General features: G+C 36.9%; 1 protein-coding gene and 1 long non-coding RNA gene across 3 annotated transcripts; one reads left to right on the forward strand and one right to left on the reverse strand.

Moving 5' to 3' along the window:
* Window positions 1-18,967: 18,967 nt before the first annotated feature.
* On the forward strand, window positions 18,968-84,399 carry SMC2 (structural maintenance of chromosomes 2). 2 transcript variants are annotated; one of them, XM_081803295.1, is made up of 25 exons: window positions 18,968-19,138; window positions 19,965-20,193; window positions 20,815-20,964; window positions 23,280-23,402; window positions 24,396-24,434; window positions 27,414-27,524; window positions 27,699-27,743; window positions 28,976-29,209; window positions 29,424-29,573; window positions 31,591-31,824; window positions 33,430-33,589; window positions 40,835-40,952; window positions 42,199-42,337; window positions 42,697-42,816; window positions 44,678-44,882; window positions 55,647-55,782; window positions 58,190-58,314; window positions 62,611-62,804; window positions 63,762-63,905; window positions 67,161-67,355; window positions 69,526-69,726; window positions 72,286-72,402; window positions 75,418-75,578; window positions 79,148-79,295; window positions 80,313-84,399. In XM_081803295.1, exons 2-25 carry the CDS (start codon window positions 20,026-20,028, stop codon window positions 80,469-80,471), a joined length of 3,576 nt encoding a protein of 1,191 aa, XP_081659421.1. In that variant the 5' UTR covers window positions 18,968-19,138; window positions 19,965-20,025; the 3' UTR covers window positions 80,472-84,399. The 2 variants fall into 2 exon arrangements, with proteins under 2 accessions (XP_081659421.1, XP_081659422.1); XM_081803296.1 differs by lacking the exons at window positions 79,148-79,295; window positions 80,313-84,399 and adding an exon at window positions 77,106-77,437.
* On the reverse strand, window positions 30,394-64,000 carry LOC145717085 (uncharacterized). Its single transcript, XR_014140096.1, has 2 exons — window positions 63,955-64,000; window positions 30,394-31,781 (listed from the first exon to the last, which is right to left on the reverse strand). It is a non-coding gene; the product is annotated as an uncharacterized LOC145717085 (long non-coding RNA).
* Window positions 84,400-109,075: the final 24,676 nt, after the last annotated feature.

A 109,075-nucleotide genomic window follows, 5' to 3' on the forward strand; every position in this document is an offset into this window, starting at 1 on the left:
TGGGTATTTACCCGAAAGACACAGAGGTAGTGAAAAGAAGGGCCATATGCACCCCAATGTTCATAGCAGCAATGTCCACAATAGCCAAACTGTGGAAAGAGCCGAGATGCCCTTCAACAGACAAATGGATAAAGATGTGGTCCATATGTACAATGGAATATTACTCAGCCATCAGAAAGGATGAATACCCAACTTTTACATCAACATGGATGGGACTGGAGGAGATTATGCTAAGTGAAATAAGTCAAGCAGAGAAAGTCAATTATCATATGGTTTCACTTATTTGTGGAACATAAGAAATAGCATGGAGAACATTAGGAGAAAGAAGGGAAAAATGAAGCAGGGGAAATCAGAAGGAGAGATGAACCATGAGAGACTATGGACTCTGAGAAACAAACTGAGGGTTCTAGAGGGGAGGGGATGGGGGGATTGGTTAGCCCTGTGATGGGTGTTAAGGAGGGCATGTACTGCATGGAGCACTGGGTGTTGTACGAAAACAATGAATCATGGAACACTACATCAAAAACAAATGATGTAATGTATGGTGATTAACATAACATAATAAAACTCAATTAAAAAAATAAGTTAGCAATGAGTACTTTTGCATGTGATTTTTACTTTTTCCTTAAAATAATAGTCAGCAATAGCAATAGCAGGTCAAAAAACTTGACAGCTTTCCAAGTTTTTGCTACTTTGTTTTCAAAAGGTGACTATGATTTATATTCTCAGTAGTATGAATTAGTGCACTAGTTTCAGTACAAACTCACTTTCACATATTTGTTAATAATTGGAAAAAGATACAGCATTGGATTTTACTCCTTTAATAGTCACACTAGTTTTGTTTCATATGTGACTCTTGGTGTGTGGATTCATTGTCCCCTTCTAGATTGCTGCTCCCTGATAGGTCTCTTAAGACAATGGCAAGTTTATAAGGACAGTTGATAAACCTCTGAGGGGAAAATGATCCCCCCCCTAATTTACCCCTTTCCAATTTGCTGGTTCATTCTTCAACTGTGTTTGATAGAAATTCATTTTATACTTTATTCTTACCACAAAATCACTAATTCAATGTTTTCTGGTGTTGGAAAGCGATATATTTCATCTTGTGGAGGAAGCAGGGATTAAGATGAGTTTCTGCAGGTTCCATAATTGCAGAATAGCATAAATACTTCTATTTGACATATAACCTAAGAAATCATGTAAGTAAAATATGAAGAATCACTGCACTTAAGAACACCACTGAATTTATTCATGGTTGTGTCCATCTTTAAGATCACTAGTGAAACTTTGATTCTAAGAGGATTTTTAAAAATGTATTAAATGCTGGTTTTGTAAAAATAGCTACTATGTATCAAGTGCCTACTATGTGCTGGACATTTCTATATACCTTATGCCTAATTTTCCCAGCAATCCTATGAAATAGTTATTCATTGCCTCCATTCTGCCGGTTAGGAAACTAGGTCTCGAGATGTTAAGGATCTTGTCCGTGTCCAGGCAGTAAATGGCTAAGGTGAATTTCACATCCAGTGTTGCCTCTCCAACATCTCTGACCTTTCAGTTATATCGAGTCATTTCAAAAGGTAAGTATATTTTCTTCTTGAAACACCAATTTTTTATTATAAATTATGCTTTGACATTTGTATATTTTAATTCAAAACATGATGAAATTATAATCAAGTAATCAAAACACTCAGCCAATTACTATTTCTGCTTATGAACTAATAGCAATTTCTTTCCATATAAATTTTATCTGAATGAAAAAAAAAAACTAGTATGAATAAAAACCACTCTTGGGGCCTTATCTCCCAATGCTCTTTTCTGCCAACTGTACTTTCTGGGTAACAGCCTCATTGACCATTCTTTGAACATAATTTTCACCTTCTTGCTTTTGTATCTTAGCTCATTTTTCAACTGCAAGCCTCCTCCTCCAACTCCAGCTATTAAGGGCACAATCCAAAGAAAATCTTCCTTATAACAGCTTTTTTAATCATGTCAATCAAAGTTACTCCTACCTGTTTGGAATAGCTTTACTACTTTGGTCTATACACTTCTACATTATTTATATCCCATGTAATGTATGGAAAGAACATGAGCTTTGATGTTATACAGGTGTGATTCACTAGTCACCTCTAATTTAAATTATGTCCCTTTTTTGAAATCAGTGTGTCACTTAACTATTGCTGTGTAACAAATTATTTCAAAATTCAGTGGCTTAAAACGGTAAGCATTTCTGGGGTGCCTGGGTGGTTCAGTTGGTTAAGCATCTGCCTTCAGCTCAGGTCATGATTTCAGGGTCCTGGGATCAAGCCTGGCATTGGGCTCCCTGCTCAGTGGGGAGTCTGCTTCTCCCTCTCTCTCTGCTCCCCATGCTCTCTTTCTTTCTCTCTCCCTCAAATAAATGGATAAAATCTTTAGAAAAAAAAATAAGCATTTCTGAATGCTTTTTTTAAGAAAATGAGAACTTTTAAGATTTACTCTTAGCAACTTTCAAATATACAATACAGTATTATTAATTATAGTTTTATTATTGACTTAGAATCTTATTTCTCTTAAATCTATGAGTAAGCTAGGTGGTTCTTCTGGGCTTGGCTGGGCTTACACATCTTCAATGAGACTTGTATAAAGGGTACAACTTTACTGATCGTGGCTGGGTTCCTTCCCATGTTTGGTAGTTGGCTGGCAATAAGATGATGTAGGATAACCTCAGTTAGGACAAGTGGCTCTTAGGACAACTGGCTCTTTCCACATAATTTCTCATCCTCCAGTAAGCTAGCCTGAGCTAGAAAATCTCACATGGCAGTGAGAATGCCAAGAGAAAGCAAGTAGAAGATTTCTTAGAACCTGAGCTCAGAAATGACAGTCAATTCTACTGCATTCTGTTGACCAAAATTAACCAAAAGAGAAGTTCAGAGTCAACTCATGGGAAATAGACTCTACTTGATGAGAGGAGCTGCCAAAATCAACATAATGGGAATATCTGCATTTCAGAGCTACTGTAAAATAAGATATTAAGAAGTTCTTGGCAAATGCTTTGAATATATAAATTCAGTACATGCTAAATTGTGTGTTCCTTATACATCTTGGTCCCCCATATCCTGCACATGGTAAGTCTACAAGAAGTACTAAATGAATGGATTATAGAAATATGTAATTTAGAAGACTTCCTGAAAAGTTTTAAAAAATATTTTAATAAAAATATGCAATTAAATAGACACATTATTGCCTCAAAATTATATTTAATTCAAGCTATGTAAAATATATAGCAAAATAAAAACTGATGCTAAAAGCCATGATAATTTTAACCATTTTTCTTCAAACTCTGGTTTCCTAATTTGTATTTTTATGTCACATAAAAAGTGAGAATTTTAAAAGGAGGTATTTGATCATTTTCAATATATAATTTGTGCAGGACCATTATTTTTGGCAATAGATTTTCTTTTATGGGAGCAAAATAGAGTATATAAATTCTGCATCGCCTGCTGGGAGAAAATCAGTATGGCTACACACTTCTCATGCTTCAAGGATTTTTACTATAATAGAAATCTACAGGAACATAACACCTTTGAACTTCACTGTCTCAATGTGTCTTGGACAGACACGGTGAGAATGCATTCCTATGAGTTTTACTTGCTGAAATAAAGCACACATCAGTTTTAGTAGCCAAACAAATGTGCTGACTTTACTTAAAATTTTAGAAGCTACTTTTTCTTGTCAAAGAGCTTGGAAACAATAATCTGAAAAAACCAATATGTCAATTTTAGAAATGGATAAATTACACCAAAATTGAAATACCTGTGCTTATATATGTGGTAAAACTCAGAGCCAGAATATTAGTCAGACAAATGGATAAAATTTCATTCAATAAGAGGATAAAATCCTCTACAATAATGAAACCCATAATTTCCCTAATTTATCTCCTCTTACAGGTTCATATGTTTCTACAGAATCCAGAGGTGATAATTCAATGTTTCTAACATTTGATTGGCATCTTATCTTTTATACATGTCAAAGGCAATTTTTATACCCATTAAAAAATACACAAACTTGAACATGCTATATATAATGTTTAAACTTTTTAAATTTGTGTTTCAAGATTAAGTAGTTCAAAAAACTCAGACAACAATATTGAATGCCATAATAAAAATCATGTGCTCAGCATCTAGTTTTATCATACTTTCACATTATTCCATATTTGCTTTTGTTATTGTTGGGGTTCTCTCTAAAATCCTTGGTATTTCCATGACCTTTGTTCCTTCTCAGAGGTAGTCTCATTAATTCAATGTTTATCACTTATAGTTAGGTTTTCTACTATTTCTACACTTGTATTTATCTCTAAACAATATATATTATAATTTTGCAGAATTTTAAACTTTATATAAATAGTATCATATTACAGGTATTATTTTGCAAAGTGCTTTGTTTTATTTAACATTACGTTTGTGAGTGTCATCCATATTAATGTATGTGTTGTTCTGGTTTGCTTATTTTGACTGCTTTATATTTGTAGCGTTCTATTTCATGACTAAATCACACAATTTATTTTTTCTCCTGTTGATGGACACTTTGTTTCTAATTCTTTCCCTTTTCAATCAGTGCCGCCATAAAATCTTGAACATATCTCTTTTTATACACATGGCAGAATTTCTCCTAGAAAAGAAGCTGCTGAGTTGTAGGGAATATACACCTTCAACATCACTAGATATTACCAATTTACAATTCATTCACTGTATATGAGAGTTCCCTTTATCCACATTTTTCCCTAAAGTAAGTTACATGCTTTCTTGTTATCATGTAATGTGCTGTGATCCCTTTTTCCTCTTTGCCCTCAGTGTGTACTCAACTATGTAACTGTCAGACTCTTTCTTCATCAAGATCATGGATCATCATTACACAGTAGAGAGGAACCATATCAGTTCCTCCACCATGGTTTGCAGCAAGAAAGAGGTTTCATTCTGTGGGAGGAAGAAATCAGGAATGTTGAGTAGGGGCACCTCTCTCTGCTCCCATATGGAAGGACTGTTTGATTAAAGGCTGACTATCTACAAGTGAGTCCTCTGCAAATAAGCATACAGATCTCATAGGACAAGACTTTTGCTATTATGTAGCCTGGGAATCACTAAACATCCTTACCCTTCCACCCCCAGATTCTCCTAGAAAGCCTTATATTGAAAAGCTCATTTTGTCTTTGGAATGAGGCACCTTTGGTATGTGTTGTGTTACTGTCCAAGAGTCAGCAATGTTTGCCTTCCTCCCTCCATCCCCCAGAAGGTGATAAACCTACTTTGCTTACTGCTCTGATTCTGATGTTCCATGTAGTACCAAGTTTGCCTGATATTACAGCAAGACATTAACTTCTTCAATTCCTAATTGCCTCATTTATGGTGGGAGAGGCAATTGGGAATCAGAGGGAAAGCATTTTCTCAACACAGCTGGAAAGTAGCAATTCCTGAAATGTAACTCAGTCCTGCTTCTTAGAAAAATGCTTTTCTACTATACCTTTCTTCCAAAATGATTCCCTTTGCTTTCTCTGGTTTTTCCTCTGAGGGTTTTTTTGGGTATTTTCTAGAGAAAACTGAGTTTTATAATGTATTTCTAGAAATAATATTATATAAACATGAACTTTAGTCTCAACATTATATAGGTCCTCTGCATGCAATATTCTATCCCTTGTCAAGCCTTACAAGCCACAGAATTTCAGAGCAAGAAGGGATCCTCAAAAAGTTGTCTCAACACTCTCAATTTCCAGATATGACAAAGATGAAAAATTAAATATAAAGAGGGTATTTGCCCAGTGTCGTCCTGCTAGGAACAGGCAGAGCCACAGTCTGAAATAGTGGAAAAAATAGTAATTTTTCCTCATCATAACAGTAAAGAATAAAACTAAACTACAAAATCCTACCAAATATAGATAACAACTATTAAAATATCATTGTTTCTCCAGTCGAAGTATCCATTAACAGGAGAATATTCTGATAACTAAATTGGGTGTTTATTTAATACCACAATAATTACTGTAATCCACTTGGGTTTAATTTCAGTCTAGGCATTTATTAGATGTGTGACTTGAGCAAATTATTTAATCTCCCTGAGCCTCAGTTTCCCACATCTGTAAATACTGGGAAATAGTTTTGAGGGTTAGGTGTAATACATGAGAAAACTGAGAACAATATCTGCCAATTATCAGTGCTCAATAAAGCATAACTATTATTCTGTCTAAGTAAAAACATAGACTGTGTGCTTCATTATAATAGGAAAGATACTTTTATATTTCATATGTATTCTATTTGGCTATATACACATAGTTTCTACATAGGCTACTCTATATTCTTTAAATGTGTGTGTTTCTCTCTCCCTTTTTTTTTTTTTTTCTAAGTAGGCTCCACGCCCAGTGTGGAACCCAACATGGGGCTTGAACTCATGACCCTAAGATCAGGAGTCGGATGCTTGACTGAGCCACCCAGATGCGCCCTCTCTCCTTTTTTATAAAGGGATCTATCAGATCAATCAGAAATTTGAGCTATGTTGACCATGATTTTATATTAGGAGTTGGCATCCTACTGGGCCACATCCAAGAAGTAATTATGTCCTGGAACAGACAATCAGTTCAGTGGGAGAATTTGCATCACACACCCAACCACACCTTCGTCTGGAACAGTTAGAGTTATATGTGCATTACAGATCAGAAAAAAAGTGACAACGTCTATGAAATATGACCTTAGCTAGCTATGAAAAATTTGTATATTAAGAATATGTACATAATATACAAACACATATTTAAATTAGGAAAAAATATGCCAAGATGTTATCATGTACTTTTCTGAATTCCTAGGATGAATTATGGTACTTTTATAATAAGAAAATTCATAAAAGAAAAATGAAGGGATGTCTTCTCCCTTCTGTGAATTGCTTCTATCTGAAACACAATACATATTTTTAATTGAAGATAAAGACAAATCTGCAGGTGTCCAACTTAGACTGATTTGATACTTTATGTCATGAGTTAGGCTACCTCTTCATGGCTTTACCTGTGTTGTTCCAACTGCCTGTATCCCCTTTGTTTCTTTTGCCTCCAACACTCCATTATCACCCTGAAGAAGAAAACTTAACCACATCTCCAGATACATCTTGTTTCTCCTCCTGAATTAAGATCTTATTAATTACTAACAATTGGCCTCTCCTATCTTTGTGACCCACTGTGGCTTGAACATATATATATTTGTCATGAACCTGAAATAATTATTTTGCACCTTTCCAAAGATATGTCTGTACCTTGGGATTATAGACTCTATCTAATTCATCTTTGTTTCCCCCGTATTTAACAGAATAGGTGCTCTGTGAATATTTGTTAAAGATAAGTAGGAAGGAGAAAGAGGGAGAAGGAAGGAAAGTAGGAAAGATGCATTGTGTTACATTGGAAACAGACTGTTGTAATGGACAATAGAGCTTCTGCCAAGAGAATTCTCTTTAAGAATGGCAGGCATTAGTCTGAAAAGAAACTGGCCCTTTTCGGTGTTAAGTTTTTATTTGTATCCATCTAACCCAGCTATGATTGTGTATAGGTCCAGGGAGAATAAAAGGGGCTATGTATCAATGGAAAGGTCTGTTTCACTAGACTCAGTAATGATTTGGGACCCAAATATCTCTGCTGTGGAATACTTCTTTTTACAACTGAACATAACATACTTCACAATACTGTGGTGTTAGCACAGTGGTAGCAGTAATGTTGGCTGATGCCATCACAGGCCACTGGACATGGTGCCATTAAAATAAAGACAAAACAGTTTCAGAGGCCAGCACCTGGGAAATCTCCATCATATGTGTGATCCTGGCTATGACATCAGCAGATCTTGAGAGTGGCTGGTATTCAATAAGTGGTGGTGGTAGAGATGGCCTGATTCTAAGGCCACTAAGAGCTATCTCTGCTTAGGGTAGATATATCTTCTTGGGGCAGCATCTCTATAGAATTGTTGAAGCTGGTGCCTGTGGATTCCTGAATTAGTTAAAAGAATTTAATTAGTTCATTTCCTCACCAATTTATTTGTCATATATTTACCTAGTGCTTACTCTATGTAAATCGTAGACCTAAGTTTTTGCAGGTGCTGGACACACACTAGGGAATGGAACAAATGAATTTTCTGCTCTTATGGAGCTAAAATTTGAGGAGGAGGAAGCAGAAAATAAATAGATGAGCAAATAAGTAATATAATTTCAGGTATTTTCATGCAGGATGCAAAAGAAAGGAGTCAAGGATGACTTCTAGGTTTTGGAGAATGGTTATGCCATTTACTGAAATATGGAAGCATAGGGTTTTCAGTGGGCAAAATCGGGTATTTGGTTTTGGACCAGTATATTTTGAGATGCTGACTCAATATTAATGGAAATGTTGATTAAGCAGTTGGATAAAGGAGTCTCTGGAGCTTGATGGATAGGTTGGATCACAGCAATGACTCTCCACTGCAGCAACCCTGGAATTAGGGATAGGAGCATTGGTAGTGCAGCCTGGAGCAGTAAATAAAGGCTGACAGCCACTGGTACCCTGGACTGACTTGTAGTCCATATATCCCATCTAGGGGCATTCCCATATATGTTCAAGGATGGTTACTCTGAAAGGAAAGGAGCTGGAATTGTTGGAGAAGTATGTGGGAGCTTGAAGCGAGCAAGAAGATTTGAGGGCTAATGCTGATGTGATCTCATTGGTACCTTCAAATTAGGAAGGTATGGCATGTTCTGGTAATAGATGTACATGCAAAGTGCTATATAATTGCTAAAGTGTCCCAATGTGATTATATATTTTCACTGTATAATTAATTCACAATTAACATTTATTAATGTCTACAGAGTAGTGATGTTATATTAGTGGAGACAGTATGGTATAATACGAGGGTACTGGATTTGGAGCCAAAGTAAGTAATTCTCCCTTAATGAAGAATTTGTTGCCTCAGCTGCTGGGAGTCCTGCTGGCAGACGGTCGTCAGCTGCCACCACCTTCAGGGACTGCTTCAGCCACAGAGAACCATGTTTGCTAACTTCATACCCCTTCCTGGGGTGGCCCACATCTAAAGTGGAAAGACTGGGGTACCTGGGTGGCTCAGTCATTAAGCGTCTGCCTTCGGCTCAGGTCATGATCTCAGAGTCCTGGGATCGAGCCCCACATCGGGCTCTCTGCTCGGCGGGAGGCCTGCTTCTTCCTCTCCCACTCCCCCTGCTTGTGTTCCCTCTCTTGCTGTCTCTCTCTGTCAAATAAATAAATAAATAAATAAATAAATAAATAAATAAATACCTTAAAAAATAAAGTGGAAAGACTGTGGGCAGGCCACAGAGAAAGTTGGGCCTTGAGAAGCCCCAACAGTTCTCATATAGGATGTTTGAATCTTCCCAGCCCAGGCATCAAACAGTGAGTGAAATCTTTGAGGTGACCTCAGCCCCAGTGATCACGTGATTGCATGATCCCAAGTGAGGATTGACTAGCTGAGCCCAGTCAGCCCTCAGATGAGCAAAATAAATGAGTGCCATTATCTTAAGCCACCATTTGAAGGTGGTTTGTTCACAGCTATAAATAACTGCAACTATAATTAAATTAAATTATTTCTTTCAGCCTCAATTTCTCTATCTATGATATGGGAATAATTTTATTAAAACTTCCTCAACCTATTTCATGAGCATGTTGTGGAAGTAACTTTAATAGTATATGTAAACTTGCTTTATAAGCTGTAAGAGGCATTAGAGGTGCAATTTATTGTAATTATCACCATAAATCATCATTAACTTGGAAGAGAGTGTACAGAATACCAAAAAAGCATGGCTCCTGGTTTCAAGGAGCAATGATATTAGCTTTCAGCTCATTATAATTTATCCTAAGCACATGAAGATTTGTGGTGCTGTATATGGAAAAAAATTTTAGATGTAAATAGAAAGGTCTTAAATGGGAAGGGGGAAATGAAAATCAAGAAGTGGGTTTAAAAACAATAGTATAACATTCACTTTTCCTTATCTAACTCTTCTATATAGCTCAAATCAGAAGAGTATTTTCTTTTCTTTTTTTTTTTTAAGATTTTATTTATTTATTTGTCAGAGAGAGAAAGCGAGAGCACAAGCAGGGGGAGTGACAGGCAGAGGGAGAGAGAGAAGCAGACTCACTGCTGAACAGGGAGCCCAATGCAGGGCTTGATCCCAGGACCCTGGATCATGACCTGAGCCGAAGGCAGACGCTTAACTGACTGAGCCACCTAGGTACCCCAGAAGAGTCTTTCCAAGTGTATTTGTAGAGGGTACAGTTTTGTCCTGTCCAGCTTCAAACATAAAACTTGGCACTTAACAATTTCCTCCTTTGCATTCACTTAACATTGCCTCTATCTTGTCTTTGTTCTCTTCTCCTATATACTTCAGAAGCCTATATCTCCAACTAGATACAAATGTATTTAAAGAAACATTCCAGAGTTATTTCATAGTTATGTTCCAAGAGTAACAATCATAGCACTTTTTAAATAGAAGGTACCTAACACATGTTTATAAAATAAATGTAAAATCTAAACAGTGCAAATATGATTTAAAAGATAATATAGGATAATAAAGGTACTTACTACCAAGCTTTTTAAAAATTCCATTGAAAATTGAGAATTCAACTACCACCTTAACCAGATTTTTCTTTAAATTTTTTTTTTTTTATTTTCTAGAGAGAGAGAGAGAGAGTGAGCAAGGGGGAGGGGTAGAGAGAGAATCTCAAGCATACTCTGCACCAATGGAGCCTAACACAGGGCTCTATCTCACAACCCTGAGATCATGACCTGAGCTGAAACCAAGAATCAGATGCTTAACTAACTGAATCACCCAGGCGCCCTGAGATCTATAAGGTTCTAAGGGAGAGACTACTCCATTAGACTATCTCCGATGGTGACTATAAGCAGCAATATCTCTTCCCCCTGCTGGCCTACAGTGGATATATAGCATGAACAAGAAATAAACTACTGTTGCTTTTTAAGCCTTTGATAATTTTTGTTTGGTTTTGGTTTTGTTTAGTTTTCCCACAGCATAACTTTGTGGTACAATCTTACTGATAGAGCTCTTAACACTTAGTGACCAGAACTGATTGATGGGCTTGGCAAAGCTTGAGGACAGCGAACTCACAGCTCAAGTACAATTTCTCTCCTTTCCAGTTCTTTGTCAGTGGAATATAAATTGGTTTAGTAATTCAGCACTTAATCTGCGATGCCAACTTGTTACTACAGAGACCACAAGCCAGCACTTCTAATCATATATACTATTTAGGCTTTCCCAATTCTTTGTTAAATGTTGTTAAAATAGCCTATAGTGTCTCAAATTATATCTGGAGTTTTCTTAGGGGGTTCCCCAGAGAATACAGTGAGACCCAGAGATTGCTATGCAGAAAGCCAGTTCAAGAGTGCTGTCCAGAACAACACCTGTGACCAAATGCAGAAAACAGAACTGGCCCCAGGGAGATGCTGAACTGCGAGGCTATCACAAGGCCCCTGCTGACTGTATGGGCAACTGTTTAGATGACCCTTTATATTTGTCCTGGTTGAAGCAAAGGGGCTTTTGTGTCCGAGCATCAGCCAGTCATTGGATGTAGCTGGTCACAGAAGAGGAGGTGTAATTTCAGCGAGGCAGCTTGCTTCAGGGGAGAGCAGTGCCTGGGAAGGGGCTCAGCTGTGTGCTATCAGCAGCCATCACTCCTGGCAGCTGAAAGAACTTCTGCCTCTGTCCTGAAGGGTATTCTGTGTGGGACAACACATCCTCTACGACAAGAGTAATATAAATTCCTAATAAAATTATTGGCCCCTGTACCAGGTTATCTCTTACGGAAACCATTACCTCTTAGTTTTTGTCCACAACGATCTGTCCACTTGGACTGTTGTTTCCCAATCTCCAACTTTCAAAAGCATATTTACCTTTAAGGATTCAGCTCAAAAGCCATCTAGGGAAACCCTACCAGGAAATGATGCTGTTTTCAACCATAATTTTTTTCCTCTTTTGGACTCTCTTGGCACGCTACACCAGTCCTGTGTTATGTTTGCTTTGAATGGGGAAGTCCCGCTAAGTGAATGACTATGAAGCTGCTCCTCAAGCCTGAGACATAGAGAAACTAAGATGGAAGATGGTGGGGGGTGGGGGGTATAACATGAGAAATTAAGACAGGACATTCTAGTGCCATTTGATTCTCTGGGGTCTCGCACAGATGACCCTAAACCTGGGAGTCCCAGAGTATCTGCTGTCCCGTATCATGACTTGTAAGCTAGGTTCTTCTTTCACCATATTCTATGGACTATTTCCCTGTTATTCTGAAGATTCAGTAGAAGATTGGTTAAATGTTCCATTCTTGACTTGGCCTTGTTTCAGAGACTTAAAGGGAGAGCAGGTCATTTCAAGGCCTTCTGTCCCCATTCCCCACCTGTGACCCCATCCCATTCATGGCTGAATCCCGCATGGTGGTTGTGGTAAGTATGGAGGAATTTTGCTGAGGGTGAGGGAAATGTCAGAGAGTAAGAATCTGAGCTGTCAGGTCTAACTGTTCTTTTCCCAGCAGAATGTCTCCCTACAGAGTCAACCTCTGATTATCTGTTTTAATTTTTATTTTGCAGGGAAGTAATTTCTTTATGCTTTAAATTAAAATTATTCATACGCGTGTTTTATTTCTTCATTAGACCTTAATTTACTTGAGATAAAGAGTAAATTTAGGAAAATCACTAGAAGACTTAATTTTCCCATTGGCAAAATGAGTGGCTATAATTCTTCAAGGGTTCTTCCCTCTGTAGAACTTACTAATTTTATGTGAGTCAGCCTAAAATGATAGGATGTCACAATTCTAGAAAGGTTGAGAATACCTTATCTCGGGTTTCTGTATTAGTTTGCTGGCAGATATGCTGCCCACATCTTTTTGTTACTGTCAAGTGAAATAACTGCTCTGGAACAGAGGGCGAGAATAACCCAAAGAAAGTAAAACAAAGAACTTTCACAACAGCCACCATCAGGAACTCAGGGGCAATTTGACTTAAAGCAGCTTGAAATTTTAAAAGAAAAGCAGAAAATGCAATCTTTTCTTATTTGCTTGCTGTTTCTTCTTTAAACAAGCACACTCTACTTCCCCGAAGATTTTCCCCTAAAAAGAAAACACATTGCACAGCTTGACCTGTAATTTAAATCACAATGAAGCTTCCAGTTAGCATGTATCTTCATCATAAATCTGCTATAAATCCCCCAGTGTTTGGTTAAATACCCTTACCCTCTTAAACAGCATGACCCCAGTTTTATTTTCCCTAGATGTAAAATGTTGAATTATAGCTTATTTATGAGCTTCATGAATAAGACTAATCCGATTGCCGTTTATAGAGAAATTCTCACCAGGTTATTACACTCCTAGATCCCATTAACTAATAAAAAATATTCAAAATAAAAAAATTACTCCAAAGTAGACTAAGCAGAATTGCTGGCAACATTTCTTTGTATAAAAAGAAGATGCCACTGGCCAGCACCATGAAGAACATTTCCTCCCATCGTCCCTGCTCAGCACTTCCACCTATGCTAAATCCAATCTGCTTTTTACAAACATTTACAAATCTACCTGTCTAGCCTGTCATTTATTCTTAGTGGGATATTACTTCTTCACTAAGAGTCCACTCCCTGTGAGCAGTGGTTAAAATTGTTCAGGTTTTATGTTTTTGACCTAAACCTGGGTACCCACTATAAATCCAAACTTGACTGAGAATGTCCAGCATCTGGTGAAATAGGTCAGCTGGGGTTTCAATGACCTGAGGGCTTCGGTAGTCACATGAAGAGGAAAATTACTGGAGGCATTAAGACTGCTAGTTATTTCTAGGGCAGTATAAGATTATTGCAAAAAGTTATGCTTTGTAATCAATAAAATAAAAACTGATATCCACTACAATCTAAGCTCCATAAGGCAGAAATTTTTGTTGTACTGCCCACTGACATTGTAAGCATTCGAGCATTTGTTGAATAAATGGATGGACTTTAGTCCTGGCTTTTCTCTGTGATCAAAGTCTAGTTCTATGATCCCGCTTCTTCATCTATAGAGTGGAGATAATAAAAGAATTGTTGGGGTGCCTGGCTGACTCAGTTGGTTAAGAGTCTGACTCTTCACCTCAGCTCAGTTCTTGATCTCAGGGTTGTGAGTTCAAGCCCCACATTGGGCTCCATGCTGGGCGTGGACATACTTAAAAATAAATAAATAAATAAATACTTGCTGAGTTACATAAAGTAACTTAGCAAAAGTGTTTGGAACTTGGCATAGCACAAGTATACATCAATATTTGAAGCAATAGAATTACTTATAACAATAAGATGACTCAAGCCAAGTCTGAAATAAGATTATTTTAAATCCTTGAAGAGCAGTGATGGGCATAACTGTTGTCTGAAAGTGGCAAGGCCTGTTTTTTCCCCTAAAATGTGAAGGCTTAAACTTTTAGGGATTAAAAGGCTTTGTTTTTGGAGAATCATCTGAATGGATACTCAAATTTACACAAATGTAGAGCAATGGTTCTCTGCTAGAATAGAAAGATTTTAGATATATAGCATCAAGAAAATAAACAGCTTTGCTTAATATTATAACATATTTATATTACTGTAGGCAAAATCTGTTTCTCTTAAACACATGGTCCTTGGGGCGCCTGGGTGGCTCAGATGGTTCAGTGTCTGCCTTGGGCTCAGGTCATGATCCCAGGGTCCTGGGATCGAGCCCCACATGGGGCTCCTGGCTCAGTGAGGAGCCTGCTTCTCCCTCTCCCTCTGCCTCTCTCCCTGCTCATGCTTTCTCTCTCTCTCTCTCTGTATCTCTGTGTCTCAAGTGAATAAATAAAATCTTTAAAAAAAAAAAATGGTTCTTTACTATGTATGAATCTAAATTATTCTATGCCGTACATTATTGCTTGTCCTTATAAAAGTCAATAAGCAATTTCTTTTTTTCCAAACAGTGACCCATAGAAATTGGAAGAGGGGAACTGGAAATGACAGAGAAGACTGGGAGACATGATTTTCATTGCCCACTGACAAAGGATATAAAGAATTAGATCTGGATTGCTGAAGCCCCACATGAGCTCTGCCGTGAATGTCCATAAAATGCTGTATTTTGAAGGAAAAATACCCTCAAACTCTTAGAAATGTATTGATGTTACATTATCCTGGTCTGAAGTCCCTTGGGAAACAAAGGGCAAGACCCCACCCTTATGTGTAGGAGTGGGATTTGGGGAGAGGAAGAGTGGAGACTGAAAGGGAATAGCCAGAGATATCATATTTCTGATACAGAAACATAAGTATTTTGTACAACTTTAGAGAGGGCAGAGACTGGTACTAATACATATTTGTTGAAGTGGGAATTTAAGTCAGAATTCAAAGAATAAGAAATACTTGTGACTCTAGAGGACTGAAGAATGATGTAGAGGAGGACAGGGAAAATGTTAATTACAGAAGATGCAGAGTTTGTGAAATAAACATCCAAAGGTGAAGAGTCTGAATCTAATAAGAACTAACTTAGTAATAAAAGGAAACCAGTTGGAGGAAGATCAAGCAGATGTGTATGGATTTGAAATAAAAAGATACCATGATGACAAAGAGAACAATGAAATGAGAATTACATTTGAGAAAGGGGAGCCAGTAATCATCTTCATAAAGGAAGGGGTGTGGCAAAACAGAAAAAAGGAGATGAGTAGCTTTGGCCATAAGCCAGCATGGAAGTGATAAAAGCCAAAGAGAGCTGAAAAACTGAAATTACAAATATGAAATAAGAAAATTTTGCATTTTATGAGTACTGTGTGAAAATATTTTCTTAAGAGCTAGTTGGTACCAGACTTCTGTTTTTTAGGAAAAGCTACTTTCTATATAGAATGTAAGAATCTGAAAGCAATGCTTGGCAGGTGCAAAACAGAGATCATTGATGTTCTTCATGAAAAGTAAATGAGAATGATGAGGGAACAGAAAGCAAGCTGAGGACAAAGCACAAGCTGACACCCTGCAAACCTCCACCCCCACTCCCACGTGGAATATATGTGACATTCCTCAGGCACTCCTGGCTGCCCTCAAACTAAGGAAAGGGGGAAAAAAACCCCAACAAAAACAAATGGTTAACTAATAGAGATCACAGTCCCACAAGACATGAGCCTCTATCAGTTTACAAATGTCTTAGTGATTTACAAGGAAAAAGCATTCTTAGCAATAGACCAACTTCCATAGACCCATAGACTCAATTTCCTGGAGCCCTAACATCACCTACCCATCCATAGTGATGTGGGAAACAAAGGTAGAAGGGAATGTAAATAAAATAAAATTTCCTTGTAACCTGCAGCCAATGGACAAGGACTTGTGATAGGCAGAGAATAACAACCTCCCAAGTGTCTTAATGTTAATGATTTGCTAGAGGGAAAAACCACCTTAACTTGACAATGGCAAGGTCTCAATATCCTGTGGGTCCTCATTAGCATAAAAATGTTCTTTTGAAAACTTCCCTTCTCCCTTACCTCCCCCCCAACTCCCAAGTATGTAATCAGCCATTCCTCAAAACTTCAGTGCAGCAACTCTTTCTGCCCATGGGTCCTGTCCCCGTGCTTTAATAAAATCACCTTTTTGCACCAAAGAGGTCTCAAGAATTCTTTCTTGATTGCTGGCTCCAGACCTCACCCCACCAACACCAACTCATCTACATTAAAAAACTACATCAAGAAGACCTCCTCTAATACTGTTGACTGAACTTCCCTTTATATAGTAATACTGGATAAAATATAATAATAATTATATAAACCATATGCCCAGCTCAATAACAAAAACAAAAAAGCACAACAGGAAATTCTCAGTGCCAGAAACAAACTGAAAAATTGCAACGTTCCCACATTTCATAACCTGGCTATATGGCTCAGGAGCCAGTGGCTGGGTTTCAGGGCACAAGCATAAGGCCTGGAGCCTCAGTGAGGCAGAGGAGCAGGAACTAAGCCCTTAGGTAAAACCTCAAGCCTTAAGCAACTGCCAGTCACTGGGACTGAAAAATCCCACCTGCTAGTCTGGGGAAGTAGAGAAGTTTGTTCTTTGCCTGGGGCTTTGAATAGGGGTTACAAACAAAAGGTACCTGCGAGAAATAAAAACCCCAGGCCTGCATGACATAAATTTACAATATCTGCATAATTCAGGAACCACAAACTGAGAAATAATCATTCACAAATGCCCCAGGATATTTAAGAGGCAAAAAACCCTGGCAGAAACAAATACATAACTGTTCTGAAGGGACTCTTTCACAGCTTGGCATAAGAGACTCCCATAAACAAAACCACCCCATCCCAGAACAGTACCAGGGGAGGATATAAATCACTATGAGTAAAACTCAGCAAATGTTGTAAATAGTAGAGTTAGGAACTCAAAAGCTGGAAGTACCTGAAAGAGAAGATAAAGATATTTGATTAAAGAGGCAAAATAGCAGAAATTATGATGAAAGAATATAGACAGATTTCACAAAGAACCAAACATAACATGTAGTACTGAAAACAGTTTTGTCATTGAAATGAAAGTGAATGGGCCTAACTGGATCCCATAGGTGAATGAATGGTCACGTCCTTTTCTATTACTTAAATTATGTTCAGCTATATTTCTTGTCAAACAGGTTATACTTGGTGTATTCAAAATGTGCTGCTATGCAATACAGTTTTACAATATGGACTTCCCGTCATTATCAATTCATTCCTTTGAACCCCAAGTTAATCTCTCAACAAAATGAATCAACCTTTCCTTATGTCTGCAGGGAAGGTAAAGTCCTTTCATTTTTTCTTCGGTCCTAAGTTGCAGGGTGAGAGAATTCATCTAAGTCCCAAGAAGAGCTACTTTAGAACTCTAAAATTAGAAATGTGCACCCAGGGAAAGGCTGTCCTTCCGTGTCCTGGAAGAGTAGACCAAATCTTTTTCCTAGGTCCCCCTTATGGCTTTATCAGTGCCTTTGTTGGTGCTGCCCGCCTTGTACATAAGGACTAAAACTCCCCCGGCCTGTCAATCTTGAACCTTTCAAAAGATTTTGATCCATGGTGATGAAACAAGAACAGTGTTTTATTTTTACATTTACCCTATGGTCTATCTTTACTTCCAGCCCTTCCCTCTCCAAGTTAGGGCAGTATCACAGAGTTGTTGCAGGATTTTAAAGCCCTTGGAAACCAGCCTGTCACACAAAGCTCAATAAATATTAGCTGTCGGGTTTCCAAAGAAATTCTCTGAAATGTTAGTTCTGCCACTGCTTTATCGAAGTGCAGGAAGGGGAGCACCTATTTGTCCACCTCCCGCTGCCGGCCCCACACAATTTCTCCTCTGGGATCAGCACGGCATCCGGGAGCGTCCGCGAAAACTAACGTCCCTCCCCATTGCGAAATTTGAGATGAAAAAGCCCGCCAGGGTCCGGAGCCAGGAGGGGCGGAGCCAGAACGCGCCCCACAGTCCGCCCAAATTCCGCGCCTCCCCAGCCCGGACAAAGCGTAGCCTCCCATTCTTGATAAATGTGAGCCAAATCGGGTAAATCCTGAGGCTTCTAAAGTACAACGAGGACACCGGCAACAAGGATTCCCGCCTCCCTGCCTCCACGACTCTAAGGCTACAGCGTCCGTACAACCAAGCCCCGCCAAGCCCGCGGGACTCCGGACGGGGCGAGGCCGCTGGGAGGACCCGAGGCCTACGGGGCCTGGGGTGGGGCGGGGCCGGCGCGGCGCGAGGCCCCGAGGCTGAGGTGCGTGGCTGCCCAAGGAGTGCCGGATGCTGAGTTCAACACATGCCACTTGCTCTTTTAGTCCTCAGGCCCCAGCCGTCGCATCCCCACAGCTGCCCATGTCGTGACGCTCTTTCCTATCTCCCTGTCACTTTGGTTGTTCGATGGGAGGGAAAAATGGAACCTCTAAGTCAGGCATCTCCTAGGCACCGGCCAATGAAATAGGCAGTGGAGGTGGGGTCCTTTGCTCGCGCCGAAATTCAAAGGTATAAATATTTCCGGTCCTGATGCGGAGCGCGGGGCGAGTGTTGCAGCCGCTATGGAGGGCTTCTCTTGGTAGCGCCCGAAGCCTGGCAGAGTGGGCCGGCTTTCTGCTCTTGTAACCAGGAGTAGCTTCTAGGGCGCCTCAAGCCGGGGCGGCCTGGCGCAGCGGTGAGGCGGGTGCGTGCGCGCGGCTGGTTGGGCCTACTCTGGCATTCCTTGGCTGGAGAGGAGGAAGGGTTTTTTTGTGTGTGCCAGGGGAGAGAGGGGTTAGCAAGAAGGGCCCTCAAACTAAAGTGAGTCCTGATGGGTTCCCTGACAGAGTGGCTACTTCCTTTCCAGCCTTGGAGTAGGGCAAACGTGTTGATAGAAAGGCCTGGTGGGGCTAGGGAACAGGCAGAGTGAAAACAAGCTGGAGAGTATGTGGGATTCATCTATTTAGTGAATATTGATGGCACTTCCCTTTCCCGGCGCCCTGGAGTCAGGCACTATTCCGGAATACAGCGGTGGACGCAGGCAAAGATTCTACAGGAACTTGCATTACGATAGTCTGGATAGACGAGTAAATACTGTTTAGTGTCATCCTAAGTACGATGAAGGAAAAAGCAGAGTGAGGGGATGGGGACAGGTGCGTTTTTAAATAGGGAAGTCAGAAAAGACCCTAGTAAGATTACGTTTGAGCAAGGACTTGAGTGTAGTAAAGAGCGAGTCATGTCATTTTTGGGGAGCAGGACATTATGGACAAAGGGAGTGGGATATGAAATAATCAGTTTCTGTTAGAGTATGATAAAGATGGAAGGTAAGCCTAGAAAAGTAAGTCGTTGACTTCAGGTTGAATTAATGGTTTAATTCCAATTAATTAAGTTGGAAAAAGGTGTCTTTACATTAGAGGAAGTAGCTCGGCAAGTGGCTGTTTTCTATTAAGCTGTCATTCTTACGTTTTAGTCTTTTACATACATTATGATTACAGATTTCTGTCCCACTTATCTATTTCTGTTTTATACAGAGCTGCTTTGTGGCCTGTTGGATTCCTAGCAGACGTTTACCTGTCCAAGTCAGTAGTGAAAATGCATGTTAAGTCAATCATCCTTGAAGGATTTAAGTCCTATGCTCAGAGGACTGAAGTCAATGGTTTTGACCCCCTCTTCAATGCTATCACTGGTTTAAATGGTAGTGGGAAATCCAACATATTGGACTCCATCTGCTTTTTACTGGGCATCTCCAACCTCTCTCAGGTAAACTTTCTGATTTATGTGGATTATAAGTTTGGGGACCCTCAGGGGAATCCACATTGGACTTAGAGACTATTGCCAGTATTCTCTTCATTTGCATTTTTGTTTATGCAAATTATCTTATACCTCACCACAATCCTTTAGAGGTAGATATTATTACTCCGTTTTTCGGGTGAGAAAACAGAAACTTGGTGTTGCGTAAGGTTCATCCCTTTTAAGATGTTCGGAGCAACACTCAAAGTCAGGTATTCTTTAAGGCAGTCTTCTTCCAGAGTCTGTATTCCTATCCACTCACCCTGCATTATAATGCCTTTTCAGGTCTAAAGGAATTGGATGAACAGTGAAATTCTTAGATGCTGTCTTCCTAAATCTTTGAAATGAACTTCAGTTAAGAAATGAGTGGAAAACCATTCAATGCAGGGGTGGAAAAGTCCTGTGGAGAAAGGCACTCATTTTAGGTGGTTTCCCATTTTCCTTGCTTTTCTTGGTTCTGAATGCAACTGTCTGTCCTTGGCTACTTAATGGATACTACATGGGTGGTTTTCCAACAGCAAGAAACCCAATTTTAATGCCATTTTGTGCAGTATGGGGTTTTGTAATTGATAAACTTTTCTTTTGTTTTAGGTTCGGGCTTCTAATTTACAAGATTTAGTTTACAAAAATGGGCAGGCTGGTATAACCAAAGCCTCAGTGTCAATCACATTTGATAATTCTGACAAAAAGCAAAGCCCTTTAGGATTTGAGGTTCATGATGAAATTACAGTAACAAGGCAGGTGAGTGGTTTCAGAATATCTGGATATCTAAGAACTTATGTCTGAGGTGTTTTTGGCTATATGACTTTTCGTGGAGAGAAAGTTTATGAGCAAAATTGATCAAATACTGACTAGATTTCTTTTTTTTTTAAGATTTTATTTATTTATTTGACAGAGACAGCGAGAGAGGGAACACAAGCAGAGGGAGTGGGAGAGGGAGAAGCAGGCTTCCTGCTGAGCAGGGAGCCCGATGCGATGCAGGGTTCCATCCCAGGACCCTGAGATCATGACCTGAGCTGAAGGTACATGTTTAACCGACTGAGCCACTCAGGCACCCCCTGACTAGATTTCTTAAGAGTATCTTCCTTATGTTAAAAATTTGATCATGCAAATTCTACCATTTACCAAGAGGATTGAAAGGGATCTGAAAAGCCATCAATCAGTGTAGACACTCAACCATGCTTAAATCTTGAACCATACTTGAATCTTCTCTGTGCTGGAATACCTATAGTTGGGATCTTGTTATCTTCTGAGGTAATATATTCTGTTACTGGTCAGGTCTAATTAGTTATTCCTATAAAATGAGCCGAAGTATTGTCATCAACTTTTACACATTAAATCTGGTTCCTTGAAAGCATCGAAAAGCAAATCTAATGTATTCCATATTTTAATATTTAGGTTTAATATTTAGGTGTTAAATATTTAATATTTAAGCTAAATCTCTCTAGGTCTTTCAACTGATAATTGTTTCTATTTCCTTCACTTGTCTGATCACACTGAATACAAACTTGCTCTAGTTTTTTTATGCCCTTATTTTTTTTAATGCATGGCACCTTAAATTGCATTTACCAGAAATAGTCTCCTTAGGACAGGATTAAGCAGAATTGTCATTTCTTTAAATTTAAGTGCCCTTCTGTTTTCCCCTATATGACATTGGAGAGTTCATAATACATTATGAATTCATATCTGATTTACTTAAAATCACTCTAATTTTTTAAATGTGTGTTATTAGCTATGTTACTGCCATTTCTGTATGCAGGTTTTTAAAACCAGTGCAGGACCATACATCTGTCCCTTTTTCTTATAGTCATACAATGTTACTTTGTCAGTTTTATTTTTAAAAATTCTGTTAAGTCCTGTTTACTCTCCATCTTAGCATTATGTAACTTATGAATCCCCTTTCTATTTTAATAAAAACCTCTGGCTAAAAAAAAATAAGGCATTGACTAGGATAAAATCCTGTTGTGTGTCATTAAGTATCCATGAAATACTTTTAGGAATTTTCAGTAAATCTGCTACTAATCTACCTAAAAATCCTTTCCTCATGCATTCCATATGCCTGTATTTTGTCATAAGGATTTTGTTAAAATATTTATGTATATTGGGTCTGTTCAAATATATTAATATATGATCAGCTTCATACTCCTGTCAAGAAATGAATTAACACTCATTCAGTATTTTATTAAATGTTTGCTGTGTGCTGGGCATTCTTGAAGGCACTGGGAAATACAGATAGAAGAATGAGTAACATCTTATTAAGGACCTCAAAATACTATGGGTGAGATGATTATTTAGGTGATAATAGAAGTGCAATAGTAGAGTCTGAACAAGTTGGTGTCTGGTATAAGTTCTTTGAAGCTCTATGATTACTCTTTTTCTTTCAAGAATTCACAAGTCATGTCTTTATTAACCCCTTTTAGAATCTTGTCAAGGATTGTTATCAAACTGCTTATCTTTGGGGCAGCTGGGTGGCTCATTCGGTTAAGCGTCTGATTCTTGATTTCAGCTCAGGTCATGATCTCGGGGTTGTGAGATCAAGCCCCCTCATGGTTCTTAACGCAGGGCGTGAAACCTGCTTAAGATTCTCTTTCCCTTTCCCTCTTAAAAACAAAAACAAAATGAGAAAAACCAAAACAAAACTGCTTGTCTTTAGTTTTTAGTATCTGACTTCTGTTCTTTGGAAATTAAAACGAGGAAAGAGGGGTTAACTTCTGAGCGTGGAAAAATTGCAGAAAGAGTGATCAGGGTTAGAATATGTTTTACACATGCTTGGAAACAAAGTCAAAAGTGACCTTAGAGATCTAGTCCAATGCAGGGGAGGTTAGGAGGATTGTGCATGGTTATATAACTAGTTAGCAAAAGTCTTTGGATTGAGTCAGGACAATTGACGTCTGTATTCTTGTTGACCATCTCACACTTCCTCCATTATTTACTCAGGATTGGTTTTATTTACCATTAGTTGGACAGAACAAACAAGTGAAACATATTTGGGAATTTATCATCTTAGTTCAAGATGTGTATGTTCATTTATATATTTTAAAATACTTCCCTTTTAGGTGGTTATTGGTGGTAGAAATAAATATTTAATCAATGGAGTAAATGCAAACAATACCAGAGTACAAGATCTCTTCTGTTCTGTTGGCCTTAATGTTAACAACCCTCACTTTCTCATCATGCAGGTATTTTATTTATGGTCTTTATATAATGGTTTTGACATCGTTTATTTTTTAAGTTATTATAATAGGAGAAGTGCTTCTTTTTGGGTTTTCTATTGTACTGGTATTTGGGTACCTGTTAAGAGTATAGGTTTATATGTACTGATATGTTCTAAGATACACATTTGAAGAATGTCTAGAAGTAATTTTCCTTGACTTATTTTGTTATTGCAAGAATAATACACGGTCACTGTAAAAATTTTTAAAAATATATTGTCATAATGTATCCTTTTAAAGTACTGGATTCAAGCATTTCATTATTTCAAATATATACTAAATTTTAAGTAATTTTCTTCCTTAGAAACTTATTCAAATGAAAAATAAGTGCTAATATTGTCTTGCCCTTATATTACCTCACTTGACCCATCCATCTGTCCTCCTAGAAAATCACAGCAAGGCCAATGGCAGGATCCTAATGCAACCAAAATAACGTTATTTTTACCACATCACAGCCTCAAAGCTGAAAATTGATTTCAAATGAATCTAAATCCTAAGTAATATGATGCCCCGAGAGTTGGGTTAGTAGGGTTTTGTTTTATTTTTGATAGTGATATGCTGGCATTGAACTAAAAGATTTTACTCTTTTATTTGAGGCCCAGAAGTGTGCAGTGTATTTCTAGAAATTATCTTGGAGCACAGCCATTAAAAAAAAAAAAACAAGAAGTGTTCAACAGTTATGCCAACATTTATATATTTATATACTTGCTGGAGACTTCTATGTCATTATTGTTTCAGAAATATGGTCTGAGTTAACTTTGTATTTAATAACTATGTCACTGGTAAGTGAAAAGGTAAATAGCAAATTTCTGGAATTATAAGGTACCTTTGGTCTCAAATGTAATGTAGGTAAAAGAACTCCCAAAAGATTTGTATATTAGGATGGAACAACTTCAGGGCAGATAAACATGTATGCCTATATGACTCTATCATTATAGTAACTGCCATTTTATTTTTCAGGGCCGAATTACAAAAGTATTGAATATGAAACCTCCAGAGGTAAGGATACTATTTGTGGACAGTAAAAATTATAATTGTAGATATTGTTTTTAATCTTTTAAATCAATTTTTTAAGCATAATTTCTTCCATTAAAATTCTTGGAAACATTACTAAGTGATTAGTAAAGAAAGTCATTTTTTGGTTTTTTGTTTGTTTTTTACTATTTGGCACTGTGTCACCCCACCTTTTTAAAGCTGTATAACATAACCCTTCTGAGCCTGTGTTTCCTCATCTGTAGATTAGAGTCAAAAGTCCTTACCTCAGGTATTTTGAGGATTAAATGAGAATGTTTAAGAAAAGCCACGGGTCATTGTTGAGCAGATATTTTTTAATGTAGGTATAAGTGATATACTAGTTTCAGGTGTGCAGCATAGTGATTAAATATATGTCGTCATTGCAAAATGATCCTTATAAGCCATTTAACAGCCATCACCACAATTAAAATTTTCTTTTTTAAAGATTTTATTTATTTATTTATTTGACAGAGAGAGAGTGAGAGCAGGAACACAAGCAGGGGGAGTGGGAGAGGGAGAAGCAGGCTCCCCACTGAGCAGGGAGCCCAATGCGGGGCTCGATCCCAGGACCCTGGGATCACGACCTGAGCCGAAGGCAGATGCTTAACGACTGAGCCACCCAGGCGCCCCAGAATTTTCTTTTTCTTATGAGAACTTTAAGATTTACTCTCTTAGCAACTTTCAGATATACAATACAGTATTAACTATAGTCACCATGCTATATATTATATCCCCAGGACTTTTGTAACTGAAGGTTGTAGCTTTGATCACCTGTACCCATATTGCCCACCCACTAACCCCCATCTCTGGCAACCACTAATATGTTCTCTCTGAGCTCAGGTTTTTCTTTTTTTCTTTTTAGATTCCACATACAAGTAAGATTATACAGTATTTGTCTTTCTCTGTCTGACTTATTTCACTTAGCATAATGCCCTCAAGTTCCATCCATGTTGTCACAAATGGCAAGATTGTATTTTTTTAAATAACTGAATGATATTCCATTGTGTATATACATATCACATTTTTTTTATCCATTCATCTGTCAGTGGACACTTTGTTTCCATGTCTTGGTATTATAAATGAGGTTGCAGATACCTTTTCAAGTTAGTGTCTTTGTATTCTTTGGATAAATATCCAGAAGTGGAATTGTTGGATTATATAGTAGTTCTATTTTTAATTTTTTGAAGAACCTTCATAGTTTTCGATAATGGCTGCACCCAATTTACATTCCTACCAACAGTACATAAGGTTTCCCTTTTCTCCACAGCCTCACCAACGCTTGTTTTTTCTTGTCTTTGTGATAATAGCCATTCTGACAGAAGTAGTAGCTCATGGTTTTAATTTGAATTTCCCAGATGATTAGTGATGTTGAGTACCATCTATATACATATTGGCCATCTGTATGTTTTTTGTGAAAAATGTTTGTTCCCATACACATGTTCCTTATGTATTTGGATATTAACCCCTTAGCAGATTCATGACTTACAACTATTTTCTCCCGTTCCGTAGGTTGCCTTTTCATTTTGTTTTTGGTTTCCTTTGTTGTGTCGGTTTTCAGCTTGATATAATCCCACTTGTTTATTTTTGCCTTTGTTGCCTTTGCTTTGGTGTTAAATCCAAAAAAATCCCCACCATGACCGATGTCAAGGAGCTTAACCTCCTGTGTTTTCTTCTAAGAGTTTTATGTGCCCAATATTAAAAGAAATTTGACTGTATCAAGCAGCCTTTCTCAACCAGTGTTCTGTGTCAGAGTTAAACCCTACAGAAGGGGCGCCTGGGTGGCTCAGTTGGTTGAGCGACTGCCTTCGGCTCAGGTCATGATCCTGGAGTCCCGGGATTGAGTCCCGCATCAGGCTCCCTGCTCAGCGGGGGGTCTGCTTCTCCCTCTGACCCTCTTCCCTCTCGTGCTCTCTGTCTCTCATTCTCTCTCAAATAAATAAATAAAATCTTTAAAAAAAAAAAAAAAACCCTACAGAAGAAGATTTGAGTGAAATTAATTCATTGAATACAGTGGATTGCTTAGGGCATAGGGTATTAAGACTTAATTTTAATTTTTTTCTTGGAGCCCCCTTGAAAAGAGTTGGTATGAAGGAATGAATGTTTTGTATAAGAACAAAGTCTCTATAGTTACTCTTTTCTATTGAGAAGAACTAAGAAGAAAAAACTGATAATTGATAACACCAGTCTGGTTTGAACATAGGTCATGCATATCTTCTTTAGATAACATCTTAAGGGAAACTTCTAATTTGAAACCTGTCAAATACATAGAAATCAAAATGGTTTTGAGAGAAATAATCCTCTTGAGATAAGGATTGATGGTGAGTAGAAGCTTCTGAAAAAGGAGTGCTGGTAAAATTGTTCTACTTTTAAAACATAATTGATTAGTGTTTGCCTTTTTCAGAGTGCTTTTCACATGAATTACTTTGTGTAATTCTTAATAGTGTTGTGAGATGTTAAGTACCCTGTGGATGAAAAAACTGGCACAAAAAATTAGGAATTTCTAAAGTGACAACTGAGTGTTGTTAGTCTTTACTTTTTTAGACTTATATATGAAGGAAAAGAGGAGGGAGGAATTACTGGCTTCAATTTTATTTTTATTTTTAAATGTTTATTTTTAGGTAATTTGTATATCCAACATGGGGCTCAAACCCACAACCCCAAAATCAAGAGTCACATGCTCAGCTGACTGAGCCAGTCAGACACCCCTGGCTTCAATTTTAAAAGAGATTTACTCTGCAACCTCAGTGTAGCATGCAGTTTGATTTTAGGATTGGAGTAAAGGTCAGAAATATTTCTTGAATGTTAGGGCTATGGGTAATACATGCACTTAACATCTCTGATCCATTTGGGATACTTTGGTAAAATGCTTAGTGAAGTTAAGACCTTAAATTATATACTTTTTGTAACCTCCAATGAAGTTCTTTATCTTGGATTCTAAAAACATTAATATAATTGTCTTTCCAGATTTTGTCCATGATAGAAGAAGCAGCTGGAACCAGGATGTATGAGTACAAAAAAATAGCTGCCCAGAAAACTATAGAAAAAAAAGAGGCTAAGCTGAAAGAAATTAAGACGGTAATTAAATTTACATAAAACGTTTTTAAAGACGAGAGTAATTTCAGAGTTTCTCTGCTGTAAAGAGGAAGTTCCCCCTCCCTAGTTTTCCTTGGACTTCATGCTTCCTTTCCTTTTCAGTTTTTTTTAATGGTACTTTCATACTGAAAAATTTGATTTTCCTTTATTTTCCAGATACTTGAAGAAGAGATTACTCCAACCATTCAAAAATTAAAAGAGGTATATACTATATAGAGGATAGCCAGCTAGAACATCTCTCAAAAATGGTGACATATTCAAGATTATACAAATAGAGATGAAATGTATACCACGTCTCAGGAATTTTTCTGTGGGAGAGATAGGAGTTAAGAGTTGGTACTTGATAATCAGCCTTCTGCTTGTAGAGGGCATGTTCTTCATATCTATTAATCATTGCTCTTCATAATCTCAGAAAATGATATGCCAGATTGTAATACTTTGTTGAAGAGAAGTCTGAATTTTCCTGGATAATTGGAATTAGTGAACTATTTCTTGAGGATATCACAGTCCTAGTAACCCTGTTGGTAGAGTGAATAACTTCTAGGATAATAGGGCTATCACTGCAATTACTGCTGTCAAGACAGTTGGTATGTGAGGGGTACTGAAACAGATGTCCAGATTTTTTCTATAATCTTTGTAGCTTCTGACATCAATGTTTCAGTGAAAAAATGCACTTAGAGCGCATTGATTTTAAAGTTACTCATTTAGGAATTCATTAAATGCTCATTAAAATTCGATACTTCTCAAAAGTTGTCTTCTGAATCCATATAATAGTGTGGATGTTATTAGAAAAACTGAAAAGTGATCTTGAAGGTATCCTGTTTATATGAACAGTTAGTAGAAAACACTAGATCATGAGTTTAAACCTAGGTTTTATACCTGATTTTGCCAAATTCTTTCTAAATCTGACAACATGGAGAGGTCATTTAACCACACTGAATTCATTTCTTCTGCAAGTTCAAGATTTTAATTATTATTCTGTTTGCCCTAGCAGGTCCTTATTGGAATCAAGTTTAGTAATGTGTGAGCATATGTTTGTAAGTAGTTACATGATTGAATGTTGGGTAGGCATCTTGGTAATACTACTACAAAATACGTGTAATAGTATATCATTGGTGGTTGTATAGGTCATATTTATAGACTACTTACTAACCCCAGTTTATGAACCTTATGTCTACATTTCTTTGTTAATCCCAACTGCCCTGATTATATATTGGAAGAAATAGCCACATGGGATTCACTGGAGATGGTATAATTCTGTCTGAAAAGCCAGAGGTCTAATGTTAAAGTTTCTATAATCCATGATCACTAATCTAAGACAAAATCTATTATGTGATGGGAAATTTTATACATGTTGCTATAGTTTGAGTCTTTCTAAATTTGTTGAAAAATACGAAGTTTGAGTTATACTTTATTGGTGATTTCTTTTCTAGGAAAGATCTTCCTACTTGGAGTACCAAAAAGTAATGAGGGAAATAGAACATTTGAGTCGTTTATATATTGCCTATCAGTTTTTGCTGGCTGAAGATACAAAAGAACGCTCAGCCGAGGAGTTAAAAGAAATGCAAGATAAAGTTGTAAAGCTTCAAGAAAAATTGTCTGAGAATGATAAAAAAATAAAAGCACTTAGTCATGAAATAGAAGAGTTGGAAAAAGGAAAAGATAAGGTCAGATATATACGTAAGAATAGATAATATACTGTGAAAAAGTTATATACAATAACTAATATTCACTGGGCATGGTCTTCCATATTGATTTGTTAATCTTAATGTATGATAATAAATAGCTTATAAAAAGTAAATCTTCTAGAAGTCATACAAGAAGATGATGACATGAGTAAATTATAAGTACGTTGATTGAATTGGGTGCATTTGATTATAGGAAATTGGAGGTATACTCCGATCTTTAGAAGATGCTCTTGCAGAAGCTCAGCGAGTTAATACTAAATCTCAAAGTGCCTTTGATCTCAAGAAGAAAAATCTGGCAAGTGAAGAGAACAAACGCAAAGAGCTAGAGAAAAATATGATTGAGGTAAGTAAATATGAAGTTCAGTTTAATTCCACTAGTATACATTTGTCTGTTACATTAATATTTATTGAGTGTGTGCTATGGACCAAGTATAGTTTGGGCTAGGAATATAGCAGTGGATTTTTGTCTTTGACAATTGGAAATATTGTTACCATTAGCTTAGTAGAGAATAGAAAGAAGTACAGTGTGAACATAATAGGCTTGAGGTGCCTGTTAAACATCTAAGTAGAGATGTTGATTAGGTAGTTGAATATGGGAATATTGAATCCAGTCTAGATAGACAAACCACAAAAAGGCTTCTTTTATATGCACTCATTTCTTAGGTAATCCCATCCAGCCTGGTAGCCCTAAAATACCATCTGCAGGGTGATGTTCAGATCTATAATTAACCTTGACTCCTTCCCTGAATATTTGTCCAGCTATTGGATTGATGTTTTTACATACATGATTAACAAAAAGTCTAAAACTTAATGTATCAAAAAGAGAACTCTTAAATATTCCCTGCCTACTCAAACCTCTTTTATTTTATTTTTTTTAAAGATTTTATTTATTTATTTGACAGATAGCGAGAGCAGGAACACAAGCAGGAGGAGTGGGAGAGGGAGAAGCAGGCTTCCCGCCAAGCAGGGATCCCAATGTGGGGCTCGATCCCAGGATCGAAGGCAGACACTTAACTACTGAGCCACCCATGCGCCCCCCAAACCTCTTTTAGTAGCTGAATTTTCCCTATGTTAGAAAAGGGTACCAGGCACCACTATTAACCTAATTGTTCAGTCCAGAAATCCTGGAGTCTTCCTGCATTCCACCTTTTTTCTCAAACTCCATATCTAATCCATCAGCAAACTCTCTTGACTTTAAAAGTACATCCTGAATACAGCCACTTTTCATCACCTCCATCACTGCTAACCTGCAAGCCATCATCACCCATGAGGGATGCTATAATAGTGTCCATATCAGTTATCCTGCTTTTACTCTTGCTGCTCTACAGTCAGCTCTTTACAGAAGCTGAAATATAAATTGGATCACATCACTCTTGTACTTAAAATTCCTTAATGGTTTCAAAGTCACATGTATAATTGAGCCTTTACCATCCCTACCTGATAGGACTCCTGGCTCCTTTCCACTTGCTCACTGTGCTCCAACCACAGTTCCTCAAACACCTAAGCATGTTCTGCGGAGTTTGCCTATTATTTGTCCCCCTAGTATCAGCATGATCATTCCTTTTATTTCATGTAGGTTCTTCTCAAAATGTCACCACAAAAAGGCCTTCCCTCATTGTTCTTAAAATAGTAGTTTCCATCACTTTCCGTCCCTTTACCTTGCTTTATTTTTTCCTCTGTCTTCCATTCTAGAATATTGGGTCCCTGAGGACCATGTCTTTAATGTCTAGAACAATGCCTGGTACATGGTAAACATCTAATAAATATTTAATGAATCATGAGTTAAACATGTGGGCCAAAATTTCTGGTCACTTTCATGTAAATAATATAGCTGGATTCTATTTTTTTCCAGTGCTGGTATCTTAGTATATATGGTGTTATAGTGCATATAACTTAAAAGATGTTAAGTATTAGTAATGCTGTTCCCATAAGTATTTAATATTTAAATTTTATGGCCTTTGATAGTTTATAAATTTTCGTGTACACGCTCCTAATCCTACAGTCTCTACTTTGAAGCTTAGAGTAGAATGGTTATTCAATTTTAAAGCTCTAGAAAGTGATTTTTAGTTTCTTCAAATGGTTGGTTTGCACTATAATATTTTAGCTAATTTCTAGATTAGACTGTAACATATGGAATGAAAGTATTTCTGGTAGTATAAGGGCACGTTTATCTGAAAAACAGGGTGAATTTCAAAATGGAAATAAAGTATTTAAAGTTATGATGGTTAAATTATTTTCCTTTTAACCATGTCCACTTCAAAATGCTATGAAATTTGATGACCTAAAGGTATAGGTGTATAGGAAAAAATGGATGTCTTTCCTAAAACCTAATACTTTCCAATCTTAAACTCTTTCTGAAGGATTCTAGAACTTTAGCCGCAAAGGAAAAAGAGGTTAAAAAGATAACAGATGGGCTGAACGCCCTTCAGGAAGCAGGTAACAAAGATGCTGAAGCTTTGGCTGCTGCACAGCAGCACTTCAACGCTGTTTCCGCCGGCCTGTCTAGCAGTGACGACGGGGCCGAAGCAACTCTTGCTGGTCAAATGATGGCCTGTAAGAATGACATAAGTAAAGCTCAGACAGAAGCCAAACAGGTAAATATAGACGTTAACGACCGTGTGATTGCTTTTTTTTTTTTTTTAAGAAGCTGCTTCACATTATGCTTTAGCAGTTGTTGTAAAACATTGACAATATTCAGATCAGTGTCATGGAATTTGTTATTCTGCCACTCTATATCTTAACTGCTAAATATTGATGACAATAGTTTAAGATGCTATACAACATTAACTACCTTCATAGGTTAGTTGAAATTGTAAATTCAGTAAGTGCTTTATTTGTAGTATTGTATGGAATATTTGAGGTTAATTTCTTGTTTTTTCTTATTTCTTTTCCCTGTTTTTGTTGGCAACATAAAGTTGCAGTCTTAAGCTTTAACAGGAAAACAAACATCCTGTCCATTTCTGTGCCCACCGCACTTAGTCCTTACCTTTCGTCCTTGGAAGTACCTCTACCTCCCTCTCCCCCATTCTAGTCTTCCCTTTCCCTACACTAATTTCATAATCTTTAAGGCTTGTCAGTGAAGGCTTTCAAATTTGTATATATATATTTTTTAAAGATTTTATTTATTTGACAGAGAGAGACACAGCGAGAGAGGGAATACAAGCAGGGGGAGTGGGAGAAGAAGCAGGCTCCCTGCTGAGCAGGGAGCCCGATGCGGGGCTTGATCCCAGGACCCTGGGATCATGACCTGAGCCGAAGGCAGACGCTTAACGACTGAGCCACCCAGGCGCCCCTCAAATTTGTTTAGATAGTTGTGCAGCTTTTAAAGTCCTATGGATGCAAGAGTTTTGAGGGCAGAAAGAAAAAATACATGTATTTTTTCACGCATTTTTAAATTTTTTTACAAGACAACTCCTCTTTAAAAATATATACAGATGTTCATATCTGTGTTGGTATTAATCCTGTTCAACATTTTCTGTTACACGTTTGCAACTTTTCCATTCAAAGATGATGGTCACAAAAATCTGTAAGAAATCAATAGAAAAACTTTCAGGTCCTCTCAGTTTTTCTGTTAACTTACTATATATTGGGAAAAGTCCACCATTATTCAGTTTTAGATGAGGTGACATCCACCTAGATCTCAGAATACTGGTTCATTCTTTTAAGGAACAGTGTACTCAGTTACATAAACTAGCATTTGAATATCCAACTCCTAGCACTGAAATTTCTCTTGTCAGTTTAGTTTCCCATTCCAGTGTAATTTTCTTACTGCTCAATACAGTTTCTCCACTGTTAATTGAACAACACTCACAAATACACAAATACAAATACACATATGAAAGGAAGAGAACTAGAGTTCTGATTACTAGCTTTCTATTGTGTTTTTAATTTAACCAGCTAATGACAGTTATTCTTGGATATAATTTTTGAACTCAGTAATGTAATCTTTAATAAGTATTAAAAATATGGACTTAAATTATAAATTATTTGATGAATTAGGTTAAGCATATATTCATTTAGACTCTGAATAGTTTTCTGAGGAGAAAATACTGGGAAATGATTCATCCCTTGAGATACTAATGCAAGTGACCTAACAGTTACATTTTCAAGGCTGATGTTTCTTAAACCAATCTGCATTTGTGGCCATTTAATCATTAGCACTGTTTGCCTCACATAGTCTATTAAATTTTCAATAACAGGCGCAGATGAAGTTGAAACATGCCCAACAAGAATTAAAGACTAAACAGGCTGAAGTTAAGAAGATGGATAGTGGCTACAGGAAGGATCAAGAAGCTTTAGAGGCTGTGAAGAAACTTAAAGAAAAACTTGAAGCCGAAATGAAAAAGCTAAATTATGAAGGTTTGCATTTAAACACTTGATATTAAATCATTAGGAGGTAGTGATTGTCGATAGAAACGAAATTAAATAAAGGAAATAGCAAGTACGAATTTTTTTTTTACTCTATTAATGGATGTTAGTGTAAGAAATATTTCTAAATACAGTTGATCCCTGAACATTAGCTTGAACTGCATGGGTCTGCTTACTTGAGGCTTTTTTTTGTTTTGATAAATACAATTTAGTACTGTAAATGTATTTTCTTTAACCTACTTAATTGTAAGAACACAATATATAATACATAAAACATACAAACTATGTGTTAACCATTTATCTTCTCCATAAAGCTTCTTGTGAACATTTGACCATTAGTTAAGTTTGAGGGTCAAAAGTTAAACACAAATTTAGGGGTGTCTGCTTCAGTGGGTAGAGCATACAACTCTTGATCTCAGGGTGGTGAATTCAAACCCTATGTTGGGCATGGAGGTTACTTAAAAAAAAAAAAAATCATGGATTTAGAACTGTGTGGGGCAGGGGTGTCAGTGCCCCAACCTCCTCCCAAGTCACCCCATTGTTTAAGGGTCAACTAAGTATAAAACAGCTGTTCTTTTTAATCCCAGTATAGTTAATATACAGTGTTATTTTAGTTTCAGGTGTAGAGTATAGTGATTCAACAGTTCTATACATTACTCAGTGCTCATCATGATTAAGTGTACTTTTAATCCACTTTACCTGTTTCATTTCACCCATCCGCCTACCATGTTCCCCATCAATTTGTTAACTATAGTTAGTGGTTTTTTGGTTTGTCTCTTTTTTTTTCCTTATTTGCTGCTTTGTTTCTTAAATTCCACATGAGTGAAATCATGGTAATTGTCTTTTTCTGACTGACTTATTTCACTTAGCATTATACTCACTAGATCTATCTGCGTTGCAAATGGCAAGATTTCATTCTTTTTTGTGGCTGAGTAATATTCCATTGTATATCTATATCATATCTTTATCCATTCATCTATTGATAGACACATGGGTTGCTTCCATAATTTGGCTATTGCAAATAATGCAGCAATAAACATAGGGGTGTATATTTTTTCAAATTATTGTTTTCATTTTCTTTGGGTAAATACCCAGTATTGAAATTATTGGATTAGATGGTAATCATATTTTTAATTTTTTGAGGAGCCTCCATGCTGTTTTCCATAGTGGCTACACCAGTTTGCGTTCCCACCAACAGTGCACAAGTGTTCCTTTTTCTCCACAACTTTGCCAACACTTATTGTCTCTTGTTTTGAGTATAGCTATTCTGACAGGTGTGAAGTAATATCTCATTGTGGTTTGGATTTGCATTTCCCTGGTGATTAGTGATGTTGAGCATCTTTTCATGTGTCTGTTGGCCATTTCTGTGTCTTCTTTGCAGAAAGGTCTGTTTATGTCTTCTGCCCATTTTTAATTGGATTATTTGTTTTTTTAGTGTTGAGTTGTTTAAGTTCTTTGTATATTTTGGATACTAACCGTTAATGGATGTGTCATTTGTAAATATCTTCTCCCATTCCATAGGTTGTCTTAATTTTGTTGGTTGTTTCCTTTGCTGTGTAGAAGCTTTTTATTTTGACATAGTCCAATAGTTTATTTTTGCTTTTGTTTCCTGTGCCTCAGGAGACCTATCTAGAAAAATGTTGGTATAGCTGATGTCAGAGACATTATTGCCTATGCTTTCTTCTAGGATTTTTATGGTTTCAAGTCTCACGTTTAGGTCCTTAATTCATTTTGAGTTTATTTTTGTGTATGGTGTAAGAAAGTGTCCAGTTCCCCAACACCGTTTGTTGAAGAGACTTTTTCCCATTGTATATTCTTTTCTGCTTAGTCGAAGGTTGATTGACCATATAATCATGGATCTATTTTGGGGCGCTCTATTCTATTCCATTGATCTATGTGTCTACTTTTGTGCCTGTACCATACTGTTTTGATTACTGCAACTTTATAGTATATCTTGAAATGTAGGATTGTGATACCTCCAGCTTTGTTCTTCTTTTTCAAGATTTGCTTTGGCTCTTCAGGGTCTTTTGTGGTTCCATACAAATTTGGGGATTGTTTGTTGTAGTTCTGTGAAAAATGATACTGGTATTTTGATAGAGATTGCATTACATCTGTAGATTGCTTTGGGTGGTATGGTGAATTTAACATTATTTGTTCTTCCAGTCCATGAACCTGGAATACCTTCCCATTTGTTTATGTTATCTATAATTTTATTCATCAGTACTTTATAGTTTTCAGTATACAAGTCTCTTACCCTCTTGGTTAAGTTTATTTCTAGGTGTTTTATTATTTTTGGTGCAATTGTAAATGGGAATATTAATTTTTCTTTCTCCTGTTTCATTATTGGTGTATAATTTTTCTTTCTGCTGTTTGATTATTGGTACATAGAAGGCAACAGATTTCTGTACATTGATTTTGTATCCTGCAACTTTACTGAATTCATTTATCAGTTCTAGCAGTTTTTTGGTAGATCTTTTGATTTTTCTATATATAGTATCATGTCATCTGGAAATTGTGAGAGTTTTACTTCTTCCTTACCAGTTTGGATGCCTTTTATTTCTTTTTGTTGGCTGATTGGTGTGGCTAGGACTTCAGTATCATGTTGCATACAAGTGGTGAGAGTAGGCATTCTTGTCTTGTTCTTGATCTTAGGGGAAAAGCTCTGTTTTTCCCCATCGAGTATGTTGTTAGCTGTGGGTTATTTATACAGGGCCTTTATTATGTTGAGGTATATATCCTCTAAACCTAGTTTGTTGAGGGCTTTTATCGTGAATGGATGTTGTACTTTGTCAAATGCTTTTTCTCCATCTATTGAAATGATTGTATGGTTTTTATCGCTTATTTTGTTGATGTGATATATCACATTGACTGATTTGTGACTATTTAACCACCTTTGCAACCCAGGAATAAATAAATAAATAAATTTGATTGTGGTGAATGATTTCTTTTAATGTATTGTTGGTTTTGGTTTATTAATATTTTGTTGAGGATTTTTGCATTTATATTCATCAGAGATACTGCCTGTAGTTCTCTTTTTTTAGTGTCTTTATCTTTTTTTTTTTTTTTTTTAATCAGGGTAATGCTGGCTTCATAGAATGAATTTGGAAGTTTTCCTTCCTTTTCTATTTTTTGGAATAGTTTGAGAAGAATAGGTATTAACTGTTCCTTAAATGTTTGGTAGAGGGGCACCTGGGTGGCTCAGTTGTTAATCGTCTGCCTTCAGCTCAGGTCATGATCCCAGGGTCCTGGGATCAAGCCCCACGTCAGGCTCCCTGCTCTGCGGGAAACCTCCTTCTCCCTCTCGCTCTCCCACTCTCCCTGCTTGTGTTTCCTCTCTTGCTGTGTCTCTCTCTGTCAAATAAATAAAAATCTTAAAAAAAAGTTTGGTAGAATTTGCCTATGAAACCGTCTGGTCCTGGACTTCGGCTTTTTGGGAGTTTTTATATTACTGACTGACTCAGTTTCATTTTTGGTAGTCAGTCTGTTAAACTGAAACAGGAAGAAATAAATTTTTGTTGGGTTATATGTTTCTAGGAATTTATCCATTCTAGGTTGTCCAATTTGTTGGTATATATTTCTTTTTTTTTTATTTAAAATTTTTTTTTTTTTTAAAGATTTTATTTATTTATTTGAGAGAGAGAGAAGGAGAGACAGAGAGCATGAGAGGGAGGAGGGTCAGAGGGAGAAGCAGACTCCCTGCCGAGCAGGGAGCCCGATGCGGGACTCGATCCCGGGACTCCGGGATCATGACCTGAGCCGAAGGCAGTCGCTCAACCGACTGAGCCACCCAGGCGCCCTGTTGGTATATATTTTTTCATAATATTGTCTTACAGTTATTTGTATTTCTGTGGTGTTGGTTGTTATTTCTTCTCATTTCTGATTTCATTTGAGTCTTCTTTATTTTCTTGCTGAGTCTGGCTAAAGGTTTATCAATTTTGTTGATCTTTTTTAAAAAAACCAACTCCTGGTTTCTTTTATTCTTTTCTTTTAGTTTCTCTTTCATTTGTTTCTACTCTAATCTATATTATTTCTTTCTGCTGGTTTTGGGTTTTGTTTGTTCTTTTTCTAGCTCCTTTAGGTATAAGGTTAGGATGTTTGAGGTATTTCTTGCTTCTTGAGGTAGGCCTGTATTGCTATAAAATTCCCTCTTAGAACAGCTTGCTGCATCCCAAAGATTTTGGACCACTGTGTTTTCATTTTCATTTGTCTCCATGTACTTATTTCCTTTTTTTTTTTTTTTTTTTTTTCTTGGTTGTCCCATTCATTCTTTAGTAGCATGTTTTTATCCTTCATGTGTTTGTACTTTTTGAAGACTTTCTTGTTGTTGATTTCTAGTTTCTTAGCATTGTGGTATGAATTTGTTGAGACTTCTTTTGTGGCCTAATATGTGATCTATTCTGTAAAATGTTCCATGTGCACTTGAAAAGAATGATGGCCTTGCTGGATAGAATACTCTTGGCTACAGGCTTTTTTTCTTTCAGCACTTGAATATAGCATGCCACTCCCTTCTGGCTTACAAGGTTTGCAACAAAAAATCAACTGATAACCTACGGAGTTTCCCTTGCTTGTAACTGTTTTCTCTTGATGCTTTTAAAATTCTCTATAACAACTTTTTGCCATTTTAATTACTCTGTGTCTTGGTTTGGACCCCACTGAGTTGATTTTGTTGGGGTCTCTCTTTGCCTCCTGGATCTAGACTTGTTTTCTTCCCTAGATTCAAGAAGTTTTCAGTTATTCTTTCTTCAAATTTTCTGCCCCCTTTTCTCTCTCTCCTTCTGGAATCTCTATAGTGGGAAAGTTATTACACTTGATGGTATTGCTGAGTTCCCTAAGTCTGTAATCATTTTTTGTTATTTTGTCTATCACCTGTTCAGCTTGATTGCCTTCTGTTACTTTGTCCTCTAGGTTGCTGATCTGTTCTTCTGCCTCCTCTAGTCTATTTGTTCCATCTTGAGTATTTTTAATTTCGTTTATTGAGTTCTTCATCTGATTGGTTCTCCTTTGTTTTCTGTCTCTTTGTTAAGGGTCTCACTGAAGTTCACTTTTCCAGGTCCAGTGAGTATTTTTATGATCATTACTTTAAATTCTTTATCAGGCATATTACTCCTCTCTGTTTCATTGAGCTCTCTTGCTGTGATTTTTGTCCTCTTCTTTCCTTTGGGGATATATCCCTGCATCTCCTCACTTTGTCTCTCTGTGTCTGTTTCTACATGTTAGGAACATTAGCTACGTCTCCTGCTCTTGAGAGTAATGACCTTCTGAAGAAGAGTTCCTGTAATGCCCTCAGCGCAGTGTCCCCTGTTCACCAGAACCTGATGCTTCAGTGGTATCTCCTATGTGATATGTGTACCCTACTCTTGTGGCTAAGCTGCTTTTGCCTTCAGTCTAGTTGTCTGGAATGTCTCTCTTTGCCTGTCATGGACAGGGTTTGAACCCTGAGTTGTTAGTGGGCCAGTCTGGGGCTGCCTTGGGCTTGAGTTGAGTCAGACCAGGTGTTTGCCAGAGAGGAAGAAGCTGCTGAGACCACACGGATACCCCAACACTGCTCCTAAATCATGGGGCAGTCAGCAGCTAGTGTCAGGGGAAGTGAGGGGGGGGAGGGGAGAAGAGGTAGGTAGTGATGGCCCATTAGCACAGAACTGCTGGGGTAGCACAGAACTGCTTGTTGTTTTCCCCGGAGAAAGCCCTTGGTGGGTGAGGCCTACAGTCAGACCAGATATATGACCCCAGCCTACTGCTGAGGCCTCAGTAGGACTGGTATATGTAGTTATCTTCCCCCTCTCTGCAGCGTAGGGAGTTATTTTAGAGTTGGGCTGGTCCCTGTTGGGGCTGTTTGTACCCTGCCTGGCTTGGACTGCTTTGGATGGGCTCTGACCCAGGGCATATTGGAGGGGGCAGGTCCACATGAGAAAGCAGAGTGCGGCAGCAGTTTTATCAAGGTTTGCACAGGTCTGTTGTGGGAAGGGACAAGTCTGCAAAACTTGAGTGAGATGCACTGTTAGCAAGCTAGGTGGAGACCTATGCTGGTTCCTGCAAGTGTCTGTGTGTCTAGGATCCAGGGGGTGGTAGAGGAGGAAAATAGTGCCTGCCAGCTCTTTTGTTCCCGGAGAAGTCTCCCAAGGACCCCTGCCCCTCCAGCACATGCTCTGAGACTGGTAAACAAATCTCCCACCAGAATAGTCTAGGCAGCTTTTCAGACTGCTGCTTTTATGCTGTGTCTCTGTGGGGCTATTTGTCGTGCTATCTCTTTAAGGTTGGGGAGTCTGTTTCCTCTCACCCTCTCAGCTCTCTTAGAGCTGAGCCTGCTGAGTTTTAAAGTTCCAAGTGTTAGTCCCTACAGATCATAAGAACTTGTGAAATTATGCCCCTCTGGTTTTCAAAGGGAAATGGTTTTTCTGTTTTGTTTGTTTTTTAAGATTTTATTTATTTGAGAGGGGAGAGAGAGAGAATGAGCACGAGAGAGCACAAGCAGGCAGAGGGAGAAGCCGACTGCTGAGCAGGGAGCCCGATGCGGGGCTTGATCCCAGGACCCTAGGCTCATGACCTGAGCTGAAGGCAGATGCTTAACTGACTGAGCCACCCAGGCGCCGTTCAGTGGGGATTTGTCTTCCCCTTGCGGTTCCCTGTGCTTGGGGTGCCTGGTGTGACTACAGTCCATTTCTCTCCCGTTTCTGTGCCCTCGGTGTCCCTCCCTTCCATTGACAATCCTGCAGGTCTGCTTGGCTCCTGACTGTATCTCTGCCCTTTCTACCCTGTTTCATGTGGCCTCTTCTCTACATTTAGCTGTGGAGAGTCTGTTCTGTCAGTGTTTGGGCAATTTTCTGGGTTACACTGATGTAGGTGTTATCTAGTTGAATCCATGGGATGTGGTGAGGTTAAGATTCTCCACTTTACCATCTTCCCAGCTCTTTGAATTTTTGAAAACTCACTACTGACAGTTTCCTGCTTTGGTCACCAAAGTGCCATTTGAAAACTCCCAAAATATCATTTGTATATTTCCACATTCGTAGTTATTCAATTCATATATTGTTTTTGGAATGAAAATTTCTGTTACTTGTTGGTAATAATTGTCTACTTGATCTTTCATATTAAGCATTCTTTTTATTTAATACCAGAAATTTGTATTTTGCTTCTAGGAATGCTCTGGAAATAGAGGTTACTGATAGTTTCTTTAAAACTGTAGAATATTTGCATTTTTAAAACTCTATTTCAATTTACTTGTGATTTACTGTTCAGAAAACAAAGAGGAAGGACTTCTGGAAAAGCGCAGGCAGCTATCTCGTGATATCAGTAGATTGAAAGAAACATATGAAGCTCTCTTAGCCAGATTTCCTAATATTCAATTTGCCTACAGGTAAGAGATTTAAACCTTAAATTTTAACGTGGTAATAGCCAAGATACATTTTTATTTAAGCTCAAAGACAATCTGAAAATTTCATTACATCAAGATTTCTGTATGAAAAATATTGTAAGCTACTTTTCCTTAATTGGTATTTTTTCCCTAAACACTTACTGAAATGTTAACCAAGATATATTTTCATTTAAGATGGAAGACAATCTGAAAATTTTGTTAACATTAAGATTTTTGTATGAAAAATATTGTAAGCTGCTTTTCCTTAATTGGCATTTTTTTCCTTAAATGTTTATTGAAATGTTTCAAGTGTTGGCAGTGGGAATTCTTAAGACCAAAATGAGGGAAATTAGATCTCAGTCCAAAGTTTCTTTAAATATCTAACATTAACATTTTACAATTTACAAATTTACATGGGTTTTTTTCATGGAATACTTAGAGTAATATATGTATTACAAAGATTATAGCCTCAGGGGAGCCTCGGTGGCTCAGGCAGTTGAGTGTCTGACTCTTGGTTTCAGCTCAGGTCATGATCTCAGGCTTCTGAGATTGAGCCCTGTGTGGGGCTCTGCACTCACTCTCTCTGAAATAAATAAAGTTTTTTTTTTTTTTTTTTTTAAAGATACAGAGAGAGAGAGATAGAGCAGGAACACAAGCAGGGGGAGTGGGAGAAGGAGAAGCAGGCTTACCACGGAGCAGGGAGCCTGATGTGGGGCTTGATCCCAGGACCCTGGGATCATGACCTGAGCCGAAGGCAGATGCTTAACGACTGAGCGCCCCTGAAATAAATCTTAAAAAAAAAAAAGATTATAACATCAAAGTTATTTTTGTTTCATTGAAAACAATACGTACTGAAAGATCTTTTGAGTGACTTAAAACAAGAGTTGACTAGTCATCTGAACATTAAATTTTTTTTTCTTTTTTTCTTTTTTTAAAGATTTTATTTATTTATTTGAGACAGAGAGAATGAGAGAGCCAGAGAGCACATGAGAGGGGGGAGGGTCAGAGGGAGAAGCAGACTCCCTGCCGAGCAGGGAGCCCGATGCGGGACTCGATCCCAGGACTCCAGGATCGACCTGAGCCGAAGGCAGTCGCTTAACCAACTGAGCCACCCCGGCGCCCAAATTTTTGTTTTTCTTAAAAGTGTACATGCTTTTGATGTGTTGCTAGGACGAGCTCTTCACTAGTAAAATACAACTTTTTCTGTTTTATTGTTTCAGATTAATTTTTGTCAACTGTTCTATTTTAGGGATCCAGAGAAGAACTGGAATAGAAATTGTGTGAAGGGACTTGTAGCTTCCCTGATTAGTGTGAAAGATACTTCTGCAACCACAGCTTTAGAATTGGTGGCTGGGGAACGGCTCTACAATGTTATAGTAGACACAGAGGTAAATTAATTAAAGAAAATTTACAATTCCTCCTTAGCTGGAAAAATCATGAGCTGCTAGAATTAAGTACTTTCTTGATGTTTTAAGCTATTCCTAAGGTTGGTTATCTTTACAGGTGTAGCTGTTCAGTTAATGACTTTTTATTATATTATTGATTATAGTATATTTGATAAACTGTATTCCCAAAGAAGTCTTATATTTACTTAGGAATCCAGAATGCATATTATCAGTTTTAGACTTTCCATTGTTCAGGATACTAGGCACTAAACATTTAATTGTGGATTCCTAAACTTGCACTCTTTCCCTCTGAACGTTTTCTGTCATTAATATTTCCTTATTTCAAATGCACAATTTTTTAGATTACTGGAAAAAAGTTACTAGAAAAGGGGGAATTGAAACGTCGATACACTATAATTCCACTCAATAAAATTTCAGCCCGATGTATTGCTCCAGAAACTCTGAGGGTTGCTCAGAATCTTGTAAGTCTTCTTTATGTTTTATGTACATCTTGTTTTTTAGTTTGGTTTTGTTTTGTTTTAGTTGGAGGACATTAACTTGGGGGACATAATCATATGTAGAACCACAAAATTTTGTTGTTACCATGCCTTAAACATTTAAGCTACAAAAAAAGGGTGGCTTTTGTGAAAATAGATGGAAGGACCAGTAGAAACAGTGGAAAACTAAAACTACCTTTGATATTACAAAGTTGTAATGTTAAAATGTCTTTAAACCTTCAGTCCGGTCACATGACAATCACATGGTATTAAATTTCCAATCTCTGAGTTACGAGAATTACAGAGTTTATAAATACCAGAATTCTTCAGTTTTTTTTCATGCCAGACACAGTTAAACTGCCCACAGTGACATCTGTTATCTATCAATCTTATAGAGATGCTTCTCTATTAGAGTTTCTCTCGGTTGCCTTCCAGCCTCTGGACATACAAAGCAGGGGACCAGGATACCCATTCAGCTGCTGAGGTGGATCTAAAGTGGTATTGCTATTAGTAAAAAAAATAAAAACAAACCCCAGAGGAGTACAAGGCAATACATTTAAAAGGCAATTATAGTTGTGTAATATTGGGTAATAACATGAAGCCAATCCTAATGTTTAGCAGTGTTACCAGTTTGTTATTGAGCAGGCATTCCAAGTGCATCAATTGAAAAGACAGTTCTGTGAAACCTAGAAATGCATTTATAATTAAGATACTAAATGGATACTCAGTGTTCTTGCTGCTATTGAGAAGCCTTCAGTGAAAATTATTTTAAAATACAGTTGTATTGACATGTATACTCTCAGAAGGAAAATGAGTGCAGAGTAATTGAATGGTAGTGTTTCTGAAAAACAAACTGAGGGTTCTAGAGGGGAGGGGGGTGGGAGGATGGGTTAGCCTGGTGGTGGATATTGAGGAGGGCACATTCTGCATGGAGCACTGGGTGTTATGCACAAACAATGAATCATGGAACACTTCATCTAAAACTAATGATGTAATGTATGGGGATTAACATAAGAATAAAAAAAAAAAGGTAGTGTTTCTGGTTAGTACTTTGTTTACTTTGAAAAATCACCATTAGGTCTGGAAGATTTTGGAAGTTACTTCAGCTTTTGGACAAGTCCCAGTGTAAGAAGTGGGGTTTCAGGTAGTAGCAAAAATAGTTTTAGCCAGGTCCCTTAGCCAAACCTTTTTAATGATAGCTGCTATGTCAGAGGGCAATGCTGAACATTTGTTATACAGAGCTGCCTTCATTTTGATTTGTCTTGCTGCTGCTAAGCTCCTTAAAGGATGCTTAGTTGTTTTAAAAAGATGGGCAGAAGTACACATCAACAAAGGTTGAGAAGAGGCAGTTGGATCAAAATACAACACCGAGAGATTTAAAATTTTTTTTACCCTCTCAATGGCTAGTTGTGTTTTTCTGTAACTGATAGGTGGCTGCTTAGCATGTTTAATTTGAATGAAAATGTATTCACTATAGAAAAAGCAAATTAATAATTGAAATAAAACATTTTATATAATTGTGTTGATCCAGCAATTGCCGTATTTTAACTAAGAGAGTGTCCAAATAGTCCATTTTGGATTTAGAAACTTGGTACTGGCTCCTGCTTAATAGACACTCTCATAGTACCTGGTACTTTAAATATTTTACTTAGCCATAGAAGTTTCAATGTTTAAACTTGAAATTTTTTCTAAAACTCTTGTTTTCCATAGTATTTTAGAAAGGTCAAAAGGAATTGTAGTGCTAGGTAAGTGGTACTTAAATTTCTAGTATAGCAGTTCTGTTTTGTAAAATATTTGAAAAGAAAGGGGTAGTATGTACTGTGATATATTTGTTGTTTTCCCACAGGTTGGTCCTAACAATGTTCACGTGGCTCTTTCCCTGGTTGAATACAAACCAGAACTTCAGAAAGCAATGGAATTTGTCTTTGGAACAACGTTTGTTTGTAATAATATGGATAATGCAAAAAAAGTGGCCTTTGATAAAAGGATAATGACTAGAACTGTAACTCTAGGGGGTGATGTATTTGATCCTCATGGGACATTGAGTGGAGGTAGGTTGCTTTTTTGTTTGCAAGGAATAAAAATAGCTAATATTTAATTCATTCTATGCCAGGTGCTATATATATTTGCTTTTTTTTTTCCCCCTCATTTATTCCTTACAACTATTCTATAAAGTTTTATTTTCCAACTTTTTTAGGGAATGAAATTGAAATTAGAAAAGTTTAGTAATGCATTCAATAGCAAATAGTGTTAGAGCTAGTATTTTAACTCAAAGAGTTGGATTTCAGAGCTAATGTTGAACCTCTACTACATATTCTTTCCTCTCTATGTTTATTGAGAACTTAGGATATGCCAGGAACCATACCATTAGTTCATTTAATGTTTCAGTAGCTCTAAGAGATAGGTAAGATTGTAAAAAGGAGAAGCAGAAACAGAGTTATTAAGCATATCAGTTTACTAGTGACTTAAAAATCTAATATTGAAGTGCAAAGATTTATGATTTGACTTTTTATTTATTTACTTTTAGGGTTGGTTGTGGTTTTTTTGGGCTTTACTTTTGGGCTTAAACCTAAATGATAAAAAAAAAAAAAAAGTAAAAATAAATAACTAAAAAGATACACAAGATATGAGACAAACAGCAACAAAAAGAAAGCCTAGAAGACAAGATTAATACTCAGTACTAAATGTATTGAGTCAAAAGGAACTGGAACTTTAAACTCAAAATGGATGAAAGACCTAAATGTGAGACAGGAATCCATCAAAATCCTAGAGGAAAACACAGGCAGCAACCTCTTTGACCTCGGCCACAGCAACTTCTTTCAAGATACATCTCCAAAGGCAAGGGAAACAAAAGCAAAAATGAACTATTGGGACTTCATCAAGATAAAAAGCTTTTGCACAGTAAAGGAAAACGGTCGACAAAATTAAAAGGCAACCTACGGAATGGGAGAAGATATTTACAAATGTCTTATCAGATAAAGGGCTAGAATCCAAAATCTATAAAGAACTTACTAAATTCAACACCGAAAAAACAATCCAGTCAAGAAGTGGACAGAAGAAATGAACAGATATTTCTCCAAAGAAGACATACAAATGGCCAACAGACACATGAAAGAAAAAATGCTCAATGTCACGTGGCATCAGGGAAATACAAATCAAAAACTACAATGAGATACCACCTCACACCAGTCAGAATGGCTAAATTTAACAACTCAGGAGATAACAGGTGTTGCCAAGGATGTGGAAAAAGGGGAACCGTCTTAAACTGTTGGTAGGAATGAGAACTGGTGCAGCCACTCTGGAAAACAGTATGGATGTTCCTCAAAAAGTTAAAAATAGAGCTACCATATGATCCAGCAATTGCACTACTGGGTATTTACCCCAAATATACAAACATAGTGATCCGAAGGGGCACATGCACCCCAATGTTTATAGCCACAATGGCCATAATAGCCAAACTATGGAAAGAGCCCAGATGTCCATCTACAGATGAATGGATAAAGAAGATAAGGTATAAAATACACATATATATTTACATAATGGACTATTACTCAGCCATCAAAAAGAATGAAATCTTGCCATTTGCAATGACATGGATAGAACTAGAGGGTATTATGCTAAGTGAAATAAGTTCCGAGAAAGACAAAAATCATACGATTGCACTCATATGTGGAATTTAAGAAACAAAGCAATGAACATAAGGGAAGGGAAGGAAAAATGAGGAAAACAGGAAGGCAAACCATAAGACTCTTAACTCTAGGAAACAAACTGAGGGTTGCTGGAGGGAAGGTGGGGGCGATGGGGTAACTGGGTGATGGGGGCATTAAGGAGGGCACTTGATGGAATGAGCATTAGGTGTTATATGCAACTTGTGAATCACTAAATTCTACCTCTGAAACTAATAATACAGTATGTGTTAGTTAAATTGAATTTAAATAAGACTCAAAAAAGTAAAAAGAATCATTATGCAATATTGATTGTATCAGTTTTTTTCTTTGTAACATACAGTGATGTATTAATTTCAGGTGTACAATTTAGTGATTTGACAATTACATGCAATACCTAGTGCTCATCCCAACAAGTACACTCCTTAATCCCTGTAACCCATTTCACCCATCACCTTACCAGCCCTCCATCTGGTAACCATCAGTTTGTTCTCTATAGTTTAGAGTCTGTTTCTTGGCTTATCTCTCTTTTTCTTCTTTGTTTCTTAAATTCCACATATGAATGAAGTCATATGGTATTTCTCTGACTGACTTATTTCACTTAGCCTTATACTTCCTAGTTCTATCTATGTCTTTGCAAATGGCAAGATTTCCTTATTTCTTATAGCTGAATAATATTCCATGGGGGGGTGTGTGTGTGTGTGTGTGTGTGTGTGTGTGTGTGTGTGTGTACATACATACATACACACACATACACCACCTCTTCTTTAGCCATTCATCATTCGATGGACAGGTGGGCTGGTTCCATAATTTGGATATTGTAAATAATGCTGCAGTAGACATAAGGTGCATGTATCCCTTTGAATTAGTGTTTTTGTATTTTTTGTGTAAATACCCAGTGGTGTGATTGATAGACCATAGGGTAGTTCCATTTTTAACCTTTTGAGGAACCTCCATACTGTTTTTCACAGTAATTGCACTAGTTTGCGTTCCCACTGGCAGTGCAAAAGAGTTCCTGTTTTTTAACATCCTCTGCCACACTTGTCTCTTGTGTTTTTCATTTTAGCCATTCTGACAGATGTGAGGTGATACCTCATAGTTCTGATTTGCATTTCCTTGCGGAGTGATGAGCATCTTTTCAGGTGTCTAAGGGCCATCTATATTTCTTATTTGGAGAAATGCCTCTTCATGTCTTCTCATATTTTTTTTTTTTAAAGATTTTATTTATTTATTTGAGACAGAATGAGAGAGAGAGAGAGAGCACATGAGAGTGGGGAGGGTCAGAGGGAGAAGCAGGCTCCCTGCCGAGCAGGGAGCCCGATGCGGGACTTGATCCAGGGACTCCAGGATCATGACCTGAGCCAAAGGCAGTCGCTTAACCAACTGAACCACCCAGGCGCCCTGTCTTCTCATTTTTTAATTGGATTTTTTGGGTTTTGGGTGTTGAGTTTTATCAGTTTTTTATATATTTTGGATACTTATTAGATATGTCAGGTGCAAATATCGTCTCCCATTCTGTAGGCTGTCTTTTAGTATTGTTGATTGTTTCCTTTGCTGTGCGGAAGCTTTTTATTTTCATGTAGTCCCAAATGTTTATTTTTGCTTCTATTTCCCTTTCCTTGAGAGATGCGTCTAGAAAAATGTTGCTGTGACCTATATCAGTGACATTACTGTCGGTATTGTCTTCCAGGAATTTTATGGTTTTAGGTCTTACAGTTCCGTCTATTCCATCTTGAGTTTATTTGTGTGTGTGGTATAGGAAAGTGGTCTACTTTTATTGCATGTAGCTGACCAGTTTCCCAACACCATTTGTTGAAGAGATATCTTTTTCCCATTGGATATCTTTCCTCCTTTGTCAAAGATTAATTGACCATATAATTGTGAATTTATTTCTAGGTTTTCTGTTCTGTTCCATTGATTTGTGTGTATGTTTTTGTGCCAGTACCATATTCAAAATAATATGGATGTGGATTATATTAAAAATAACTTGAAGTCTGGAACTGTGATACCTCCAGATTTGCTTTTCTTTTTCAAGATTGCTTTGACTATTTGGGGTCTTTTGGGGTTCCATACAAATTTGAGGATTCTTCTAGTCTGAAAAACCCTGGTTGGTATTTTGAGAGGGATTGCATTAAATGTGTAGATTGCTTTGCGTAGTTTGGACATTTCAACAATATTTGTTCCATTCCATGAGCATGGAGTATCTTTTCTGTCACCTCTATTTCTTTCATCAGTTTTTTGTAGAGTTTGGAAATATAGGTGTTTCACTCCCTTGATTAAGTTTCTCTTTCGGGTGCTTCATTATTAGTATATAGAAGTACAACATTTATGCACATTGATTTTTGTATCCTGAATCTTTACTGAATTCACTGATCAGTTCTAGGAGTTTTTTGGTGGAGTCTTTAGGGTTTTCTATATATTGTATAATGTCATTTGGAAATTGTGTAAGTTTTACTTCTTCCTTACCAATTTGGATGCCTTTTATTTCTTTTTTGTTGGCTGATTGCTCTGGCTAGGACTTCAGTACCATGTTGAATAGAAATGGTGAGAGTGGGCATCCTTGTCATGTTCCATACCTTCGAGTAAAAGCTCTGTTTTTCCCCATTGAGTAGGATGTGAGCTGTAGGTTTTTTGTAGATAGATGGCCATTATTATGTTGAGGTATGTTCCCTCTAAACCTACTTTTTTGAGGGCTTTTATTATGAATGGATGTTCTCTCTGGGATGCTTTTTCTGCATCTGTTGAAATGATCATATGGTTTTTGTCCTTTCTCTTGATGATGTGATGTATCACAATGATTAATTTGCGAATGTTGACCCACCCTTGCATCCTGGGAGTAAATCCCACTTGATTATGGTGAATGATTTTTTTAAAATGTAGTTTTGGATTTGGTTTGCTAACATTTTGTTGAGGATTTTTGCATATATATTCATCAGAGATACTAGCCTATGGTTCTCTTTTTTTGTGGTGTCTTTATTTGGTTTTGGTATAAGGGTAATGCTGGCTTCAGAAAAGGAATTTGGAAGGAATTTTCCTTTTTCTATTTTTTTTTGGACTAGTTTGAGAAGAATAGGTATGTTAACTGTTCTTTAAATGTTTGGTAGAATTTGCGTGTGAAGCCATCTCGTCCTGGACTTCGGCTTTTTGGCAGTTTTTATATTACCGATTCAGTCTCCTTGCTGGTAATCACTCTATTCAAATTCTCTATTTCTTTCTGTTTCAGTTTTAGTAGTTTATGTTTCTAGTTTATCCATTTCTTCTAGGTTCTCCAATTCGTTGGCATATAGTTCTTCATAATATTTTCTTAGAGTTGTTTGTATTATCTGTGTGGTTGGTTGTTATTCTCTTTCATTTGTAATTTTATTTATTTGAGTCTTTCCTCTTGTTCTTTCATGAGCCTAACTGAAGATTTATCAGTTTTATCCATCTTTTTAAAGAATCAGCTCCTGGTTTCATTTATTCTGTTCTTTTAATTTCTATATCATTTATTCATGCTCTAATCCTTATGATTCCCTTTCTTCTGCTGGTTTTGATTTTTGTTTTTTTTTAGCTCCTTTGGGTATAAGGTTAGGTTATTTACTTGAAATTTTTCTTGCTTCTTGAGGTAGGACTGTATTGCTGTAACCTTCCCTGTTGGAACTGCTTTTGCTGCATCTCAAAGTTTTTGGACTATTGTGTTTTCATTTTTATTTGTTTCTGTGTATCTTTGGATTTCTTCTTTGATTTTTTTTTTTGGTTGACCCATTCATTATTTAGTAGCATGTTTTTGTCCTCCATGTATTTGTGCTCTTTGTGGATTTTTTTCTTGTGGTTGATTTCTAGTTTCATAGTGTTGTGGTCTGAAAAGATGCATGGTACAACTTCAGTTCTTTTTGAATTTGTTGAGACTTCTTTTGTGGCCCAATATGTGATTTATTCTGGAGAATTTTCCATGTGTACCTGAATAGAATGTGTATTCTGCTATTTAGGATGGAATGTTCTAAATATATTTGTTAAACCCATTTGGTCCAGTGTGTCCTTCAAAGCCACTGTTTCCTTGTGGATTTTCTGATTGATCTATCCATTGATGTAAGTGGGGTGTTAAAGTCCCCCTACTATTATTGTGTGGCTATTGATTAGTTCGTTTATGTTATTAACTGTTTTATGTATTTGGGTACTCCCATGTTGAGTGTGTAAATATCTACAATTGTTATGTCTTTTTGTTGGATAGTCCCCTTTATTATTTTATGGTGTCTTTGTCTCTTGTTACAGTCTTTGTTTTAAAATCTATTTTGTCTGATATGTCTGTTCCAGCTTTCTTTTGACATCCGTTTGTATGATAAATGTTTCTCCATTCCTTCACTTTCAACTTCAGGTGTCTTTAGGTCTGAAATGTGTCTCTTATAGGCAGCATATAGATGGGTCTTTTTTTTTTTATGCATTCTGTCACCCTATTTTGATTGGAGCATTTAGTCCATTTACATTCAAAATAATTATTGATAGGTGTGTACTTACTGTCATTTTGTTACTTGTTTCTGAAGTTTTTCTCATCCTTTCTCTTTCTTTTATGGTGTGCTGGTTTTCTTTAGTGCTATATTTGCATTCCTTTTTCTCCTTTGCATTTCTTTTAGTCGTTTTTAATTTCTGGCTATCTTTTGATTTGTATATAATATCTTTTGCATATAGCAGTCTATATTAGGAAGCAATTTGCTTAAGTTTGAACTCATTTTTACCATTCTCCTCCCCACATTTAGGTATTTGGATATTTTACATCATTGTGTTTTGTGAGTTCATTGACTGATTTCTTACAGAAATACTCATTTTTATTACTTTTGTGTTTCCTGCTTTCTTACTGTCACTTTGGTCTTTCCTTCCTAGTCAGTTCTCTTGCAGGTCTGGTTTAGTGGTCATGAACTGCTTTAATTTTTGTTTCTTTGGGAAACTTTCTTTCTCCTTTTATTCTGAGTGATAGCCTTGCTGGATAGAGTATTCTTGGCTGCATCTTTTTCTCATTCACTTTCAGTATATCATGCCACTCCCTTCTGGCCTTCAAAGATTTTGCTGAAAAATCTGCTGATAGCCTTATGTAGTTTCCCTGGTAGGTTACTGTCTTCTTTTGTTTTGCTCCTTTTTAAAATTTATCACTACATTTAGACATCTTAATTATAATATGTCTTCATGTGGATCTGCTTTTGTGGATTTTTGGGGGGGGTTCTTCATGTCTCCTGGGTCTGGTTATCTGTTTCCTTCCCCAGATTAGGGAAGTTTTCAGGTATGATTTCTTCAAACTTTCTACCCCCTTTTCTCTCTTATTCTTCTAGGATCCCTACAATATGAATATTATTACATTTAATGGAAGTCACTGAGTTCCCTAAGTCTATTCTATTTGCATAATTCTTTTTTCTCTCTCCTGTTAAGTTTATTTTCCATCCCTCTGTCTTCTACGTCATTAATTTGTTTTTCTGCTTCTCCCAGCCTACTGTTTGTTGCATCATGGGTGTTTGTAATCTCATTTATTGCACTCTTCATCTCTTGATTGGTTCTTTTTTTATTTCTGCCTTAAGGGTCTCACTGATGTCTTCCACTTTTCTTTAAAGTGCAATACCTTTATGATCATTACTTTAAATTCTCTTTCAGGGCACCTGGGTGGCTCAGTTGATTAAGCGTCTGCCTTCAGCTCAGGTCATGATCCCAGGGTCCTGGGATCAAGTCCCACATCGGGCTCCCTGCTCAGTGGGGAGTCTGCTTCTCCCTCTGCCCCTCCCCTCTGCTTGTGTACTCACGTGCTTGCTCTTTCTCTTGCAAAAATAAAATCTTTAAAATTAAATAAATAAATTCTCTTTCACTCATGTTACTGTATTTGTTTTGCTTGGATCTGTGGCTGTGGCCTTTTCCTGTTCTTTGGGACAGATTCCTCTGTCTTCTCATTTTGTCTAAGTTTCTGCCTGTTTCTCTGTGTTAGGAAAGTCAACTCCTTTTCTTGATGGTAATGGCTTGATGGAGAAGAGGTCTCTGTAGTGCCTAGCAGTATAGTGTCCCCTATTCTCCAGGACCTGGTGTTTCCACGAGCGTCTGCAGTGTGTCCTGGCCTCTTTATCCTTCAGGCCAATTGTCTGCAAAGGCTCTCTTTGCCTATTGTGGGCAACACTGTTTAGTCCCTGGCCTGAATGTGGAGCATTTTTAACTAGGTGTGCTCTGGTCTGTTCGTGAAATGAGACCTGTTGCCAGTGGAACCGAAGCCCTGTAAAATTCCCAGGTCGGGAGACATGGTGTTGCCAGGGGTTTGCACTGGTCTTCTGGGGGTGGGAGCCTGCTATTCTGGGACTGAGGCAAGAGTGATTGGGAAGGGGGAAACCACCTGAGCATGGGAGATGGAGTTTGGTGTAAGGATGTTAGGTAGCAAGTGTCTGCTGGGTTGGTTCTCACATGTGGCCCTATGTTTATACTGAGAGGTGGGAGAGGGGAATGATGCCTACTCGTTCCTTTGTTCTAGGAGGGGTCTCTCTGTGAACGCTGTCTCTCTGGGACATGCTTCCAGATGAGCTCACAACCTCCCCACTGCGTGCCCCAGGTGCTCTGCAGAAAGCTGTTACCATGCTGTTTGCTGGTGGGCTGTTTGCCCTACTCTGTCCAAAGAACAATACCTTTGGGGCTCTCCCAGACCCAAGCACACTGACCTTTAAAACTATAGGTTCTAAGCTCTGCCGGTTGCCAAAACTCAGGAAATTTGGCCCCTCTCACTTTCGAAGCTAGTCGTTAGGGGATCTGTCTTCCCTGTGTGGCCTCCCCTGTGTGCTAGTTCAGCATAACTCCCACCCCATCACGGCAGCCGTTTCTCTCCCAAACCACGTCTCCACACTTCCTACCTTCTTTGATGTGGTCTCTTTTCTGCCTTTACTTGTGGAGTTTGTTCTGCTAGTCTTCAGGTCGATTTCTGGGGCATTTTGGATGATTTCATAGTTATCTAGTTCTGTTCATGGTGTGAGGTGACCCTAGGGTCCTTCTATTCTGCTTCCATCTTCCCCGCAAATCTCGGAGGTAAGTTTTATATTATTTTGTCCTCAAAATTCTGTGTGGTAAATAGGATGGGACTTTTTTGTTTTGTTTTTTAAAATAGGAAATTGTGGGTTTGGAATGACTTAATCCAGAGTTTTATTTCTAACTTAAGGATTGGGTTTTCTTTTGATTACCTACCGTGTCACAGCTATTTAATTAAATACTGAGAAATTTTGAAGTATTTTAGCCCTCAAGGAGCTCATAGTGTAGTAATCAGTCCTGTTGCTTTTTTTTTATTTTTCTCAAGTAAGTCTGTTCCTGTTTTTTTGGGTTGTGTTGTTTTGTTTTTTTCTCTTGCATTTTGCCCTATTAGGATATTCTAGTCACTGGAAAATTTTTTTTAATTCAGTACATTTTTACCCTTGTTCAGGAAACGCTAAGTTCTAACTTGAGTATATGCCACTGCATCTGTGAAAAGTAAAACAAAAGAATTAAATCTGCCCTTGAGAATGAAATAATGACCATATTCTTCTTATTCTAATATTTGCCACATTGAGTTTCCAGATCTATGTTGAGTGATCAAGTAGCTAACAAACACTGAATAGTACTTCCTGTGTGCCAGGCAACATTCTAAGACTGTGCCATTCAGTACAGCAGCCAAATGTGGCTCTTTACATTTAATTAAGATAATTAAAGTTAAATAAAATAATTTACTCGATTGTCCTAGTCACATTTCAAGGACTCTGTGACCACAAATAGTTAATGGGTAACTGTGCAATGCAGATACACAACATTTTTATCATTTTATGAAGACCTATTCTCAGGGCTTTGAATAATGAACTCTTTTCATCCTTATAGCAACAATGTGGCAGGTGTATTACTATCATCTGCAGTATACAGTTGTAGAAACTAACTTACAGGGTGGTTAAATAACTTGCGGGTAAGTGGCAAAGCCCAGGATTTGAATTCAGGTTATCTGTTTTCCCAGTTTGTGCTTTTAACAAAGCCAAGTATAATGCCTGTTGAGGTATCAAGTGACTTAATTTCTTTCTAGGCCAAGAAAACAATAGCCAGCGAAATGAATTCCAGTATATACAATAAGAGGATTAATATCTGTAATTGGAAGATAAAGAGAGATCAAATATTTTTAAATGTGTAAAATAGAAGAAACTTTTTAGATTTCATTGATTTGGATGTTCTTGAAGTTCCTACTTCAGGGATGGCAAATATCTGTCCCTGTATCATATTACCAAAGTGCTCATAATAGCATGCTAATTGACCTTTGCATTTTCCCATCAAACCTAGAGTTTTCTTGCCAACATAACTCAACCTGTTGTTGTCAGACAATTATAGTTGCTTGTAAAGTGAAACCAATTTCCTCTGCTTCCTCTGCTATATCAAAGTTTAGGCCAGATTATGATGCGGTAAAAAATAGCCCCCAAATCTCAGTGGCTTAAAATAGTACCATAATTATGCTACTTTACCTGTAGGTCATTTTTCTCTCTGTTCTGTGTTATTCTCATTCTGGAACCCAGGCTAAAGGAAAAATAGCCCCTACTTTGAACATGCTTTTCTCAGGGGAGAGGGAAAACAAATGGTGAATTATGTGCTCCCTTTTAAAGCTTACTTTCAAAAGAGGCACATTTTCCATTTCATTGGCCAGAGAAAACTACATGGCTAAGCTGATATTAGAGAGGAAAATGGCCCTGAGAGGGATGGGCCCAGTAGGAAGGGGCAGTGATTATTTTGAATAAACAATCCACCACATCTGCTTAGAAGTATTTTCTTATCAAGTATATATGCCCTAAGATTCTAATGATAAAATGAATTCTATATCTTTATAAGCTTACTATAAAAGATTTGCCATTGAATCTTTTCAAGTATAATTCTTAGAAAGTTTTTGTCTACTGGGGCGCCTGGGTGGCACAGATGGTTGAGCGTCTGCCTTCGGCTCAAGTCATGATCCCAGGGTCCTGGGATCGAGTCCCACATCGGGCTCCCGGCTCAGCGGGGAGCCTGCTTCTCCCTCTGACCCTCTCCCCTCTCATGCTGTTTCTCTCTCGCTCGCTCTCTAAAGAATAAATAAAATCTTTAAAAAAAAAAAAAAAAAAGTTTTTGTCTACTAAGTATGTTGTAACTTAATGTCTAAGGCCTGTTAAAATTTGTTTCTATCAGGTGCTCGATCCCAGGCAGCTTCTATTTTAACCAAGTTTCAAGAACTCAAAGATGTTCAAGATGAGCTGAGAATCAAGGAGAATAAGCTACAGACTCTAGACGAGGAATTAGCAGGTCTTAAAAACACAGCTGAAAAGTAAGACTTCTGTCAGATTAAATTATATATTAAAGTTTCTTTCTGGTCAAAGACTTGCATGGTAGAAAATGAAAGAATTTTATCTAAAGAAATATAACTTTTGCCTTTTTTCATAATATCCTTGGTTTTATTTGAATAAATTGTGAGTTGATAACTTACATATCAGTTATTTTTTCTGATAAAAATAATGTCTTTGTTATAAGAAAATAGGGAAAGCTAATTAAACAAAAGAAAGAAAACATCAGCCAGATATTTTTCTTTCCCTGTTGAGATATACTGTTAACATTCTACTGGGATTGATGGGGAAATCCATAGATACTCTGGAGGTTGATACCAGAGGATACTGGAGTCCTTGATTTGAAATGATAAACAGTATAGCATCAATCACATGTCAACATTAAGTTTAGCAGCTTGTTGCTGTCTGATAGATAATAAAGATCACTGGGTTTCCCACTGAGGAAGTAAACAAGTTCATGTAGAAAGTCACTGTAAAGTGTTTCCTTAACAGTGTTTCTTCTGTGTAGGTGTGGATATGGGTATGCATGTGTGCTTTTCAACATTACTTCTGTTTGTGTATGATATAGGTAGATACATATTTTTATTTTTTTGAAATTGGGATCTTGCTATTTAATGTAACCTCTTTTTGTCAATTAATGTTATTTACTACTAAGTGTCTCCTATGTCCCAAATACTCTTTTAGGAGCGGGAATATAGCAGTGAACCAAACAGATAAATCTCTTCCTTCTTGTTTTCATATATATAGCTGGGAAAACACAATAAAAAAAAGTTAAATTGGTAAAACATATTAGATAATGCTAAGTTCTAAGAGGAAAAATGCCACAAACTTAAAAAGTACATTATTTGAAACTTTCTGATTTTTTTCCAGTCTCTCTGAAGATGACAAATGGGAACAGAGTTAAAATTAAAATCACTTTATTTGGAATTTGCAATACTGAATAAAGGTTAAAATGTGTATGTAGATAAACTTTAATATATATATATTTGTAAATTTTTAGCTTTCATTTTCTGAATTATGAAAGCTTAGAATGGTGCCAAAACTTTTTTGGAATACTATACATATGGAAGAGATGGTCATAATCGTTCTAAGATAGAAATTGTATCAAAATGCCCACTTTCAAACATATACATATGTAAAGCCTGATTTTACCTTCATTAACATAAATTACCAAAAAGTGAATGAACTTTTCTCGGAAAAAGATGGGAAGAAGATTTCTGAGATCTGTGGAAGCTTTGGCAAGGCAATGAGTTTGTAGTTGCATTTGGCTTCCTGTTAAATGATCCAATACTACTGAATAAAGTTATTTTACAGAATTGTCTTGTGGACTGATAGTGGCATTGAGGTCAAGGAAAGGAAATAGATTGTTAAAAATATGAGAGTAGAGGGCCCCTGGGTGGCTCAGTCAGTTAAGCATCCGACTCTTCATTTCAGCTCAGGTCTTGATCTCAGTGTCGTGAGTTCAAGCCCTGTGTTAGGCTCCATGCATCTTGCTACTTAAAAAATATGAGCGTGGAAAGGTCCTAAAGCCATTCTTTCACGGACTATATTATGAAAAAAGTTTCTAACTTTTTTCAAATTTCTGCATTCCACATTTTTAAACGAATTGAGAAATGGCTTGAAAATTATGGTTTTAATTGCTGTCAAGCATTCTCAGGCAAGAATACTCAAGGGAATATTTATGTTTTATAAGTTGCTTCCTTCCTTTTTCCTCAGACCTCATGAATTTCTAGTGCCAAGCTTCCTTGTGGATTTATTACAGCTTGAAATTTCACTGCAGCTGAATTAGCTAAATAACTTCCAAAGAAAGAATATTCAGCAGCTAGAAATGGGCTAGAATTACAGGATTTGCAAGAAGAGCACACTGTAATGTTTAAGTTCAGTACTGTGCCTTTTATTTTTTTATTTTTTTTGTTTTTGCGAGAGAGAGCATCAGCAAGGGAGAGCAGCAGAGGGAGAGGGAGAAGCAGGCTCCCCACCGAGCAGGGAGCCTGATGCGGGACTCGATCCCAGGACCCTGAGATCATGACCTGAGCTGAAGGCAGACGCTTAACCGACTGAGCCACCCAGGCGCCCCAGTACTGTGCCTTTTTAAACTATCGGTCTCATTACAAAATGTAGGGAACTTTAACATTTGAAAATGGGAATTGATAACCAGATTTTTGAAATTTTGTGTGGTGGTTACATTTTAATGTGTTTTTGTGGTGGGGAGCTATTGTGGAGTTTTTCTTCTTGGTAAGGATCAGTAGGAGAGACCATTTTTAAGGGAACCTATTTATTCCAAGGTTATTTTATATTGTGAGATTACTTTAGCTAAGAGCCTACAGTTTAAATGCATATCTCAAATATCAGAAAAGTTGTGATCATTTATTGTAAACTTCTTTTTCTAAGGTATCGCCAACTAAAACAGCAATGGGAGATGAAAACTGAGGAGGCAGATTTATTGCAAACCAAGCTTCAGCAAAGCTCATATCATAAGCAACAAGAAGAATTAGATGCTCTTAAAAAAATCATTGGTAGGTTAAACACAGAATGTTTTTATCTTATTTCTACTGATAACCTTACTTTAGACATTTTAGATCTCCTCTTTATTATATATTTATTTGAAGTAATCACTCTAAATATTTTTATTAGATATTATTATATTGCCAAGTTCTGCCCATTTGCAGCAGTATACATTTCCACCAGTGGCATATGAAAGTTCTCATTTTTCCAAATCCTTTCTTTTCTGGAAAGACTAAAATATCTCCAAATCTGATTGTCCTGAAGAGATAGCATATTAGTATTTTAACTTGCAGATCCTTGATTTGCTGGTGAAGCTTAGGATCTATATATGTTCCTTGGACCTTTTGGTTTCTACTTCTATTTTCTGAATTTTCTATTTCTTTTCCCCATTTTTCTTTTGAGTTGTTTATGGTTTGTTTGCTGATTTCTTGTAGATTATCTGCATTACGAATATCTTTTGGTTTATGTGCTTGTCTTTTAACTTTGTTTATAGTATTTTTATTAAACAGAAATTTTTAATGTTTGACATGATTCAATTTATAGCCGCCTCTACCCCTAATTTTAAGAACTTGTCTTACACTTAATTAGAATTTAATTGTATATGGTAGTTTTAGTTTTTCTCATTCTTTAGGACAATATTCCCACTAATATATTTTCTTCCCTTTTTATAAAAGTAATTTACCCATTTTGTTCACCCCCCCACCTCTGCCAACCATTAATCTGTTCTCTGTATGCGTTAGCTAAGATTTTTTTAAATTGGTTAAAATAAGATTCCACATGTAAGTGATATTGTATCATATTTCTCTTTCTCTTTTTTAACTTAGCATAATGCCTTCAAGGTTCATCCATGTTGTTGCAAATGGCAAGGTTTTCTTTTTTGGCTGAATAATATTCCATTGTATATACACATACATTTTCTTTATCTGTTCATCCATGGGTGGATGCTTAGGTTGTTTCCATATCTTGGTTGTTATAAATAATGCTGCAGTGAACATAGGGGTGCATATATATTTTTTTGAGTGTTTTTGTTTTCTTCAAATACCCAGAAGTGGAACTTTTATTTAGATCATATCTATTTTTTAATTATTTGAGGAACCTCCGTACTGTTTTTCATAGTTGCTGCACCAATTTGCATTCCTACCAACAGTGTGTGAGGGTTCCTTTTTCTCCACGTCATCTCCAGCACTTGTTTTTTTTTTTTTTTGATAATAGCCCTTGTAACAGGTGTGAGATGGTACCTCATTGTAGTTTTAAGATTTGCATTTCCCTGATGCTTAGTGATGTTGAGCATCTTTTCATGTAACTATTGACTGTGTGTCTTCTGTAGAAAAGTGTGTATTCAGATACTTTACCCATTTTTTAATTAGACTGGCTTTTTCTTTTGAGTTGTATGGGTTCTTTATGTATTTGGGGTATTAACCCCTTATTGATAAATGATGTGCAGATATTTTCTCTCATTCGTTAGGTTGCCTTTTGTTGATGGGTTTTTTTGCTCTAGCTTTTTAGTTTGATATTGTCCACTTATCTTTGCTTTTGCTGCGTTTGCTTTTAGTGTGAAATCCAAAAAAATCACTGCTGAGACCAGTGCCAAGGAGGTTTTCACTCATGTTTTCTTCTAGGAGTTTTATAGTTTCAGGTCTTACATTTAAGTCTTTAATCTATTTTGAGTGAAGTTTTATGTGTAGTATAAGGTAGTGGTCCAGTTTCATTCGTTTGCATGTGGCTGTCCAATTTTCCTAGCACCATTTATTGAAGAAACTGTCCCTTCATTGCATGTTCTTGGCTTTGTCATAAATTAATTGACCATACATGCATGGGTTTATTCCTGGGCTCGTTTTGTTCCATTGATCAATGTGTTTGTTTTTAATGCCAATTCCATACTGTTTGATTACTAAAGCTTTGTATTATAGTTTAAATCAGGGAGTATGATGCCTCCACCCTTGTTGTTCTTAAGATAGCTTTGGCTACTCAGGATCTTTTATGGTTCCCTACAGATTTTAGGATTGTTTTATTTCTGAAAAAATGCCATTACAATTTTGATAGGGATTTCAACAAATCTGCAGATTGCTTTGGGTAGTCTGAACATTTTAACAGTATTCTCCCAATCCATGAGTACAGTAGATCTTTCCATTTATGCCTTCTTCAGTTTCTTTTATCAGTGCTTTAGTTTTCTGTGTACACAACTTTCTACCTCCTTGGTAAATTTATTCCTTCGTATTTTGTTCTTTTTGATGCAATTATAAATAGGATTTTTTTTTTAATTTCTCTGACAGTTCATTATTAGTATATAGAAATGCAACAGATTTTTGTACATTGGTGTTGTATCTTGCAACTTTACTGAATTTGTTTATTCTGACAGTTTTTTAGTGGAGTCTTTAGATTTTCTGTATATAATATGTCATCTGCAAATAGAGATAATTTAACTCCTTTCTAATTTGGATGCCTTTGTTTCTTTCTTTCTTTCGCCTCATTGCTCTGATTAGGACTTCCAGTACTATGTTGAGTAAAAGTGGCAAGAGTCCTCCTTGTCTTGTTTCTGATCTTAGAGGAAAAACTCAGCCTCTCAGTATTGAGTACGATGTTAGCTGTGGGCTTGTCTTGCATGGCCTTTTTTATGTTGAGATACATTTCATTTATATCCACTTCGTTGAGTTTTACCATAAATGGATGTTGAAATTGGTCTAATGTTTTTCTGCATCTATTGAAAACATGCTATTTATCCTTCATTTGGTTAATTTGGTGTAGCATATTGATTGCAGATGTTAAACCAGCCTTGCATCCTTGGAATAAATCCCACTTGATCACGGTGTATCATCCTTTTAATGTATCGTTTAATTCAGTTTGCTAATATTTGCTGAAGATTTTTGTGTCTGGGTTCATCAGGGTTATTAGGCTATAATTTTTTTTTCCTCTGGTGTCCTTGTCTGGTTTTGATATCAGGGTAATGCCGGCCTTATGAGTTTTGAAGTGTGCCCTCCTCTTCTGTTTTTTGAAAGACTTCAAGATAGGTATTAAATCTTTGAATGTTTGGTAGAATTCACCAGTAAAGCCATCTGGTACTGGGCTTTTGTTTGTTAAGAGGTTTTTGATTACTGATTCAATCTCCTTACCAATTACTAATTGGTCTGTTCAGATTTTGTTTCTCATGATTCAGTCTTTGTAGGTTGTAGGTTTCTAGGAATTTATCTCTTTCTTCTAGGTTGTCCTATTTCTTGGTATATAATTGTTCATAGTAGTCTCTTGGGATCCTTTGTATTTCTGTGGTATCAGTTGTAATGTCTTCCTTGTTTTTCTGATTTTATCTGAGCCCTTTCTTAGGCTAGCTTAAAGTGTGTCGATTCCTTCTTTCTTAGAACTAGCTTTTACTTTCATGGATCTTTTCTATTATTTTTTGGTCTCTTTCATTTTACCTTTGCTCTGATCTTTATTTCATTCCTTCTACTAACCTGGGCTTTGTTTTTTGTTTGTTTTTTAGTTCCTTTACATGTAAGTTAGATTGTTAGAGATTTTTCTTGTTTCTTAATGTAGGCAGTTGTTATAAACTTTACTCTTAGAACTGCTTTTGCTGCATCCCATTAAGTTTTGGTATGTTGTATTTCCATTTTCATTTGTCTTAAGGTATTTTTTAAAAATTTTCTTTGATTTCTTATAGTGATATTATGCACTGAAAAGTAGTATAGGACATTGTGTAGTCATGGTCTCCAGGGTTATATTTGTATCTACATTCTAAAACAGTGTATGGCAGTTGTAACAGTAATGTGCTCATTTTATCTTGGTTTTATTTTTTTCTTTGTAAATTAGAGATATTTCTCCTATGCTTCATCCTAGAAAAGTTTTCTCAGTATTTCTCTACTTTAAGAAAAGGCATAAATGAGCAAAGAATACAACATAAGCTTATTTATGAAATTAACTGTAAGCCTTTGGCAATTAAGTAAGGGGAAAATACCATAGTTATACTGTCGATTCTGGTTTAAGAAGCGTACTAAAGGTATTAAAAAGATGATCTGTGATCTTTTAAGTAAGTTGCAGGTAAAGTTTATTATGTTCCTCAAGTTCATATGCTTGGAAATACTTTCTTCATAGATCTTTAGATGATTCAAGTATGGCTCTTAGGTAGGATCTGTGTTTCAACATAACATTTCTAGAATAAGGTTGGAACAGTTAATTTTTTAAAATTTTAGCCTCCAATTTTTCAGACCATTTCTTTTATTAAAAGATGCATTTATAAGGCATTAATAAACCATTACCTGTAACTACTAATAGTTGGAGGACCTCATTAAGCCACATTTGCCTACTTTATGATGCAGAGGAAAGTGAGGAGACCTTAAAAAATACCAAAGAAATTCAGAAAAAAGCAGAAGAAAAATATGAAGTATTGGAGAATAAAATGAAAAATGCAGAGGCTGAAAGGGAGCAAGAACTGAAGGATGCTCAGGAAAAACTGGATTTTGCCAAAACGAAAGCAGATGCTTCTAGTAAGAAAATGAAAGAAAAACAACAGGTAATAACCTTTCTTGAAGTGGAACCAGTCTTCTATTGTCAATATAGAGCTGAAGGTGGCCTTACTCATCAGTATTCACAACATCTAAAAGCACACTATGGTTCTTTAGGAAATAAAGTATTCATCTTCTAAGTCATTTTGCTGAAAACCTTGTAATGGATGTCATAAGGATGGGTTGCAATGTCTTGCTAATTTTAGAGAAAGAGCAAAATTGCCTTTTTGTAAATGCTTCACTTAAGAGTAGACCAAAGCTTGTATCCTGTAGTAGAGCTGTGTCCTATCGGCTTGAGTGGTGACATTTCTATTAGGTGATCATCTATGTGAATGGATACTGTGAAAGATAGATACAAGACAAAGCATGTTACTTTACAAAGTGCCATTCAGTTGTAGACTGGTGGTGATAACTGCTTTTATCTTCTGGGTAGTGCCAAAGCTGGAATTTGAACCTAGCCTTTTCTGTCTCCAAAGGCTGTGCTCTGAATCGCTTTTCTAGATGATTTTATTTAAATCTATTTTTCTTCATATTCTCACTAAATACCTGCACAGAGTATTTTCTAACGAACTAAAGAGTATAATGGGAAAGAAGAAAATTGAGAAACTATTTTTTTTTTACATTGAATAATTGTTTTAAAAAAGGCTTTTCCTCTGCTAATTTATCTCTTATGTAGAATTCTATATTTTTCTCTGTAGGAATAAAAGGATAAAGGAAATAGTTTATGCTAAATTCTTTGAACCTGTAAAAACTACATACGTTTGTCATCATTTTTTTTTAAGTGTAGGAAAATAAATTTCCTTTCTCCTTTCTTCAGGGGAAACAGCTTACATGTGTTTTGGTAGTTGAATAACTACGCTGTGGGTCTTACCTGAATGAGAATCTTACAAAGTTTGTTGATATGTATGTATTCATTTTTCAGTAATTAATAGCCTGTTGAATGTGTAGATAATGATTTCTTATAGGAAGTTGAAGCTATCACTCTGGAGCTGGAAGAGCTCAAGAGAGAGCACGCATCCTATAAGCAACAGCTTGAAGCTGTAAATGAAGCTATCAAATCCTATGAAGTACAGATTGAAGTAATGGCAGCTGAGGTGGCTAAAAATAAGGTAATGTTTACTTACCATATTGGAGAAATAGCAAATGTTAATCACTTACAAAATGTTGGCTTGAAGATGTTTGACTTTAGAGGTCTCAATCTCTTCATTCTTGTGTTGATGAGAGGCAAAAACAGTGATTACTGATCCAGAAAGAGTCCTGAAATAATACTAATTGTTTTAGTCTGGCTCTACTCTGAAGACAAAAAGTACACAGTAATTCGAACAGGCTAAGTTTAAAAAACTACAATAGGAGTTTGGAATGATGTGTGCTGGGTCACTAAAGAGTAAAGAGAATGTTCAATGATATAGGAGCAGCAGATATGGGGAGTAGGGCTGAGGAAGTTCACCCATGGAAGGAACAAATCTGGCAAAGAGCCTCATTGCACTTTGTAGGGCTGCAAACCGGATCTAGTTGGAGAAGACATAACTGTGGCCCCCTGGTGGTGAAGTTTGAAATGCCACATGGGATGCCAGGGGCATTGGCCATGTGAACATGCTGCAAAGCCCTGCTCTCCTCTCCCTCCCCCCCGCCCCGCCCCCCCGCTTGATGTTGGGACAGCCATGCAAGCTGCTAGCCCTGGCACATGACAAACTTGCTTTTGAGAAAAGCATGCCAGAACTGGGATGTAAAACCTCTTTCTACAGTTTTCCTACAGCATCCTTTACTGGTGAGGCTGACTATAGTTGCTGCTGGTGGGGGAGAAATGTTCTGATATCAGAAGCGGGGAAGTAAAGGATTTAGGGCTGAGGGGATTTCCCATGTTAGACATTCTGTCACCTGCAAATTCATATTGTGGTATGTCTTTATTAGAGATTGTCCCTCCTGAATATTGGCTACTCTCTTGTCCCTTTCTTTGATTTTGACTTTGAATTGTTTCATATTGAGGTATAATTGATATGTATTAGTTTCAAGAGTACAGCATAATGATTTATTTGTATATATTGCAAAATGACCACCCCAGTGAGTCTAGTTAAGATCTGTCACCACACAGTTATAATTTTTTTTTCTTGTGATCAGAACTGTTACAATCTTTCTCAGCAACTTTTAAATATACAGTACGGTATCATGATAGTCACCATGCTGTTAAAGTTTTCTGTCATGTTGCTATTGATACTATTGGTAAATATCCTTCATTTTCATTGTAACTGAATGTAGATAGCTTTTGAAAGAGAGTTGCGTTCATTTGACGTTTATTGTGGTGTTTTTGCCTTACTTGTGTCGTCTACTTCTACATTTTCTTTTATGTTTTTCCTTTGAAATGATTATTTTAATGTTATAGTATGTGATATTTTGGAAAGTAGATCTTTCCTCTTGATGCTCCTCTTGGCTAAATTCAAGTTTTTTTGTTTGTAGCACATTGTCATATCACTAGAATAACAGTTTTTACTCTTTTTTTGAAATTAAGAGATCAAAATGCTTCTCAGCTTTGTGTTTTGTGTTGCTGATTAAATTTTCTAGTTTCTGTTCAGTTTCTATTTTGCCTCCAAAGTAAATTTTCGTTTTTTAAAACTATCTTTAGTTTTTTTTCTGATTTGTTGTCTTAATCTCATATTTTTCATGTAGCATTTAAAAATTAGATACGTGTTTCCAAAATAAATGTGAAAATAGTTAGGTACTCCTTTCTCAATCTAAATAAAGTCAAAGTTAGAACATGTACCTATTTCCATTTCTCTTTATGGAAAAGTATAAAATGGATCACTTAGTTTTTAAAGGTTGTTCTTTCAGGCTCTGCATTCTAAATTGTTTCCTTTCCTTGATGAGAGTATCAAAGGACACTCCCAGGAGGCTAAGAAAAGAAACTGCCTATAACTAATTAGACAAAACGAAAATTTCATTTCTGCTCAACCTTAGTGACAGATTTCTATTATAAAAAAGATGAAAATAGTCAAAACTATTTTTTTTAAGGATTTTATTATTTGAGAGAGAGCAAGCACAAGCAGGGGTAGCTACAGTGGGAGAGGGAGAAGCAGGCTCCCCACAGAGCAGGGAACCCAATGCAGGGCTCCATCCCAGGACACTGGGATTATGACCTGAGCCAAAGGCAGACACTCAACCTACTGAGCCACCCAGGTGCCCCTGCAATGCAATTTTTAACCTGTAGCCCTGAGAGAATCTTCATAAACATGTTTTTTTTTTTTACATATGGTGTTTGTTAGTTAATAAACCTGTGTCTGTTATTTTTCCCTTTGGTTAATATCACCAGAGTATTTTTCACTTGCTTTTCTTGTTCTTCAAAGGTTTCAGAAAGCTAAAATATCTTTAGGTCTTTATATGAATGCCATGATTTATTTTCCTTCCTCAAAAGACCCTCTAATGACACAGTTTAAACATTACAAGGAATTTAAAGCACTTTGAGAACATTCAATAACCTAACCATAACATTAAGTATTCTTTGTTGCTCAAAATGATAATTTCCTAATGAGCATGCCTAAAATACTGCTAGATTTTTTATTTGTGCTTTTCATCATGAAGAACCGTTCTTCCTCAGATGCTTGTAGCAAGTTGTCTTACTTAGGTTTTCCCCCTACCTAAATATGAGTTGAACTAGTTTTTTTTTGGTTTAGATATTTTTGTGATTTCTTTTAAGATCTAAGATGAAGCAGAGGGGTTTGCGGGGCAGAGGATTAGTGATAGACTGAACTGCAGTTATAATTACCACTTTGGAGATTGAGTAGCTTCAGCCTTGGGAAGTAGGGGAAAATAAAAATCAAAGCAAGAAAGTTTTTCTTTGTGCCACAGATCTATTTATTCAGAAAGTTTCTATCTTATTTTTGTTTTGACCCTTGTGCTAGAACCAAACATTATGACCTTCCATTGTCACTGGTAAATATGGCTTATAACTATAGAAGGGAAAAGTAGAAAGCCCCAGCCCACATTCTACCCCTCCTGGTAAATGATATTTGGGGATCTGTCATATTATCTTCTTGTTAAGTACCAAAAAATGCCACTTTTCTGAGACCTCAAAAGTCAGATTCCTATAGTCTCTCCTCCCCTCTGCAAGTTGATCCCAACTAAGCTGTATCCAGCAGAAACTTTGTTGCTTCCAGCATGAACACTGCAATGCATCTTATTTCTAGTGATAAAACAAGTTTTCTCCTGTATGTAAATTAGCCATTTTAATGGGGATATGAAATGTAGAGGGTTAGGTGACCATCTGCCTGTAATCACATTCCCATCTTGCCCTAAAGTTTGTTAGATCTTTTAATAAACTAAAAATAGGTCCATATTACCTTGCTATATGTTGTCTTTGAATTATGTTTCAGGAGTCTGTAAATAAAGCCCAAGAAGAGGTGACCAAGCAAAAAGAAGTGATAACAGCCCAAGACAACGTAATTAAAGCTAAATATGGCGAAGTAGCAACACATAAGGAACAAAACAATGATTCTCAGCTTAAAATTAAGGAACTGGACCACAACATCAGCAAACATAAACGGGAAGCTGAAGATGCTGCTGCAAAGGCACGTTTGTGTTGTTTATTTTTACCCATAATCAGATTTTTACTTCTAAGTTGTTGACATATTCTGGTAAACTGCTCAATGAAGAATTCAATAAAATGGCAGAACTGTGTAACATAATTTTGAGGCTTACAGCTATTTTAACGGCTTCTCAGCAATGTTCATTTTCACCAAATGGCATAAATGTTTTGTTTCTAAATTTCAGGTATTCCTATCTCCAAGATGTTTTACTGAATAGTGGTCTCCCATGGAACTGACCATTTTTTAATACCCAAATATTCATAGAACTATTAATATATTAATAGTAATAGTATATATTATTTCAAAATGAATTAAAAACTCAGAGAAATATATATACAGGCACCTTCTAAAATAAGGACTTAATTGGCTTCCGGATGTCCTTGTGAGGAATTTGTACAGTCAATTTTGCAGCCTCATCTGAAATCTGATTTTTTTTTTTTTTAAGGATTTTATTTATTTGAGAGAGAGATACAGTGAGAGAGGGAACACAAGCAGGGGGAGTGGGAGAGGGAGAAGCAGGCTTCCCGCTGAGCAGGAAGCCTGATGTGGGGTTTGATCCCAGGACCGTGGGATCATGACCTGAGCCAAAGGCAGACGCTTAATGACCGAGCCACCCAGGCGCCCCTGAAATCTGATGTTTTGCTAAGCAGCTATCTTTTTGAGGTTATCTCAGTTTTTGGTCACTCTTAAAAAGTTTCTTCCTTCTATGTATCACAGTGTCTTAAGTACTTTAAAAAGAATACATGCTTTTGCAGAAATTCATTGCTTGGTTAAGAGGCTGTACCCATGAAGTCTTAGTAATTCACCCATCATGTTTTCTGATGAGTGTGTAACAGTTTGGTGCCTTTTAAATCTTCTTTAGCACCTTAAAAGTAGAAGAGATTTAACTTCAAAAAAGTCAGAACATACAAAACAGTCACCCTACCCTCTGAAAGAGCCAAGGGTGCCTGTTCAGGTTCGTTCCTTAATTTAAAAAATACAAATATTTTCATAGCCACATCATTAATATCCTAATATTTTATTGTCGATTTCCCATTAGGCCTAATATTAGTGGATTCACTGAAATATTACCAATGTTAATATTGTTAATAGTTTTTTGTAATTGAAAATGCCAGTAGTGGTGATTGCTGGGGGATTTTATTTACAGTTAAGGAAGTGAAAAGGAGACTCACAAGTGGAACTGCTAAAAAGTCAAGGATTCTTTGAAGTATATAATTTATCAAATATTTATTGCATACGAAGTAGTATCAGAGAGTAGCCAGGCCCTGAAGATAAGGATAAGCAACATGTACCCAGAATGCCTTCATAGAGCTTATGGATCAGCAGGGAAGGCAGACTGGAAGGGATCCTCTTTGGAGCCTGGAGGTGAGACAGTACCCATGGAATTAATAAGGACAAACAAATGGACAAGGATTCGATTCTACCAGTCAGAACCAACCTTAAACAATTTTAGTAGAAGAAAGTCTTCCTTAAGCACTATAATTTAAAATTTTTAACTGTTTATAATATATAAAGTACATTACTGTGCCTTGTTAAAAGGGAGGGGCTAAGGGAATGGAGTCAACGTTTAGGGAGTTTTTTATTTATCTAATAATTCTCCTCAGAATTGTCAGTCAGGATTAGGCTTCCATAAATTTACCAAATCTATGACTTAAGTATTCCTATAAGAATTTTAACTTTCACAAGTTGTTTTTGAAGCAATTGATTGAGTTTGACTTATATTTCATTCTAACGGAGGTGTTTTACATATACTTTGTATAAATTTGAGCTGGCTGGCTATTCTTTCAGTGCTTAAGTAATGGGAAGATCTTTTTTTTGAGCCTATCCTCCAGGTAAAAATATTCATACTTAGTGTAGGTTTACTGTTCACAGTGAACCTCATTTTTACAAATGAGTCATTGATTTAAAATTACTAAATATTTAAGAAACTTTTTTGAGAGAGCACAAGCGGGGTAGGGACAGAGGGAGAGGGAGAGAATCCTCAAGCAGACTCCCTGCTGAGCTCAGAGTCCAGGACCCTGAGATCATGACCTAACCCAAAACCAAGAGTCAGAGGCTCAATCGACTGAGCCACCCAGGCGCCCCAAGAAACTCGTTTCTAAATGTCCATTTGCAAACAATGATAGATGCTTCTATTATCCTCTGTGGCTAGGTCTCCAAAATGTTGAAAGACTATGACTGGATTAATGCAGAGAAACACCTCTTTGGGCAACCTAATAGTGCCTATGATTTCAAAACCAACAACCCAAAAGAAGCTGGTCAGAGACTTCAGAAGCTGCAAGAAATGAAGGAGAAACTGGGGAGAAATGTCAACATGAGAGCTATGAATGTTCTGACAGAAGCTGAAGAGCGGGTAAGTCCTTTTCCTTGGACCAGCCACCCGAGTAGCTTCAATGGCTATCTAGGACCCCGGCAACAAGTACTAGAGGAAATCTGTTGCTTGATGCCCTTGATACCGAATTTCTTTCTATTTTCCCTTTCTTTTTCAGTTCTTTCTTATTTCATTGTTTTGCATCATCAATTATTTATATATTCTGTTGTACCTTGAATAACTTTTCTATTGGCTTTGCCACAAACATATTCTACCCTTTTCTTATTCTTGGTGTAAATAAAAACTCTACTTTTTGTTCTAGTTAACTCCTCACATTTCTATCCTTTCTTTCACTTGCCTTGAAAGGGCTTTGAAAAATAAGGTGTACTCTGCTATCTGCCTCCTTACCAGTCATTCCATAACTATTGTCTTCCTTTTGACTCTAGGGTATACTAGAACCATTACCTAAGTAATGATTAATATTGTTATATGCATAATCATTCCTCTATTAATCTGTAAGTCCAGCAGCGTCTTCTGTTTTAATGCTCACTTACTTGATAATGTTATCCATCCCCCCAACCCTGACAAAACTTTTATAGTCTGCCATGTTACTAGAAAAATCCACAGGGGAAAGCAGTCCGTATTCTTGACAGCTTCATAGGAAATAGCTGAGTAATTTTATGTTATGCCTTATACCACCTTTAATTTTGCAAAATTCTGTTTGAATTTGTATCATAGAGTTATGAGAGCTCTCTAAAAGTGGTAATACTTATGAGTTCAATTACTTTTAAGAAGTTTTGCTATAATGGGGTTTTTTGTAACTGTTATTGACATTAGTGTCTACAAAGAATATAATGTTAGATACCAAATAGGCTAATAACGCTCATGTTGTGATCTATCTATAAAATGTTCCTGGTTTTTATTTCTCCATTAAAGCTTTGCAATATATGCCATATTTGTGGAGGAGAAATCTTTGGTCTGAATTTGAACTGCATATTGTGAAACTTATTCACTTGTTTGCTTTTATTAGATAATGAAAACTGGTCTAATATTTTTTAAAAGAATTCTCCAACTCCCATTTCCTTACCAGAAGGAAAGGCTCTATCGTTAAGTAAGATGGCCTTTTGTTTTGTTGTATTTTGTGTTTGTCCAAATAAGAAACTACATGGAATTATGCAAGGAATAAGAGAAAATTGTAGAGAGGAGTTTTAGGAGCTTGGCCATTAAGCAGAGAGACAGCAAGGAAGCGAGCAGGACTGGCTAGAACTTTTCAGGGAGAATTTGAAGCCTCCTTTGAAGCTTTGAGGAGAAATGAGTTAAGAGGATTTTTAGAAAGTGCTGCTGCTACTCATGGTGTAATTATCCCTCTGCAGCCTCCCTCAAATTTTTTTCAGTGAGTTTCTACATTAACCAGGAAAAGACCAATCTGAAGATGTGCTGTTTGAGCTGAAACTTGAGGCACCAATTATGTCAGATACAGAGAAAGAGCATTCTGGGAAGAGAGAACAATGCAGGGGCTAGAAGGCTATAATGAGCTTATTATGTTCAAGGAACTGAAAAAAAGACCATATGGCTGGAGCCTGGGGAGGAGTGGGATGCCAAAAAGTCAGATAAGTAAGAGCCAAATTATGTAGGACTCATACATCATGATGAGGAATTGAACTTTTGTGTCACTGCTAAAACTGACCTTAAGAAGAAAGCATGTCATCAAAAGGAATGAGATCTTGCCATTTGCAACGACGTGGATGGAACTGGAGGGTATTATGTTGAGCGAAATAAGTCAAACAGAGAAAGACATGTATCATGATCTCACTGATATGAGGAATTCTTAATCGCAGGAAACAAACTGAGGGTTGCTGGAGTGGGGGGTGGGGTGGGAGGGATGGGGTGACTGGGTGATAGACACTGGGGAGGGTATGTGCTCTGGTAAGAGCTGTGAATTGTGCAAGACTGTTGAATCTCAGATCTGTACCTCTGAAACAAATAATGCAATATATGTTAAGAAAAAAAAAAAAAAAGAAGAAGGTAGCGGGAGGGGAAGAATGAAGCGGGGGAAATCGGAGGGGGAGACGAACCATGAGAGACGATGGACTCTGAAAAACAAACTGAGGGTTCTAGACGGGTGGGGGGTGGGAGGATGGGTTAGGCTGGTGGTGGGTATTGAGGAGGGCACATTCTGCATGGAGCACTGGGTGTTATGCACAAACAATGAATCATGGAACACTACATCTAAAACTAATGATGTAATGTATGGGGATTAACATAAGAATAAAAAAAAACATGCTAGGGCTACTTTTGAGTTTACATACGACACATTTTCTTTTTTGCCTTGGCTGTTAGAAAGATCTGGTGGGAGTATTAGTGGAATCAAAATACTTCAGGAGTTTGTCCTATAAATTCTCAATAGCAACTAAATTTTACCTATAGGTGATATATTTACTTTCATGATTTGGTTTACATTATAACTCTTAATGCAGTATATCTTTTTACACAGAAGTGTACATATTATATATAAAAATTAAACCTCTAATCCTGACTGAATTCTAGAATATAAAGAAAATTTTATATTTTTCCAATTAAGTATGCTTTTTATCTTACTAGTATAATGACTTGATGAAGAAGAAGAGAATTGTAGAAAATGACAAATCCAAAATCCTTGCAACTATAGAAGACCTTGACCAGAAGAAAAACCAAGCCCTAAATATTGCTTGGCAAAAGGTATTTGAACCAAAAATATTATCATTTATTCTATATGAGGAAAGGATGAAGAATGGTCAGTAGGTTTATACACTGAGATGAATTTAAAATGGATGATTTGCACACACTCATGCTTTAATTAAAACCTTCTAGACTTGACTGCTACCGATTTGCAAAGGTAAATTTGTGTCCCTCCATCATACTCTCATAGTCTACTTCTCTGGTTCCTAAGTTATATTAAATTTCTAACTTTCTAGATTTCTTTATTTTTCATTCTTAACCTTGTTTCCACGTCTGTGTTACTTTCAAAGGAGATACCATTTGTCTGAAACCTTAGATTCTGTCCGATTTTTGCCATACCCCACTGCTGGGAAGCTGGAAGCAGTCTCAGTTTCGCACTGGGGAAGCTCTGCTTGTTGGAAAGCACCTCCCAAGGACCCCTTTGGTTCTAACTTCCTTGGTTTCTCTGGCCCAGGCTCAAAGAAGTCAAATATTCCTTCTCAGAACATTACTCTAACAAGATTGGCATATTCCTTACCACTTACAAGTTATTAACTGCATTTCAGAATTCATAATTATGCATTCTGTAGGTTTTTAGCAAAGCATTTTATACGTAAATTAACAATTCCATAACTGATAGTTAGCCATCCATATTTTATAGATGAAAAAATCAAAGCCTAGAAAGTTGAAATAGCCTAAGATCATATAGCCAAAGGTGGAAAAACTGGAATTCTCTTTTTCTAGATTAGAACCAAAGTTAAAATTGCCTTTAGTTGCTAACTGTTGTCACCCTTGTTGCCCTTAAAAGGGCAGTAAGCAAGGAAGTTTAGAATTCTTTCACTGGACTGTCATTCAGCAAAATCCTAAGTGCCTTTTTTGTTTTATCTTATGACAACTTTGGCAGATTTCAAGATTCTTTACTATTATTTCTACTTCCCTGACTGCATGTATTTGTCTCCTGTAGGATAATTCCTTAGCCTCTTATGTGGAAGTTTTCCTGTATCTGTCCTAGCAAAAGACTCTCAGCCAAAAGATTCCAAACATAGTTACCGTGCTGTTTGGTACTTCAACAGTCCCATGCCTCTGGGATTTAATTGGGCACCTCGCCTCTTTTTTTGCTTTTTAATTCTGTAATTATTCATAATTCTGAAAAATTCATTTTCAGTAATGGCAGCATAATTATCCCTTTTAGTCACCTTGTTTTTACTACTCTATAACTTATTTTCAGTGTTCCATCTCTCTGTGGTGTTTGTTTTAAAATACATGCAAAAAGTTGGTCCCATTATTCTTGTATAAATGTGGACTTAACACTGGATCTGAGAGGTTTTGTCTCTTGTTTTCCCCATGGGTCCTGGACTTAGTGCAAATACAGATTTATCCTTTAAATTGATGTTCCCCCAATTTCCAAGTTTCTCTCAAAGCAGGTAAATTTATTGAATACTTATTATATGTCAAGTACCATTCTCATATTAATTTTCTCATTTAATCCTCACAATAACCTATTGAGGTAGTAGTGTTATTATTAGCATTATATATTTCCTTCTGGCTTCTAGCACACTTCATTCAGAAAGCCAGAGTATTTTCGGCATTGGCTATGTTTATTTTTCTGTTTCCTTCTTAACGTATTGGATTTTCAGAATTTGATTGCATTTCACCTTTATATCTGTCCATGAATGTAGTGCATTTTCTATCTTGAATAGGGCTGTATTCTTCTCTGCCCATTAACTGATAAGTTTCTCTTTTACCCTTTGGAGGAATTTCCACATGGTATCCATGGTCATGTTAAGGGTTTAGTAGTAGTCTACTGTTTTAATCCTCTGTTTAGTGCTTTTCTCTTGCCTGGCCAAAAAATTAAAGAAAAGAAAAAGAACCAAAGGTGTTTATAAATGCTGCTATCTTTATCATTCCCAAAAAAGACAGTGGTCCTCTCCATTGTGATGAACCTCACCTAGCTCTAGAAATCTATCCCAGATAAAACTAAAACCTATTAACTCTGTGTAGAATATTACTCAGCATGTAATGCAGTTGCTCTTAAAATTGTATTCCTTAATACATCTATATTCAGTAGCACTGCTTGATTGTATCTGGATCTCATTAGTACCAATATTCATGCACTTGAATTTGGGAATTTCTTTGGAGAACATGACTGTCAGATCCTCATGGGTTTGTGCCTGTGAATGTATACACTCAAATTTGATGAACGCTAAGATTATTAGTTGTGTATTTGAAAATTCTCAAATCATTGATCAAGTGTGTATGCACAGAAATTACCCAATCACAATTCAAATATTGACTTAAATCTCTAGGTAAATCTGTGGCTTAATGGGGATAAACCAGACAGCTTCTTTAGCCTTTTTCTGTTGGGGTCCAGTCCTGCTCCTGTCTTTTGACAACTTCTTTGGCTGAGAAGGAGCCTACAGAAAAGGACCATTCAACACCTTGAACAGATCTGGCGGTTTGATTTCATGCCTCTTTTTTTCCTAGACTTCACCTTGATCTTAGGCTTTTTAAGGTTGGCTGATAACCACTGGCCTATCAAAACAGTCAAAAGAAAACAAGTTTTTATAAGAGAACATTTTATGCCAAAAGAGAGTTTTCCTTTTCTGCCTCTCCCATCTGCAACTTCAGTTTCCTATATTATACAGTTGTGTGTCTCTGAAGATTCCTGTAATAAGCTTACAAAAGTATTAGAATTCCAGGATAGAGTTAGAAGTATAGCCTGTAGTTCCCCTTGGAAGTTAGAGCAGAGCTCAGTAAATTTTTTCTGTAAAGGGGCAGGTAATAAATAATTTCTGGCTTTGTGAGCCATATAATCTCTGTTGCAATTACTAGACTACTGTTTTAGTGCTAACAGCCATAGACAGTATATAAATGAGTGGGCATGGCCAGATTTGTCACATGGGCCATGATATGTCAAAACCTGAGTTAGTAACAGACAACAAAATGCATCTGCTAGATTGAATATATACATACCAACATTTGATTATTCTTGGAAAGCTTTCTATATTATTTTAATCTTTTTTTTTTTAAATCCAGGTGAACAAGGACTTTGGGTCTATTTTTTCTACTCTCTTGCCTGGTGCTAATGCTATGCTTGCACCACCAGAGGGGCAAACTGTATTGGATGGTTTGGAGTTCAAGGTTGCTTTAGGAAATACTTGGAAAGAAAACCTAACAGAACTTAGTGGTGGTCAGAGGTAAGCAATCCCTTTGCAGTATTATAATTTCTCATTCCTCTTATTGTATTATAATCCATCATGATCTCACAGCTAAGCAAAACAAAATTGAAAATTGGTAGGTAATCTTTACATGTAGAATTTAAGGAGCTTTATATGTAAGACTGCAGATTTTTTTAAAAAACATTTGATTAAAATAATAGGCAACAGGGGTCCTGGATGCTTGGTTGAGCGTCCAACACCTGATTTCGGCTCAGGTCATGATATCAGGGTCATGGGATTGAGCCTCACATTGGGCTCCACACTCAGTTGGGAGTCTGCTTGGGATTCTCTCCCTCTCCGCCCGCTTGCATGTGCATGCTCTCTCTCAAATAAATAAATAAACCTTTAAGATAGTAGGCAACAAAGGAGAAATAAGGGTAAGCGATTAGAAAACTAGATAAAATATATGAAAAACAACTGTTTTCAGACTTTGGGAAATGAATAGGCCAAGAATATGATACCTGAGAGCAATGAAACAAAACTGCTGAGCTCAGTGTTCACCCTAGCTTTCTCCATAGGAGAATTTCTGGTTTGCAGGTGCAGGGAGGGGAATCCATATGAAGCCTAGTAGTCTCACTAAGTTAAAGAAACAGATTAGAATTTTGGGAGGCCCCTGCTTAGCATTCAGTCTGTACTGTTCCCAAAGTGAAAGCTACTCTACACACACAGCAGAGTTCATCACATACCCTGAAGAGAGCAAGCTGATCCTCATGTAACTTGAGACTCTAACATAACACAGTGTCTGGCATCTGATAAAAAGCACTGGACAGAAATCAAGAAAATGTGACTTATAGCCTAGAGAGAAATTATTCAATGGAAACAGACCCAGAAGTGGCAGGTGATAAAAATAGGAGACAAGGAAGTTATAGAATTATGTTAGTTATTTCCAAGAATTACAGGGGAAAAAGAACCTAGTGGAATTTCTGGAGATAAAAAAATATGCCTGAAAGGAAAAGTTCACCACATGACATTAACAGATTAGACAGTGTAAAAGAAACATGAATGACTTTGAAGGCACAGCAAATAGAAACTATTAAAGCTAAACTGAGAAACACAAAACTATAAAAACAGAGCTTCAGTGACTATCAAGCCGTCTAACATACGTGTATTTGGAGTTCCAAGAAGAAAGGAAGAGGCAAAACAGAAAAATACTTGAAATAATGGCCCCAGATTTTCCCAATTTGATGAGTTCTATAAACCCACAATCTTCATTTCTGTGAACGCTCGGTAGGATAAACACATCCCCTGCCCCCCCCCCCACATACATACAATAACATAGCAAAGCATGTTATATGAAATTGTGATTTTTATATGCCAATGATTAGAAAAATCTTAAAGCAGCAAGGGACAAAGAGAAAAACGACTTCGGGCTTATTGTCAAAACTGTGCAAGCCAGAAGTCTGGAACAACATCTAGAAAGTGCTAAAAGAAAAACATGTCAACCAAGAATTCTATGTCTAATTGAAATATTCTTTAAATTGAAGTCAATATAAATATTTTTTTCAGAAAAGCAAAAGCTGGAGGAGTTTGATCCCAGCAGAACTGTACAAGTTAAAGGAAGTTTTCAGGTGAAAGGAAAAGGATTTACCAGAAGGAAACTTGGATCTACATAAAGGAGTGAATTCAGATAATCAGCATACTAAGGAGAAACTTAAGAGGTCATGTGGCCTCCCTCCTTACCTGCTGCAGAGAACCAAATAATTAAAACCTACTAAGAGAAAATCGTGAATATTCACATTAATTAAAGATGGTTATTATTTATTTTTCCCTTTCAGGATGTGCAATCCTAGTCCTTAAATTGTTCTCATGTGCCATATGATGCCATCATGTTACTCTTACATATGTAGAAAATACTAAGACCTGTTTTTCCTTGTGAAATCCTTTGTCATTTTTATAATTAGAATAGTGGTCCCTTGATTTATTTCATTGTAAGATTCCTAAATATTTTAACAGTATAAGACACATTCTGGTGACTGTTAAAATTGAATTCCACAGTTCAGATCCCAATATCTAACTTTTTTTGCCAAAGTCCTAGAAAATATTTTGAGGAAAACCTAAAATTTAGTATGCTTATTTTCTTACTGGACCTGAAAATTATTTCCATAATTAAGATACAAAATTATTTTTAGATATATACCATTATTTTAGATGTATATCCAGCACAGTAGTTTTAACTCTTGGTGAGATATTTTTTTTCTGAAAAATTAAGTTGGAAGAAAGCTCAGTGCCATAAGCATTTGGCACAGAGAAGGCCAATGAAAAATAATTTTAGGTTGCTTGAATGACCTCAGCTCCCCTCTATTGAGGTAGAGTCAGTCTCACTGTTTTTTGCACTGTTTCATACATTTCCCTTGCTAGATATTTTGGTTTCACCTTAAAAAAAAAAAAAGCTTTTTTAAATAAAATGTTTAAGAAAAAAATATAAGAATTATTAGGATTCTGAACAAAACCTTAGCTACAGTTACAGGGGATGGTTAGCTAGAAGAGAACTGAAAAAGACCTATAGAATCTGAGATGCCTAACTACAAATTTTAAATAAGGTGTATTATTAGGGTTCTCCGGAGAAACAGAACCAGCAGGGCGTGTATGTGTATGAAGAGGTTGTTTTTTAATAAGGAATTGGCTCGTCTTATTGTGGAGACTGAGAAGTCCCACAATTTGTTGTCTGCAAGCTAGAAATCCAGGAGGGCCAGTGGTGTAATTCAGTCTGGGTGTGAAGGCCTGAGAACCAGGAACACTGAGGCAGAATATCCATGTCCCAGCTCAAGTAATGAGGCAGGAAAAAACAGATTTTTTCCTCTACCTTTCTTAATATTGAGTCCTTCAGCAGACTGTGATGTCCACCCACATTGGAGAGGACAAACTGCTTTACTGAGTCTTCCAATTCAAAGGCAAATTTCACCCAGAAATACCCTCACAGACATACCCAGAAATAAAGTTCAGCCAAATATTTGAGTACTCCGTAATCCAAATATGTTGACACACAAAATTAACCATCACATAATAATTGTTTGAACTTCTGACACTGGGAAGTAATGGGCTATAATCTATACAACTTACTCTTAAATGGTGCCAATAAGAATGTGTGTGTATGTACTCATAGATGCATGCATAGTAAAAGTTTGAAAGAGGGCACCTAAACCAGTCACAGTATCACCAAGCACTAGCGGTTGTCTTAACCAGTAAGTATATGGCCCTCACTCGCCTGCTACCTAGGCATCTAACAGCAATTGGGGAAGGAAAGAGAACACTTAACATGATCTTTCCTTAAGAGTAAGTGCCAGTTATCCTGATTCTTTGATTGGAAAGAATATAAACCTGTAAAATAAAACTCCATTGAAGAGAAAAAAGGAAAAGCTAAAATAAGAGAACCATTTTAATACAGCAAAAATGTTGAAGTTTGAAACTTAAGATTCTTTATTTCTATGGTGATCTTTCAGTTAAATCTGCACTATTCCATAATAAGAGGATAGCAGATTTGCTTCAGTGTTTTGGTAAAGAGTGGTAAAGTCAACTTTTGATAACTTCTTTTTTGGTCTTTTTTGCAGGTCGTTAGTAGCTTTGTCATTAATATTATCCATGCTCCTCTTCAAACCTGCTCCAATTTATATCCTGGATGAGGTAGATGCAGCCTTGGACCTTTCTCACACCCAGAATATTGGACAGATGCTGCGTACTCATTTCACACATTCTCAGGTAAGAACCAGAAAAGACGTCTCCGGGATAGTGTTAGTTATTTGTTCTTCTGAAACTGTTCTTTAGTAATGGCCAATATGAAGATATTTAGGATTGAGAAATATTAAAGTGTTGTGTATCTCTTTAAATATATAGTGAATATTTACATATACTTACATTCAAATGGACATAGGAGGAAAAAAGGTTTGGTTTCCTATTAAAGAAAGAGCCAGGCATTACCATTGTTGGTTGTACCCTGAGGGAGAATCTTAAGTTTCCCATAATTTGGAATTAATTTAACACTATTTTTTTTCTCTAGCTAGCTGCCAGAGGATACACACCCAAAGCAAGACTGTTTTAGGAAATCAGAAAATCATGTACTTGATGGGGGCACTCGTCATTTTTCCTGGGTAGGAAATAGAGAAAAGCCCCTTTAAGAACAGTTTGTTTTTTATTGAACTGTTGCTGCAGGAACTGGGGCTGCCACACATGGTTATATTGATAATGCACCGTACAACTCCGGGGGCTTTACTTATCGTAGTTATCACAGACTATTATTATGGTAGTCTTTTTAGCAGGTAACAGTGAAGTGGTACCCTTTCTTAATTCTGTAAATGTTCCATCTGACCTAGTGGTAGTGCGTGTAGGAACTAGTAGCCTTCTTTGATACTCTTAAAATATCAGAGAGAAGGCTATTTCAGCGGGGCATTTAGAGCTAGCAGCAAAACAGTGATGCCAGCTAGCTGCAGAGGACAGCAACAAGCAGTAGGAATTAGTAAACCTGGGTGATGACGCACTCCAGGTAAAATTAAGAGACTCCTAAAACCAAATTTAGAAAGCTAGAATTCATCTAGGTGCCCAATATTAGAACTATTTGTTACTTGCATTTGAGGATGGTGCCTTCGCTTTGAGCCAAGCTTTGAAAGAAGTAACAAAATCAGCATATCTCCACACAGTTCTTAACCCCAGAATAAAAACAGGAGTGCATTTCTTCAGCTTACAAAAAGTGTCTTTTATGTTTTCGTTTTTTCCCTTAAGTTCATTGTGGTGTCACTGAAGGAGGGTATGTTCAACAATGCAAATGTCCTTTTCAAAACCAAGTTTGTGGATGGTGTTTCTACAGTAGCCAGATTTACTCAGTGTCAAAATGGAAAGATTCCAAAGGAAACCGCATCCAAGGCAAAAGGACCCAAATGACCACATCTGGAAGTTAAAAGTACAAATTTACTCCTTCACCTTGACCTGTTTTTTAAACAAAGAACTTTGGCTTTACTTATTTATGTAAAAATGTAATGTTTTGTTACTTAACCCGTATCTTCTCTTCCTTTATGTAATCACTTATAAATGAGTATAGATTCCTCTCTTCTTAATTAGTGTAACTGTGGTCCAATTACTGTGATTGTGATTTTATGCATGTCCTCAAACGTTTTCTTACACAATTCTTTTATATATATATATTGGGGAGCCTGAGATACATGGTTGGTGGGTAAATTCTGTTTGCAAAATTAAAAAATCAAAGAAACAGATGAAATTAAATTATAGGATAAATATAGCTGATAGTCAGCTTTTAATTAGTTTAATTCCTAAGGTAATATTAGTGTGTTTTCTGTTGTTAAGAAAGTCATTTAGGTAAGGAAGACTTATAAAGCAAGTATCTGGACCAACAATGGGAACACAAAGGATGCTGTTAGGCATGCAGGAGCTGTTTGTGGTTAGTTCTGTGAAGATACAATGCCAGAGCCCTGATGTAGACTCAGTGATGTTTGGATATCATGTTTCTATATGCTTAGTAATTGGTCTGTGCAATCTTAAGTTTTTCAGAAGTCTTCACCGGTTTTTAATAGAAGTCTGGGAGAAGGTCTGTTGCATGCTGCCCTCCACGTTTATCTGAAGTCTCCTGTTTTCAGAGATTTTTGTCAGGCTTTTCATAGTCCAATCAGTACAGTCTATTGGTGAATGAGAATGTATTTATTTTCCTTCATTCTTATACATTTATAAAAAGATCCATCTATTTTACCAAAAGAACTCAAAATTTGTTGATTATTATATTTCTTAATGTCTTCTGCTTTCCAGTTCAAAAGGTTGAAATTCCTTTTCAAAAGAAGCACTACCATCCACCATAAGATTACTATATGTAGGTCCTGTTATCTCTAGGTACATCGCCAGAGCAGTGTCTCCAAACTTTGAATCTTGAAAGCCCTCATATGATCTAATCCCATCTTGAGTATGTTATTTTGGCCCCACATCCCTTCTTGATACTTGAGTCTTATTAGTTCCTTTATGTTATCCTTCCCCTATATATGCTTATAGTTCTTGGCCTTGGCTTTAACATTTCTCATCCTTCCTTCTCATGTCAGATAACACATCGGAAAGGATTGAATCTGGAGTTAGTTCTTGTCCATTGTGGGAGGAGAGGGAGACAAAGCTGTAAATGCTGAAGTACAGGAGGTCTAATACCACATATGAGACAGACAGGAGTTTATTTTCTCTCAAATGCATTGCAAATTGTTTGCCAGTCAGTTCACACTTGCAGCAAGGTCACATACCTGTTGACCACAACCCAGTCAGCACTGGCTATTAGTTTTATTACTTCTGATTTGCTAGTTATAAAATGGTACTTCATTGCTGTTTTAACTAGCACTTTCTCAATAACTTGTGAGGTTGAATATTTTGCCATACGAACCAGTTTTCTTTACTGCATATTTTCTGTGTTTGCTTCCCTAATTTGTGTCACATATAATCTTGCTCTTGGATGAAAATCCTCAAACATTAAATTTTTGTTGAGTCATGTTGTTCATATTCTTTGACTAGAAGAAGACATGAAGGGGAAATGAGGACATTTATTTCACAGATCTGCAATAATAGGAGTAACTGACATTTACTGAGCTCTTTTCTACATCAGATGCTATTCTCATTTGCACATGTTCTCACATTTGAGGTAAGTACTGTTGATCAGCATTATATATTTGAGGAAACTGAGCAGACAAGTTAAGAAACTTGTTCACGGTGGCAACACAGTTAGAGGCAGAGCCAAGATACCAGTCTTGGCAGCTGGTCTGCAGACTCTCTGATAGATTATATATTACCCTTCTGAGAGGTGGAACATTTGTGTGTGTTGTACGTAATAAATTTAAGACCCACCTCGATGAGCAGTATGCAAAATGTGAGAAAATTATTTTAGGAAGAATGTCAAACATTTGAAAAGGATTCCTTTTTTTTGTTGGGTTTGGGCATTTCAGGTACACTAACAAAGGCAAAAGCAAAAATTTGAGAATCCCTTTTCTAATATGGTGAAGCAATCAAATAGGCCAGCCACTTCCACAATCATATCATCTGCAAATCGGGGCAGGTTTTCTTCCTTTTCGATCTGTGTGCCTTTTATTTCCTTTTCTTAACTGCCCTGGCTTGAGGTTCCAGGCCAATGTTGTGTAAGAGTAATAATGACAGCTGGCATATTTACCTTTTCCCCAGAATTCTGAGGAAAGCATTCAGTCTTTCACCACCTAAATGTTAGCTGTAGGCTTTTGGTTTACATTCTTTATCAAGATAAGTTTCCTTCTATTCCTAGTTTGATTGCTTTTGTCATGGATGCGTTATTGAATTTTCATTGCCCTTTCTGCATTGATTGATATGATCATGTAACTTCTTTAACCTGTTTATATTATGAATTACATTACATAATTTTTGAATATTAAACCTACCTGGTATTCCTAAATTAAACCCCATTTGGCCATGGTCTATAATTCTTTTTATGTATAGGCATACCTTGTTTTATTATGATTCACGGATAACTGCATGTTTGTTTTTTTTATACAAATTGAAGGTTTGTGGCAACTGTGCAGCAAGCAAGTCTGCCAGCACCATTTTTCTGACAGCCTTTGTTCTCTTTGAGTCTGTCAGTTTGGTAATTCCCATGATAATTTCAGATTTTTTCATTATTTGTTATGGTGATCCGTGATCAGTGATTACAACTCACTGAAAGCTCAGATAGATGATGGTTAGCATTTTTTAGCAATAAGGTATTTTTTAATTAAGGTATATGCATATGCTGTCGCACATTTAATGACTATTATAAATATTTTTATATGCACTGGGAAACCCCAAATTTTGCCTTGTGATACTTGCTTTGTTGTGGTTGTATGGAACAGAACCTGAAATAGCTCCAGGGTATGCCTTTATTACAGGATTCTGTTTGCTTATAGTTTGGTCATGATTTTTGTGTATGTTCATGAAGAACTTGGACCAGTATGTTTTCTTTTTCTTTTCTGTTTTTCCCTACTGGCTTTCTTTGGTTTTGGGATAATGCTACCTTTATAAAATGAATTGGGAAATGTTCTTTCTTCCATTTTCTGTAGAATCATATAGAATTTTTCTTAATCCTTTAAATATTAGCATTTTCCTGTGAAACTGTCTGGGCCTAGAGATTGGGGAGTGGGATGGGAGAATGTAAAGTACAATTTCTTTAATAGTTATGGGGCTACTTAAATTTATCTTTTATAATGGATAACTTTGTGTTTTTTTGTGGAATTTTTTCCTTCTAAATTGTCAAATTTGTAATTTGTGTAGTTTGTGTTTTTTTGTGGAATTTTTTCCTCCTAAATTGTCAAATTTGTAATTTGTTTAGCGGTCATGGTATTTCCTCATTATCCTTTTGATGTCTTCAAGCTCTGAAGTGGTATCACTTGTTTCATTCCTAGTATGGGTAATTTATGTTTTTTTCTCTGTGTCAATCTTGCTGAAGTTTGTCGATTTTATTGTCTTTTCAAAGAACCAGTTTTTTGTTTCATTGACTTACTTTATTGCCTTTCAGTTTTCAATTCTTTGATTTCTGCTCTTTCCTTTTTTTCTGCTTGCTTTGGGCTTACTTTGCTCTTTTCTAGCTTTATGGTAGAAGGTTAGATTATTGACTTGAGACCTTTCTTTCTAGCAAGCTATATCATTTAGCTTCATCTCACAAAATTTGATATGTTGCATTTTCATCTTTAAGTTCAAAATATATTCTAATTTGCTTTGACATTTCTTCTGACTGTTGGATTCTTTTGGAATGTATTTAATTTCCAGGTAATATTTTCTTACAGATTTCTAGTTTTTTCTGTTATGGTCAGGAATCCCTTTTTTTGGGGGGGGGGCGGTTAAAAAAAAATGATAGATTTAGAAAACCAAAAGAGGTGCAAATTCAATGGTCTAATATTCCATTTTCTAAATAAATAAGAACAAAGTAAATAGAAAGGTGGAAATAATAAAAGGTAGAAGTCAGCATATATAGGACCGAAGAACAGTGGAGAAAAAATTAGTGAAACTGCTAACTGGTTCTCAAAAGAACAACAAAATCAGTCTAATATCAAGACGGAAAGAAGAGTTACTACTATGGCTCTTACCTAATTAAAAGGATACCTAAAAAAAATTATGATTTTTTATGCCAATAAATGCAGCAATTTAGACAAATTGGAAAGATAAAACTCAACCAAAACTGACAAGAATAAACAAAACCAGAATAGCCTCACATCTATTAATGCAATTCAAATGACTATCCTCCCACAAGGAACACTTTAGTCCCATGGGGTTTCACTTGTAAATTTTACCATTCAAGGAAGAAGTAATAACAGTCTTTCAGAAAACAGAGGGGGAGAGGAACACTTCCAACTTTTTTTATGAGGCCAGGGTTTTAATACTAAAACTTGACAAAGACATTACAAAACAAAATTACAGGGCAGTAGTCCTCACGAACATAGCAGAAATCCAGAAAATATTAGCAGACCGAATCTAATGACATCTATAAAAGATAATAAACCCTTTTCATGTTTTTAACAGATGGTACTGACAGCTAGATATTTATACAGAAAAACAAACACTGCCCTTCACAACATACACAAAAAAATAAAGATGAGTCATAGCCTAAAAGCAGAAGTTTTAACACTTCTAGAAGAAACAAAATCTTTGTGACCTTAGATTAGGCAAAGATTTCCTAGAACATACACACACACAAAAATTAAATTTAAAAATACATCATCCAAAGACTCTTAAGAAAATGAAAAGACAAAGCACAGAATAGGCAAAATTATTTGCAATGTACAGAGCTGACAGAATTGCATGCAGAATGTATAAAGAACTTGCAACTCCCATGTGAACATTTGCATGAAGGAAAAACTGTCACCTGAACATAAAGCAAGGCAGGGCAGCGCACTGTATTAGCAATACTGACTGCATTTTTTCACTGCTGTGCATTTGAGTGTTTCTTAAGGGTAGGCTCACTTAAGAGTGTCTTTGATGAAGCCGTAAAAATTAATTTTTTTATCTCCTCCTACATCTTTCAGAATCTGAGTGATAAAGTGGGAATTAGATAAAAAGCACTCTGCATACCAAAACATGGTTATTTTAATGAAGCAATGCAGTTATTTCAGTTGGAGTCTGAAGTAACCGTTTTCATGAATACCATTTTTACTTGAATAGATAACTAAGACAAACTATGGTTATTGAGTCTATGGTATTTGGTAGACATTTCTTAAAAATGAACAAAGTGAGCCTGTCATATTAACCTGACATTTGTTGCAAATAATAAAATTGTAGCTTTCAAATGAAAATTAGAATTTTGGCAAACTTGTATTTGTCATTGTGAGCTGGACATCTCAATAAAGACTTTTCTGATAATACTGGCGGGAATATTAACAAGCAGGATTTTTTTTTAATATATTGTATTCTGAAATGTGTGTGTTAACATTTTGAAGATTTGTATAAATAAATGGTATTTTCCCATGACAAATGTATGATGCTACAAAATCCTGCATGGGTAAAATAGCCCTTCATTATTGTACCCTGTAACATTAAAATTGTACTAATCTTGTACTCAAGACCAATTTTAATGTTAGAGTATAATAATTTTATTGATAAGGTTTCAGATTCCACGTGGCAACAGACTATTAAGAAGTGATCACTTGTTGCATTGTTGTTAGTGTCAAGAAAGAATATCTACATTATCTAATACTCCTCCTTTCCAGCTACATACTTATTCTCAACTCTAGGTATGAAACTTGAAATAACTTGTCCAATGTTACACAGCTAGAAAATGAGGGGTGGGAGGGGGGAAGCCAGGATTTAAACTCGGACTATCTAGCTAAAGACCCCACCCATACTCTTAGCTGTTAGAATATAACAAACAATGAGTTAGGTATACTCCTGTGTTTGTGCCTAGAGCTGAGATAACACTCCCATTCTACCTTGCATAGACAAGATTCTCTTGTTACTTGCCATGCATGGGTGGGAGCAAGGAGAGAGACATTTAAATCCATTGTAGAAAACAAAGATTGCAGCTAAAGCTCATGCCACTGGTCGTTGTATGCCAATCTAGGGAGATAATGTGGCTACTATTCCTTAATTGTATGACAGAATGGTAGGCATAAGCTGCCCCATTTCTTGCCACCAGTTAAGGACCAGAGTTTTCTTTCATGGGTTGAGGCTTTACATGTTACCCAAGACAACTTTTTTTTTTTTAAAGATTTTATTTATTTATTTGAGAGAGAGAGAATGAGAGAGAGCAAGCACATGAGAGGGGGGAGGGTCAGAGGGAGAAGCAGACTCCCTGCCGAGCAGGGAGCCCGATGCGGGACTCGATCCAGGGACTCCAGGATCATAACCTGAGCCGAAGGCAGTTGCTTAACCAACTGAGCCACCCAGGCGCCCCAAGACAACTTTTCTTATGTGGATTGTAGGATGGGCTCTGTTACTCAATGGTCCTAAGTATCTTCTAAAGTTTACCTCAAGGCTCATTGCTCCTTTCTGTATATTGTTCCTTGTGTACATTACTGCCCTGTTTAACAGTTTGGCATTCTATACCTCTAAGCACCCACTTTATGGAGTTCCAGCCTATCCTAACCTAACTGCCTTTATGAACCCCACATGCCACCCAAGCTGCAACAGTTGCCACTCCTGGACACAGCTTGCTGCTTTGTCTGTTTTGGTTCATGTTCTTCTCAATTTGGAACATTCTGTACCATTCCTATCAACCCATCTTGCAGGGTTCTACTCAGAAAACATCACCTCTATGGATCATTCTCTATTCCCATGTTCCTTTCATAAGGCATCAAAAAATATTGCCTAATAGTAACTGTACTCATCTTATTAAAGTTCTAGTAGATTGAAAATTGCTAAGTGCAACTTTTTAGAGCCCATAACCTACTAAATGATTTGATCTCAAAGATGATTTTCTTAAAGAGTGTAAGAACTCATAAAAGTTAAAGATGAAATAGACCATGGTGCTTAGCTCATGTACCACACTATGGATTAGCAAACTGAGATTGACCCACATTCACTATGAAAAGTTACCATTGGGGTTTGACATACAATCATATGTGTAATGAAGTCCCACAGTAAAATTTTATAAGCAAAGATTTCATGCTAGAGACTTTTCCTCCAAGGAATTCAAAGAATCTATAGTATCAGCCCTTTTTATATGTTGTATCTATTACTTTCTCTTCTATGTTTTGTAGGTGTGGGAAGTATATAAGTTGTCTAAACTATTGTGTTCCAGAGTTGAAAGGTTTTTATTTCACATCTGTCAGCTTTCATGAAAAATTGAAGATGACACACACAAATGGAAATATGTTCTGTGCTTATGGATTGGAAGAATTGTGTTAAAATGTCCACACTACCCAAAGCAATCTGCAGATTCAGTGCAATCCCTATTATACCACCAGCATTTTTCACTGAACTAGAACAAATGATACTAAAATTTGTATGGAGTCACAAAATAGCCAAAGCAATCTTAAAGAACAAAGCTGGAGGTATCACAATCCCCAGGATCAAGATACACCACAAAGCTATAATAATCAAAATAGTGTGGTACTGGCACAAAAGTCGACCCATAGATAAGTGGAACAGGATAAAGTGTTCAGAAATAAAACTGCTTATCTGGTAATCAATCTGCCACAAAGGAGGCAAGAATATACAAAACTTTAAATCGCTTAGTAATTTAGATCTAGAAGTTTGCTTTTGTACTAATTAAGATTAAAAATTCAAGGCATATTAATTTGAAGAAGAGGAAAAAAAATACCTAAAAAAATGTTTATCCTGAGGTTGCTTCTAGCTCAACATAAGGAAGCAGGAATTAAACACATCCTGATTACCTCTGCTTTCGGGACCAGAAAGAGTATGAGTTAATTTACTTTTATAAATAATTCCAATGCTTTAAGCCATATTTTCCACACCCTCTCTCATAATTTCTATCAGGGCTAAATGGACCAAAAATGTACTATGCTGCTAATCTATGCCCATGCTATTCCCTGGTTGCTGCTAAAAAATTTAGACGGCAAAATGTAGATTTAGGATAAAGAGAAAAGAAAACAAGCATACAGTGACTGCACCCAGTTTCATCTATGACCTGATTTTAACAGCTCAACAAAGTTGCCATTAGCATTCTCACAGATGAGAAAACACAGGCTCAAGACAAGTTACTTTCCTTGCTCAGTTAAGGTGCAGCCAATCAGAATTTGATTATGTCTCTTTAAGTCCAAAGTTCATGATCTTTCAACTACACAATTGTTTCCAACACATTATTTAGTAATGTAAAAACTATTTAAAGGGAAAAACTTTTCACGGGAGATTTAAATATGTATGAGCATAAACTTTGAAATGAACTCCTTTTGCCTCCAGTCTCATAAAACTGTAAAATAACAAAAAAATACAAAATAAGTACAAACCACCACAGAAACAAAAGTTTAGCTCAGCATTTATCTAATTATGCAGATGAAGGGTAAAATAAAGTTGTTGCTTAGAAAGAGACTGGTGCTATCTGCTGCAGAGCAAATTCTTTTAATTTTCACATGTTAATGTGAACCACGACTAATTTTTCCCACCACTGCCCTCACCTTGCACCACAATAAAACCTTGCACAGTGTGCCATAATGGCATTTGGTCATCACCTACTAGGAATACACCATATACAGATTAAGAATAATCCTGTTCTCCCCTCAGGCAAGGGAAGCAAAAGCAAAAATAAACAATTGAGACAATACCAAAATAAGATTTTGCACAGCAAATGGAACCATCAGCAAAACCAAAGGTAATCTACTGAGTGGGAGAAGGTATTTGCAAACGATATATCCAATAAGGAGTTAATATCCAAAATATATAAAGAACCTAGGCAACTCAACACACACAAAAAAACAAAAACAAATAATCCTATTAAAAAATGGGCAGAGGACCTGAATAGACATTTCTTCAAAGAAGACTACAGATGGCCAACAGACACATGAAAAGATGCTCAACATCACTCATCATCAGGGAAATACAGACCAAAACAATGAGATCACCTTAGTCCTGTCAGAATGGCTAAAATCAAAAAAAATAAAAAGTGTTCGTGAGGATATGGAAAAAAAGGAACCCACTGTTGGTGGGAATGTAGATTGGTGCAGCCACTGTGCAAAATAGCATGGAGGTTCCTCAAAGAATTAAAAATAGAATTAGTATATGATCCAGCATCCCACTACTAGGCATTTACTCAAAGACAAAAACACTAATTCAAAAAGATAGATGTGTCAGTTACTATTATAGAATTTTTTTTGATGCCTTATGAAAGGGGGATGGGAATAGAGAAGGATCCATAGATGTGGTGTCTTTTGAATAGAACCTTGAAGAATGGGTATGCTGTTGATGAGAATATTATGGAGGGACTGCTTCACTGAGAGAAGCAGAAGGAAAAACAGACTGGAAACAGAAGGCGATGCCATTCCAGGCAAGAGAGAAGAACATGCGTAAGTCATGACAACAGGACACTGAATGTTGGGGAAATGAATTTTTTTCTATATGCCTGGATTATAGACTGTGCACATGTAATCAAGAAATGAAGCTGAAGGATAAGGAGGAAAAAGGAACCCTTGGTTCTGTTGGTGGGAATGTAAATTGGTGCAGGAACTATGGAAAACATAGTTTGGAAGACCCTCAAAAAATTGAAAGTAGGACTGCCATATGAAGAAAACAAAACACTATCTGAAGAAAACAAAAATACTAACTTGAAAAGATACCTGCACCCCTGTGTTCACTGCAGCATTATTTACAATATCCAAAATATTAAAACAGCCTGTGCATCCATCGATGGATGAATGATTAAAGAAAATGTGGTGTGTATATACACAGTGGAATATTATCTAGCCTTAAAAAAAAAAAAGGAAACCTTGCCATTTGTGACAATATGGTTGGAGTTTGAGGGCATTTTGCAAAGTGAAATAAGTCAGAGAAAGACAAATATTGTATGATCTCACTTAAATGTGGAATGTAAAATAAACCAACAAAAACCCCAAGCTCACAGATACAGAGTAGACTGGTGGTTGCCAGAGGCGGGGGGTGTGCAAAATGGGTGAAGGGGGTCAAAAGGTACAAACATCTAGTCATGGGGATGTACAGCATGGGGACCGTAGTTAGCAATACGGTAGTGTACATTTGATAGTTCTTAAAGGTATCTTAAAAGTTCCCATCACAAGAAAAGAATTTGTAACAATGTATGGTGACAGATGTTAACTAGACTTATTGTGGTGATCATTTTAACACATACAAATATTGAATCATTATGTTGTATACCAGAAACTAATATAATGTTACAGGTCAGTAAAAGAAAATGAAGCTGGAAAAGCAGTCAAGGACTGGACTGAAAAAACTATTTGACTTTAAACTGTCCTCTTAACAAGTCTGATGTGAATGGAAAATTGATGCTAGAAAATCTAATCAGCAATCAGGAAAATAAAAATGGAAACTCCCTCCTAAAATATAAAAAGAAAATGGTCAGTGGCGCCTGGGTGGCTCAGTTGGTTAAGTGTCCAACTCTTGGTTTTAGCTCAGGTCATGGTCTTGGTCCTGGGATCGAGCCCCGCATCAGGCTCTGCATTCAGCATGGAGTCTGCTGGTGATTGTTTCCCTCTCCCGCTCCCTGTGCTCCTCCCCTGCTCGCTCGCTCTCTAAAATAGATAAAATCTTAAAAAAATAAATTTAGGGGCACCTGGGTGGCTCAGTCATTAAGCGTCTGCCTTCAGCTCAGGTCATGATCCCAGGATCCTGGGATTGAGCCCCATATCGGGCTCCCTGCTCAGCGGGGAGCCTGCTTGTCCCTCTCCCACTCCCCCTGCTTGTGTTCCTCTCTCTGTCAAATAAATAAATAAAATCTTTAAAAAAAATTTAAAAAATTAAAAAATAAATTTAAAAATTAAAAAAAAAGGAAAACAGTCAAACAAGAGAAAAACAATATGACGAAAGTCAATAATATGTGGATATGGACCCAAGATGCAACCTTGGAAATTTAGCACAATTCTAACAAAAGCAGTAACCAGAGACATGATTAAAATCTTCCTGAATGGGGAGAAAAACGCTGCAGAGGCAGGTAAACGATATTCATGTATTTTTGGCAAAATCAGTGGAAAAGAAAACAACAGAAACTATCCACTTATGATTTGCTTTTTGTCAAAGGCATCATCCATAACTAAATTGAAATTTGAAGTTTGATACATTCAGACTTGAATTCACGGTGTGTCAATTGTCAATTCACTAACTCCAGGCACACTATGAAAATCTACTACTTTTTTGCTGCCACTTGCTTTGTGTAAACTACAGACATGATGACAGACCTAACAGTAACGAGGATGGGAATCAGGCTTGACCCATATTAGATGTTTAACCCTTAGAGATCTCTGAGTCTGCCTGACAGAGTATTAGAATCAAGTGTCTTTAACCCGCCTCAGGTAGCCCCCTCTCTCCTTCCTTCCTCCTGAACCTACCCAGTCAAGTCTTGCTGACAAACCTGAGCTCACATTTTCACCCAGCCTCCTTTTGGTCTTTAATCACTGTCAAGCTCTTGTAGGTTCCATGCCAGAATATCTGCAGGACATTTTTTCCCTCAAACCACAGTTTTTTCTCCAAAGCCCTGTTCCTACCACACTCCCAGGTCCAGCCTTAGCTTCTAGAACAATAGTGCAGGCTAGGCTAAGCCTTGGATCCCCTGCTTGTCTGGGAAGGAAGTTTGGATCCTTGTAATATTTTTAACTAAAAATATTCTAAAGGGCAACGTGAGTCATTACATTTTTTCTTTATCTAAAAGAACATCAAAAGTTTGAGAGTGGGGCGCCTGAGTGGTTCAGTCGGGTAAGCTTCTGCCTTCGGCTCAGGTCATGATCCCAGGGTCCTGGGATGGAGCCCCGCATCAGGCCCCCTACTCAGCGGGGAGTCTGCTTCTCCCTCTCCCACTCCCCCTGTTTGTGTTCCCTCTCTCGCTGTGTCTCTGTCAAATAAATAAATAAAATCTTTAAAAAAAAAAAGTTTGAGAGTAATGCCAACTAATCTAAGCAAACAGTTATTGCAGAATCCCTTAAATCAATGATGTCCTCTAACATATCACCGGGAACATTAGCAAATAATCCAGATAAAAAGTCTTATTGCACGTTAAGTTTATATATGTAGCAACTGCCACAAATGGAAGGATTTCTTAGTGCTGAATCATTCAGGGTCAAAAACATCAGATTAACTAAGTGTACACAAGCCTGTTTTAGTCATGGGCAGTTTGTTACAGATTCCACTGAAACCGCAATTAGCAGTCTTTGTGTTTTTACATCTTTCCTGAGAACACATGCTCACAGCTTTTCAGTCCTAGTTTTTAACCTCACCCAAATTGCCATTCTTAATCTGAATTCCTGTTTGCAGAAAACATTCCATTTCAATTGGTGTGTTCTTACAGCATGTACAGATTACTGAATGTTGAAACGTTTCAGAATGAGGGGTTTTTTTTTAATAAAACCTACATCTTCTTTTTGATTAATATGATTCAGGATATAAAATAAGTATGCAGCAATTATTTTGAGAGAAAATATGGAGGCAAGCTATACACTGAACACTTGTGCTACTGGACATTTCTTAGAGCAAAACAGCCTCAAACAACATACAGGTTTTCCATTCCCTATGCGTATGGAACAAAATTAAAATGTACTAACAGTAGTGCTAGGATTTTAGAATTATTCTGGGGTATTCTCCTCTTTTCAAACTTTACATCATTAAAATCATGAAATTTTTAAAAATTCATTCTGAGTTATAAGAAAAATGGATGTGCACAGCAAAAGAAGTGCAAAATTGATATCTGTAAATGAAAAAGAAAATGGTTTCTCCCCCTCTCCACCCACATTCCTATCTCCAGACTAACCCCTTTAGATCACTCCTGTTTTAGTCTTTCTTCTCTAATCAGTATTCCCATCCCACTGCATTAGGATCACCTGTCAGTATCGCCAAGTTCCAAGGTTTTATTTGAGCAAGTTACTTGTTGATCTAGAAGATATGGAAGTGACCTTCCTATTTAATTGGCTTTGAACAGAAATTCCATCATGTGTTCTTTTTTTTTTTAATTAAGATTTTTTTAAAAAAAATTATTTGACACAGAGAGAGAGAACACAAGCAAGGAGCCCCATACAGGGCTCGATCCCAGGACCCCAGGTTCACCACCTGAGCCGAAAGCAGACGCTTAACCGACTGAGCCACCCAGGTGCCCGTGCGTTGTACTTCTTATTTGCATTCTCAATTAAATACTGTCATCTGACTACTCCTTGCTGGGTATTGGACTTCTCACAAGCTAGACATGGCAGATCAACTCTAGCCTAAGACTCAGATTTGAGTGCTATAACAATCCTTCACTTCTACTCTAAACATAGAACATGAGTTTGTCTCTGATCCCATTCAGTTATTTTTACAAAAGAATTCAAGACAATGTTTTGTGTCAGGTTTTCTGCTGCTGCTCGTGTATCTAGTTATTTATGTTTCAACAATGAATGGTATATAGTTTCTATATAGTTTGAACTTTGTTTAGATAATGTTGAATCAATTTTACCATGGTCCACTGACCTTTCTCACTCCCCTCTGGGTAGAAAGAAAATTATATCCTGAGGGAGGAACAAACTCTCTAGGCCCCAGAGCCTTATAAAGGTTTTCTTGGTTCAAACAAGTAGGAATTTTTGCTTATTTATTCCTAATTTTTCCTTCTTTATAAATGTGAACGCTTTTAGGAGAATACTACATATGTTTACTTTTTTTGCCTATTATATCAAGTGGTAAAAGATTACATAAAAGGTTTAGAAGATGGTATGCAAAAAATGTGAAATCACAGGATAGTGGTATAATGAATTCTTTATATTCGAATAATTCATCCATATTATTGTTATAGTAGTATACTTCATGTTTTTAAAGTGTTTTTCAGGATAACATTGTGAAAAAGGCTAGGAACAACCATAGTTTGTATCCGAATTGGATGCTGGGACACAAAGGAAGTTAAAACAGATTCAGTGTAGAAGAAGCCTTGTGATGTGAAATTTCCCTGCTTAAACAGGATATCCTTAACTCTATTTTGTTTCCAAATCAGTCTAGTCTGAGCTGATCATACACATTTATAGCAATTTATTAGCCATCATCTGAAAAAAGGAAGATTCTAACAGCAGTGAAAGTGGATAGAGAGAATATCTAAGAAATAACCACCTACATATGAAGAAGCAGTAGGCTGTCAGAAGCTTCTAGTAGTTAAACAAATTAACCAAAAAAAAAAAAAATCACCTAGAATATTGCATATGACATGATTCTGCAATATAAATATAAAGAATAAAGTATTCCCAATACAGAGAAAATATGCTTTAAAACTTTTAAAACTATAAATACTCAAAAAATTAGGAATTAAGCAATTCCTTTTCCCAATATTTATGAAACAAGATAAAATATATAAAACAATATATGATAAATGAAACAAGAGCCTGAAATAAAATAGTGCTGAGAGACAAATTAAAAGAAACAGCATAAGACAAAAAAATTTATGGTGATAGCAAATAGAATTAAAATTTACATTACCAGCAGTTAAGATCAGTCTGAAAAATCAAATTGATATTACAGGAAAAAATGCAAGATACTCTTTCAGTTACAGAAAAAGAAAGAACAGAGAAAAAGAATTAAAATAACAATGTAGAGTTTAGCCAAAAGAGACAACACACAATAATTACTTCTTGAAGAAGAGTCCAGAACAAATGGACCAAAAAAAATTAAGACATAAGAGAAGAATATTTTCCTAAGGTGAAAAAAGATTTGAGCTGAAAAGGGCTGAGTGTTTAATGCTTAATAAAAACACATGGATAAATCCTTTAAATATATGATATTTAAATATATATAAAATTTAAATGTACATAGATAATATATAAATATTCATTTAAAATATAAATAATTTCATAAGCATTTTGGCAAAGATGCTGTACCAAGGGAAAAACTCTGGCTGGTCTTGACATCTCCATCACAATATTATATATCAGAAGATGTTTAGAATCTACAATGGAAAAAATTGTAACAGATGAATTCTATATTCAGCCAATTTGTTAAATCAGGTGAGAAAGCAATAGAATAGTATCTCAGATATGCAAAGTTAGAAAAAAAAGAAGTATCACCTACTTAGTCTTCCTGGGAAAGCAAAACAAACCAACAACAACAAAAAAACCTCCAATAAATAGTCCAGGTACACAAGGGATAAATCAAAATACAGAATCAAATAGGGAGGGTGCAGTTTAAGATATTTAATGGTGACCACTGAAATTGGGATTGTTGAAATTATTTTTAAATGATCTTATAAAATAATGCAAATGTAAAAATAATTACTGAAAGAAAACAATCAATTCACCATGAGATGTACCTGGTCAACAAATGGAGAACTGTAGGCAGAATCAATCTTTGAGGTGTGCCAAAATATCACATACTTTTCTTAAAAAATTATCAGGGAAAAAGGCTTTAATCCTGCTTCCATAGATGTACACTAACAAGTACTGATGCCCTATTTGTCCAAAGGAAATGGAATAAAGTGGATAGAAAACAATTGTTTTAGTTAATATTTGTATAATATCTCTACTAGGCACTTTACTGTCTCTACTGGGTGCTATTTTTGCATGCTTAATTCTTACAACATGTTGAAAGGTAGTATCATCAAGTCTATTATACAGATGTGGACAATAAGAATCAGGCTGTTAAGTAATGTGTCCAAGGTTGTATGGATAATATACGATAGAGCTAAGATTTGAATACAGGTCATGTCATTCCAAAGCCTGGACATTCCATTCCAAAGCCTGGGCATTTCCTGTCCCCATTATACCATTCCCATCAATGTCCAGTTAAACGGTTTCACGAATCACTTAAGACAGAAACTTTTTATCTTCATCTTATCCTAGGCTAAACTTAGCAGTTTAACATTGAGCAGCCTCTGTTTTTTCAATAGACAATGTGTACTGTATAAATTATTCTAAGATTACACCTGTTTGACCCATTTTAAAATCCATGATTGTTCTCATGAATCATCACAGAGAACCATATATATATCACCTTTTAAAACAGGAAAACCCCCAATAAACATGTCCTAATAGTGATTTCACAGAGCAAAATAATTCCAAAAACATTGTTTCCATTTAAAATTGCATATAGTCTGCAATCTACAGATGTAATGCAATCCCTATCAAAATACCAATAGCATTTTTCACAGAACTAGAACAAATAATCCTAAAATTTGTATGGAGCCACAAAAGACCCCAAATAGCCAAAGCAATCTTGAAAAAAGAACAAAACCGGAGGTATCACAATCCCAGGTTTCAACATATACTACAAAGCTGTAGTAATCAAAACAGAATGGTACTGGCACAAAAATACACACTTTGATCAATAGAACAGAACAAGGAGCCCAGAAATTGACCCACAGTTATACAGTAAATTCATCTTTGATAAAGGAGGCAAGAATATGTAATGGGAAAAAGACAGTCTGTTCAACAGTGTTGAGAAAACTGGATAGCTACATGCAAAAGAATGAAACTGGGCCACTTTTTAACCTCATACACAAAAATAAACTCAAAATGGACTAAGGACCTAAATGTGAGACCTGAAACCAATCCTTAGAAGAGAGCACAGGCATTCATTCCTCTGATATCAGCCACAGTAACATTTTCTAGGTATGTTTCCTGAGGCAAGGGAAACAAAACCAAAAATAAACAATTGGGACTCCATCAAAATAAAAAGCTTCTGTACAGCGAAGGCAACAGTCAACAAAACTAAAAGACAACCTACTGAATGGGAGGAGATATTTGTAAATGACATATCCAATAAAGGATTAGTATCCAAAATATATAAAGAACTTATATAACTCAACACCAAAAAAACCAAATAATCCAATTCAAAATGGGCAGAAGACATGAACAGACATTTCTCCAAAGAAGACATACAGATGGCCAACAGACACATGAAAAGATGCTCAACATCACTCATCATCAGGGAAAAGCAAATCAAAACCACAATGAGATCACCTCACACTTGTCAGAAAGGCTAAAATCAAAAACACAAGAGACAGTAAGTGGTGACGACAATGCAAAGAAAAAGGAACCTTCATGCACCATTGGTGGGAATGCAAGCTGGTGTAGCCACTATGGAAAATAGTATGGAGGTTCCTCAAAAAATTAAAAAATGGAGCTATCATATGATCCAGTGATTCCACTACTGGGTATTTACCCAAAGATTAGAAAACACTAATTTGAAAAAATATGCACCCCATCTTTATTACAGCATTATTTACAATAATCAAATTATGGAAGCAGCCCAAGTGTCCATTGATAGATGAATGGACAAAGATGTCAAACACACACACACACACACACACACACACACACACACACACACACCCCGGAATATTACTCAGCCATAAAAAAGAATGAAATCTTGCTATTTGCAACAACATGTGTGGAGCTAGAGAGTATAATGCTCAGTGAAATAAGTCAGAGAAAGACAAATAACACATGGTTTCACTCATGTGTAATTTAAGACACAAGCAAAGAAAAAAAGACAAACCAAAAAACATACTTTTAACCATAGAGAACAAACTAGTCACCAGAGGAAAGGCAGGTGGGGGGATGAGTGAAACAGGTGAAGGGGATCAAGAGCACACTTACCAGGATGAGCACTGAGTAATGTACAGAATTGTTGAATCACTGTATTGTACACCTGAAACTAATCTAGCCCTATATGTTAACTATACCAGAATTAAATTTTAAATTGCATGTAGTCTTTATTATATCCCAGTGGTGCCCAACTTAAATGCTTTTCCTTCTAATTTTTAAATTTAACAAACTACCTGAACAGAATTCAAATAGGTTAGATTTACAATGTACAACTGAGTTTCATAAAACAGAGAAGCTGTACAGCATAGTGATGTTTACTACATTTCCATTAGAAGTCTACATTCTAATTATTAAGTGGTCACAAATCTGTATTTCATGAAAATAAAAATTTGTTATAATCATAATGTATTATAATTATTTTGCCTTAAATTTATTGGGGCTTTAAATTTTATTAGAAGCACTAAAATAAAATTAGAAACAATTTAGCTCCCAATATACTGACATACTGTTAAAGAAAAAGTCAACCTCACAGGCCAAATTAACTCCATGTGTGCATTTAAACATTAATTAAGTGCATGTGGTTCAGATTGGTGACTATGGATCTGGATTTAGGATGAATACTTCAATGCCATGAACTTGGAGACAGTCATAATCTGGTATAAGCCACTCTGCTCTAAAGTTAAGGTAACATTCAGAAATGCAGGAAAACCATGACAGAACTAAGACTCAGATATTGATACTTAAGTTCAAAAGATTTATAAGTAACCATCATGTATAGATAGTCACCAGTTCAAACACAGGCAAACATATTCACCTTCCATCTTGCATACACAGGTCATGAAATAGATGGTACAAATTTTTATTGGCCTTTGCAACCTCATAAAACGAAGGGCAAGTTCTGACTATATGTTTTTTAACAAACTTTTTACAAAAATGTGGTTCGCTATTGAAAACACACAAAAGATAATAAAAATCACTTGCAAAGAAATAAATCAAAAACATAAAAATCACTTGCAGTGTCATTACCCAGTTATGACCAGTCCATATGGTCACGTTTTGGTACTTCTATTTTATGTAAGGCATATACTTTCTTTTTTTTTAAAGGTGCGTGTTTTTACGACTATTTTTTCTTTAACAATATATGAACAAAACTTGCGTATCTTTAAATGTTCTTTTACTACATAATTTAAAATGGTATGTATAATTAAACTCCTTCCATCAGTTATAGCATTTGTTTTTATATGTGACATCTTACTATACACATATAAGTTACAGTCTGCATCTGGGCTCTACACAGCACCAGCTGGGCTTAAGGGTTAACTTGCTTCAAGTTTATGCACTCCTTGCTTATTGGCCTAAGCCTCTTGATCTGTAGCAGAACTTACTTTCTTTGAGATTTGCAGACCACGGGCCTTAGGAGTGGAGGACCAAACTTCCCCAGAAGGTAAGGCCTAACTTCATTCTCATACAGATGTCAGCGAGTCTGTTCAGGGTCATGTCCACATTCCACTCACCGCCTGGGCACCTGCTTGTTCTGCACATAGCGCGCGCCTCCCCCCCTCCCCCCCTCCCCCGTTTTCCCCATGTCTTCCCCTTTAAAGCCCTCTAGCTTCGCCTGGACGGGGAAGATGGCCTTTGAGACATTAGTTCGCCGATTTCCTGAATAAAGCAACCTTTTCTTTCCCACCATCACTTGTTTCTAGAGTACTGATTTTCAAGCAGCGAGCAGCTGAACCTGAGTTTGGAACCGGTTCTCTATCTGGTAACATTATGATGGAATGCATTTACATTTAAATGACAAATAATTATGGAAATTGTTCATATTTTGAAAAAAAATGTACAAAAGTCATGTGCCTTTTAAAAAAGTTGTGTATATACATACTATATATGTATAAGGTGTATGTATAAAATAGAAAAATATTTTAGGCAATCTAATAATTGTGGGTCCTTTGATTATTTGCAGATATTTAGTTGTAACTTTGCAATGAACAGTGCTATAATTAAATCTTTTGCACACATCCTATATATCTGCTTTTTCAATGCTTGATACATGATAGTGTATTAAATGAATGTGTTTATTAAATGAATAATTTTCAAAGCCTTTATAGATGTAATTTCAAACATATAATTCTGCCTTTGATAAGATCTTTCCAACACTTAAAATATGTTAAATATGATAGTTTTATTTCTGAGATTTTTGCCAGGGCCTTGTAACAGGTCTCGTCTTTTGTCTATTTTTCGTGAGTCCATTGCTCACGCTACTTCCAGTATCCTTCTAAAATGCAGATCTGATCATCTCATTCTCTTAAAACTCTCTATTTATTCCCCTTTAGCTACAAACTAAGTATGCAAGGGCTGTCATACTTAAACTGGTCTGCACTGCCAGGCCAGCCTCCACCACCGGACTCCTTGGCTCCTGCTCAGCTTGCTCCGGGCGTAGCGTGAGGCACATGGTCATTCTTGCTCCACACCTCAGGCAGCATTTCTTCCTGATGAATCCTCATTCTTGAAAGCCCAATGTAAGCATAACTTTCTTTGCATCATGCATTTCTCCACACACCTAGGCTTCCGAGAAGCTAGTTCTTCCGTTAGAGCCCTCACGACTCTGAACTGTATTTGTTTGTATTTCTGTATCCTAAATTAGACCATCAACTGCTTGAGTTCAAGAACAATATTTTCACCTGTGTTTCCCTAGCACCTTCATGACAATTAATGAATAATCCATTTTCCTCAGAGCGGGTTCAGATTAAAGGGAGTAACTACAATGCTTCACATACTCCTGATGATTTTCAGCACCTCGCTTTCAGTAATCAAAGTGACCAAATCCTGTTACACTTTACAGAGCAGAACTGGTAGTCTCAGGAACTTAGCATTTACAAAGTCCATTTTTTGGCAAAGACAGACACTACAACTGACTTCTGGAGTTCACCTCTCTCCAGTTTCAAACAAAATGAATTTAAAATATAATCTCTATAATATGGTTTCATTTTTTCTTTGCTCAAGCTCCGTATTCTTCTTTGTGTGACTAGGAGAGAAGTCCACAGACAAACAAAACTCCACAGTAATTAGAAAGTATGGCCTAGAGCGACCTCAAAATGTCCTAAAGGAAAAAGAATTAAAGTTTTATCCGGGGAAGCATCGTTGAGGTAGATTGGGGTTATTCAGTCTTGTCATGATATAACTTATCTATAGACAATTTTTACTCTTGTCCTCCAGATTTATCACTTAAATGAGCTTTCCTGACTCATGGAAACTCATAGCCTTCTCATGCTCTGAATTTTCTCACCCCAGTCAACCAGGGAGCCAGGTCAAGATGAACTTTAAGTAACAGTGCTGAGTATGTTTTATGACCTGACTCAACATTAGAGAACAGAAACATTTATATTATGTGCAAAAACAGGCTGCTGATGTGGGCATATTGGGGTCACTACAGGATGGGTGTTCAGGCAGGCACAGGGAGTGGGGCAGGGCCTATAGAAACAGAACCTGAAAGAGGCTGATGCTTGAGAAGGCCCTGGGGTGGAAGAGTCCTTATTCTGTCATCTGGAGATGCCACTGAGGCAGTTAGGGACATAAGCAAGGAGAATCCAGGAAGACCTGGAGTCGCCAAGGAGCTCTGGAAACATCAAGCAGAGAAGCACGAGATAAGCCATTTTATTAAAAGCATTGCTGGGTTTAACCAAAAGGCGAGACTCCTCAATCTTCAGGGGCTTTCTAGCTGCTTGCCTTCTTTGCACACACACACCCCTCTCCATGCCAAACAGAGATGACTTTACCCACCCACCCTGAGCAGCTTTTATCAGTCCCCTCAACCATGCAGACTTTCTCTTACCAAATCTTATTTCCTCTAAGAGATATAGCCACTTTTTCCACATCCTTGGCATTCTGCACTCAGCCCTCTTGTTTTCTGCTTATATTTTTTACTTTAATAAACATCTTGTTAAGTACAACATGGTATAGAAAAGTATACAAATCATAAGAATATAGCTTGATGAATTAGAATGAATGCATCCACCCAAGTGGCTGGGGACCCGTTGTTTCCAGAATATCTGTATGGGAGAAGTTAGGACTGGAAATATTATTGGAAAGGGAGGTAGTCCTGGGGACATGACTTGAAGTTGAATTTATATAGTTCCATTCCCAGGAAAGCAGAACATGAACAGTAAAGAAGAAACACAGTCCCAAGATCTGGGCCAAGGAGGGAGTGAATAAGGAGTGTTATGATTTAGCATCTAAGGGACCACCAGGGTTTATCCCTGACATACTAAGGTATTCTGACTACCAGTGAAGCCTCAGAGAAGACCAATGCTAGCAGTGTTGGGAGGTGGGATGTGGAGGGGGGAATCAATGGTGGAGAAGGAGGTTCTGGAAAGTGGGGATTGAAGGGACAGAGGAAAAAAGAGAAAAGGAAATGCTCAAATGAATTACAAGTGGCAAATAACAAGCTTTATTTCTACACTGGTCTTATTACCAGGCTCATAGGGAGAGAATAAAACACTTCTATTTTTCCAGGCTTATTGAGATATAATTGGCATCCCACATTGTATAGGTTTAATGTATAAAACATGATGATTTGATATACATTGCAAAATGATTACCACAGTACGATTAGTTAACACATCCGTCATACCATTTGTGTGGGTGTGGTGAGAACACTTAAAATCTATTCTCTTAGCAGCTATCAGGTACACAATACAGTATTGTTAACTATAGTCACCATGCTATACATTAGATCCCCAGAACCTACTCATCTGTAGCTGGAAGTTTGTACCCTTTGAATAACATCTTACTGCATTTGAAAATAAGATCTCCTCCAGCGTTTACAGGTTTGCTTTGGCAGGGAAAGACCTTCAGTCAGCTCAGCCTGGGGGGCTGGGTGGGTCAGCTGGTAGATCCACAAGCAGGCGGGGCTTGCTGTTGGGGTCTCTAGTCCGGTGAGGATGCTGCCCATGTTCTGAGGTGGGGAGCTAGTGAGGAATGGCCACTTACTGGGCTCCTTGGCCGGTGGGGCTGCTAGCTGGGCTCTGCAGTCAGCCAGGGACCCTCCTTGGACTCCTCAGTCACAGCGGATGGGTGGGAATGGCAGACCGTGCTCCCTGGCCTGCTGGTGCCCCCAGTAGAATTCCAAAATGGGGGAGGGCTCCCCAATGACTCCTGGTTGGGTGGGACCTCAGGCTGTGCTCCCCCACTGGATGGTGCCACTGGCTATACTCCACATTCAGGTAGGACTGCAGGCAGGGCTTCCCAGTTGGATGGGGACACAGATGGGGCCACGCGGTACATCCAGTAGTTGGGTTTGCTGAATGGGCTGGCAGCTGGTTAGGCTCTGCATTTGGACATGGTTTCTGCCTGGGCTCTCTATTCAGATAGGGCTTCTAGCTATACCATGCAGTTTAGTGGGGATGGAAGCTGTGCTTTATAGTTGGGTGGGGTCAGTGGCTGGGCTCCCTGTCTGATAGAGGCCACAGGCTGGGCTTTGCATTTGGGTAGGGCCTTAGCCTGGACTGGCTGCTGGGGGGAGCTGTAGGCTGGGCTCTCTGAAGAGTGGGTTTTGTAATATTGTGATTATAGGACATCTACAGTTGGTCTAGTCCTGGGATGTCAGCAAGGAGCTCCTAAAGCTCCTAGAATTTGCTAAGTGAAGAACATGATAAAGGTGTCTTGTTATGTTAATGAATGACTATTGAACCACTCTCAGGTAACCTAAGGATTGGTTACTGGTTGCTAGGGGAACCAACAGCCTGGTTAGAGGGTTGGAACTTTCAGCCCTTACATCCCTCTCCCTCCCCAACCTCTGAGGAAGGGAGAGACTCCAGAGATTGAGTTCAGTTACCAATGGCCAATGATTTAATTAATCATGAAGCCTCCATAAAAACCTAAAAGGCTGGGCTTGGGCTGGCTTCCAGGTTGGTGAATTGTGGAGGTGCTGGGAGAGTGACACAATGGGAGTGCACATGGAAGCTCCAGGCCCCTTCCCCACACCTTGTCCTATGGATCTTTCCATGTGGCTGTTCATTCATATCCTTTAATACCTTTTGTAATAAACCCATAATCTAATAAATAAACTGGTTTCCTGAGTTTGGTGAGCTGCTCTAGCAAATTAATGAAACCCAAGGAGAAGCTTGTGGGATCTTTATAGCCAGTGGTCAGAAACATAGGTAACCATCTGGACCTGAAATTAATATCTGAAGTTTGGGCAGTCTTCTGGGACTGAGCCCTTAATCTGTGAAATCTGACACCATCCCCAGGTAGATAGTATCAGAATGGAGTTAAATTTGTGGGACATGGGGTCAGTGTCTGCCGAGAATTGAGTTAATTGCTTTGTGGTGCTGGAAAAAATACACGTAGAAGTCTGGGCCCCATGGCTGCCTGGAGTCCTTTATCAGGGTCCCCTGGTCAGGCGGAGCTTGAGTCTATGCTGCACCGAGGGCAGGCCTTAGTTCATGCAGTAACACATCTGTAGGGCAGACCTGTCTGCCCGGGGCTCTGACCAGGCCTCCCTGTCAGGCAGGGCTGGAGGCTATGCTCCACAGTGTATAACACATTTAAATATGTAATATATTTTAATCAACATCCTTATTTCAAATTCAATTATTTCTCACTTATGCCCTCACTTATGCCCCAGGCTTAACTTTCTCTCACTCTATATTTGTATTTGTTCCTATAGAGAACTTAGAGATGAGAATTCAGAGCTATATGGATTAAAACGAGGAACTGGAGAGAGAATAGATGTGACTGGGATTTACAATATCTCACTGAAACACACTTACAGAAACCAGAAGCAAGCCGAGAGGCTTAAGCAAATCTCCCATAGAAGTGTGTCCTTCCCTGGGGTCCACGAGACTGTAGGAGCTGCTAGGACTACCCGTGCTTTCGGGGCAGATAGCATCCTTCATTCTTTTCTTGTTCCATGGCAGGCCTCTGACTCTCACTACTTTAATGAAAATGTAACAAAAAATAGAATTTGTGATTTTTGCTCAGTGCAATGATAGTGCATTGTTCTGGCAAGATTTTTACATAAGAGAACGAGAGGCACAGAGGAAGGACTATATCGCACAAACACCACTCAGAGAAGCTGCAGCACAGACAGATGAAGAAACTTGCTTAGGGTGGTTGTTAGTAAGAGGGGGAACAGAAAAAAGTCTTATTTTTTTAATTTAATGTCATGACCAGGACTAAAATATTTATGGGAATTTAATGAAGGTAAGACTTTTTAGGAGGCATGGCAATTATTAGAAGCTAAGTTGTTCCTTTTTATTACAAGAACTATTTAATTTAGTGCATCACCAAGGCATAGTATTACGGTCAACGTTCTTGTTATGCTGCATTTAAAAAAGTTTTAGTTGCGCAAAGAGAATATAGAGATGCTATTATATTATTGTGATGTAGATGTTAAAATCATTTTTTCAATAAAGCAATTTATTCTCAAAAATGACTAAAATCCTTAACATTTAAGAAGTCATTTCACTTAGAAAGAAAAACACAGAAAAATTAAGAGATCTTTGCTCTGTGTACTAGAAATGTCAAACAACTGCATTCATTCATAAATAGGTCAAATGAGCCATTTGTCAAACAAACACTTAAAGTCTTTATTATGTCAAGGAGTGGTGAAATCATTTAATGCATGAGAAGAACTGAAGCTACAGGATAATTAAAAAACCAGCCAAGTAAAAATGGTCTAATAAGAAAGAAACTACTGAATGTTCCTTACTGTTATTTTGTTTAGGTTTCTTAAATGTCATGACCCTAATTTATCAGAATAGTAATGACTAAGTAATGCTTAACATTCTTTTGTGAGGTTCACAATAATCTATTTCTAAATTTTTTAGACTGGGTTTTGGGGTTCAAATTCCAATTAGGATGGAGTAAATACACTCCACCCTACTTCTTCCACTTATTAAGACTTATTAAAAGCTCTAGACCAAATACATGAAGGCACTAACTGAGAAGCTTGAAAAGTAAATAACAGCAAGCAGATTTCAGAGAGAAATTAAAACTCAAAGAATAACCAATACAGCCTTGAGTCTCCTGTTTTGTTTTTTTCTCGCATGACTCCTACCTTAGGTTTTAGGGTACCCCAAATTTGTGGGTATGGACAGAAAAAAATCACCAAGAAATTCTCCCTCCTTTTCTGGCCAAAGGTTGAGGAAAGGGAGCCCTGTCCAATAGTTGTAAAGGAAATTCTAGTTTAAAAAAAATTCTCCCAGTCCAGCCCTATGCAAAGCCCCAGCCATGAAGCTGCTCTTGCTTAGCAAGGACTACAGTGATGACTGCTCAGGCACCTAAAACTGTGAGATAAAAATCCTTCATTCTGACCAAAAGAACCCACAAAGTAAGTATCCATGGTCCAAAGAGTGTGGGATTCATGTTATTTTTCTCTTTTTTTCTCACACCATTTTGCGGCTGAGGTAGACCCAATTCTAGGAAGTCTATGATAGCACAAGACACTAAAACTTCAGCTTAATGGCCAGAGGATCAACAAGAAGACACTGTGTGTGTGTGTGTGTGTGTGTGTGTGTGTGTGTGGTGGGAAGAGGGGGAATCATAGAGAGGAATGATTTATAGTAAGAGATATCTAAATCTGTGTATGATGTCCAGCACTCACCCTCTGAACTGCACAAGCAAAAAACTGACCTGAGGTGTGCTGTCATACTATAGCGTAAACCACTGACAAGTTCCCATATTGGCACAAATAGCACTGCATAAACTTTGAAAACTAAATTGATATCTAAACTATAGCCCACAAAAGACAGGTTAAGACTTGCATCTGAACCTAATAGGTTGGTTGCTGCTAAAATAAAATAACATTCTCTGAAGAATTTAATAAGCTCACAACATAACACCTAAAAAGTATTGGATATAGTTGAAAAGTACTTGATGCAGAGTACCAGTAAAAATCTCAATAAAGCTCACAGATGCTAGAGAATTCACAGATGCTAACCCTGAAATGACCCAGATGCTGGAATTACCAAACAACTTAAAGCAGAAATAACCATATTATATGAAGTAAGGGTAAATATCCTTGAAATGAATGGGAAGATAGAAGTTCTTAGCAAAGAAGTAGAAGCTTTATAGAAAAAAATATGGAAATTTTAGAATTGAAAAATACAATAATGGAATTTAAAAATATTGCCTAAATAGTTCACTTGCAAACTGGATATGACAGAGGAAAGTTGAACTTTGAACTTGAAGACAGACCAATTGAAATTTTATATTCTGAAAAAAGAAAAAGACTGGGAAAAAAAATGAACAAAGCCTCAAGAACCTTGTGGGACAATATTAAAAATATTAAAAAATAAATATTCCTGTCACTGGAGTCCCAGATAGAGAGAGGAGGGAAAATCAATGCAGAAAATTTATTTTAAGAAACAATGACTTAAAATTCCCCAAATTTGGTGAGAAGATATGAGCAGATATGAGAAATTTGGTGACATCTAACCAGGATAAATGCAAAAACAAAAACAAAAAAAAACAAAAACAAACTACATCCAAATATGTAACAAACTACTAAAAACTGAAAATGAGGGGAAAAAGTTTTGAAATCAGCCAAAAGAAAACAACATACGATATACAGGCAAACATCAATTTGAATGACCTCAGATTTCTTTTTTTTTTTTTTTAAGATTTTATTTATTTATTTGAGAGAGCGAGAATGAGAGAGAGTACATGAGAGGAGGGAGGGTCAGAGGGAGAAGCAGGCTCCTCGCTGAGCAGGGAGCCCGATGCGGGACTCGATCCCGGGACTCCAGGATCATGACCTGAGCCGAAGGCATTTGCTTAACCAACTGAGCCACCCAGGCGCCCTGAATGACCTCAGATTTCTTATCAGAAACCATGAGGGGCAGAAAACAGAGGAAAAGTATTTTTGAAGTGCTAGGAGAAAAAACTGTCTATCCATAATTCTCTACCCAGAGAAAATAGCCTTCAGAAATGAAGGAAAGGGGCACCCAGGTGGCTTAGTCAGTTAAGTGGCTGACTTCAGCTCAGGTCATGACCTCAGAGTCCTGGGATTAAGTCCTGTCAGGCTCCTCACTCAGGGGGAAGTCTGCTTCTCCCTCTCCCTCTGCCTTCCCACTGCTCATGCTCATGCTTTCTCTCTCACTATCTCAAATAAATAAAAATCTTAAAAGAAATGAAGGAAAAATAAGGACATTCTAGATGAAATGAAATGAAGAGAAGGAAAAGTTTATACATTTGTCTGACAGGGTTGTCAATGGGTCTTTCTGATCTTAAATATACATATCTTCTCCAAAGCACCACTTCTGTCCCACCTTGGCAGCTTCCAAACTTTTTTTTAGCCATGGCCAAAATTATAAAAGAGGCATATTGACAAATGAAATAAGGAGCATGTTTAGTTGGGATATTGTTACATTTGATAGGAGGAATGAAAATAAGAATTTTTAATGTCACTTAAAATCTTAGTATTTAAAAATAAGAGTTGAGTTTGTCTTTTAATAGAATGTATAAATATTAAGAGGCTAGGTACTTTTTCACTGCTCCTTTTGCATAGTCTTTCTTCTTTAGTTCATTATTTCTGATTCATGTCCTCTTCCTTCTTCCCCCTCTTTCTCTCCTCCTACTATATATATATAAAATTTTATATATATAGTTACTTATTTTTTTTATTCTTATGTTAATCCCCAAACATTACATCATTAGTTTTAGATGTAGTGTTCCATGATTCATTGTTTGTGCATAACACCCAGTGCTCCATGCAGAATGTGCCCTCCTCAATACCCATCACCAGCCTAACCCATCCTCCCACCCCCATCCCCTCTAGAACCCTCAGTTTGTTCTTCAGAGTCCATCGTCTCTCATGGTTCGTCTCCCCCTCCGATTTCCCCCCCTTCATTCTTCCCCTCCTGCTACCTTCTTCTTCTTCTTCTTCTT

This window comes from Leptonychotes weddellii, chromosome 14 (genome assembly GCF_054177405.1).
Source record: "Leptonychotes weddellii isolate Sample4059 chromosome 14, ASM5417740v2, whole genome shotgun sequence".
NCBI classification, from domain to species: domain Eukaryota; kingdom Metazoa; phylum Chordata; class Mammalia; order Carnivora; family Phocidae; genus Leptonychotes; species Leptonychotes weddellii.

What these genes read in the sequence shown, in the direction of transcription:
- SMC2 (XM_081803295.1), top strand. Translation starts at nt 20,026, where the DNA reads ATGCATGTTAAGTCAATCATCCTTGAAGGATTTAAGTCCTATGCTCAG. An exon ending in TAGAGAAAAATATGATTGAG is followed by an intron (nt 29,574 to 31,590) that starts GTAAGTAAATAT and finishes CTCTTTCTGAAG; the next exon opens with GATTCTAGAACTTTAGCCGC. An exon ending in ATGTTATAGTAGACACAGAG is followed by an intron (nt 42,338 to 42,696) that starts GTAAATTAATTA and finishes ACAATTTTTTAG; the next exon opens with ATTACTGGAAAAAAGTTACT.